The sequence below is a fragment of the Rattus norvegicus genome, chromosome 1 (assembly GCF_021556685.1).
Source record: "Rattus norvegicus strain SHRSP/BbbUtx chromosome 1, alternate assembly SHRSP_T2T, whole genome shotgun sequence".
In the NCBI taxonomy this organism is placed as follows: domain Eukaryota; kingdom Metazoa; phylum Chordata; class Mammalia; order Rodentia; family Muridae; genus Rattus; species Rattus norvegicus.
Window position 1 is genome coordinate 247376881 of NC_141534.1, and position 124864 is coordinate 247501744.

A 124864-nucleotide genomic window follows, 5' to 3' on the forward strand; every position below is an offset into this window, starting at 1 on the left:
AATAGGGGAATCACTGGGAGAGGAAGGAATAATGGTGGGATGGATTGAATACAAAAAGTACATGTATGAATATTGAATTTTTTTTAATAATACCAATCAAGGATATCAGATCCACCCAATTGTATCAATATTATATTACACCCAACTCTTATACTGTGAACTAGATAATCCCATCAGTTAGAAATTAAGTCCATTTTCAGGTGAAGACAGGAGGGCTCAATAATTAAACTCAAGGCCTGTGACTGATCAGTACAGTCCTTTCTGACCCCCACCCCCATCCCACATTTTCAGTAACACCCTAAATGTGCTGTGACATTAGAAGAAAGATGCAGGATTGGTGGCTATCTCTGTGGCTCTAAAGGAACCCATATTTCATCCTCACCCTGGCCAGCTCACAGATTTACCACAAGAGTTCTCTAATCTTAAGGCAGAAAACCACTACAGCTTCCCTTCCAAGGGAGACAGAATGTGAAGAGGCCAGAAAAATGTATCAGGTTGCCCTGGACCTGGAGTTAAAGATACTTGTGAGGGCTGGAGGGATGACTCAGCCGTTAAGAGCACTGACTGCTCTTCCAGAGGTCCTGAGTTCAATTCCCAGCAACCACATGGTGGCTCACAACTATCTGTAATGAGATCCAATGCCCTCTTCTGGTGCGTCTGAAGACAGCAATGTTGTATTCATATAAATAAATCCTTTAAAAAAAGGGGGGGGGGGGCTGGGGATTTAGCTCAGTGGTAGAGCGCTTACCTAGGAAGCACAAGGCCCTGGGTTCGGTCCCCAGCTCCGAAAAAAAAGAACCAAAAAAAAAAAAAAAAAAAAAAAAGATGCTTGTGACCCACCAAGTGGATTTTGGAAATTGAACCCAGGTGCTCTGGAAGGGCAGCCAGTATTCTTAAGTCCTGGCCAATTTGCCATCACACCACCAATACTCTACCCTTCTCATGTGCACATGACCCAGGGAGGATCGGGTGGAATCAGAATGACCCTGTAATGGAAAGGTTTATAGTGATTCCTAGTGAAAAAGAATGTTTCTATTCTGATAGTGGACAAGACTAAATCTGGGCATAAGTGACCTGGCTGCTGGCTAATGGATGTTTATATAAAAAGGCTACCATGTTGCAATGGGAGTGAATATAGTCTATTTGTTACTTATAGGTCGGAATTAAACAAACTAACCCAACAGGAGTTTGTGCTGTTGATTGGGAGTAAGACAGATTCATCTGTGTGGGAAGAGTTGTGAATGAGCAGAGATCCATGGCTCAGTGGGCAGGAAGGGCACAGGGGAGACCACCCGTCTGCATAATGAGACATTGGAGTTTCCCACTGTTCAGCTCCATTGTGTCCAAATGTGAGAAGCTGCTCTCCAGTCGTCCTGTACAAAGCCCCTCATTGGACTTTACTGAGGCATGAGCCCAGCTGCTTCACTCCAACTGCCAGCCTCTGAGGGGTTTGGCGTGATGGTGTCTGGCTGTGTTGCCCCTAAGGAGATTTATGGTCTGTGAAAGATAGTCAAATTAACACCCTGAGCATTCCTGGTAGGATTAGAGGCCTGCATTTGCATGCTGCTCTGACATGTCACAGGATCTTTTCCCAGTCTTGCTGGGTGGGGTTTGGGGAGGATAATTAGAAGGAGCTGGTTACACACCCCAGTCCCAGCTGGCCAGAAGGGTCACTCTGCATTTCCAGAGACATTATCTGGGATTTAACACTTTTTAATTGCTGTACCTCCCAGAAAGTGAAATGGCAAGCCTCCCCTTCTGGAGCTGAATGAGGCCTCCCGACTCCATGGGAGAAAAGAACCAGCCCTTCTCTATGGAGTAGATGGATTCCCCCAGCTACAGGAGGACTGGAGGTGCCTCCGAAGACAAAGGCTTAAGTCATACAAATTACTGGTGTTAACAGCAAAGTTATACACTGTAGAAGAAAGGAAATAAGAGGAAAAGTATAATAGAGTTTAAAAAAAAAATCACTATTTCAATTCCATCCTGTGAAAATAACCTGTTTGGTAAGGTGTGTATTTGTGAGTTGGGGTTTTTTTTGTTCGTTTTTGTTTTTGTTTTGTTTTTTGGACTGTTTATTTACTTGTTTATACATATAAGTACTCTGTTTGCATGTACACCTGCATGACAGAAGAGGGCATCAGATCCCATTACAGATGGTTGGGAGCCACCACGTGGTTGCTGGGAAATGAACTCAGGACCTCTGGAAGAGCAGCCAGTGCTCCTAATGACCGAGCCATCTCTCCAGCCCCTGTAAGCTGTTTCTATGCACTGGACAAGTCCTTTGGCTTTCCTGCATTTTAGGTTTGTGCACTGAAGATCAAACTGGACACACACACTCCGTGGAACAGTGTCTCCAGTCCACTGGTCTCGTTTCCTCAAAGCCAAATCATACTGTTCGCCCTCAGCAGTCTTTAAAGCTTATCACGTGCATTTTCTCATGTTACTGTCTAAGTATTTATCATCTTTTGTATGCATGTGTACAGTGTGTATGAATGCAAACATGTATGCAGTGATAATATTTGTGGAGGCTGAGGACAATCTCAGGCTACATTTCTCACTTTCCTTGTTAGAGACAGGGCTTTTGGCTGTTTTTCTGCCCCTCAGCTTCCAAAGATACTTGTCTTTGCCTCATACCCTGTCTCCAGCTCTTATGTGAGTTCTATGAATTCAAACTCAGACCCTCATATGTATGCTTTTATCTACTGAACCATCTCCCCAACCCATTACTGTATTTTTTGTTGGGAAGAAGGACCACTAACAGAAGAATCTGATCATAATATTTGAGCTCCAAGAAATAAAAGTTAACACTCCAGTGTACAGCAAGCGATGACTATTGTGGTAGATGATTGTGTTTGTGTGTGTGTGTGTGTGTGTGTGTGACTTGTGTGATATGTGTGTGTATGTGTACATACAACACATATGTATCCAGAATTTCACAGAACCTCTGAAAAAAAGGAAGTGAAGCCAGAACCCAATATGTTTGCTCAAATGGTAAAATGCCTTCCATGTTCTCCAGAATTCTTTCTACAAGGTGGACCATCCTTTGTGTGTACAGGTTCCAGTCACTCTTACCACTGGATACTCTTAAAGAATGTACTTGCTTTTTATTTTCAGGGTTAGATTGTTTCTCGTATGAAATCTGTTCCAGTATACTTGAACTATACCACTGAATCTAGACTTAGAAAATGAATTGAATTTCAGAAGGCTATGGTCCAGCCTTCAATCATTCATTGAATCATTGTCCTATCCAATAGGAAGTTGTCTGATACCCACTGCACAAAGGAATTCTCAAGGCTGGCGGCCATTAGAACCATCTCCTATAATCCCACCTTTCAGTACAAGGGGAGCTAAGGCAAAAAGAGTACCTGGACTTCAGGGCCAGCTTGATCTGCAATACCAGACCCTCTCCCCCCTCCCCCGCCCTTCCCTCCCCAGCCACACACACACAGAGAAAATTGACTAGTTTAAAGAACACTTCCTGAGTTTCCTGGGCCTAATCCCTGGAAGTTATGATTATCTGATAAGTGTGGACTTAGCAATTCTAGTTAGTATCCAGATTCAGTTTCTCATAAGCAATTACTTATGAAGCCCCCAAAACAAGGGTGCTTGCCCCATGTAGACTGGAAGGAACTATGCCAGCCTGGCTCTGGACTCTTCCCAACACCTGGCCTGATGCTGGCAAATGTAATAATGGCCTTGAATCCCGATGATTAGGGGCCTGAATGACAATCTAGTCCAGTGGTTCCCAACCTTCCTAATACAGAGACCCTTTAATACAGTTTTCTTATTGCCATGATCCCCATCCATAAAATAGTTTTTGTTGGTGTAAATACTTTTGGGGTTTGTCGAAGGGGTCGAGACACAATGGTTGAGAACCAATGGTTTAGTTAGATTATCGACTGAGTGTAAGGGAACTGAAGGTCCTTGGAACTGGTCCCCATCGTGATGAACAAACACTTGATGAGGGGGTGGAATGGGGGTTTTCAGAGGGGAAACCAGGAAGGGGTATAACATTAAAATATAAATGAACAAAATAACCCATTTAAAAAAACAACACAGGGGTTGGGGATTTAACTCAGGTAGAGCGCTTGCCTAGCAAGTGCAAGGCCCTGGGTTCGGTCCCCAGCTCCGAAAAAAAAAAGAAAAAAGAAGAAAAAAAAAAACAAAAAACACGGGCTGGAGAGATGGCTCAGCGGTTAAGAGCACTGACTGCTCTTCCAGAGGTTCTGAGTTCAATTCCCAGCAACCACATGGTGGCTCACAACCATCTGTAAAGAGATCCGGTGCTGCCTTCTGGTGTGTCTGAAGACAGCTACAGTGTACTTATATATAATAAATGAATAAATAAATCTTTAAAAAAAAAAACACTTGATGAGCAGCCAAGATCGTAACAAGATCTGGGGGCAGGCTTGGCTGAGCAGATTCCTTGGGAAAGCAATTGCTTGCCTCTTCAAGAACCCTGAGAGTCCATACCTACATACAGCTGTATGTAAATTCACAGCCACATCTATCACAATGGCTGTAATTCGCCAAGTACCATGGATTGTCCTTCATAGACATGTCTGTTGACAACCAGTTTATTTTACTCTTTTTAAAATTGTATTTTATTTATGTATCTATCTGCATGCCTCGTGTGCCACAGCAAACACCTTTACCCATTACACCATCATGTTAACCCCCTTTCATGGTTTTTTTTTTTTTTTAGGATTTATTATATATAAGGACATTGTCTTCAGACACCAGAAGAGGGCATCGGATCCCATTACAGATGGTTGTGAGCCACCATGTGGTTGCTGGGATTTGAACTCCAGACCTCTGGAAGAGCAGTCAGTGCTCCTAACCTCTGAACCATCTCTCCAGCCCCCAGCCCCTGTAATTTTTTTTTCTTTTGGTTCTTTTTTTCGGAGCTGGGGACCGAACCCAGGGCCTTGCGCTTCCTAGGCAAGCGCTCAGTCCCTGTAATCTTAATGACTAATGTTAACTCCCAAACCACACACTATCCTTTAGGAAGTTTTTTGTTTGTTTTTTGTTTTTATTTTGTTGTTTGGTTTGGTTTTGGTTTTGAGACATGGTTTCTCTATGTAGCTCTGACTGACCTGGAACTCAATCACTGTAGTCCAGGTTGGTTTCGAACTCAGAGATCCACCTGCCTCTGCCCCCAAAATTTCACTCATTGTGCACACACATGATGGGCACCGACATGAATGCTATAGAGTGGTAAGAAACGACTGGAGAGACTGTAGTGAAAGGAAAGGCAGACCTCTGACACAGGCAGGTCATAGAACGTAGGCAGATACTGAGTTCAGACACAGACCTGTTCCCAGAATTACCAAGCTGCCTAAACATGGAGATGGTCCAAAATGAAGAACTGAGTGCAGACAAGTGACCGTTGACGTGGGCTACATTCAGCAGAGCAATTGTGCCGAGCTGCGATCCCAGGATCAGAGGTCGTCACCTATCTATCCTGTGTGTCCTATGTGCCTTTCACACAACCCTGGTGAGAAGGTCACATCGCTCGTTGATTTAGAGTGTTTGATACGTTTATGGGCCTTGTTTCTCTGATATTCCAATATGCCTAGGTGACCATGGGTCTCGAAATAACTTGCTGCTGTTTATAGGTTGTATCTTAATTTCTTTTCCCGTTGCTGTGTTAAAATACTCTGACAATAACAACTTAAGAGAGAAAGTTTATTTTAGCTCAAAATACCAATATGTCAGAAGCTTGACGGAGCTGGCTACATCACATTCACAATCAGGAAGGGGAGAGCAATGAGTGCATACTGGTACTCTGCTTGACTTCTCTGTGCAGCAGTGGTACCGCGTCTCGCAGGCGATCCAGAGGCTGTCGAGTGCACAATGACCACCAACCATTACAAACGGTAACTTCTGATTAGCCTAAGTCTGGGCCTCATACCCTGCACTGCCATGTGGTCATTTACAAACAAGATGTGGGGTGACTCGCCCTCAGCATTTATCCTCAAAATGCAACAAGCGAACTATAAAATGGAGTGACTCAGGAAGGCTCAGCCGCTACTGTCTGCAACATCGAGCCACTTAGAGCAGACCTCGTCTCCACAGACCACCGTGCCTGTGCCTCTTCATTCCTATGACTTTAAGTCTGAAGTTTTGTTGTAAGTCAGTGCTTTGGTAGGCAAGACAGTCTTCAGAGGGGAGTCTTGGGAAGAGAGGAGTTCAGGCCACTAGGAAGCCAGAGGAAAAATACCTATACCACTAAACCGGATTTCCTGGCCTCATCTTTTGAAAAGAAGGGAGGGCAGAAGGCTGGCTGATTTCTTAGAAGAGTGTTGTGTTGTATTTTTTTTAAATGCTGAGGGGAAATCGTAATGGAATGTTTGATATAAAGGAGAAGAAAATCGAAGTGTGGTTTTTATGTTTGCTTTTAAATACCAGTTAATTTTTGAATAGATACTGCATTTATACAGCTCAAAATATTAAAGTACACAAAGGTGTTCAATAAAGTATCCTGTTCCTATTCCCCATTATTCCAATTTTCCTATATTAAATCTGTGTGTGTGTGTGTGTGTGTGTGTGTTTGCGTGTGCACATATGTGTCGCTCAGGATCAAATCCAGAGAATCTATTCATCATCAAATACATATGAGCTTCTTCTATCTCTTCTTTTAAAACACGAAGTAATCTGCAAGTTATCTTGTAGTTTTCCTCTAACAATATATCTCCAATGTATATCTATTCTACATGAGTATAATGTTAACTCCATCAAAAGGAGAGTTAGGCTTTGGGGATGTTGGGACTAGAACCCAGAGCCTTGTGTATGCAAGGCAAGAACTCTATCACCAGGCTACAGCCCAGGCCTCTTTTTAATTTCTCCTCTCCTCTGGCTAAAAGGCAGCTTAGCTCAGCATGGAGATCCTCACATAATCACAGGCCCAGGGTTGAAAGGACTTCTTGAGGTCACACCTGTTCCTACTATCCGATTGGGGGCAGCTAGTTGTATGCATTGCTGTCTTTGGACCATGACACAGGAAGAAAAACGTTTCATGGAGAACGTCAGAAATTGGAGCACTCCGGGCGCTCTGTGATCCCATGTGTGTGTGTGTGTGTGTGTGTGTGTACATTGTGAGTGTGCATCTATGCATGGACGTGGATACCAGAAGTGTCCTCCTCTATCTCCCTCCACCTTCTTTTTTTTTTTTCTTTTTTTTTTTTTTTCGGAGCTGGGGACCGAACCCAAGGCCTTGCGCTTCCTAGGCAAGTGCTCTACCACTGAGCTAAATCCCCAATCCCGTCCACCTTATTTTTTGAGACAGTCTTTTCACTGAGCCTGGAACCCACAGATTAGCTGGATTAGCTGGCCAGGAAACTCTCAGACTCTCCAAGTCTCCACTGCCCAGCACTGAGGCTGCAGACCCAGACTGTCTTGTCAACTTTTCAGAGCTTTTAGACCGATTTGTGGCGCCTAGTGGTCTGAGTTCAGGTCCTGATGCTTCAACAGAAAGCAAAGAACTGGGATCTTCCCAGAACCAGACAGTTTCTTTGTTTGGTAACCGCCACCACCACACCCCTACCCTCCCCCACTTTTCGAGACAAGGTTTCACTACCCAGCTCTGGTTGGCTTGGAACTTACTATGTAGACCAAGCTTTGAGTTCACTGAGACTCGAACTCACAGAGTTGCCTGCACCTCTGCCTCCACCAAGCCCCTCTCCCCAGTTTTTATTGTACATTGGAGTCTTTTTTTTTTTTTTTAATACAGATAACAGACTCTCAGAGTTCTGTTTTCACTGTGGTGTGACCAGTGCTATGAGGAGTTTTAAGAGATCCCCAAGTATTTTATTTATTTAATTTTATTTTAAAGATTTATTTTACGTATATGAGTACATTGCTTCTGTCTTCAGACACACCAGAAGAGGAGCATTACAGACCCCATTACAGATGGTTGTGAGCCACCATGTGGTTGCTGGGAATTGAACTCAGGACCTGTAGAAGGGCAGTCAGTGTTCTTAACCGCTGAGTCATCTCTCCAGCCGTCAAGTGTTTTATGACCACAACATGGACTTAACTTCTATACTTTCTTTTACCTTTTTTTTTTAAGATTTATTTATTTATTTATTTATTTATTTATTTATTTATTCAATGTATGTGAGGATACTGTAGCTGTCTTCAGACACATCAGAAGAGGGCATCAGAGCCCATCACAGATGGTTGTGAGCCACTTTGTGGTTGCTGGGAATTGAACTCAGGACTCTGGAAGAGCAGTCAGTGCTCTTAACCACTGAGCCATCTCTCCAGCCCTCTTTTACTTTTCTAGATTTATTTATTTATTTATTTATTTTTTGTATGCATGAGTACCTGTCTGGTGCTCTTGAAGGCCGAAAGCTTCTCTGAAACTGGTGTTACAGGTGCTTGTGACCCCTATCCCATGTGGGTGGTGATTTCTAACCAGGGTCCTCTGCAAGACAACAAGTGCTCTTAACCACTGAGCCATCTCTCCAGCCTCCACTCCCTTCTTTTTAGACAGGGTCTCACTATATATTGATAACTGGCTTTGAACTCATAAAAATCTGCCTGCCTCTGCCACCCAAAGTGCTGAGATTAAAGGAAAATGCCAGCAAATATGCCACTTTTACACTCAATCTATTCCCCCTTCTTCTTTTAAATATGTTTGTAAGATCATTTTTATTTTATGTGTACAAGTGTTTGCCTACATGTGTATCTCCACAACATACATGCCTGGTGCCCTGGAAGGCCAAAAGAGGGCATGGAGGAGCCCCTGGAACTGGAGTTAGATTGTTTAGAGCCAATACGTTTGTTGAAGTCACCATCTGCACCACCAGCCCCGTCCCCAGCATAGCTGCAGCCATTTTGCTCTATGCCGCCAGCTATTTCATAGTGTTGCTGTAAAAAGCCTGCCAGTCAGCCACAGAAAAATAGCTTGGCTCAGAGCGGGACCATGCTGTTGTGTTCTGTATGAGGTTTGTTAATCTTATATTTTTGGTTGTGAGCCTAGCCTTTAACGGCTGAGCCATCTCTCCAGCCCGAGGTTTGTTAATCTTAAGACATTCCACAAAACTTTACGTAGGAACCATCAAGTTAAAGGTCAATATGAACTGTGACATCTAAAATGGCTCGAGTCAGAGACAACCAGGGAACAGCACTTCCTGCACCTGCCTATGAGCTCACTGTGTTTTTTTTTTTTTTTTCTTTATAAGCTGACAGAGAAAGATCTTCGTTGTCATAGCTTCAGGTCCCGAAGTCTGAACCATGTCCCTGACCTGGTCAGTATTATCGTGTGTGATCACTAAACCATCCCTGTCTGACTGAGATCATTGTAGTTTGTGGAGCAACTCCTGGATCCCAACAATGTTCCTGCTAGAAACCAATCAAACCTCTGTCCTCTGCAAAAGCAACAAGTTTTCTTAACCACTGAGCCATCTCTCCAATGTTCAAGCTTTCCAAGGGAACTGTGCAGGGACGGAATTTCCCCCCTTCCATCCGTTCCCCACATCCAAAACAGTGACTCCCTAAAGTTTCTCTGTCCCGGGTACCTACTGGGGTACTAGGCGGGCAGGACCATGCCCCTAGTCGCCCTTAAATCATTGCAGGTTCCCTAAGTATTATAATTGAAGTGACAGGTTTATCGTGTGTTCAGACGTTTCATTCTGCTCATCTTGCATGTTAATTTACTTTCTCTAGTTAAATAGATGTATCTAACTGAACTTTCTCTGTTGCGATCGAATCACATTTCTCTGTTATGATCGGAGGCTAAAGGGTGGTCAGTCTGTGGCCTCCTAATGGGTCAACTCCTCAGCTCTTAAAAGGAAACACAAAAAAGGAAGCATTTACACCATTTCGTTTTATCAAATATCTCAGGGAATGTTGCCAGCTCGGACTTATTAATAAAAGGTCACAGAGCAGGCTCGATAATTGGACCTTGGTTCTGGATTGTTATTTGCAATAGGTTGCCATAGATTAAAACCTGATTTCCTCATATATATTTATATTTTGCAAAACATGATTTGTAAAATTAAACAACGGCGAATCGTTAACATGGACTTGATGAAAAGACACACAACCTTTTGCAGCTGTGCCACGCTTTATTTCCAAAACCCAGACAAAGAAACATTCGCAAACACCAGCGAGTTACATTTCGGAAGCTGTCGTAATGCAAGACCGGACGACCTGGCCTGCAGAGCCACGGTAACTGTCCCCGATCTTGGCCCCACGTTTCTAATTGCAGAGACGCGGGTAGACTTTTTAATGTCCCCGCTTTGTAAGCCCACTGGGTCGCCTGAATGGCGGCAAGGTAACGTGACCGTGCGGCGCCAGGGCGGCCGGGGAGGGGTGCGGGCTTGGCCAGTGGGAGGGTGGGATGTGAAGAGGCGAAATCACCCCACCGGCATCAGACCACCCGCCCCTTTGAGCGACGGAATGTGGGCCGGGCAGAGGCCCCAGGCCCGTGATTAACCCTGTGCTCGCCGGGGCGGGGATGGGGGAGGGGAAAAGGCTCTCCAGACCACCTGGCGCGCGCTGCGGAGACTGGGCGCGTTCGCCCTCCCTGGCTCCTGCACTGGACTTTGTTGGTGTATCTGTTTCTAGAACCTCACTGTTCGGTCACCCTCATTCCATTTTCTAGAACCACGAGTTCTCACCGCAATTCAAATAATTTAGGAAACACAGGAAATCGTGGAGCTGGGATTCTCTCTCCCTGGAAGATATGGCCCAGGCGCCTAAAACTGCTGTCCAGTGGGCCACGTTTGTGATTCCTACACTGGAGTGGCGGAGGCAGGAGGATTGTGATGTTAACAAGATCGCTAGGAAGCTTCCCCATCCATATGCCTTTGAGAGACAGTTTCTCACAAAGAAAAACAGTAGATTGTGGGGCTGGAGAAATGGTTCAGCGCTCCGCTCTTCCAGAGGTCCTGAGTTCAATTCCCTACAAATAGACGGTGGCTCATAACCATCTGTGATGGGGTCTGATGCCCTTGTCTGGCACGCGGGTATACATGCAGGTAAGTCATTCATTCATAAAATAAATGTTAAACCAAAACAGTAGATCGCCCGAGGATAGCTGACCGATGTATTAAAGTGTGGTGAGTCTCTCGCCTCCTGCTGGGTCAGCTCTACAGCATTAAGAGTTCAAGGGGTTGGTGATTTAGCTCAGTGGTAGAGCGCTTGCCTAGCAAGTGCAAGGCCCTGGGTTCGGTCCCCAGCTCCGAAAAAAAGGAAAAAAAAAAAAAAAAAAAAAAAAAAAAGAGGAAGAGTTCAAGTGCCAGGGCTCTTCTATGTGGAGAAATCATTGACTCTAAACCTGATTCCTCACCCACGACATCTGTCTCAACCCACGTATGCCTGTAATCCCAACACCTGGGACGTGGAAGTAGGAGTAATAGGAATTTTTTTTTTTTTTTTTTTTTTCGGAGCTGGGGACCGAACCCAGGGCCTTGCGGTTGCTAGGCAAGCGCTCTACCACTGAGCTAAATCCCCAACCCCTGGGAGTAATAGGAATTAAATAAAGGCCAACTCAGCTACATAGTGTGTTGGAGGCTATCCTGGACTATATGACACTTTATCTCTCTCTCTCATACACACACATTAAATTAAAATGTGGTAATAATAATGCCTACCGAAGAGCACAGGGGTCCTGGTGAAACCAAATGGAAGGAAGCTCACCTCTTCCTGGGCATTGGGATGGTATTAAGCATTTTAAGGAAAGAAATCTATTACAAGTGCTGTCAGTGCTAATAAAATGTCCTTTACACTTATGTTATAAGCATACTTTCTACTGTTCATTTTCCTGTAAATAAGCACAGGAATTGGGGCTGGGGCAGCTCGTAGGCTTTCCCTTGCTGCCTTAGAAGCTTTGAGCAAGAGGATTTCCAGTAAAACAGCCAGGTGGGCTATAAAATGAACTATATATCTAGCTAGCCAGTATAAAAGCTCCCAAATTCTGGTATTTTATTAACCAATTAAGTTTAAACTGGAGACCAAGGTTTACATAACAAAGACTACACAACCGGTTCTTGGGGTACAGAATTTACCATTTGAATACATAGCAGCACCAGATCAACCCCTAACAGTGGGCAACGGCACATCATGGGCTAATGACAGCATTAGCCATTTTGAACGCTACTCAGCTACCTTGAAACAACAATGCAAAGATTTTAGCTTATTAAGCAGGGACTGTTTGGACGTTTGGAGCAGTTAGACTAGACTTATTGGTATCCAAAGCTCTGGTGAAAAGCTGAACGGCTAGAATAGCTCAGCTCTTAAGAGACCTGAATCTCATCCTTGAGGCCTTGCCAATGTTTTCACACCAGCTGGTAACTCTACTTCTAGGGGATCCAACAGCTTGTTCTGAACTTCATGGGCACCGTGAGCACTGAACTCAAAATCCACACATAGACACACAAACAGATACACGTAAATAAAACTAAATCTCAAAGGGCTGGAGAGCTGGCTCAGCAGTTTAGAGCTGTACAGAAGATCTGAGTTAAATTCCCAGTACACCTGGACACCTCACGAACTTCCTGTAACTTTGACACCAAAGCTATCTAACGGAAAGGTCACAACGCACTCACATGCACCTTCCCACATACAGACCCACATGTACACACATCATAACAGGTAATAAAATAAAATTTAAGAACAAAATAAATATTTAAAAAGCAAAGTGAAAGATAGAAGCGAGAGGGAGAGAGGAAGAGATACAGAAGGAAAGAGAGAAAGAAGGAAGGAAGGAAGGAAGGAAGGAAGGAAGGAAGGAAGGAAGGAAGGGAGGGAGGGAGGGAGGGAGGGAGGGAGGGAGGGAGAGAGGGAGGGAGGAAACAAACAAGAATGAAATCAAGCCAGCCTCCGAGAAGCCAATTCCACTTTGGCCACAGGGGGCGCTCTTTCTCTGGTGCAGCGTCTGTATGACTGATGCTGAGTCAAAGCTGTGATTGCCTTCCTCCTCTCGCGTCCGGTCCCGCTCTTTCGTTGGGTGCTGCAAATGAGGCTGTAAAGAGTTCAGAATAAACAAACGATTGTAACGGACCCAAACAAATAGCTGTGAATGGTCCAAACACCCTTCTTGGGCCTTCTGAGCAAGCTGCTTAGATGGCTGGGCCATACTCTTTTGTGCTACTCCTTGGTTCTGAGATATCAAGCTCACTCACATGGTGGTCTTTTCTTGACCCCCGAAGAAGCCTCAGAGAGTTCCTTGCTCTAAGTTCCCAAAGAACCCAACTTTCGTCTATTGTCAGTTTCCAGCCAGGCTTCCTAGAGCTATCTGCTAAACGGTGGACCCTGGTGGCTTCCCGCCAGCGCACTACCAGTGCCTGGGGGACTCAGTTCTCTCCTTCCATGGTGTGGATTTGCCCGGGTGGAACTCAAGTTGTTAGCCTTAACGGCAAGCGCTTTTACCCTCTCAGCCATCTTGCCTGCCCTTTCTTGGAGCATAAAGACTCGTCTGAGATGCTGGTTGCGTATCCACCTGTTGACTCTGGTCACATGAACTACAGGATTAAAAAGAGGACGATCAGAAACATCCTTTCCCATGTAGATTCTTTTGCTACCATTTTTCAGGGTGCTCTAGTCTTCCCATTTTGTTTTGCCCCCGCCCACGTTTTCAATTGCTAGCATTCAGAGCTTAAGCGTTCATAGGAAGAGGTTAAACTAGAGGAGAGGAAAGGAAATAGGAACCTCTGTACTCTTCCTGGTATTTCACCCTGTGGCACTGCCTAGGAACACTTCCACGGCGCATGACCAAGCATTAATTTTTACTTATTATTATTAATTATCTCTCCCTTCTGGGATCTCACACGGGCCCTTTTGCCTTCACTGAATTCCCCACATCTTAACAATCGATGAGCAAGGGCCTTATTCCCGTCTTGACTTCGAGAAGAATCATCATCATTGTAACCATTGTGCCCAAGAACAAAGGAACATATGGATCAAAGCTTTAGAGTCTTCAGTCCCACTACCATCACATGACCACCCAGCTCAAAGGCAGCTACTGTCAACTGAAGCACTGGTGGGATCCGCAGCTTCTGGGCTTTTTAAAGGAGTTCCTATGGTTACCTAGAGACAGCACCCTCGCTGCATCATCGCATTGTTTGCGGCCGTGTTGCCAACATTCCTTCTGCGAGGCTGTATTTAGCCACTTCAAGCTGTAGCCCTTGGTGACAGCATCTCTCCTCTCACAGATCCTTTCGTCCCTCCTGCTCATCTATTTCCTTTTGGTTTCCCTTTCCGACCTAAGAATCAGCTTGCCTAATCAGATCGGAAAGTCCTACTGGTGTTGAATTAGAATAACGCTTAAACGTATTCATTAAAAAAAAACAAAAAACAAAACAGGTTGGGGATTTAGCTCAGTGGTAGAGCGCTTGAGGCCCTGAGTTCAGTCCCCAGCTCCGAAAAAAATAAAAAAATAAAAAAATAAAAAAATAAAATAAAAAAAACAACCCGTATTCATTAATCTGGGCAAACATTTTGAATGCCAATGTATCTTATGTAATAATGCAACCCGTATGTTTTCATTTGAAACTTTAGTTTCTATCCCCAAAGTATTTCTTTGTTCTTCATATCGTTCCTATTAGGTTCAGGCTCCTTTTTACCCTGTGCTGTGTTTTATTAACAGCTATTTCTATGACACTTCTTAATCTTCTGCTGTCTCTATATGATGACCCCGGCTTCCTCCCTTCCTTCCCTCCTTTCCCCTGTACAGTGCTGAGGGTGAACTGCAGAGTGCTGTGTATGGGAAGCATGTGCTTTGCCTCAGTGCTGGTGATTTTTTTTTTTTTTTTTTTTGGTTCTTTTTTTCGGAGCTGGGGACCGAACCCAGGGCCTTGCGCTTCCTAGGCAAGCGCTCTACCACTGAGCGAAATCCCCAACCCCAGTGCTGGTGATTTTAATATGATTGGACTAGGCTTCTTGGAGAGAGAGAGAGAGAGAGAGAGAGAGAGAGAGAGAGAGAGAGAGAGAGAGAGAGAGAGGAAGAAGGAGGAGGAGGAGGAGGAGGAGGAGGAGGAGGAGGAGGAGGAGGAGGAGGAGGAGGAAAAAGAGGAGGAGGAGTTGGGAATGCTTTTATGGCTGCTTTTATATTTTAAAAAGGAGGGAATTTTGAATGTGATTAGCCAGAGGTCACAGGGCGGACAAAACTCGGAGTAAGTTCATCAAAGCCTTGCAGCTGTAAGCACTGATCAGGAACTAAAGGAACGGTTCTTTGAAGTTATAAGGAAGCTGTGAAGGTGGGAGGTCAGAGTGGTCCCCAAGGCCCTAAGACCGTTTATGAACTCTTCTATCCTTTCAAGTCTCCACGACTCCCCCAACCCTTCCAACACCCCCATCCCACCAATATCCCACTTCCCACCCCCATCCCTGTGCTTTTGCTTCGGGGATGTGAGTGCTGTCCAGTTGTGTCAAAGTGGAATTCACTCCACAAGAGCCCTCACCCCCCATCCCTCCCTCTCTCTTCAGTTTCTGATCCTGGAGAGTAAAACCTGGCCTTTGCACATTTCAAGCATACACTCTACCCCTGAGCCGCACCCTGACCCTTACCATTCATTCATTCATTCATTCATTCATTCACTCACTGTTCCAAACTGAGAGGAAGAGTTGCCAATGATTCTCTTGTATAAGTACTTTTTCAGATGGAGATCAAATGTCTCTTTTTGATGTCTACATTGGCATACAAAAGAAAACAGGCTTTAGTTATATACTTATCCACACTTGCGTGAGTGTGCACTCTTCCTGAGCCTCTCCACAGCACTGTCGTGAAAGTCCTGTTAGACATCTCTGTTTTACAAGTGGAAAAATGGGGCTCAGAAAGGGGAAGTGAATTGCCCAAGGTCACACAGCTGCAAGACCCCAATCTGAACCCACGTGTGTTGGTTTCTAGTGCACACATTACTACTTAGAGATTTACCTAGAATATTTCATGGCAGCAAGTGGGGGAAAGGCCGCAAACCTCCTCTCAGCGATTCTGACAGAGTCTTCCATTCTTACACTGCTTTGTATGGCAGCTATAGGAACTAGGTACTTTTTTTTTTTAAAGGATTTTATTTTATGTATATGAGTACACTGTCACTACCTTCATACACACCAGAATAGGACATCAGACCTCATTACTGATGGTTGGGAACCTCCATGTGGTTGCTGGGAATTGAACTCAGGACCTCTGGAGGGGCAGTCAGTGCTCTTAACCGCTGAGCCATCTCTCCAGCCCTTGATCCCTAACATAATTACTTTCTCATCAGAGAACAGATTTTTCACTCTGGAAGCTGTTTAGGATGAACTGCAATTTGTTTCGCTCAGAATATCGTCTGTGTGTGACCAGGCACTTTAATACTGCACTGTGGTGTGGGGCAGTTAGCTGACCGTGGTAGCCAGCTGCATGTTACCAGCAGCATCTTCAGAACGCACCACAGTTCCCGTAAGGCCATACTTTGCTTGGGCCATTACAAGTGGCTGTACCTGTAGAGAAGTTAGAATGGGCCGTTCCTGCCTAACACAGGATCCTGGGGTGAGCCATGCGGGTGCTGTTCGCCCCAAGTCACGGCTGAGGTTTCCTCAGGGCATCAGTGCTGAGGCCCCTCCTACTCGATTCTCCTTCCGCTTTCCCTCGGCCTCTGTTGTCCTTAGGGTGCTGCCTGTCTCTGCATGACTGGGGCTGGGTTCCCAGTGCATCCTTGCCTAAATTCTGAGGAGAGGCAGCTGGCATGTTATTTAAGTATAGTGAAGTTGAAGTTACACAGATCACTGGCAAAAGGTGAGTCACCGATCACACCTGTGCACAAAGAAGGCTAGAAAATGTCCCTGGCTTGGACATCCAGGAAAAAAGGGGGAACCGGATTTAGGTGGATAACTGGTACTTCACCGCAGTGAGCAGTGGAGAAACGAGAGGTATATTTCCCTCCCCCTCCCTTTGCTTCCTTCCCCACCCATCTTGTACAAACAAAAGCAGGTTCTCTATCACTGAAACATCAACCCGTAGCTAAAACGGTCCAGAGGGCGGTTTCTTTTCTTTTTTTTTTTTTTTCTTTTTTTTTTTTCTTTTTTGGTTCTTTTTTTCGGAGCTGGGGCCCCGAACCCAGGGCCTTGCGCTTCCTAGGCAAGCGCTCTACCACTGAGCTAAATCCCCAACCCCTCTTTTCTTTCTTTTTAATTTTATTTTTTATTCAGTTATTAATTTTTTAATTGAGACAGGCGTTCACTATGTGGCTCTGACTGTCCTGCAACTCACTACACAGACCAGGCTGGCCTGAAACCCACCTGCCTTTGCCTACCACAGGCTGGTATTAAAGGCCTGCAGCCAACTACTGCAGAACTGATTTCTAATCCTGAAACTGTGCAGACGACACGGAGTAGCAGAAAGCCTGACAGTGTCTGGTTTCTCTTCTTCCTCTGCACTGTTTTTTTTAATCTTTGCAAGTAGATGCACTTACTACTGTCCACGTCCATGCACTTCTTCAGCTACAACCACACATTTTGTTATTTTCAGGCTCTCAATGTCATATATTCAATATTCAAAATATTCAAATTAATTTTTTTTTTTACTTTTCTTTAGGACTCACAGGCCATTTTGGGAGCCTGTGTTTACTTTTTAAAATAATTGGACACTTTCTCACTGCCGTTGATCCCTAACATAATTACTTTCTCATCAGAGAACAGATTTTTCACTATGGAAGCTGTTTAGGATGAACTGCAATTTGTTTCGCTCAGAATATCGTCTGTGTGTGATACAATCATGGCTCGAGTCCCGAGAGACCACATCAGGCCAATGCAGTCCCATGTGGAAGAGGTTCGTTGAGGATGACGGGACAGAAGGGGGTCGGGAGAGAGAGAACAAAGAGAAAAAGAGAAAGAGAAAGAGGAAGTGGGCAGGAAGGGTCTGCCTTTTATTTAAACTGTCCGGTGTAACTACTCCCAGGTGACGGTGGGAGCTGAAACAAATGCATGCTGTTGCCATGGCAACAGATGCACAGGTCCCGGTCACTGTTGGAGGTGAAAGTTCCTGATATCAACAGTCTGTATCAATGACTATACTAGGTTGGGCTGAAGAGAATCTATAGTGTATTGTCAATCCGGCTGCTTTCTGATAGTGTTGTTCAACTCTTTTCCCCCCGTCCTTTTTTGTGTGGGGAAGGGGTGCTCACTGTGTAGCACAGGATGGCATCACACATAATTTTCCAGCTTCCACCTCCTAGATGCTAGGATTACGGACTTCTGCCTTTGCAGTTGGCTAACTGCTCCTCTATGGTGACCTTTCCGGGGACCCTGTTTAGCCTTGAACTTGGTGCGGAATATCAAAATGAAAGGTTTAACCCAGAGTTTGCTTTTAGCCAACAGAATGTAAAAAATTAAAACACACCGTTCAGGTGATAATTGTGTGTAGGCAGTGAAATATGATAGAAAGTTAACATTCTGTGAACCTACTAATATTCTTGTACAAATTTGCATTCTGAGTTAATATCATCAGCATACCAAGACACTATGATTAGCCATTTTCCTCGACTGCTAAGCAAATTTATAAAGGACCAGTACCGTAAGGCAGATTTTTTTTTTTTTTTTTTTTTTTTTTTGGAGACAGTATCACCATGTAGTCTTGGTTGGGCTACAACTCACGGTTTAAACCGTGCTAGCCTTGAATTCATAGAGCTCTCTCTGCCTTCCTCTGCCTCCTGCGTGCCAAATAACCTGGAAAACAGAACTAGAACAAGATGGTTGTATGTCTATGATAATTTGTCTTTCTCCCACAGGCAGAGCTACCAGCACCTTCCTGTTCGACACCTTCTGATCTCAGCACTGACAGTAAATGCTAGTGCACCCTGACAACTTTCTCTCCACTCTGCATGGTGCCCCTAGGGGAAATCATTCATCTTTCCTAGAACCAGCCTCCTTGTGTTATAGAGATTTTCATTCAGTCCTCTTCCAGCTGAGGCTTTGTCCAGCATGTTTTTCCATACTTTTCTAGATGTCCTAGACATAGATGCTTTCTCTCTGACCATTTCAGTGGCCTTTCCCTGGCTCTTTGAAGTCCGCCATCTTTCCTGGGTTACATTGTGCACTCCACATGATATGATGTTATACTTGTTGCTACTCATGTTATTATGTCTGTGGAGAACTGCATGCATGATTCTGGAAGGCAATAAGTGTGCTTTAAAAACCCCAGACTTAGCCCAACCCAATCTCCAAAAAGACCTGGAGACGCTGGGACTTTAGACAGTGTCATTCAAAAGGCCGATGGAGGGATCTGATTCCCTTCCCTTTCACTGCAAACAGCTGTTGCTTGTTCCCAAGACAGAGTCCTGGCACAGCTCTTGGACACACAGAGTGTGACCTTTTCTTCTTTCTTAGAGAGAAACTTGTCAGACCATCAGAGGGCGTTCTGGGAGAGATTGGCAGTCCTCTTTCCCAGAGAGCTGACAGTGGGATGCTTGCTAGCCATAGTTCTGGACAGTACAGAATGGTTTCCATTGTTTCTTTTTGGTGATATGCATTTTGCTTGTCTTTTTAGAGACTGTGTGTGTTAGGACATACTTTTGGAGAATGGTCTCCAGACACCTTGAATCTCCTTTCCTTGTCCATGATTAATTTTATCTAAGGATCAGTGCTATTCAACACGTGATCACATAAATCCACCATCAAACTATGCTCAATCTGGATGTTTTAACAATCGCTTTAGTACAGAAACACACAAAATGGGTATAAAATAGTTTTTATGTCATAGAAGCAAATCAAATCGAAAAAGTCAGGAATTCGTTGCACTTACTAATAGTAATCATGACTCAACAAACTGTAACCCAACAATCATATTTATGTTAAATTCTCAATCCACAATACATCAACACAATAAACTTATAACCAATTGATAAGGATATAAGCCTCCCACCTAGATAAGATAAATTTGCCTACAGAAATCCATCCTAACTACCTTGGCAATTCAAGACCGACCTGATCTGGTTCATCTTTCTCCATCTCCATCTTGATTCCCTTCCTTTTCCCTCTCTCCCTCCTTACAAAAACTTTGTCCCCACCATATTTTTATTACTGTCCAATCATGGCTTGATCTAACTGGTGCCAGCCCTCACCTGCATATGAACATCAACCTACAGTCATGTGCTTGCCTAGCATGCACAAATCTCTGGGCTCAATCCCCAATGCCGTACACATACAAATTAATAAAGTTGACTGCTGTACTAGAATGAGTAAGAACTCTAGAAAATCACACCTAATCCAGAGAGAGGCAACCAACAGCCGGCCAGCTGTACCATGTGGAAAGACAGAAGGGTTGGTGGATCTTCTGATTTTCTTTCAAGAACTTTGGGGGTTTTGTATGAAATTATCCCATCTTAAAATGCTGACAGCTTATTCAAATTGGAGGGAAGGAGAAGGAAGAAGAGAAGGAAACAGAGGGCAGGGAAGAAGGGATCAAGGAAGAGAGGAGAGAGAAGGGGGAGGGAAAGGGGAGAGACACAGAGACAAAGACAGGGAGAATATGCTCTTTGAAGTTGAAGGAGAATAAAACACATCCCAATAGCTACCTGTTAGTGACTCTTGCGTTATACAAAATTTTCAGTTTCTCCTTTCAACCATTCAATAATGAACTTAACTCCAGGTGGCTGTGATCAGGATGTAAAGTGAATAAAAATAAATAAATAAATAAATAAATAAATAAATAGGGGGGAAAACCCTTCATTTAAGTCGGTCATGGTGGAGCACCTATAAACCCAGAATTTGGAAGTCTGAGGCATGGTGGTCTTGAGAAAATGACAGTCTCAAGCACACAAAACAGACAGACCACACACACACACACACACACACACACACACGCACACACACACACACAAATAAAAGAATGAAATAAAAGAAATCGCAGAATTTCCATCGTTTTACGACCTTATTTTTAATTAAAGACGATTGTTACAACATATTTTTAAAAACCACGTTTTAAATTTAATTACAAAGGAGATGAAGGCCCAAGTACTGAGAGACATGTTTGCATTTTAGCTGATTTTTTAAAAAGAGTGATCACAATTTACAGGCCTGGAGTTTTTGTTTGTACTTGAAGATCTGGAGGGCACTACACTTCTAAAATTCACTTCTGATTTTACGTAGTTAAACTTTCAGGACAGTAGGCTCAAAATTCACCTCAAAATTAGTAGTAAAGGGACTGAGAAACAATTGTCCTGATAATCCAGTCTTAGATTTATTTATTTATTTAACCTACAAGGCTTTAATCTACATAGAAGGTGTGATGCCAAGTCACACTCAGAGTTCATTACAATCCAGAAAGGAGGGAGGATGGGTATTCATTTTCTCAAGCTGAAAACCCGAGATTTCGAACCATTCAACATGACTCAGGTTCTTACGCACAGTTCATTTAAAAATGTGGTGATATACATTGTATCCCACTTCCTAGGAGAAATTCGCACCTCTTTAGTCTTCTCATTCCCGCTATTCAGCTTCTTTTTGCATAATATATATCTGTTTCCAGTATTTCTTCTGCTCCTTAAGGCAAAATTGAGATGCCGCAAAAAAAAGCTCTCCTGCTGACTCAGATTCTTCTCACCCTGACCTGCTGCCCTATTTTGGAATCCCGACTAGCCTACCCTCCATCCCAGTTCCTAGTCTAAAATGCCCTACGCCTTCCGCCCCGGCTGCGCTGTCCTCTGCTCCGCAGCACCTGCCCCTAGTGCTCCTGCCAGCCCGCAGCCTCAGCCATTCCAGAAATTGACAAAGAAGTTGCAAAGGGAGTGCCACTTCTCAGTGCAGTAGGTCTCAGTGAGCTCGGCATTCTGGTCCAGCCCGTTGGGCTGGAGTCCGACCGCCTCAGGAGTCTCCGGAACCGGGTCTGAGCCCGCCTTCCTCCCGCCTGAGTTGGACTTCACCAGCAAGGGCTTCTTTTCGGGCTGGGAGCTCGGGGACCGCACCGACTGTCGCGGTCGAGCCCGGCTCCGCACCCTGGGCCGGGGCTCCTCGCTAGGACGTGCGGGCAGGCTGGAGTGCGCGGGCGGGTGTAGCTCAGCGCTGGCCGTCTTGTGGGCGCACAGGCGCGGCGGCAGCGGCGCGGTGTCCAGGCAGGGCCGCGGTCTCCTGCGCAGCGCGCCCAGCAGCCGTTTCCAGTAGTGCGCGCTCCGGGAGCCGGTGGCCGCGCAGCGCTCTGGATACCCGCGGTAGGTGCAGTGCAGGCTCGCCCCGCCCGGGACCTGGCAGCGCAGGGCCAGCTCTCCGCCCGTCGGCGTCCCCGGGGCGGGCACCAGGAGCTGCCAGCTGCACGCGTGCTGCTCTGGGCTCACGAAGCGACCCAAGGAGCCGTCTCTGGGGCCGGAGGCCCGGGCCACTTCCCTGCCAGCCGCCCCCTTGTCCCTCCCGGCGGCCGAGAGGAAGCAGCCTCCCAGCAGCAGTAGCAGCGACAGCGGCGAGAGCGACGCCCGCGGCCTGGGAGGACTCACGCCCGCGTTGGCCATGCCACTCCTCTGGGATTCCTGGAGCCTCAGCGCAGGTAGCACGCGGTGAGGAGCATCCTCGGATCTGCGAATGAAGGCTCCAGATGAATCCCGCTCAGCCCTCTCCCTGGACACAGGAACCTGCCAACTCCCCTGACCCGATTTTCCCCGAAGCAAGTGTTCTGCTAGCAGCGAAGAGCCCCTCTAAAGAGCTGCCTTTCCTAAGGGAACAACTTAATGTTTAAGGAATCGGTTTAAAACTTTCACTAAGATAGAAAAATGAAGCTTAATGATCGCCCTCCCAACCCTACCACCAAACTGTCTACAAAATCATTTCAGGTTAATCGGATACCTGTGCTTTTCGCTTACCGAATTCCAGAAGAGGTGGAGATAGAGCGAATGACTGCATAAGGGATTAGTCTGCTTTATACGGCTGTCTGTGAATTAACCTGTTATCAATGGGACAGAAGGGGCCTCCCCCTTCATGCCCCTCCCAGACTTCTCTCACACTAGGTTTCACCCGCTGCTAACACACACAGAAGATACAACGGCGAGCAGACTCACTCCGCCGCAGATATATAATAGAAACAGCCATGTAACATGAAATATAAAATGCTGAATTTGCTTCCACCGCTGAAAATAAGGCAAATGTTAACACAACTTTCTTTCCTTTTGAAACTTGTACATATTTATCTGGTCTATATAGTTAAAAAAAAAGATAAAATGAAACAATATTCAGAACCAGATGCTATTCGCAGTTTTCTTTTTTCTTTTTGCATCGCACGTTATTTCTTGTATGTGTGTACCCCAGGGATCCAACTCGTTTGTAGGGCCCAGTGGGGTGGCAATCACCTTTGCCTATGGAGTCGTCTCAAAAGTCCCACTATTTTCAGTCTATTTTTCTTATCACTCAGTTCTGTATTTTCATCAGTACACCTAAGCGGGGGCATTCTGGTTTTTTAACTATTTGGGATATGGTAAATTAGTTCTAAATATCTTTCAAAACTCAAAGGTCCTAAAAGAACTAATTGCTTTGTGGTTGGAAAGTAATACAAATCCAAGTGGCATAATTAAGCACTAACCCGTTCTTCGCCTGCCTCTTCAGGAGAGGGGTAGACTTTGGGTCGAGTTAGTTTTGCTGTGTGTTTATTTTTCTTTGCAAGTTTTTTATAATAACATTTATAAAATTAAAAAAGAATTTTGTTTACTCTTATTGTTGTGTGTGTGTGCTTGAATGCTACAGCGCATTTGAGGAAGCCAAAAGACAAGTTTCAGGAATCTGCTATCTCCTCCCACCTTGTTGGTCTCAAGAATTGAAGGATTCAACTCAGATGACCAGGCTGAGCAGCAAGTCTCTTTAATTTGCTGGGCCATAAGACGCCCTTTTTTTTAAAACAGGGTCTCTCCTGCCTTGAGTTCATTGTGGATCTGACTGTGACCTTGACCTTGTATTTTAAGCAAAGTTACTTTTAAACTTTGAGATTTTTATATTCATCTCACCTTTAGCTCCATAGTATATGTGGTCTTTTTTTTTTTTTTTTTTACTTTAAGAGTTTATTGCCAAGAGGCTGGGGAGACCCATGTGAGGGTAGGAAAAGAGGAATGGCATCACAAAGTTGTCCTGTGATCTCCATTCAGGCGCATACAAGTAATACACACAGTAATAATAAAAAGTTATTTTGATAAAGCTCTTATTTCTCCAGGGAATGGGGATGTTTCTCACTGGTAGAGGACTTGCTTAGTGTGTTCAAGGTCTTTGACTTCTCAGTACTGAGTTTCCTTATCTAATTTTGGTATGTGACCTTAAAGATGTGCACCACCTTGCCTGGCTATATGAGTTTTTTTTTTTTTTTTTTCTCAGTATTTTTTTCATCTTTATTAACTTGAGTATTTCTTATTTACATTTCAAGAGTTTTTTTTTTTAAAGATTTATTTATTCATTTATAAGTACACTGTAGCTGTCTTCAGATACACCAGAAGAGGGCATCAGATCCCATTACAGATGGTTGTGAGCCACCATGTGGTTGCTGGGAATTGAACTCAGGACCTCTGGAAGAGCAGTAGGGTGCTCTTAACCGCTGAGCCATCTCTCCAGCCCAAGAGTTTTTTTTTTAATCCCCCACTGTTCCACATTCCATACCTCCTCCCCGCAACCCCCACCACAGTCAGAATGTCCCCACCCCATCAGACCTCTAAACTTCCTGGGGCCCCCAGTCTCTTGAGGGTTAGGTGCATCTTCTCTGACTGAGCCCAGACCCGGGAGTCCTCTGGTGTATATGTGTTGGAGGCCTCATCTCAGCTGCCTGGTTGGTGATCCAGTGTCTGCGAGATCTCAGGGGTTAATTGAGATTGCTGGTCCTCCTACAGGGCTGCCATCCTCCTCAGCTTCCTCCAGCTTTTCCCTAATACAACCAGAGGGGTCAGCAGCTTCTGTTTTGGTTGGGTGCATCTGCATCTGACTCTTTCAGCTGCATGTTGGGTCTTTTGGGGAGCAGGCATGGTAGGCACCTTTTTGTGAATATCCCATAGACATGACAGAATGGATACAGAAAATGTGGTTCATTTACACAATGGAATATTACTCAGCTATTAAGAACGAGGACATCCTGAGTTTTGCAGGCAAATGGATGGAACTAGAAAATATCATCCTGAGTGAGGTAACTCAGACCCAAAAGGATGTGCACAGTACGTTCTCAGTAATAAGTGGATATTAGCCAAAAAAAGTACAGAATACTCAAGATACAGTTTACAGAATTCAAAGTCAACAAGCTGAAGGGCCCAAGTTAGGACACCTCAGTCTCACTTGGGAGGGAGAAGAAAGCATAAAGGGGGACAAGAAAGGGAAAGGGAGTTGGGGGAGGGGGGAGGAGAACATGATCTGGTATTGGGTGGGGGAAAAGGACTGAAGGCCAGCAGAAAGAATGGAAACAGGCGACCTTGGGAGGTAGGAGGTTGGAAGGACCCTCCAGAATGTACCAGAGACCTGGGAGGTGAGACCCTCAGGACTCAAAGCGGGGAACTCTAGATGAAATGCCCTATGGTGGGGACAGGGAACTTGTTGAGCCCACCTCCAGCAGAAAGACAGGGCATCAACTGAGGGATGGGGTTGTCAACCCACAATCAAAGCTCGACTCATAATTCTTCCTGTCTGAAAGAAATGCAGGGATGGAAATGGAGAAGAGTCTAAGGAAAAGAAGGTCCAGCAACAGGCCCAAAGTGGGATCCAGCTCAAGGTCCCAAGACCTGACACCAAAAAAATTTTTTAACGATTTATTTATTTTATGTATAAGTACAGTGTTGTTGTCTTTAGACACACCAGAAGAGGGCACAACTATTACAGATGGTTGAGCCAACATGTGGCTGTTGGGAATTGAACTCAGGATCTCTGGAAGAGTAGTCAGTGCTCTTAACCACTAAGCCATCTCTCCACCCCCCATAAGTTAAAATTTTAATAAAACCCCCATAAGTTAAATTTTTAATAAAAACAAATTGGTACCTATGGCACTAAAACACTTAACATGAAAACAGGAACTCTAACAAGAGTTTCATAATTATCAGTAGATAATTAATACGTTTCACAGATGGAAATTTCTAATTTTCTTTCTCAGACTACCCCCCACCCCAACCCCCAGTGCGGCCCTATCAGATTTTTCAGCTGAAGACTGACATCTTGTGGCCTTATGCTCTAATTACATTAAAATTATGAGCTAGATCCACAGACTTGAGTTTTGATGTCAGAGACATCAAGAAGAAAAAGGGAAGGGCACACAGAAAAAGCAAGATAAGTTCAAAAGCATGATGAATGAGGCGGAACAGGGAGAGCCTGGTGGCTCACGCCTGTTAATTCCAGCACTCTAAATGCTGAGGCAGGGGGCTGGAGAGATGACTTAGCGGTTAAGAGCACTGACTGCTCTTCCAGAGGTCCTGAGTTCAATTCCCAGCAACCACATGGTGGCTCACAACCATCTGTAAGAGATCCGATGCCCTCTTCTGGTGTATCTGAAGACAGCTACAGTGTACTTATATATAATAAATGAATAAATCTAAAAATAAATAAATAAATAAATAAATAAATAAATAAATAAATAAATGCTTAGGCAGGAGAAGCACACACTCAAGGCTAGACAGGGCAGCATAGTGAAGGCCAGGCCAGCAACACTGTATCAAAAACAAGATACAAACCACAACAAAACTTAGCATTTTAGGGGCTGGAGTGAAAAGTGCTTACTGCTCTAGCAGAGGACCAGCAGCCTCTAGAGGCTCCAGAGGTTCCTAGCAGCCATATCAGGTAGCTCACACCCACACCTATTACTCCAGTTCTAGGGGACCCACCACCCTCTTCCTTTGTGCTCACACGTACCTACTGCCACATAAATCCATACACATGACTAAAAATAAAATCTTTCCAAGGGAGGCCCAATCTCAGCAGCCCTGGGATCTTGTGAATAACCAACTCTCCCTCCTCTGGGACTACAGTTCAAGTGTTCTGGGTCCTAGTTGGCCAAACCTGCTGCTGGGAGGTATGGTTTGTGGAATTTTCTCTCACCATTGTTTTCTATTCTGTAGCTCTTCCAGAGTGTGTTCTTGAATGTTTGAGTTTCATGTGTGAACACAGTGGGTTTATTACTCCCATCCGTTAATGTCCTCCCACCCTCTGTTTCCTTCTTAGCCCTGACCTTCCTCTCTCTCCTCCCAAGTGCATTCTAACTGCCTCTTAAGAAGAAAGAGGTTGTAGGCTTGGAGGTGGGGCAGAGCCTTTGAGTCCTTGGAGAACTGTCTTCAGTCCAGCAGTTCCCGCTAACTTACTGCTGTCCTTTCTAGTATCTGAAGGCAAGGGTGGAGGTATCGGGTCTGGCCAGACCCAAGTACCTTAGCACTGCATGGCCGAATGGAGGGGCATCTACAGCCCTTACTAACCACAAACCCTCCAACCCACCATCACAGATCCCAAGCACAATCCTGGGAACTTCGCAAGCACTTGAGCCTAGCTAAGGCTTTGGCTCCATGGTCCTGAGAAGTCTTGCAGCACAGAGCCCACTGGCCCCAAGATCCTCAAGAGGTGACTCTGACTCCCAGGACTAAGGGGAGCAAGGAAGAGAAAGTGTTTCTTCAGCCACCATCTTTAAACTGGGATATCCATGGATCCTCAATAAATGTGTAGGTCTAGTAGTACCATGCTTTTAAAAGTCAGTGCACCATAGAATTATACATATACTTCATTAAAGAACATCAACCTAGAAGCTGGTGGGATGGGGCATCATAAGAGCTATATGCACTAGATTCCTTTTCAATCCCCGCATGTGTAACTTAGACATGGTTATGCTGTCAAAAATTGTGAACTAGTATTAGTTTCCCTACTTCACAGCTGAGGAGTTAAGATTCAGAAATTAAGTAACTAGCTCAAGGTTAATAAAGAGATTAATCCAAAATGGAGTTTTAGCTCAGAGTCGCCCATGTGCCTAGCATGAGTCAGTCTCTGGATTCACCACCTCAATGAGTAGTGTTGAGCGCTTACGTGACAGCCATTTGGTTCAGTGGTATGCATTCCCATCCAGTCCCTACCAACGCCATTATTTCATTCACTTCCCACATAGAGAAATGAGGCTTAGTGAGATTATAAAACTTCTTTGGACACGTAGCTGTTATGGGAAAGGACTTAAAAATAAGCCAGTTCAGCCATGTGGTGGTGGTGGTTCACCACACTTTTAAATCTCAGCACACAGGAGGCAGAGGCAGGAGATGGGTCTCTGAGTTCAAGGCCAGCTTGGTCTACAGAGGTAGTGCCAGGACAGCCAGGGTTACACAGAGTAACTCTGTCTTTAAAAAAGCAGAAACCAAACCAAACTAAACAAACAAAAAAAATGAGGTAAAAGTCGTCCTACAGGAGTATGGTTGACCATTTGACAATGACCTCATCCTTAAGGGTAGAGACTCAGTAGTTAAGAGCACATATTACTCTTCCAGAGTAACTGAGTTCGATTCTCAGGAGGCTCACAACCATCTGTAACCTTAGCCTGGCCTCCGTAGGCACAGGCCACACACACACACAATTTCAATTACCTTTGGGGGGAAAAAACAAGTTGAGTTGATAATAACAGTCCTTTCCTCACTTCAAAGTTTTAGACTATGGAGCTATATATTTTGATATTAGAGAAAAAAAAGTATAGACAATGAAAATTGGATCATTTCACTCTCTTGCTCAAAACACTCTGTTCTATACCTCGTATAAAATCCAAATCCCTTACTTCTAAGCCCCTTTTACTCCTCCCATCAAATGGACGGGTCTTAAGTGCACCTGCTATCTAGAGGGCTCCCAGGATCTCTGCATGGATAGCACCTCTTGTCGTGTACTTAGCAGCTTAAACATCTTGTTTCTTTCCGAGCCGCCTGGTTCAGACAGGTCTTTGTCACCTTCTTTTTCCAGTATTCTCATTTATATATCAGGAAAGCCTTTCTGCATTTATGTTTTCTTTCCTTTCAAAACCTTTTTTTACATTTATATGAGATTTTGCCTGTACGTATAACATGTGTACCACATGTCAGCTTTGGTGCAGGAAGTCGGGAGGCATCAGATCTCCTGGACCTGTAAGTCACCTGTGCAGTACTCTAGCAGACACTTGCTTCATTTCCTCCTATACGCATCTGTTTTACAGTTCATCACGTTCTTGTGAACTTTCCTGGATTCATGACATACTCCCCCCCCCACTTCCCACCCCGCCCCAGTCTTTTACAGTGCTTCTCTTCTTACAGATGACAAGCAGACTCAAGAATTGAGACATAACTTCTAAATCAGTAACAAGAAGCTAGTGGGCATGTTTTATAAGGAAGGGCGACAGGACATGCGCCTTTTGATGATTAATCTGTCAGTGGCCTATAAACTGGTCTTGCTGAAACTAGAGAAATACTAGTTTGACTACTAGGATAAAAACACATTTTAAGGTGTTACGAGGCCACGGTAGTTTACAGAGGAGTGTTTAGCAGTGGGGGGACGGAAGGAGGAAAAGATAGGATAAGGGTGATAGTCCTACGTAAAATTATGGGCAGTCCCTTCAGCATTTATGCAGAACGTCTAGTAAATAATGGTATACAGTTGAGCCTCCTCCCACGTCCCCTTCCTCGCGGAACCAATGCAAATTCTTGGCCTGGATTATCTCTTTGTAGCCTACACTGACCCCCGAGTTCACAATCTGCTGCCTCAGCCTCCCAGGCGCTAGGATTATAGGCACGCATCACCCTACCCAGCCCTCTGCCGCTTTTCCTTCTTGACTTCATCCCGCCCACAGCACCGCGACCTGGGCGGGAGTCTCCTTTCTCCAGTTTGTTCCTGTTTGGAAGCAGCCTAGCTGGGTAGTAGGTCAGGATGAAAAGCACTTAAAAACCGAGGTTTGGAATTTTCAGAACTTTGGCTAGGTAATCTTCATCCTTCTCTGGAAGATAAAGACCTCTTTCCAACTCTCCTCTTAATCTTAAAGACTAGGAGGTCTGTCCGGATTCGCACCAACAAAAAGCTCCAGGAGCCCCAGGGCGCTCTGACACTCAGCTCCAGACTCACGGCTCGCGGAGCCACGTGCTGGTGGCGTCACTTCCGGCGTGCCGACGCTAAGTCCGGCGTGCCGGCGTCTGCGTCAGCAGAGAGCGGGGCTGGGGGCACCCGGTTTGAAGTGGTGCGGGTCAGAACGGCGCCGCCTCCGCCCGTGTGTGGGACCCTGGTGGCGACAGAGACGAGCTCCGGTGGCCGGCCCATGTCCGAAGGCCTGTGCCGGCCGCTACACGCCGCGCCGCCTCCTGCCCTGCGCCCGGCGGCCTGGGCCTGCGCCGCTCTGCTCGGGAAACGAGCGCTGGAGCGGCGTGGCGTGTAGGTCCCCGGGAGTTCCGAACCGCCGGCGCCGGCCATGGCGGTCTCCAGGTGAGTGTCGCCGCCTGCCAACTAACGGGGAGCTCGCGCGGGCTAGGCTGTCCGCTCCCGGCGTGACGGTGCGGGGCGGGAGCGCTGCTTCTCGCCCAGACTTTGAGGCTTCCCTCGGCTTGCTGGCGCTTTGAGCTCGGGTTACCCGGAGAAATGGGCTCAAGAAGGGCTTTTTCCTCGTTAAATATGACTCGGCGCGTTCGATCTGGCTTTTTTTCTTTTTTCTTCACCACGTCGCTCTTTGGTTTCTCTTCCCTCTTTGAATTCTAGGCGAGTTTCTTTTCTTTTTCTTTCGTAGTATCAAAGTCTGTTCCCTAACCACCATTTCACGGCAAAACTTGGTGGTAACTGTCGATGGAGGCGGCCGTTGAAATATTGTTATCTAAGAGACCATCTGGTTATGCTAAATTTAAAAAATTTACAAAGTAAGGGGTATAGTTTTTCTCACTTTTTTCTTAAGGTCTAATTCCTCCTTTTTGTTCAGTAGTAAGTATTCTGTCCATCAGCGTGTGATCTTAAGCAGATGGCTATTTTAGCATCTTTTCCCAAGCGATATCATCGATCTTATTGTAAAATTATGTCCACTGTGGAAAAGTGTGAGAAAAATTGTAGAAAAACGTACAAGCGTTTAACTTGTATAGCTTCTGATGATAAAATGGGTTGGAAACTTGGAAATGATTTTGGTGTCCCGATGACGTTTAAGTAGGGGATGGTCTCTCGGTGGTTAGTCACGAAGAGTTACCAAGTCCTTTAGGGATGAAGAGTTAACTTAATGAGAATTGAGTCCTTTCACTAAATGGACTGAAGGAGATAAATGATGAAATAAACACCTTTCGCTCATTTTTCGAAATTAGTTGAATACATTCCTTTCAGCACACCGTGTGCTGAAGTTTTTTCTTTTTTTTTTTTTTTTTTTTCTTTTTTTGGAGCTGGGGACCGAACCCAGGGCCTTGCGCTTCCTAGGTAAGCGCTCTACCACTGAGCTAAATCCCCAGCCCCGAAGTTTTTTCTTATAAGGAGAGACTAACTAACCTGTTCGTCACAGACTCCCTAGGTAACTGATGAAATAGTGTGTGGGAGAGAAGCCCATGGGAGTTGAGTGAAGGGAGTTGCTAGGTGCTGGTAGTAGGGACACCTGATTTTTATTTTATCAGCAGCCTCATCCACTCAGTGGGAGAAAGAATTTTATTTCAGCATTTATGAAACTGTTTTAAGAGAATACTAGTGGCATTTCTTATTCCTACAAGTACAGATAGCTTTATCTTATAATTTATTTTCCATGTAAATGCATAGATATATACACCAGAAATATGTTGGTTCTTGAACAATATGAAATTTGTCAGTCTCTTCTTCTTCTTCTTTGAGACAAGGGGTTGATGTAGCCCAGGCTAGCCTCGAACTCAGAAGAAACCTCTGATTCTGGGATTAGGTATGGTGTCACCTGGCTGTATCAGTTTTCTTACTCTAAGGGAATTAGTACTTCCTTTCATCAAGTAGGTGTGTATGTGTACAATATCCCAAAGCTTTATAGAGACATAAAGCTTTAAGCTTTATGATAGAGCTTAAAAAGATAATCTTTGCTTAGCACTAATCTATAGACCCAAGGTTTGAAGGAGAGTGAGTGGGCTTTAGAGGCTTTTGGTCCTCATCTGGATTCAGAGAGTAGCGCTGTTTGTTGTTCTGTATTTTTTTTTTTTTTTATTCACTGCCATAATTAAAGCCAGCCACATTTTATAGAAGCTTCTTCTGTGTTTGGCTTAGTAATCAAAGTTTAAGCAAAGGCTTTGGGATGCCTTGTTTGGGGGGAGGTATTGGACTTTTGAAAATATTTGTGGGTTCAATTTGAAAAACAAACTTTGTAGTTTCAGGTATGATATCATGCACTAAGCATAAGTCTGTGCCAAATAAGCTTCATTTTTCTCTTGTTGATATTGTGAATTCATTTAAGTACTTTTATGTAAAATAGAGTATAGTTTGAGAAATGGAAATCATATGCCAGAATCAAATAAAAAATACTTTTGCACTGTTTATGTCAATGCATACTGGAAAGAAACTGTATATTTTTAAGACCTCCTATCCCTACTCCACAAGGGTTTCTCTGTGTAGCCTTGGTTGTCCTGGAACTTCTTCTGTAGAGTATGCTGACCTTGAATTTAGAGATCCATTTGTCTCTGCCTCCTGAGTGCTGGAATTAAAGATGTGTGCCACCACTGCCTAACATTTTAAGATCATGGTACTATTGTTCCTTCTTCTGTCGGAAAATCTGGAGTAATCTTTGACTTTTCTGCCTTTTTCATTCCCTCTATCTAGTCAGTCACTAAATCCAATCCTGCCTCACATCTCTAAGCTTCCTTTCTGCAGCCCCGCTTTTTGTTTTTTTGTAATTGCTGAAGCCTTTCAAACTCCATCATCTGCTCCAATGCTCCAAGACATCTGCAACAGCACCCAACACACATTTATTTCTCTCTCTCTCTCTCTCTCTCTCTCTCTCTCTCTCTCTCTCAGGCGGTTTTATTTTGCCTCAGTTTGAGGGTCAAGGGTAAAGTTGATGGTCAGGAAGGCATGTGGGAACATGAGGCAACTGGCCACACTGCATCCATAGTTAGGAAACAGGAAGAAATGCTCTCTTTAAAAATTTTTGTGTGAGAATGTATGTAGAGGTCAGAGGACAACTTGTGGGAGGTTTTCCCTTTCTAACTTGAGTTCCAGGACTAGAACTCAGGTTGTTAGGGCCACATGTCAAATTTCTTCACCAGCAGCAGCAGCAGCATGATCTGGCCAGCTCACAAGCCTTTTTCTTTGTACTTGTTCTTGTTGGCATCTCCAAATTATTTATCACTTCAGACATGTTATTTGCTAAAATGCAAATTTTAGATTATTTTTCTGCCTTTAACTGACTAGCTTTTTGTTGACTTAAGATAAGGTCCAAATGCCCAAACTCCTTGTAGATCTCTTGATTCTTGCTACATCTTGCATCAAGTTCTTTGCATTTAATGTCCTCCCTCCCTCCTATCTTCCTTCCCTAGAATGTTCTTACCTCCCATTCTTTTGTATCTGGAATACTTATCTTCCCATCTTGTCTTTCTTGTCACAGTCTGAGTTGTGCCTAAGTGCCTACACATCACTTTGCTAGGAAGCCTTCTTCCTTAGTTTTACTTTACCTGTGTTATTTGCAGTGGTGTGGTTTTTGTCTCTCAAAGTATTTTTCACACTTAGTAGCTGGCTGCCTAATTGTTCTCTCTTTTTCTGAATTAATAAATTCTGCTTGGGACAGAAATGTGTCTTATAATCTTTCTGTTTTGAGCAGCATGCCTGGTTTTTAGGAGCCATTTGATGAAATTTATTTTTTATTGTCTTTTGTCTTTTTGGAGACAGGGGTCCCAGTGTAGCGCCCAACTATTCTTTTTTCATTTTTCTGTAGCTGAGACCACAGGAAGTTGTCACTTTCTCAGTGTGTGTTTTCTATTTCAGCTCTAGGTTTCTATTGTTTGGTCATACTGGGGATTGAACTCAGGAACTTATGAATTCCGGGCAAATATTTTACCACGGAACTATAATCCTAGCTTTGGTTTTGTTATGTAGACTCTGGATATGTATTCCAGGCTGTCCTGTAACTATCTTATCAGCCTGTGCTGCCTCTGCTATGTTTAAGGTACACTAACAGGCCTGACACCTAACTATGCTTTTGCTGTTAGGAAGAACATTTACTTTAGCTTTGCATATTGTTTATAAGTATATAGTTATAAGTCTATTTGAGTACCTATAAGTATATTATATGTACTTATAAAAGTATAAAAATATGGTTATTCTTTCAAAAGATTTATTTTTATTATTTTTAATTATGTATATGTGTGTTCCTCTATGTGAGTGCAGATTACCTTGGAGACCAAAGACTTCAAATTCTCTGGAACTGGGGTTACAGTTTATTGTGTGTGGCCTGACATGGGTGCCGAACTGGGAATCGAACTTAGGTCCTCTGGAAGAAAAGGAAAGGGTTCTAGACTGCAGAGCCATTTGTGTGTGTGTGTGTGTGTGTGTGTGTGTATGTGTGTGTGTGTGTGTGTGCCTGCCTGTCTGCTGTCTGTCTGTGTGTCTGTATGTACATGTATATGTATATGTATATGTATATGTATATGTATATGTATATGTATATGTATATGTATATGTATATGTATGAGTATGCTGTTAGTGACACACCAGAAGAGGGCATTGGATCCCATTACAGGTTGTTGTGAGCCACCTGGGCAGTGCTCTTAACTGCTGAGCCATCTCTCCAACCCTGATCATTTATTTTTTAAGAGTATGATCCTGGACTGGAGAGATGGCTCAATGGTTAAGAGCATTGGCTTCTCTTCCAGAGGTCCTGAGTTCAATTCCTAGCAACCACATGGTGGCTTACAACTCTCTGGAATGAGATCTGATGCCTCTTCTGGTGTGTCTGAAGACAGCTACAGTGTATTCATATACATAAAATAAATAATTATTTGAAAAGAAAATGATCAGGATAGTTTTAAATGTTTTCAGATAAGTCCTGTTATAACATGTTTTTTGTGATGTAAAGTGTATCTAATGTAGCCCTGCATTTTGTATGATCGAAAATATTTATTCTGCTTAAATTCTTTTTTTTTTTTTTTTTTTTTTTTTTTTTGGTTCCTTTTTTTGGAGCTGGGGACCGAACCCAGGGCCTTGTGCTTCCTAGGTAAGCGCTCTACCACTGAGCTAAATCCCCAGCCCCTGCTTAAATTCTTATAAGGATTGGTTTTATTATACTTTGTAGCAAATTATGACGTGCACAATGAACTTTTGCTTTGTGGATGAGGATATAAATCTTGTATAAATAGCTGAGTCTTTACAATTGTGAACGAGGGTAGCATGTGAAATTCTGTGTAAAATTCAGGAGAATATCATTGGAAGATAATGTGTCTTTTTTTTTTAATATTTATTTTATTTATATGAGTACACTGTAGCTGTCTTCAGACACACCAGAAGAGGGCATCTGATCCCATTACAGATGGTTGTGAGCCACCATGTGGTGGCTGGGAATTGAACTAAGGACCTCTGGAAGAGCAGTCAGTGCTCTTAACCACTGAGCCATCTCACCAGCCCGATAATGTGTCTTCTTTAGGTGCTTATTATTTAACTACTGTTAAAATGTGGATACTGCAAAGTCAGCTAAAATTTTGCACCTCCCCACCTCCCACCAAATTAGTACTTGTTAAGAGCTTGTACTCTTGCTAAGTCTTTGAATTCTATCTTCTTGGCTTTGTAACAGACTCTTCTGTTATCTTTTTTTTTTTTTTTTTTTTTTTTTTGCTTAGTGAGAATTAGAAGCAGAAAAGGCAACTTTAGAGTTTCATAAGGCTTATTCATGGGCAGTGAATCTATAAACTATTAGTTAGGTTCTAAGCTTAATGTAGATTTGCCTTTCTTTGAGACTGGGTCTTGCTTTTATAGTCCAGGTCAAACTCTCCAGTTGGGTCCTCTTCTCTCAAACTTTTGACTGCTGGACTTGCAGGCTTGTACCACCATGCACAGTTTAATGTAGATTAGAAAAAGTGTGTGTGTGTGTGTGTGTGTGTGTGTGTGTGTGTGTCAGAAACAAAGACAGACAGACACTTGCTTAAAGGGTAGTTTGGGAGAGTTGGTTCTCTTTTCACCATTTGAGTCTGGGGGATTGAACTTAGGTTATCAGTCCTACCAGTACCTGCCTTCACTTGATGAACTATCTTGCCAGACCTGATATAGATTTTTAAAAAAGGATTGTTTTTGGTGTGGTTGCCTGTTTAGGCTCTAAGTGAGTTAACTGTTGCACAGTAATATTTTCCTATTGGCCAACTAAGTTTTTTTCTTGATATGTGGGTTCAAGAATGTAGTTTATATTATTTTTCTCTGAATTATGCATAAAAAGTAATTTGTAAAGTATTCAAACATTGGATTTATTTTGGAAGCTGCATCTACCTCACTCCCCCATATATAGATTGAAAGTGATAGAACTAGCAAAGATTCTTAACAAATTGTTGCCGGGGCTGGGGATTTAGCTCAGTGGTAGAGCGCTTACCTAGGAAGCACAAGGCCCTGGGTTCGGTCCCCAGCTCCGAAAAAAAGAACCAAAAAAAAACAAAAACAAAAACAAATTGTTGCAGAACTTTTTGCTCAGTCTTGGTAATTCTCAGTACAATACTGATACATTGTTTCAATAGTCCGATTCTACAAAATGAGAGGAAGTAGTAGTACCCAGCATGATCTGGTGACTTGTAGTCTTTTGAGTCCGCTTTCTCAGTGCTGAGCTTACATGCTGACAAAAGGAAGTTCCTTGATGTGGGAAAGTGCTAAGGACAGGGGAAATAATTACTTAGATGGGTCAAACAAGTAGGCTATGCCTGCTCCTTGTCCCTTACTATTAATTTTAACCATTTTAAGATTAACAGGAGGTATTAATGTCAATTATATTTTATCAAATTCCACTCTTTAGAAAAAAACTCAGAAACAATGAGGAAAAAGTAGAGGAGATATGTAGAAGATTTTCCTTTTCAGTGTGGTAAATTTCAGCATGCTGATTTGCTTTATTTCTCAAGGGGCTTTTATAAGTTTGCTTTATTGTGTTGGATTTTAAATCCAGGCTCTTAAGTATGCATGGTAGGCAACCACTTGATCACTGACCTGCATTCCCAGCCATGGTTTTTATTTTAATTGTACCAAAACAAAATGCATCACTTTGACCATTTAAAAAGGTATAATTTCATAATTTGAAATATATGTATTTATGTCAAAGAATCTGACTTTTTTTTTTTTTTTTTTTTTACTTAGCACATATAAGTACACTGTATGTAGCTGTCTTCAGACACATCAGAAGAGGGTATCAGATCTCATTACAGATGGCTGTGAGCCACCATGTGGTTGCTGGGAATTGAACTCGGGACCTCTGGAAAAGCAGTCAGTGCTCTTAACCGCTGAGCCATCTCTCCAGCCCCAGCTTATGATTTTTTATCTTTGAGATACAGTCATGAAAGAGCTATAAGTTGTTGGATGTGGGTGGAATAGCATAGCTGTATGCCTTTTTCACCGTCGTCACTCCTTAGCAGTATTTATTGAATGCTTCTATGTTCTATGTACTACAATTATAATAAACAAACACATTTTCTAACTGGGCTTGGCACTTGACTTTGTGGTTTCACATCTTTCTGTTGCTTGTGAATGTTCTATGTGATGTCTTTAGTTAGCCTACTTTCTTGTTTAGAAACATACATCAATGTGATTTCATATTACTCTCAGTATGCATTAGAAGATGTGCATTTTTGAACAGTAGAGAACTTCTTGGTGAAGTATTCATACCAGCATTTATTATCCCTATTTCTTAAAAAACACAAGCAATCTTTACATTAAATTTTACTGCACTTTATCTACATGTGAAAAAATAAAATGGACAAACTTGACTTTAAAAAAAAGTATTTATTTTACTATTTAGTGTGCATATGTGTGCTTGTGTCTGTTTCTGTTTTTCTCTATTTGTGCAGTGGCTGTGAAGACTAGATGGTGACATCAGGTCCCTGGAGGTAGTCGTGAGCTGCCCACTGTGTGGGAGCTGTCTGTCATGTGGTTGCTGAAACCAAACCCAGGTCCCTCTGCAAGAGAAGCCAGTGCTCTTTAACTGCTGACCAACTCTTCAGCAGATTGCTGCAGCCTTACACTTTGTGGTTGCTTTCTTATTTTATGGCCCCTTGTGCCTTGGCTAGTCTGTAGTGCTGTTAGTGCTAGTCAGTCTTAGCCGAGATTACACCGCCACTTTTGAACTATTTTGTCAGTTGTCCTTTCCTACTTACTCAGATTAAATTCTGAGAATTCCACTGAGGTTTTTTTTTTTTTTTTTTTTTTTTTTTGTTTTTTTTGTTTTTTCTTTTGCAGGAGGGCATAGAATAAAAATGTAGCTTTTTTTTTTTTTAAAATTAACTGAATTTGTAATCTGTGGCATGTCTGAGTTCAGATTTCTGTTTCTTTTAAATAGTTTACCTGTTATGAATTCTATTGCAAACATTTGGAGAGGAGAGGGTTTATATTGCGGTTACCTGCAAAACCTCACAAACATCTCTATGACCTTTTAGGGCAATTTTCAGGGCATTTATTTGAAACGAGTTTGAAACAACGTGAATCATGTTTTCTGTATTATTTATCTGAATTAGAAACAGACTATTTCTTAGCATCAGTAAATTCAAAATTAGTGAATATTGTCAAATACTACTACCTAATCTTTTAAAGTTTGTTTTGTTTTTTGTTTTTTTAAACATCAGTTCCTTCTTTTTATTAACTCATACACAACTACTTGTCTTATGGTTTGTTGAAGCAGTAAGTCAGACAACACTTGCCACAGTAATGCCTGTCAAAGTGGCTACCCATGAAAACTCCAGCACCACATTCATCAGAAGGACATTCCCGACGAAGTCGGCTGATTTTGCCATTTTCATCCACCTTATAGTATTTCAGCACAGCCAACTTGACCTTCTTTCTCTTATGCTTGTTCTTCTTTGGGGTGGTGTAAGACTTCTTCTTCCTTTTCTTTTTTTTTTCTTTTCTTTTTTTTTTTTGGAGCTGGGGATCGAACCCAGGGCCTTTCTTCTTCCTTTTCTTAGCGCCACCATGAAGTCTCAGCACGAGATGGAGAGTGGACTCCTTTTGAATGTTGTAGTCAGACAAAGTACGGCCACCTTCCAGCTGCTTACCAGCAAAGACCAACCTCTGCTGATCAGGAGGAGTTTCTTCCTTATCCTGGATCTTGGCCTTTACATTTTCTATAGTGTCCGAGGGTTCAACTTCGAGCGTGATGGTCTTCCCTGTAAGGGTCTTCACAAAAATCTGCATCGTGGCAGCTGCTCCACCAACGATGGCGGATCGGAAAGCTGTTTTTTGGTTTTTTTGAGACAGGGTTTCTATATAGCCTCGACTGTCTGTCCTGGAACTCACTTTGTACACCAGGCTAGCCTCAAACTTGCCTGCCTCTGCCTCCCAAGAGCTGGGATTAAGGGAATTTATCACCTGGCAAAAAGATTTATTTGTTAAAAGATTCTATGTGTATAAGTGTATGTCTGAATGTATATATTACTCCATGTGTTCATGGAGTGCAGGAGAGGTTTATAGATACCCTGCAACTGGACTTACAGGTAGCTGTGAGCGACTTGGTGTGTCTGCAAAAGCCACAGGTGATTTTAAGCACAGAGTCATTTTTCTAACCTGAAATACCTTAAATTTTATTTTAAATACTCAATAGTGTCTGATACCTTCAATTCAACTTGGCCTTTGTTACCTTTGTTTTTTTCTATCTGTATATCATTCCAAGAATGAAGTTAGTTTGTTTGTTTGTTTGTTTATGACAGGGTCCCAGTATGTAGCTCTGGTTGGTCTAGAACTCATTTTATAGATGAGGCATGTCTCAAACTCAAAAGAATTCTGCTTCTGCCTCTGTCTTGAGTGCTGAGATTAGAGGCAGTGTCACCATACCTGGCCAAAGTTTTGTGGTAACCAAGCATGGTACATACCTGTGATCCTAGTACTCTCCAGGCTGAGACAGGATGATCTCAAGTACCAAGCCTCGAAAACAAACAGTGGGGTTGGAGAGGTGCCTATGAGTTAAGAGCATTAGTGGCTCTCACAGAGGACCTGGATTAGATTCCTAATACACACATGGTGGCTGTTAACTATCTGTGAGCTCCAGTTCCAGGCGAATCAACACACTTTATTGCTTCCACTGCCACCAGACACACATGGTGCACAGACATGAAGGTAAAACACCCATATATATAACAAATATCTCCCCTGAATTGGAGGGTATGTTTAGAGAGGAAGAGAGGAAAAGTAGTTGCAAACCCTCTTGCTGTTCTTTAATTTTTTTCTTTTGACATCTAACCTTCCTTTTCAAGGGTTGTGCCTACTATCTAATATAATACTGACTTTATCTCATGTTCCCCGCTTGGGGTCCCCCCACTGCCCCAAACCAGTTCACACTGTATCAATGTGGTCTGGTCCTAATGAGTACCCCTATTTTGTCTCACAGGTGGATACCCTAGATTAACAGGTCAGACTGCCCTCTTGTCAGATCCTTGTCTGTTCATTCCTTTATTTTCCCTTTTCTGCGATCCCTAATGTGTTGTTTCAAACGAGGAGTGGAGAGCTCTAAAGAGTGCTGTGATCAAGAGGACTAGAGAAATATACTTGTGTGCTTATTCTTCTACTAAAGGAGGCGCAAGTTCGGTTGCGTCTACAGTGGAAGAAGTGAGAATACACAAGCCAGAATTGCAGGAGAAAGTGCACTGATTTTTTTCTGATAGATAAAAGGCTCTGCAGAAAAGAGGGGCAAGGGGAATTTTGTGGGGTAGATAGGGTCAACATTGGGTTAGAGAGGTATCAGAGATGTGTGGGCAGGAGTTTGGTGATCAGGTCAGTATTTGCCTCTATCTTTTTTGAGGCAGGGTTTCCTGTCATCACACTCCTTTAATCCAGGCTACATGGCCTTTGAGTTTCCCAGGGTATGTTCTGATGCATCTGATCATGTTTAAAGATTTATTTATTATATGTAAGGACACTGTCACTGTCTTCAGACACACCAGAGGAAGGCATCAGATTTTATTACAGATGGTTGTGAGCCACCATGTGGTTGCTGGAATTTGAACTCAGGACCTCTGGAAGAGCAGTCAGTGCTCTTAACCACTGAGCCATCTCTCCAGCCCTGGTCATGGTTTTCTGACAGCAACAGAAAGCAAACTGATTACAAGAGTTTACTGGTGAACCAAGACAGTATCTTGGTTATATAACACAGGTTGGCTTTGAACTCAAGATTATAGTCATGTATCCCCAAGTCCAGGTTGTAAGACATTGTTTGAGATTGTGAATGTAGCTCAGTTGGTAGAGTCCTTGAATTCATAATCCTGCCTTCAATTCCATATCTATCCACCACTTAAACTAGGTTTGGTTGCAGACATCTGTAATCCTCACCCTTGGAGGTGAAGTAGAAAGATCAGGATTTCATTGCTAGCCTCAGCTGCATCAGTCTAGGCTACATGAGGTGTCTAACTATAAAATAAAATAGATAAAAATTAAGTTTAAAAGTAAGTTAATTAAAAAAGTATATTCTAAAGGGAAAAATAATACAGTTTTTGGAAAACCAAAAGACTCATATTTAGGTTTTATTTTGTTTTATGTTACCATGTGAGTCACTGAAAGTTTTAGAATAAAGTAGTGATTTGATCATAGTATACTGTAGGAAAGTAACTGGTAACTGGATCACATTGAGTGTGGATTATATATACTTAAAGGCAGTTGGAAGTTTGTCAGATGGGAGGTGTGTCAGATGTAGATTTGGGAGGTATTTGTACTGGGTATAGATAAACAGTAGTATACAGTTTCCTAAAAGAGAAACTGGAGAGATGAACAGGCAAAGACTGTGTGGGCTCTGAATATTCATAGAAAGAGTGGTATGGATAGGAGGTGAAGTAAAGTATTTGGAGACTAACAAGGTAATCAAAACTTGAGAAGGAAAGGCTTAAGAATGAATACTTGCTGGTATTGATGTCATAGAAGAGTCAAGAAATTTTAATTCATAAGATTGCTATTGGGTTTGGAACTTAAGAATTTATTGGTAACCTTCAAGTGTGGTATTTCAGTCATATAAATAAATTAAATTTTCTAGGGTATAATTGCATGTGATCAGTCGGGGCCTAATGACAATCTTTGGGGACATTCCTAAGATAATATCCATCTTGTTTTTGGACACTGAGTCTCACTGGCCTTAAACTGGCCTTAAGCTGGTTGGTTGTCCAACTTCAGGGATCCACTCTCCTCTTCCTTCCCAACAGTAGGATTACAAGCGTGTGCCAGCCACAATGCTTGCTTTTTAGAACATGGGTTCTAGGGTTTGAGCTTAGGTCCTCATGCTTGAAAAGCACTTCACTGACTGAGCTACCTACCAGCCCCAGGAATAAATATATTTACTATTTAAGCACTTGTTTAAGATGTTTGGCATTAAAGGAACATATTGTAGAAAATAGAGACCAAGAGATCTCTGCATAGAGGAAAGTAGAAGGAAAGAAGGAATAACATAGGCATTATGAACAGATATTAGGGAAGGGTTACTGAGGTTAGAAGAGTAGTGGTATGAAGACATAGGCTTATAAATAGGTTAGTATTAGACTTTCCTTAGAGTGTAAGTGTATTTTCCTGTATATGGATTTACAAATATGTTGGTTCTGAGCCTTTGTTAGTGCTTATTTTGCAGCCAGCCTTGCTTTTGGTTTAAAAAAAAATCACAGAAAATAAATTTTATAGTAGAGAGTAGTTGAAGTTTTTCCAGAGGCACAGTTTAAGAAACTGGGATCAGATAAATCAAAGATATGACAAACATATTAGTGGTCAAACCAAACCAAAAAATGATTAAAAAACTTATAAGAATGTTAAACTGTCAAATATATACACTATCTAGTTGTATACTCCAAAATAAGAGAGGCCTAAGTGAACTTTAAAGTGCACCTTTCAGAGTCTCCCCACAAGTGATGAAGTAGGGTTTTGAAAGGTTTCTTAACTTCAGTCTACTGGTTTTGTTTGTTTTATTTGGGTGGGTGGAGTTCACTAGTTGAGTCCTCAGTTAATGTGACTTGTATGCATTGTAAGAGAGCATCCATGATATAAAAAAATACCTTTGTGGTATAGATTTGATTTTTTATTTTTTTATGTGAGTGTGGTTTATGTATGTATATTTTGTATGCATGCTTGCAGAATCCATAGGAGAATGCCTTGTGCTCTGCTCTATAACTTACCACCTTTTCCCTTGAGACAGGGTCTCTCACTAAGCCCCATGAGCTAGGACAGCAGTTCGCAAGCCTCAGTAGCATACCTGTCACTGCCTCTCTTAGGACTGGTGTCCCAGGGGGCAAACATGACCATGCCCAGCTTTTTAAAAATGTGGTTGCTAGGGATTCAAGTTCAGGCCCTCGTGCTTGTTCTACAGTGCTCTTTACCAATGTGCTGTCTCTCCAGTCCCTTCAACTCTTTGCTAAGATTTATTTTATATATGTGAGTATACCATCACTCTTCAGACACACCAGAAGAAGGCATTGGATTCCATTACAGATGATTTTAAGCCATCATGTGGTTGCTAGGAATTGAACTCAGGAACTCTGGAAGAGCAGTCAGTGCTCTTAACCACTGAGCCCCAACTATTTCTTTATGATAAGAGGTATTTACTATTTGCTAGTTTTGCCTTTCATGTAATTTAAGATTTAAAATGTATGTCTAGGCTAAGTGAAATTTCAGTTGGATTTAACAGGGAGATTTTTTTTTTTCTTTTTTTTTTTTCGGAGCTGGGGACCGAACCCAGGGCCTTGCGTTTGCTAGGCAAGCGCTCTACCACTGAGCTAAATCCCCAACCCCAGGGAGATTTTTTTTTAAAAAATGCTTGTTAATGTTTTTGTTCTTGCATTCTTAAAATTTCTTTTTAAAAGCATTTATTTTGGGGGACAGGACATGCCACAGTATATATGTGGAGGTCAGGAGACAATTTGTGGGATACTATTCTTTTCTTTAACTATGTGGCTTCTGGGGATTGAGCTCAAGTTGTTGGGCTTATTGGCAAGCACTTACCTGTTTAAGTAATCCATCCTACTGGTCTCCTAAAATAATTTCCTGAAAAAATTAAAAGGTTTTTTTTTTTTTTTTTGCCATTGAGCTTGAGGTGTTCTGACTAGCAACGTGCAGATGTTTGTTGCTATTTCCAACGTGCAGATGTTTGTTGCCATTTCCAAGGATTGTTTTGAAGACTCACAGCTGATGTTCATGAACTCTTGACATACCAGTCTCAGGAAAATAAGTCAGAAGGGCTCGAACCTGAGAATCACATAAAACGAATGAAGGGAAGCTGTTGATAGTACACAGATGTTAAGTCTGATCTTACCTTAGAGCTTTTAAAGAATATCAGTGGTCATAAACAACTTTCCTTTCTTTTGTTTCGGAAGCCTAATCTTTCTACCAATCCTTTAGCGAAAAACAGAATGAATGGTGTGCTAGTCAGTATTTGTCATTATGCCAGGTATCTATCTGAGAGACAGGAAGAGGAAGCTACTTGAGATTACTGTTTCAGAGGTTACAGTTCACGGTTGTCTGGTTCCATTGTGTGGACCTGTGGGAAGGCAGAATAACTTGAATATAAGGCATGGTAGTGTAGAACTGCTCACCCCAGGCAGAGAAGGGACAGGAGAGAGAGAGCCTTTGAAGACATATTCCAGTGATGTGCTTCCTTCAGCTCGGCCCACCTCTGAGGCTTCTCCTACCATTCCAAATAGCACCATATGCTGGTAGTCCAACACACGAGCCCGTGGAGGATTATTTTATCTTCCACATACAGGTAAAAGCAAGTGTTTAGATAGCTGTGAATGAACAAGGAGAAAACAGTCTACATGCTCAGTATCTGTGTAAGTTAATTTTTCCATTTCCTTTAGAAGCTTACTGTATTGGATTTTTTGAAAATCTTAATTTTGAAAAATTTTGAAAGTCTTTAGCTTTAATTGCCTGAAGGAATTTTCTTGAGTTATATCTTTCTTACCATACCCTTAACTATAAAATGTAAATCATGTGTTGGCATCTTGTTCTGAAACAGTTGAACATTTCAATACCATTAATATGGAGAGAAAAAGATACATTTTAGGGGTTGGGGATTTAGCTCAGCGGTAGAGCGCTTGCCTAGCGAGCGCAAGGCCCTGGGTTCAGTCCCCAGCTCCGGAAAAAAAGAAAAAAGAAAAAAAAAGATACATTTTAGTTATTTTTCTAACCAATTCTAGTGATTTTTGTGCTTAATGTGACTCATTTTTTAAAAAGACCATGTTTGTGCTGCTTGCCTCTGCCTCACTATGTAGCCCAGTAGTTCCTATGGTGGAACTTAGATCCACCAGCCTTGTGAGTGTTGGTATTAAAGGCATGGGCTACCAGGCCTGTCCTGTTTTCCTCTTAATGTGAGAGGCATTCATTTATTTCTTTTGTCCTCTAAAACTTTTTTTTTATTTCTTCTCCCTTTTCTTTTTTTCCTTTCAGAACTTTGTAGCTTTTTAGTTCTTGTTAGATAAAAAAAATCCCAGAAATATTATAAACCTTTTAGTTTATTAATGCTTAAAGCTTATGCCTTACTTTGGGACCTTGTTTGTTCTCTCTTCTCATAGATAAAATGTAAAACTATTCACTAGCTCTCCCCTCATGTTAGATGGGCATTCTTATAACCTTGCTCATCGTTTGCCTCGATTTTGTTTAAAGTGTCCGTATATCCCAAACAAGAAGCCTTCTTCTATAGGCATGGCACTCACGTTACTTCAGTGGGTTAGTGTGGCAAGGCTAGCCCTGTGTGGTGCGTAGATAGGTGGGTGGAGTTGTGACTTTGTCCACCGTCCTTACTCTAAGCATAGTCTGTTGTGATTTTCATTGCATACCTTGCTTAGAAGTAGCAGAGCTAGGGTTTGGATTTGTGTCATTCTCTCATATGTTGCAAGTTCAGGAATATATTAGTAGTCATATTTATCACCTCTGCAGATGACCTTACCTTCCAGCTCTTGTAAACATTAACTCTATTCCAACTATCATTTTGTGCTGTCTTACACTTTCTCTGCCACTGGTGAGCTTGCCATCTTTTCTGTTTTCCTTCAACTACCCCTTTTGATTTCTTTCAATGATTATCTTTTTTCTTTTTAGGAGTGGCATGGGATGGGATGGGAAGTTGTGTCAAAGTCCCAATATGTAGCCCAAGCTGGTCTTGAACTTGGTTGTAGCTCCCAGGTTGGTCGCATTCTCAAATTGATCATCCTGCCCTGTTTTCCAGAGTACTGGGATTATAAGCATGTGCCAAAAAGTAATCCTTGATATTTTCATTTCTGAGATTAGAAATCTTACAGTTCTTTCAATACCCATGATCTTTTGCTTAATTACCACACTGTGCGTGTTTTGTTTAGATGTATGTTTTGCTTCTGACTACTAGCTTCTTTGGGTTTTTGTATGAATTGTGGTCTAATTTTCTACAAGACTTTCCACTACTGCCAGATTAGTCTTCCTAATCCATAACCCCAGTCACACTTGATGCTCTGCTCTATTCTGTTTGCCTTGTCCTTTCTTTTTATGTAACCCAGGCTGGCTTTGAACTCACAGTATCTTCTTTCAGCCCTCTGAGTATTCAAATAATTGTGCACCCCCATGTCTTACTAGTCCCATCATTTTTTTGACCCAAGACTTTTTTGTTGAACTATACAGTCAAGGATTTCACATTATTTTTGTAGTTGTATTTCTTTTCCTCTTCTTTCTTTTGTTAGTTTATTATTTATTTAGTTAAACAAGGTCTTTATATGCTGGCTAGTTGGGAAGGTTTCATGTATATGAAACCTTTCGGTTTTCAGTTCTGCTCTGCACTCACCTTACAGATGAGTATGATGCCTAATAGGTATCCTTTTCCATTCAGAGAATGTGGGACCAAGTCAGTCTCTCCATCATCTCCATCTTGGTTAGAAAGTCCACATAATGTCTAATAGTATTAGCCCTTATGGTACCAATCACACAATGCACATTTCTATGTGTTGAGGATTTATAACTTCCCTCATAGCCTACCTCTGCCTCTTTCCCAAGTGCTGGAGTTGTGCTTGGCCCTCCTACTGTTTTCTGAGTTAACTCTGACTTAAAACCAAGCCATGTTATTCATTTTGCAAGTTACAATTTTTTTGTTATTGCTAGCTCTTTTAAAATTTCACTTATTTATTTATTTATTTATTAAAGATTTTCTTTGGAGTTGGGGATTTAGCTCAGTGGTAGAGCGCTTGTAGCAAGCGTAAAGCCCTGGGTTCGGTCCCCAGCTCTGAAAAAAAAAAAAGATTTTATTTATTTATTGAATATAAGTACACTGTAGCTGTCTTCAGACACACTGGAAGAGGACATCAGATCTCATTACAGATGGTTGTAAGCCACCATGTGGTTGCTGGGAATTGAACTCAGGACCTCTGGAAGAGCAGTCGGTGCTTCTATCCATTGAGTCATCTCTCCAGCACCAAGATAGGCATCTCTTTTTTTCTTTCTTTCTTTCTTTTTTTTTTTTTTTCTTTTTCTTTTTCTTTTTTCTTTTTTTAGGAGCCGGGGAACGAACCCAGGGCCTTGCTCTTGCTAGGCAAGCGCTCTACCACTGAGCTAAATCCCCAACCCCAAGATAGGCATCTCTTATAGACACAGCTTTTACGTTTTTGTTTGTTTGTTTGTTTGTTTTGTTTTTAATCTTTTTGAGGCACAGTTTTACATTGCCCAAGTTGACCTTGATTTGGTTGGTCTTTAACTCTTTTTTTTTTTTTTTTTTTTTTAATTTCTTTTTTTCGGAGCTGGGGACCGAACCCAGGGCCTTGCGCTTCCTAGGCAAGCGCTCTACCACTGAGCCAAATCCCCAACCCTGGTCTTTAACTCTTGATCTTTCTGCTTCTTAGGTGTGGGATAACGGGCACAACATGCTGCTACACCCGGCTCCCAGCATAGAGCTTTGTTTACAGGTTGAATACATTTTCTGCCTCACGCTTATGAGGAAACACATTCAGATTAACTGTTGTATTTTTGCTATTATAGACTCGATCGTCTTTTTATCTTACTGGATACGGGTACTACCCCAGTTACAAGAAAAGCCGCTGCACAGCAACTTGGAGAAGTGGTGAAACTTCATCCTCATGAATTAAATAATTTGTTATCTAAGGTAAGAACTCAGCGTTTTCTTAGTGTAATGCAAGCATAAAGACTTGTGGACAGAGAAACAATAGGAAAGGTAAAAATAATCCTAAATGACCTTGTGGTCTCTAAATTCCATTAAATATCTTTACTTCTTAAAATATTTTTTCAAAGTTGCTATTTGTTTAAAAGATATAAAGTATTTAAATCAGTTTTAGTTGTTTAAGGAATCTGCCAATATTGAAACTTTTGCTTGTGTGACAAATTTGAATCTGACCCAAATTGCTAATGAACTAAGTTGTTAATCTGGTTTGTTAGTGGCCTAACTTGTTCTTAATGGCTAATAATTATATGGCAGTTGGTAGTTTTTCAAATGGATGAGTGCTCATGGGCAATACTTGAATATATACGATATCAACTGACCTGTTCGGAATGGGAGATTTTCTGCTTTGGTGGGTCACTGTTTCTGTAATCCTAGTATATGTTTTTACCTGTGCAGTGGCTGAATTTTGCTTAACTCTGTGGGTGCCTATACATTAGTATTTGACAAACGTTAAATTCTTTGGCATGCAGAATAAAGCAGTGATACTTTGGGTGATGGAGCATATGACTGCCCAGACATTGGGAGCCCTAAGGGAGTCTAGTCTAAACCCCTCCTTTCATTCTTATTTGTCTCTCCCTGAGACATAGGGGTCAGAGTTATAAATTCCCTTCAACACATAGAAATGTGCATTGTGTGATTGGTACCATAAGGGCTAATACTATTAGACATTATGTGGACTTTCTAACCAAGATGGAGATGATGGAGAGACTGACTTGGTACCTATAGGCCCCCACATTCTCTGAGTGGAAAAGGATACCTATTAGGCATCATACTCATCTGTAAGGTGAGTGCAGTGCAGAACTAAAAACTGAAAGAAGTTTTTAGGCCCCACCCCTCCCCTAAAGCTGTGTAGCTTTTTTTTCTTCTTCTTTTCTTTTCTTTCTTTTTTTTTTTTTTCTTTTCTTTTTTCTTTTTTTCGGAGCTGGGGACCGAACCCAGGGCCTTGCGCTTGCTAGGCAAGTGCTCTACCCACTGAGCTAAATCCCCAACCCCAAGCGGTGTAGCTTTAACTGTCCTGGAAGTTGCTTTGTAGATCAGGCTAGCCTCGAACTCAGATATCTGCCTACTCCTGCCTTCCAAGTGCTGGGATTAAGGGTTGGCTCTATCTCCCCTCCCCCCCCCCCCCAGCTGGGGACCGAACCCAGGGCCTTGCGCTCGCTAGGCAAGCGCTCTACCGCTGAGCTAAATCCCCAACCCCTTATTCTTTTCTTTTTTAAGTTTAAGATTTATTTATTTTATGTATATGAGTGTTCTGTTTGCATGTAAATGTATATGCCAGAAGAAGGCATCAAATCCCATTACAGATGGTTGTGAGCCAACGTGTGGTTGCTGGGAATTGAACTCAGGACCTGCTGGAGAACAGCCAGTGCTCTTAACCACTGAGCCATCTCTCCAGCTTAGGAGTTCTAGTCTTTTTTTTTTTTTTTTTTTTTTTTTTATTCTTTTCTTTTTTTCGGAGCTGGGGACTGAACCCAGGACCTTGCACTTGCTAGGCAAGTGCTCTACCACTGAGCCAAATCCCCAGCCCCAGGAGTTCTATTCTTAATTCTCACTTCAACACATTAACTGCTGTCCAATTGTTCTGAAATATTTGTCTTTAATACCTTCTTGTCTTCTTTTTTTTTAAATTCTTACTCTTAATATTTTCCTGGTCTCTTTGGTATAGCTGTACAGATGGCTTAGAGATTGAATTTTTGCTGCTGTTACAGAACTGGGTTTTGGTTTCCACACATGCACATGGTGGCACATAAACTCTGTAATTCCACTTATAGGAGATCCTATTCCATCTTCTGGTCTCCAAAAACACCAGGCACACATGTAGGTGCCCATACAGGAAAATGCTTAATGTATAAAATAAAAGTAAGTAAACACTCCCATCCAATTTACAACCACTAGATATGTTTCTGTATGTTTCGTACATCACTTTACATACAGCAGGCATCACAGCAATTAATTTTTTATTTTTATTTTGCTTTTTTTTTTATTTTGGAGACATTGTTTCTCTGTGAAACTCTGGCTATCCTGGAACATACTCTGTGGCTAGACTGACTTTGAACTCAGAACTCAGAGATCCTCTTGCCTCTGCTTCCCCAGTGCTGGGATTAAAGCCTTGCACCACCATCATTAGGCACACTAATCTAATTTTAAAATGTTTATATCACAATAGAAAGATGCCATGTTTCTTCTAGCAGTTGCTTTAGCACATACTCCGTATGTAATTACAAATGCAGCCATTTAACTAACTTTGTGACATGTCTGTTTTGTGCAAAATAAATTGTGCAGTGTGTGGTCTTTTATGACATGTTTCATGTAAAATAATGTGTTCATATTGTAGTATGTTTTATTACTTTATTCCTCTATATTGCAGAATGATATTTAATTCTGTGGATACGAATGGACAGAATTTACACAGTGTATACCTCTTATGTTAATCAGCTGGTGGATTTTATGTTGTAAAAAAAATACTGTTATAAAAATTTATGCATCTTTTTATTGTATGGACATATATATTTTGGTCTATTCTTTTTTTAAGTTTATATTTATATGAATGGATGTTTTGCCTGCATATATGTTTGTGTGTGCAGTTACTCGTGGAGCCCAGAAGCAGGTTGTGGATCCTTTGGAATTGGAGTTAAGGCATTTTGGGCCACTGTGATGTGATAGGAACCTGATGAAGTGAGGTCCACTGCAGAAGCGGCATGTGCTCTTAACCACAAACCGTATCTCCAGCCCACCTTTCCCCTTTAAAATGATCAAATTCTATTAGTTTTCTTTTTCTTTTTTTTAAAGATTTATTTATTTATATGAATACACTGTCACTTTCTTCAGACACACCAGCAGAGGGCATCAGATCCTGTTACAGATGGCTATGTGAATGTTGGGAATTAAACTCAGGACCTCTGGAAGAGCAGTCAGTGCTGAGCTATCTCACGAGCCCCTACTTTTAGTTTTCTAATAGTAAGAAATGTACCATAGTCAAAAGACAAACATAAATGTGGTAAAAATCACAACTTGACAGAAGATTAATTCCATATTCTATTCTACAAAGTATTCAGTGAGGTACAAAAGGAAGTAATCCAACAGGTATGAACACGTAGCTATTAAAAAGAATGCTAGTCAGGGTGGTGCACACCTTTAATCCCAGCACTGAGAAAGCAAAGGCAGGTGGATTTCTATTGAGTTTGTGGGCAGCCAGGTCTACATAGTGAGTTCTGTCCAGGCCATTCAGGGTTTTGCTATGAAACACTGTCTTCAAAAAACAAATCCTAACAACAAAATCAAAACTATGTATAGGTAGTATAGTTGAAAACAATAACCACCATTCCTGGTTTATTACTTGGGTTCTAGGGATTATTGAATTTAGGTCTTCATGCTTTCCTGGCGGTAGCTTACTTACTAGTTGAGTTATCTTACCCACCCAATTTTGCTTTTCAGTTATTAAATTGTGATGTTATTTTTAAAATGCCGTAAAATATTTTATTTTCTCTTTTCCCAGTTAAAAATGGTAGTGAGAACAAGAGAACTGTCTCAGTGGGTAAAGGGGCATTCTGCCCAGCCAGTAACCTGAGTTCAATTCCTGGACCCAGAGAACGGAAGGAGAGAACCAATTTCTGCAAGTTCTCTGACTTCCACACATGTGCTAGCGTAATAAACACAAACACACGGAACAGTGATAATTTCTGTGAATAATCAAATTTTTGAGTTTAATAAGTTTAAATAAAATGGTGAATATGTATTTGAAGGATTCCAGGTTATAAATGAATAACAAATTAATATTTTTTCTGGTTACCTGGTACAAACTTTTGTTTGATATGTAATTGTTTTATTTTATAATTTTAAGGTATTAATATATTTAAGGAGTGCAAATTGGGATACTCGGATTGCAGCAGGACAAGCTGTTGAAGCTATAGTGAAAAACGTGCCTGAGTGGAATCCAGTGCCAAGAACCAAACAAGGTACCTTTTTTTTTTTTTTTTGGTTCTTTTTTTCGGAGCTGGGGACCGAACCCAGGGCCTTGCGCTTCCTAGGCAAGCGCTCTACCACTGAGCTAAATCCCCAGCCCCTACAAGGTACCTTTTAAAGTAGAAAAGTAGTTTGAAGTAAAACATAATTGTAGATGAAGTATGTGGTTTAATAATTTCCATTTTGATTTAAGGGTTAATCTTCATGTTCTCAGCCTTGCTAGGAAAGAAGATTAAGTTATTTTTGCCTAAAATTTTTTTTAAAAGCATGTGAGCAATAGCTTGGTTTTCTTTTTCTTTTATTTTCTTTCTTCCTTTTTTTTTTAAAGTTTTTTTTTTTTTTTTTAAATTATATATGGGTACACTGTCGCTGTCTTCAGACACACAAGAATAGGGCATCAGATCTCATTACAGATGGTCGTGAGCCACCATGTGGTTGCTGGGATTTGAACTCAGGACCTCTGGAAGAGCAGTCAGTGCTCTTAACCACTGAGCCATCTCTCCAGCCCAACATTAAACTTAAAAAGAGAAACTGCTGGGTAAACAATGTTTTCATGTGTTATTTCTAAAATTATTAAATCGTATAGTATATACTAAATGTATTACTGCCCTTTAAGGAGTGAATATTTCTGAATCAATTCCTTTTTCACTGTTGTTTAGAATATTGTATAGTGTGGTATATTTTAAACTTTAGCCTAGTTTATATTTGGTTACTTGGCAAGCTAATTCTTTAGTCATGTTTTCTCTCATTTAGGGGCTTTGTCTTGTTTGCTGTTTTGATTTTGTGTGTGTTGAGGATTGAACCCAGGGCCTTGCAGATGAAAGGTTTTGCCTTCCCAAATTAATGGGTCTTTGTGGCTGGTCTCTGTGGATAATGGTATAGAGGTAAAAGATTGCACTTATTTTAGGATTGCCTGTGCCTGTGTTTTAAAGCAAACATATGCCTTTGAAAAGGCTGCAAGGCATACATTTTAGTTAAACAAACTTTTATTGTGTATTACTTCATCTAAATTTCATGTTTTGGAATCCGGCAACACAGTGTCTTTTATGTTACAGTATGAGCTCTATCAAAGGACAGAATTACAAGTTTAGTTTTCAGGCATTGAGGGTTTTGTTTTGTTTTGTTTTTTTTTTTATAATAAATGTTTCCTAGTTGAGAATTCAATAAGGAGAAAGTAGATTAATTTTTAGTCGCTTAATATAAATCTTATCTTTCTTAAAAGTTTTTGCTTTTATTTTTGATCTGTTATTTTGAGTTTTTGTGTTAATTTGCTTTTATCTAATGTAAACCCAGAACCTTCTCATTTCTAGCTCATTATCCCCAATTATCTTGGTGAATAGACACAGTGTAGCTCATTTTAGGGAACTAATTATATTAGCATTAAAATTTATACTGAAACTGCTTATAAGAAAATATTCATGAGGTTTTGTTCTTTGTTTTAAGTTAAGTGGTTACACTTTACAGCAGATGGTTACAAATGCTGGATTAACTCTTGTGTTAGTAAGCTGTAGTTTAACATTTGTAGCTGACCTTTTTTGGGAAGAATGTAGAGCATTTTGAAGATCTTGGGTTTCAAAAGGGTGTATAATTTCAGTAGCTTGTCATGAGTTTACAAGTGGTATGGACAGCAAGTCTTATTGAATGACTTGTTTATATCCTGGCTGTTCCTTAGACACAGGGAGAACCAGTGTTTTTAACTTACTTATGCATACATTTTGTGCATGTTTGTCTTCAGATTTAGCAATACAATTACCTCATGCTGTAACTCTGGAGGTCTTTAACCCTTAAACAGTAAATTAAAGTATAATATTTAACATATACATCAACATGAGGATTTCTTCCAGTAGTATACTTTCATGGTTGGAAACATGTATATATACCCCCTTACCATTTTTATGGTTTGTAGAAGGGGAGTTACCAAGTTAATAATTGATTTTCAGAAAGCTTAAGAACTGGCTGTAGATAAATCACAGTAGTTTTTCTATTTATTTGTTTCTCTTAAATATTAGCCAATTTTTACAAGTAATGATATACCATGTTCTTTCACTCTGATAAAAATAATATTTTTAAACTTCATCTAGAACCCACAGAGTGTTCTATGGAAGATTCATCTACTACAGATCGATTAAATTTTGACAGATTTGATATATGCAGATTGTTACAGCATGGGGCATCACTTTTGGGGTCTGCTGGTGCAGAATTTGAAGTTCAAGATGAAAAATCAGGTTAGTAGTCCTGGAGAAGTCTGAAATTTTGCTTTCAAATTAGTTTATAATTTGTGCTGTGTAATATATAAGGAATCATGAAATGTAAATTGACTGAAGTTTTTAATGCATGGAGAGTTACGGGTAGATAAAGTGACCAACAGTGCTTGTTCTAAAGCTGAAGTAATAAGAACCAATACAAATTGGGGCAGTATTTTCACAGTTCTGGGAATTTGAAGGTTATTTTATTGTTGTCTTATCTTATGTTTTGAGTAGTGTTAGAACTTGTGCCTATGTCCAAAGTAAAAAGTTGAAATTAAAATTAAACCTTGGTAGGTAAATGGCTCATTATCTTTAAACTTTCAGAATTCTTAGATGCACAGGTAGTTGAATACAGTGCCTCATATTTCAGAATGCCAGCTCATTTGGAGGCTGAAACAGGATCATCTGAGTCCAGAGTTTGGAATTAGTCTGTGTAACATAGTGAGAGCTTGCATCAAAAAAATCCAAAACCAAAAAGGGTTATTATAGGAAATTGAATGTTTTTCCTACTTAAGATTATAGCCTTTAGTAGAAAAAAAAACCCTTGTTTTTAATGGATTTCTGTAAATAAATAAGCTGTCTCTTAATTTAAAAAAGGGGGCAGGGTGTCACATACTTTAATCCCATCAGAGACAGGTGGATCTCTTGAGTTCCAGGCCAGCCTGGTCTGCATAGTAAGTTCTAGGCCAGACAAAGCTACACTGTGAGATTTTTTTAAGTGATAGATGATTTTGATTATGTATGGTCTGGCAAATTTGATTTTTTTTTTTTAGCCATTTATTATTTTATATGTGTATATGTAGGTAAGGAGCGTGTGTATCATGCTGCACATACTAGAGTTAGGAGAATTTTTCAGGGCTGGAGAGATGGCCCAGCCGTTAAAGGCTAGGCTCACAACCAAATATATAGGAGAATTTTTCATTTCTTGCTTTCCACTGGGTGGATTAGTTCCTGCATCATTTCACATTGCCACCTATTGCAATTTGGTGGGATCCAAGGGATTGCATTTCTTTCATGCTGCAGCCAGAGCTTTTTTGATATGCCAGAAACTGAACTTAAGGCATTTATGCTGCAAGATCTACTAGTGAGTTAAACCCCACCTCTTCTTTCCTTCTCCCACGTTAGTTTGGGTGTTTGTATGTGGGTATATGTACACATGTGTATTTGTGAGGGCCAGAAGTAAACCTCCTGTTCTTGTTGATTTTTCAAAACCGGGTTTCTCTGTGTAACAGAGTTCTGGTTCCCTCTGTCCAAACCCTAGCCATCAGTGATAGCACACAAGTGTGCGCTAGCTATTAGACCATGGTTCTGAAAGCCCTTGAAATCAGATGCTGTTTGTCCAGCCCCCAATTTTAGTGTTGTTGTTGTTGTTGTTGTTGTTGTTGTTGTTGTTTTGATAGGATCACCTTAAGGATATGAGACACTTATATTTTATGGTTGTAAAATATTCTACTGTGTGGATACCATGCCTTGCTTATATTTTACTAATTTGGGTGTTTTCACTTTTTGACTATTAAGAATATGCTTCTGCCTAGGGCTAGTGAGATGGCTTACTGCTTAAAGTGTTTTGCTCTGTAGAGGATCCATGTTTGGTTCTGAACCTGTATGTAAGTGATGAAACTACCTGTAACTCCAACTCAGGGGAATCCAGTGTCTCTGCTCTATGCACATATCTCCCCTGCCATACACATTAAAAATAAAAATAAATATTAAAAGGAATAACTTACTATAAATCATTCATTTAAAAGTTTATGTATGGACATGTTTTCATTTTTGGAGTAGAATGCTGATTTATATAGTAACCATGTTTTTCTGTTGAAACTACTAGGTTGTTTGTTTGTTTGTTTTATTTTTGTTTAGTTCTTGAGATAGGGTTTCCCTGTGTAACAGAATCTTGGCTGCCCTGTAACTTGATTGGTAGACGAGGCTGGCCTTGAACTCACAGAGACCTGCCTGTCTCTGCCTCCAAGTACTGGGATTCAGGACTTGCATCACAAACTACCAGTTTTTACAAAGTGGCTCCATCTTATATTCCACCAACAGCGTATGGGAATTCGAATTTCTCTACAGCCTTGCCAACTCTTTATTGTCTGACTTTTGATGCTAGCCATACTTGCTAATGTGAGTGCCATCTCTGTGGTTTTGTTGTTGTTGTTGTTCTTTTCAGCTGACTAGTAATAGTAAGCATCTTTCTTTTCATGTATTGTCTATTTTCTCTCTTCTTTGTAGAAATGTCCATTCAGAGACCGTTGCAGAATAATTGGTCACACTGTGAACCCCAAAATTGTGTTATTTACTGAAAAGATCTGTTTCTGTTTGTGGTGAGGTTCAGCCATTAGTACACACCTTTAATCCCTCTGGCTGGAAAACAGATGTGCCCTTAGCACACACCTTTAATTCCAAACAATGAAGGTAGAGTTAGTTTGTAGAAGGAAGCACTCATGTTAGAAGGTGATGTTTAATTGAGTGGCAGACAAAGTGAGGAGTCTGAGAAAGAGTTAGGATATGCCCAATTCTCACAAGAAGAGTGAGGAAAAAGAGGCTACTTAAGAGAGAGCAGTGCAGAGAGAGAAGAGAGGAAGAAGGCAGTTTTACCATGATTGTTACACAGAGACAGGTTGCAGACAGAACAAGCAAGACACAGGGAAGACAGAAGGAGCCAGAAGATTAGAACAGAGTGCCAAAGTTAGTATGGGGCCAAGCAGAGCAATTCAGGAGAGGCAGAGAAAAGGAGAGGTGTGTGTCAGATTGAATCAGTCGGCCTGGAGAGGAGTTAGAGCCAGAACAGCTGAATTGAGTCAGCCACAGAGATCAGAACAAGAGAGGGGAGAGCTTATGTGGCAGCAAGTGTCAGAGGCTGTAAACATTCGAGGCCTAAATAAGACTGTAGGCTAGAAGCTTCCAAGACTAGGCCATAAGCCTCAGAGATGACAAATACTACAGGTGAATAAAAGTATCTTTTTTAAGAGACTTTGCTCAGTTTATCCTTTATTATGGCTTAGAAGCATTCTTTATGTGTTCTAGATACAAGTGCCTTATCAGATATATGATTTGCATATTATCATTATTTTGTGGGTTGCCTTTTTATTTTCTTGGCCCTGTTCTTACGGTAGAGGTGGGATCAAACCCAATGCCGTGTGTATATTTTGCTAGTGTTCTATCGCTGAGTTAGAACCCTTGTTTTCATTTACTTGATGATATTCTTTGAAGCATAAAGTGTAATTTTATTAGGTTCAATTTCTGTATTTTTCTTTTGTTTTGCAATTTTTATGTGCCACATGTAAGACATTCTAAATCAAGATCATTTACCAGTATGCATTGTTCTGGTCCTTTTTTTAACTTTAGTTCTTATATGTAAGATTAATTAATGTTCTGTTTTAGCAAGTTGTTTGTTTGTTTGTTTGTTTCTTTCTCTTTCCCTCCCTCCCTTCCTTCCTTCCTTCCTTCCTTCCTTCCTTCCTTCCTTCCTTCCTTCCTTCTTTCTTTCTTTCTTTCTTTCTTTCTTTCTTTCTTTCTTTCTTTCTTTCTTTCTTTCTTTCTTTCTTTCTTTCTTTCTTTCTCTTTCTGAGCTGGGGACCGAACCCAGGGCCTTGCGCTTGCAAGGCAAGCGCTCTACCACTGAGCTAAATCCCCAACCCCTTAGCAAGTTTTTAAATCAAGAAGTATCAACTTCCAATTTTGTTCCCTTGTATTTCTGGGAGCTGGAATTAGGGTAGTTGTGAGTGATAATGAGTGCTGAGGACTCTGGAAAAGCAGCAAGTGTTTCTAACCTCTGAGCTATCTCTTTAGTCCCACTATTGGTTCTGTTAAATTACATTCTACTTATTCATTTGTGCATGTGTGAGTGGGTTTGCAAGTGCCCAGGTGTCCTTGCAGAGGTCAGAGTCCAGCTCACAGGAGCTGTTATCTTCTTTCACCTTGTGGGTGCCAGGGACCAAAGTTGGCTCACCAGGCTTGCAGTCATCTCTTTATCCACTGAGCAATCTAGCTGCCTTGAGATAATTACTGTTTTTTTTATTTATTTATTTATTTATTTATTTATTTATTTATTTATTTTGGAAACAGGGCCTCCCTATGTAGACCAAGGTGACATAAAACTCATAGAGATTTACCTGTTTTTGCTTCCTAGTGCTGTTTTTAAGAAAGTATTTTTATATAGAGTTTAAAAAATTATCTTAGCTGTTATAAGGCTAAGTTTCAACTTTTAAAAAATGTATTTATGCCAGGCGGTGGTAGTGCATTGCTTGAAACATTTTAAAACTTACCTACTTTCATTTCCTTATCTTAGTCCTTTGGGCTACACCATCTCAGAACATACAAAAGAGCACTCTTGGGATAAGCATTCATTCATTTGTCAATCTTTTTCTGTCCAACAGAGTCTAGATTTTGGTATTATGGCCTATCAGGGCCCTTCAGAGAAGGTAAGGTAGAGCTGTAAAATAGTAAGACTGATTTCCTTAGGTGCGAATTGCATCATCTCGTGTACACTTGGTAACTGACAGGAGGGCAGCTAGGGTCTCGGTGGAATTAGGACATTGTTTTCTGATGACTATAGGTAACAAAGTTTGTGGGCTCTTCAAATTAGTATGGTTTAATTCAGTTGGGCAGAAAAGATCTTAGTCTTCATCTCCTTTCTCTCATCCTTTTCTTCTTCCTCATTCCTTCCCACTTCTGTCCCAACTCCTCTTTTTCCTCCCCCATCATCATCACAAGATCTCACTTTATATCTCCATCCTCCTGTCTTAGCCTTTTAGGTAGCTAGCAGTACAGCTCTGAGACTTTATATCTGACAAAAGGTGTTTACTTTCATTATTATTGTGCTTATTGTCTGTCTGCTTGCAAGTTTTCCTGTTTGTCTTTTTTGTCTTGTTTCCCCTCCCCCTACTCTTTTGTAAACATATCTTGTTAGTCAGCACTAGTAGACCTAATTGTCATGTCTCTGCCTCCTGAGTGCCATTCTGCCTGTCACTGGTTTTGTTTTGTTGTTTCTTTTTTTGTTTTGTTTGTTTTTGGAACAGGGCCTCATTATGCCGCTTTGGTTATCCTGGAACCCACTATGTAGACCAGGCTAGCTTCAAACTCACATAGATCTATCCACTGATTCTCAAGTGTTGGGATTAAAGGTATACACCACCATTCCTGGCTCTAGTTTTGTTATTTTGAGACAGTCCTACTGTTAATCCAGCCTGGCCTTGAATTTAAACTAAGGAACCCTGGTTGGCCTCATCTGTGTAGCCCAGACTGCTATCTCAGCTTCTGGGTACTGGAATTACAGGCATGTGGTACAACTTGCAGTTAACCAAGCAGATGTCTGACAATATGTGTTTTGTAATAATTTTTTTTTTTCTTGTAGTGGGAGTCTGTTGAGACAGGGTTTTTCTGTGTGAACCAGACTAATCCAGACTCAGAGAGATCCGACTGCCTCTGCCTCCTCAATGCTGAGTTAAAGATCTGCACTACTGCTGCCTGGCTAGTAAAATCTTGTTAACTAATTTGCATGGATTGTATTTCTTCTCCGTCCATAGGTGAAGTGGATCCTAAAGAGAGGATAGCACGCCAACGGAAATTATTACAGAAGAAACTTGGACTTAATATGGGAGAAGCAATTGGAATGAGTACTGAAGAACTCTTCAACGATGAAGACTTGGATTATACTCCAACTTCAGCAGCCCTTGTAAACAAACAATCTGTAGGTAAAACATTGGGTGGCTTGATTGCAAGTAACAGCACAAAGAGTTGGCTTCATTTTGTTATGCAGTTGCACCAAGAAAAATGTTGTGCTTAAAGCTATTTGTTGCTCTTTAGTGCCACTCCAGCTCAGGGTCTCAAGCTGAGAATATGGCATAGCCTACAGACAGAAGGCCAGCCTGTCTCCTACACGTCAGACTGCCAGATACATGCTGTGCTAGACTGTGTGTGCACTAGTATTAAAAAATTCTAGTTGCTTAAATGGATGAAAGTAATCTTTGGAGAGTGAGAAAAGGACTGTCACAGATCTGAAGATAATAGTTTAGAACTGCCATTCATAGCTCTAAAACGAAAGAGGAAATAACATTTAAAAAAAAAAAACAGGAAAATAGGATACAAGGATAAAAATGTAATAAGATTGAATGAATAAATCAATAAATGGCTATAAGCTACACTGTGGGTTCTAAGAGCCAGATTCAGATCCTCTGCAAGAATAGCAAGCACTTTTGTTTGCTGAACCATCTTCTCCTTAGTCCCCCACAGAGTTATCTTACTAATAATTTAGGAACACAAACTTTTCTATTCCTATAGGCAGTCTGTTTAGAGTTATTTGTTTATCTTTCCTAAAATTTCTACATGAGTGCTGGAGCTTCAGACTCAGTTCCTCATGGTTGCCTGGCAAGCACTTTATTATCGAAGATCTGTGTGTACTGTACTGTTCTGTGTCCATTTAAAACATGTTATTCTTTCCTCCACTCAGTATAGCCTAGTATACCAGGATATGCAGATTAAACACATTTATGTGGTATATGTATGTGCTTCTAGGTATATTTGCTTATCACGCAGTTTCTGTAGTGTCTTCAATGAATAGAAAAATGCCAAAACAAGCAGGAAGTGGCTATGAGGAAAGGATCATGTGGCTAAATTGATGATAGAATACTGGACCAGTTAGTCACTTAAGGCTATAATACTTTTCTTTTTTCTTTCTCTCTCTTGCTGCTGCTTCTCTTCCTCCTTCTCTTCCTTCTTATTCCTCTTCATCATCATCATCATGATAAGCATCAGTTTCTTTTATTGAGATTTTATTTTCTCAATTTTTGATGATATTGTGATTATTTTGAAATATCTGCTCTTCAGAAATTCTCCTTGTTAGGATTATTTATTTATGCCATACCTGTAGTACAGAAAAGTTGTGAAACAAGACTTAGTTGGGAATAGATAATTAAGAAGTTTCTTTTTAAGTTTTAATTATTTATTTTTTTGAGACAAGGCCTCTCTATGTAGCCCTTGATGTCCTAGAACTCACAGAACACCATTGCCTCCCATGGGCTTAAAGGCATGCCATTTTTTAAGACAAGGTCTTCTTAGGTATCCCTGGCTTTCTCACCATCCTTCTGCCTTTCAGGTGCTGGAATTTTAAGTGTTCCAGTACATATGGCTTGAGAGTAAAATCGTGATAGATAATAGTGTAATATCAAAAAGAATGCTTATCTCTCTTTATTAAAATATATGCAACTATTTCTTTCCTAAGATTGAAACAATCAGTATTTATTTTAATTTCTGGCAGTTTAAACTCCTTGTTTTACTCTTTTAGACTCTCCAAGCAGCTGAATTGATTGATTCAGAATTCCGAGCAGGAATGAGTAATAGACAGAAGAACAAAGCTAAAAGAATGGCCAAGCTATTTGCAAAACAGAGATCCAGGGATGCAGTGGAAACAAATGAGAAGAGGTAGTGATCTTCGTGCTTGTTTCCTAAGAACAGTGTGTGTGTTTGGTTTATAGGTAAACTCTGGGTGACTTTGCTCTACTGAGTAGTAATGCTTGGATTGTTTTACTCAGGACAGAAGATTTACTGTTTGCTACTGGGGAATCAGATTGCTTCTCCAGAAAAATTTATTGGAGTAGGATTTTTGTTGTTGTTGTTTTTATTATTTTTTTCCTTAGTGATAGTCAGCCTCACATGAAGACTGAGGACCTGTGATGGGAGAGCATTCTAGTCACGGAATAGAAACACCATTATGGAATATTCAGGGTGGCAGAAGTGCATTGAGTGAAGAATATTAGAGAATGAATTCAGAGAGGGGTTCTAAGGGTCACCAGTCAAGATGATGTTTGTGCTAAGTGAGAAGTGGTGTCAGGGTGTTATCCCCCTGTTCTTGTGCTAAATAGTGAATGGTAATCTGGACTTGCTTAGGTTAACCTTTCTGTAGAAAAGAATTCTGAACTAAGAATCATTTCTTCAGGCTCCGAATGAATTATTAAAAGTGTCACCTGTCTTTAAAAGGTAGTTAGTTCAAAACAACATCTTTCAGGTCCATCTCTGAAGAGGGTGTTAAGCTGTAGATTCTTGGGCCCCTCATCTATTAAATCAGACTCTTAGTGGTGTTCAAGAAATGTTTGAGTAAGTGATGAGTTAATAAATAATGCAAAGTCTATAAAGTTATGTCTTTGTTGTAGATTATAGTACTTCGGTTCTTTAAATTCACATAAAGCTAAAAAGTGTTTACAATGTTCGAGAATTAAAGAGTATGTTCCTGGACAGCCAGGGATATACAGAGAAACCCAGTCTTAGAAAACCGAGGAGGGGGGTTGGGGATTTAGCTCAGTGGTAGAGCGCTTGCCTAGGAAGCGCAAGGCCCTGGGTTCGGTCCCCAGCTCCGAAAAAAAGAACCAAAAAAAAAAAAGAAAACTGAGGAGGGAATAAAAGAAAAAAGAAAAAGTTACCAGGATGACAGTGGCGCATACCACTTGAGCTAGAGACAGGCAGATCTCTTGAGTTTGAGGCCACCATGGTCTACAGAGTGAGTTCTGGGACAGCCAGGGCCACACAGAGAAACCCTGTATGGAAAAACAAAACAAAGAATTAAGCATAAATAGCTAAACAAAAGAATCCATTTAATAGAAATCTATGCTTGAGGTTGTTTTTAAAGTGTAAACTCTTTATTGAAATGGGATTCCCCCTGCAACCCACAGACAGGGTTTTTCTGTGCAGCCTTGGCTCTCCTGGAACTCCCTTTGTAGATCAGGCTGACCTGAACTTACAGAGATCCTCCTGCTTCTGCCTCCTGAGTGCTGGGATTAAAGCATGGACACCAGCCTTTTTATTTTTAGCTATGGGATTTTTAAGGTGAACAACGTGTTAAGGTCATAGACATTAAATATCCTTAAGGTAAAATGTTCCAAAAATCTAAAACCTTGAGTCTGAGTTTCAGATTCCAGAGGATTTTATCTTTTGTTTTTGTTTTGCCTTTTTCTAATTGTTTTTTTTTTCAATAAAGAGACTCATCTAATAAGGTCTTTGTAAATATCCTCAAAAATAAAGTCTACAATAAGAGTGTTACTGATCCCAAACTATATGAGATATTCATCTTATGTTAATTTAATAAAAGTCTGTAACTGGAAGATAAAAGAGAAAAAAGTTGCTATTAGTTTTTAGTCATACTTTTACTCAAGTATTTGAATATTACACCTTTTCACAGTTTGTTAATTATGTGTTCCAAATTCTTACTATGACCAAGGCAACTATAATGAGAGAGCATTTACCTGGAGGCGTGCTTACAGTCTCAGAGGCAGCTGCCATTATTGTGGCGGGGAGTCTGGCAGCGTGCAAGGCGTTGGAGCAGGAGCAGGGTAGACACACCCTGATCAATAGGCTGAGAGAGTAAGAGTGAGGCTGGGCCTGGCATGGACTTTTGAAACCTCAAACCCCACTTACCGGTGACACACTTCCTCCAGACGCCACACCTCCAGTCCTTCTCAAACAGTCATGACTAAGCATTCAAATATGTGATCCCATGGGGACCATTCCTAATCAGACCACCAAGAAGGGGATGTGAAATATGGGCAGACCTTGATTTTGAGTTTTTGGTTAGATGATCTAAGAAACCTTCCCGTAGCTTAGAATAAAGATCTGAGAGAAGGGTGATGGCTCTTACTGTCTAGGAAAAAAAACAATCCCTGAAAGTGCAAGTAAGAAAGTCTAGAGATAGAAGGTGCCCTGCTAGTCTAGCCAATAGGAGAGGATTAGGTGAGGGCATGAGGGAGTCTTCAGTCTCTTCCATGATCTTACGGAACAAGAGCAGTTGGCCAATAGTTCACACTGTTAGAGACGGAGTCTGAGCACTGGGAAGCAGAGGCCAGCCTGGTCTACAGGGCTAGTGTGAGGACTGTCAGGCCTATGTAGAGAAATCCTGTCTTGAAAAACAAATAAACAAGCATATATGTAGAGAGAGGGAGAGATTCAGAGAGAGTAAGAGTATTCTTTAAAGTGCATTGCTTCTTTCATTTCTTCTGAATGATGCATAAAGGTAGTTTGTGTTTTATTCCATTTGTTCACTAGGCTGACCTTGAGCTTATGTTCTTGCCTCACCTTGGTACTGGAAAAAAAGGTGTGTGCCACCACACCCAGATAACTTGTTTTTTTCTTTATAATATTTCTTATAAAGCTAACCTTTATATTTCTTTTCAAGTTATAAAACAGTACAGTACTTTTTCAAATTTTCTGTATACTTTATCAGCGGTCAGTTTCTGTATATTTTTAAAATTTTTGTTTTTTTTTCATATAATATATTTTAATCATATTCTTTCAAACAAATACGACTATCTTGGCATATTAGTTTTCTCCAAGTTTCAAGCCTAAAAACGTTAGTGTCATGTTTGACTGGATTTAAATTGTAATCAGAGTTTAAAATAAAAGAAAGGGAACTGGTTGTAGAGGTGAAAGAATGTTAGATTGGAGATTCAATTTGAAAGAAAAAATTTCACCACTTCAGAGAATAACGGGGTATATTTTGTTCAAAATATTGAGTTCATTTTAGTTGATGTAAGATTGCTGAGTAAGCTACTCCAGCAAAGTAACATACCCATGCAGTGAGGACAGTGGGTTCTCTGACACACATTGTAGAGCATTTGCATTCCTTCATATACTTTTAAAATTGATAACTTCTTTTTCAGCAATGACAGCACTGATGGAGAGCCGGAAGAAAAGAGACGGAAAGTAGCAAATGTCGTTATCAATCAGACTGCGAGTGATGCCAAAGTCTTGATAGATAATGTTCCAGAAAGTTCTTCCTTCATTGAAGAGGTAGATTGCAATTGTTTCTTACTTTACTATTTTAATTTTTAGCTTTATTATTTTTTTTATGTGTATGGATGTTTTGCTGAATATAAGTCTGTGTACCACTTGCATGACTAGTGTCCATGAAGGCCAGAAGAGGCTATTTATTGGACCCCTTGGAACTGAAGTTACAGACAGTTGTGAGCTGTCATGTAGGTGCTGGGGATTGAACCTGGGTTCTCTGGAAAAAACAGCCAGTGTTCTTAATGACTGAGCCATCTCTCCAAGCCCTTTTTATAAGTTTCTTAAATATATTCATGAGATATTGTTTGTCAACAAAGAAATTTTATAGTAAATATCTTATACTTTAGAAAAATATTTTAAAATATTAAAGCCTTGTTACTATTGCTAAGGCTACAAGTAAATATAGATTTTTGACACTCTTAAACTGTTAAATCTTGAATGCAAAGCTTTGATGTAGTAATTTGTATCTTTCTCATTTAGACAAATGAATGGCCTTTGGAAAGCTTTTGTGAAGAACTTTGCAATGACCTTTTTAATCCTTCCTGGGAGGTAAGGTATCTTCCTCTTAGGCAAAGATAACTTTTTAGGACACCTGTCTTTTCATCAGGTCTTTTAGGACTTGTAACATATTATTTATTTTTATCCATTTTTTTTTATCTCCACCCCGCCACACCTCCCTTTGGAGGGTTTGAGATGTAGTCTTATCTCATTGTGTACCTGGTGGGCCTGGGACTCATTAGGTATACCTGGCAGGCCTGGGACTCAAGAGATTCCTCTGCCTTTGCCTCCTGCATGCTGGGATTAAAAGTGTATGCCACCACACCAGGTTTAACTTTTTTTTTTTTTTTCTTTTCTTTTTTTTGGAGCTGGGAACCGAACCCAGGGCCTTGCGCTTACTAGGCAAGCGCTCTACCACTGAGCTAAATCCCCAACCCCCAGGTTTAACTTTTAAGTAGAAATTTTTAGACTTTTTTTTTTTAAAGATTTATTTATTTTATCTATATGTTAGTACATTGTAGTTCTCTTCAGACACTTCAGAAGAGAGCATCCCATTACAGATGGTTGTGAGCCACCATATGGTTGCTGGGAATTGAACTCAAGACCTCTGGAAGAGCAGTCAGTGCTCTTAGCCACTGAGCCATCTCTCCAGCCCCAGACTGTTTTTTTTTTTTTTTTTAAACTTTTTTTCCTTTATATTCTGAAGCAAATAGTTTGTTTCTTATTATTCTTTTGGCTACTGTAAAGACTTGTGTTTTTCTCATAGACAGTAAAAATTGTTTCTTTTCATTGAAAATGTCCAGTTTTGGGGGAGTAGGATGGCACTTTCATTGTTGTCCTTGAACTTGTGGGATTCCTGACTCATATTCCTAAATTCTGAGATTTCGAGTGTTCACTTTTTTTTTTTTTTTCCTTTTTTCTTTTTTTCGGAGCTGGGGACCGAACCCAGGGTCTTGCGCTTGCTAGGCAAGCGCTCTACCACTGAGCTAAATCCTCAACCCCTCACTTTTTTTTTTAAATAAGATTTATTTATTTTATTTATATGAGTACACTGCAGCTGTCTTCAGACACACCAGAAGAGGGTATCAGATTTCATTACAGATGGTTGTGAGCTACCATGTGGTTGCTGGGAATTGAACTCAGGACCTCTGGAAGAACAGTCAGTGCCCTTAACCACTGAGCCATCTCTCCAGCCCTCAAGTGTTCACTTTTTTTTTTTTTTTTTTTTGTAATTTTTTTTTTAAAGCAAGCAAAGGTCAAATTTTGCCTCCTTCCCACCCCAATTCTCTGTCCCTCAACAGTACTGCTAGGAACCTTCCTCAGATTCCAAGCCCAGGGGCTCCCTGTGAGTACCAGCTGGTATGCTACCTGGCCCCAAGGTAGATGGGATTAGAAGAACCTGGTGTACAGTTTTTGGAGCATTCCTATTGAGCACAGTCCTGCAAGCTGAGGGCCCCTGCCAGCTACCAGGTCCCTTCTCCTGAGGATGACCTGTGAGGCTTTTGTTCCGGGTTCTGCCTTTAAGTCTACAGTCTCCTTGAGAGGCTCCTCAGGAGGTGGCAGTTCTTGGATTTCACTGGTACCTTTTGGGGCGCAGCACTCCCCTCCTTTTGGGTGCCTCCAGTCATATTGTTGCCAGGAAATGTTCACTCTTATACCAAGCCTGTAGTGAGCAGTTTTGTTTTGCCAAGAAAGTAATTTTAGGGACTAGGAGTATAGAAGCCTGTACTTGGGCTCAAACCTCAAGATCACCAAAAAAGGGGAAAAAAAAAAATCAGGATGTATAGCTGTAGAAAGAGTAGTTTTCAAACCAGTTTCAGAAGTAATTAAGCCTCTTCGGATTATTTCTTCAAAGAAAAATTTCAAGCATGTCCCAGCATGTAGGAAAGATATAAATGAAGCTTCTGGTCGAATTATTGGTTTGTTCTCCCAAACCTTTAATTGGCCTTTTAATTAAACAAACAAAACAAACCTGTATGCGCAGTTTTTTCTACCCCACTTTAATGCTCCCCAGGTGGCTGTGCTCCCACCCACCCACCCAGGTTCTCTCGGATGAAAGACATGCACACGTTAGTTCATTGTTAACCTACCTTACTGGCTCAGCGACTGGGCTCGTCTAAGCCTCCTGTTGCTAGTGTGCACCTGTCTTTACTCCCAGCTTAACACCTCTAAATCTGCCCTAGCTTAGTTGCCCTGTTACCTTCTGTGGAGCCTGTAGGTCTTGATGCCCAAGACACTTTTCGGGTTTCCCTTTCTGCTTACATTTTGGAAGATCTCCCCTGCAGATCTGAGTCAATTCCATCTCTCTCCCCTAAGTATACCTATCCTCCTCTTTCTGCCTTCTCCTCTCACCTAGCCTGAGGGAACCTGGAAGTCCTGCCTCCTTCTACCCAGCCATTGGCCACTGGCATCTTTATTGATTGATCAAGAACCAATTGGGGACAAGGACCATAGTGCATGGACACCATTCTTGATCAAAGCATCAGAAATACTCTCCTTCACAAACCTGCTTTGGGTCTATGGGATCTAGCTCATTGGAATAGCACTTTGCTTAGCATGTATGAGATCCTGCCTGGGTGTGATCCTCAGAATGGAAAAAAGGAGAGAGGAAAAGAAAGGGGGTGGGGTAGATCTTGCTGTGAATACCTTTTACGATTAAGTAAGTCTTAGCTCTGAGAGCATTTTAAATAAATAACTATAGTATATAGTACAGGCTTTTCTTCCCTTAGGAAGCACCTCCTCATCTCTGAGAATGCTGATTGATCCACCAGATAGAAGAAAGCACTAGCACTACTCATTAGACAACTTGTGTGATGTGAATCCTCCTCTTTTGGCACCTGACTACTTTTGTGGTGGTTTTTTTTTTTTTTTTGCATGTACTTCTAAAATATCAATATTTGGGCTATACAGAAAAGTTTCTTTCCCTTTCTGTTTGTTGAGTTCTGAGTCCAGGTAGAGACTAGGCATGGGAGTGAAAGCCAGGTGGATTTATATCCTAGAGTTAGAGAATAACTATTTTGTTGCTCAACTTTGAAAACCTCCATGTAACTAAAAAAATTGTGAAATTAATAAAGGTACTGTTTATATTCTTTGTATCACAGTACAAAATGCATGTTATTTAAAAACATGACTGTAGGCCGGGTGTGGTCACACATACCTTTAGCCCAGCACTGGGGAAGTATTACCAGACTGGTCTTTGTGAGTTCTTGGCCAATCTTCTATACATAATAGCTTCCAGCTCAGTTAGGGTTAGAAAATAAAACCTTGTTTGAAAGACTGGCAAGATTATGCTTTAATAGAGTTTCTGTAGCATCAATGCTGACTGGAAAACATTTTCATGTTAAAGAAAAGTTGAACTTGACTTCTTTAAACATTTGACATCTGATGTTTGCTTCTTGTGGTTTTTTTAGGTTCGACATGGGGCGGGTACTGGACTCAGAGAAATTCTTAAAGCTCATGGGAAAAGTGGTGGTAAAATGGGAGACAGCACTTTAGAAGAGGTAAGTATATTAAAATTATGATTTAATTTAGTGGTTGGTCTGTTTTTCCAATTTAGGAGGGAGTAACAAAAGTCATGTAATAAAGTCAGAATGCAAGGTGAGTAAGAAGAACTGTGAATAGGTAAAAAAATTCAAGTTTATTGTCATAGAATGAGATTAGAGAACAGAGATCTTCAGAAACACTAGAGTGGAAAAATATAGAAGAGCATTTGAGCAGGATAATGCAGGAGAGAGTAAGATAAATAAAATAATACTGATTGTTAGCAACATTAGTGTAGTAAGAAACTCTAGAATTAGCATAGATAGCAGAGGACCCGACACAGAGTAACCATTAAGTAATTCCTTTGCTTTTGTTTTCTTGGAGGTCTGAGAAGCTTTGATCATCTTACTGGTTAGCTATGGCTGGCTTGGAATTCCCTGTGTATCTTTTTAGCCTGGAACTCACAGAGATTCCCCTGCCTCTGCCTCTGCCTCTGCCTCTGCCCTTGCCTCCTGAATGCCCAGCCTATAATTAGTTGGTTTTTTTTTTTTTTTTAAAGAGTACAGGAACATAATAGGAACCATGAATATAAGAATTTTAATGTAGTGTTTCTGAGTATAATTATCAAAGAGGACATGGTTACATTTAAAGATGGAATATAGAACTCTTACATGGTTTGGTAACTGTTCATTCTACTAAGATAATGTCTCAGGGTGTGTGTCTGTGTGTGTGTGTGTGTGTGTGTGTGTGTGTGTGTGTGATTTTTTCCACCCATTTTTGGACCTAGCATCTCCACTCTCCCTAGAACAGAGTTGATTTTTACCTCCTGTTAAAAATGGTTGTTTTAACAGATGATTCAGCAGCATCAAGAGTGGTTGGAAGACTTGGTCATTAGACTCCTTTGTGTTTTTGCATTGGACAGATTTGGAGACTTTGTTTCTGATGAAGTAAGTATCCCCCGAGTGAAGCTTTGCCCGAGTTGTGAAGTCTGTGTCAGTAACTGTTCTGCTTATGTAACTCCTTTCTGTTCTCAAGGTTGTAGCTCCAGTTCGTGAAACTTGTGCTCAAACATTAGGTGTCGTTTTAAAGCACATGAACGAAACAGGAGTTCATAAGACAGTGGATGTGCTGCTGAAATTATTGACACAAGAACAGTGGGAAGTTAGACATGGTGGTCTTCTGGGAATAAAATATGCTTTGGCAGTTCGTCAGGTAACTAACAGTTTTTGAAAGGGCTTTTCCCTCTTGGATGTCTTGTGTGTTGTGGTGTAGAAATGGGTGTGCTTGATTGCTTGTTTGTTCCTTGTTCTCAGATCTCCCATGTCTCTCCAGCCGGCCTGGCACAGCTGTACTGACTGGCAGGCCTCAGGGTTGCAGACATTATTCTGCCTCTGCCTTTTCTTTTTCTCTTGGGTTCGAAGAGTACAGGTGTGTGTCATCATGCCAGGCTCTAGCTTTCTTGAAAAAGTGTCACAAAATAGGTGATGCTCCTAAGAATTTACAGAGAAATCAAAAGATGGTTAGTTACATTGTTACAACTCATTCAGTCTATCTCATACTTCTTTAATTGTTTAAACTCATTTAAATATTGAATTCATGGTCTTAGGTCTGTGAGAATGAAGTTATATAGGAGATATATATTCAGAGGATATAGACAGGAAACATATAGCAAGGATCAAAGCAAGCAGTCTATACAATCATATATATATTATTCACCAATGTTTTTCTTTGTTTATCCTCTATAAGGAGTCTGAGAAAGAGAATATAGCCTTACCATTTTCACGTAGGGAAACCGAGATCTAAAAAGTTAGAAGCCTTGTTTAAGGTTATAAAACTAGGGTTAGTACCAGAAGTCAAAAACATATGACATCTTTTTTTTTTTTTTTTTTGTACTAGAGTGTTTTATAATCCAGTATTCCATTGTCAGGCTTCATCCTGGATTAAAAACATAAGCACATATATGTATGTATGTATATATATATAATCTACTGTTGAGCATTAATGCTCTCTCTGTAGCTTAATGAAAATTTTGGTATACTCTAGCATCCCATGGCTAGTAGTTGGGTTCCTAGGTTGATTCACAAAAGACTATTTTAAAAGAATTGTTTATTTCATATATGTAGGTACACTGTAGCTGTCTTCAGACACACCAGAACTGGGCATCGGATCCCATTACAGATGGTTGTGAGCCACCATGTGGTTGCTGGGAATTGAACTCAGGACCTCTGGAAGAGCAGTTGGTGCTCTTAACCCCTGAGCCATCTCTCCAGCCCCACAAAAGCCCTTTTAATTTATGATCCATAATTTTTTTTTACACAAAGTTGAGTGCTAAAATGATAAAAGCAAGTGAGGGTTGGTGCCCAGACCTGTAATTGTAGTGCTTAGAGTCAGACCTCTGTGCTCCAAAGTCCTTATCCCAGTGTTGGCAGGTAGAGGTAGAAGGACCAGAAGTTCAAGGTCATCCTTCACTAGATAAGTTTTTGCTTGGGATACACATGAGGCCATGTCTTAGTAAAGAAAATAAAAAAAAATAAAAATAAAAAAAAATTAAAAAAAGGAATAGTGAGGCAAATGAGGAACTAGAGAGAAACCAGGACTGTATCTTTTCTTACCAATGTGTAATTATCTTCCTGAATACTTTGTAAACTGGCAGGAATTTAAGAGATTGTCCTATTTACTGCTCTGGATTAGCTTCTCCTCTGTTCTCTTACTCACTAATCCAAGAATAGAGCTTCCCTTCCTATCCCAGAAAAGCCTTTTGAAGTTACTTCTAAAGTTGTCTTTTTCTTTTGTTTTTAAAACTACCAGCAATAAAGCATTCCCTTGTGGTTTCTGCTCATAGACCCAAGCTCTCTACCACTTACTTTACCCTTTCTGCTTTTTCTTGCTTTTCCTGGCCCTTCCTAGTCGCTGCAACCCACCCTTCAAACACAACCTCTTACTGTCTTGTAGCTTCTATAAAACACGGAATGGAAAATACCTTGTTAGTATAGCTGTACCTATTTGATAATAAGACTAATTTTAAAAAACTTCTTAATGTTTGAGATTATAATTACAGTATTTCTTGCATCTCTTTTCTCCTCCCTCTAAGGCCTTCCATACACCCCTCCTTGCTCTCTTTCAAATTTATGGCTCTTTTTCCCCCTATTGTTACAACATGCCTATATATATATTCCTAAATATAATCCACTCAGTTCATATGATGTTACTTTTATATATGTTTTCAGGACTGACCATTTGATATTGGATAACCAAGTGACATGTTCTTTCCTGGAAAAGACTTATTTTTCCTGTAAAACTAATTTAAAAAAAAATATTGGTCTTCTGACAATGAGCTGACACATCTTTTGAGAAGCATTTATTTCTCTTTGTTTTTATAACTTGTAAATTTTTTGTTAATGTACAAAGAGTTGGTCTCATGTATTTTTAGTTTATAAAAGTTTATTACAGTGTATAACAGGCTCTAGGAGCACATTTTATTCTGGCTATAGGTGTCAAAAAGCCATTCTGGTGGGGAATTCAGATGTTTCGATAGGAATTGAAGTGGGCCATCATCATCTTAGGTACACGGGACAGCTTACTTTTTGTCAGATTTTGTTATTCTACCTCTGACCCAGGGGCCTTTTCCATGGCTTCAGCTTTTATTTTAGCTTTAAGAGATTCTTCTACTATTATTTTTTATTTCTGACTAAAAGTTTTATCTCTGTCATTCACATTCTTGGGCTGTTTCAGGGAACTTTTTTTTTGCCACCTTTCTAATCCATCTTCCTGCAGAAGTCACCCTTACATTCTTCTTTATAGCTGAATAAGCTTTTTCTATTTTGTATGTGTACCACATTTTCTTCACTCATTCATGTGTTGATGTCATATACGCTGGGGCTGTATCTTGGCGACTATGAACACTGTATCAGTGATCACAGATATAAAGTGTCTCTGGTATGCTGATTTACCAGAGAGACACTAGAGTTCTCACTCTTCACATAATGCATTACAGGGTTTCTTACTGAAGCTCACTTCTTTGACTTAGAAGCCCGCTGTCTCCCACCAATAATAATGGCATGACAGGCACACACAACTATGCCTGGCTTTAAAAAAGTGTGTGTGTGGGTTGGGGATTTAGCTCAGTGGTAGAGCGCTTGCCTAGCAAGCGCAAGGCCCTGGGTTTGGCCCCCAGCTCCGAAAAAAAGAAAAAAAAAGTGTGTGTGTGTGTGTGTGTGTGTGTGTGTGTGTGTGCGTGTGCGCGCGCGCGCGCGTGCGCATAGGAGATTTGAACTCCGGCCTTCATGCTTGCAGAACAAGTTGTTTTACTACCCAGTTGCTCTTAATGAAATTCATAGTATATGGTCACAGGAGCAACTAGCCTTAGTGAGGAAAATGAAGAGATTACATTGCAATAAGGAGAAGCAGGAGGATGTGGCTTTTCCTTCTTATCCCTCTCATATCTCCTGTGATACTGAAGAAAAAAAATGCAAACTGAGAGTCTTGACAGGAGATATATGTATCAATACATTTGTTTTCACACACAGCAATTATGGACTTATTAAGAGCTGTTCTGGTATTTTAAGTTACATCCAGAAATATTTGGATTCTTTCTCAAATAGGATTATTTATGTAATCTGTTCATTTATCTGTTCTGTTTATGAATTTCTTGTCAATATATAAATATTGACATGATGTAGTTCAACGTTATTTGAGGTGCTTGAGCACAGTGATGATGCCACAGGAAATTAGCATGTCTTGATGTACTGTTTTACAGGACGTGATTAATACTTTATTGCCTAAAGTTTTAACTCGAATAATCGAAGGACTCCAGGACCTTGATGACGATGTTAGAGCTGTTGCTGCAGCATCCTTAGTTCCTGTAGTAGAAAGCCTTGTCTACCTTCAGACTCAAAAGGTATACTAAAGTCTGCCAGCATTTTCTTCCTGAGGCGCATGTTTACATTTGCATATGGACTAGAAGGAAACAATAGAGCATTCTTTTTATTTATCTATACAGTTTTTAGAAATTTTCTTGTCTCTAACATCCCTCTGATGCATGCAAGCTCGATTATTTGTTGTCTTTGAGAACAGTGAATTGTATATTGTCTGATTCTCTTTGTGTACTTAGTACACAGAGAATTTCCTTGAAAAGGAAACAGCTATTTCTCTCTGATTTTGTCCCTTATGTTTAGAGATGTGAAGTTTTGATTTTATATCTTAGCATTTTAACCTGATCTCATTTTTGAGACTGTTACATTTTAGCTACACTTCCCATTTTATCAAATCCAGAATATGAAGGTAAAAGTGCAGTCAGCATTATTTTATGAGCTCAAAAACTAAACTTATATTTACATGATTGTTGACATTACTTAAAATTCCCTGAAATTATCCTTAGTTTGGTTAGAGAGGATGTGACAGAAGTAGAACCGAATGGCACTAAAAAGAGGATAAGAGAATTGATAGTGATAGATGATGTCTTCTCCTTGATGTTCCTTAAAGCTGTTCAAATTCATTATGTATGCTTTTGACCCAAGTGACCCTTGGGATATAATTGGCAGGATTTATAAAATTTGTTATGTGAAATCAGTAACTTTTCTTAAAAACTGATCTTACAGGTGCCCTCCATTATAAATACCTTATGGGATTCTCTTCTGGAATTAGATGATCTAACAGCTTCAACCAATAGTATTATGACTCTCCTTTCATCCATGTTAACTTACCCTCAGGTCCAGCAATGCAGGTAATTATTATTAGAGGTTTAGAATAATAATCCTTTATATATCTTTCCAGATGACTAAACTTAGCACCTGTAAAGAACAGTGCTATAAGTTGAATACACCACTTTTTCTTGGGAGGTGTTAGCCCTCCTTTATTCTCACCTACTAGCACATTTGGGACAGGGCTAGAGAGATGGCTGAGTGGTTAAGAGCACATACTGCTTTTGTACAGGACCCAGGTTCGATTCCTAGCCCTCATATGGCTGCTTATTGTCTTTCCTGGAGCCTCTCATAATTTAAAAAAGAAAAACAAATAAATAAATAATATAATATAATATAATATAATATAATATAATATAATATAGCATTTGGGACTAGAAAGCATAATTTAGGGGCTGGGATCAGAGCTTAGTGGGAGATTGTCTGCCTAATATGAACAAAGCCCAGAGTTTCACCATTGCACATACACAGATAAAGAAACCTAAAGTAGGAGGCTGAAGAGATGGCTCAGGGGTTAAGAGCACTGACTGCTCTTCCAGAGGTCCTGAGTTCAATTCCCAGCAACCACATAGTGGCTCACAACCATCTGTAATGGGATCCGATGCCCTCTTCTGGTGAGTCTGAAGACAGCGAAAGTGTACTCACATACACAAAATAAATCTTTAAAAAAGAAAGAAAGAAGGAAAGAAAGAAAGAGAAAAAGAAAGAAAGAAAGGAAGAAACAAACCTAAAGTAGTTATTTTTCTTACCTTGAGTTATAGTTTTACAGTTCATTATCTTGTGGATCTAAAATAGATACTTTAAAATCATTTACTTTAAAATGACTCATTTTATACTATCTATAGTGTTGGCTCCATAATACACATTTTTTAGATTTGACATTGGTTTTATATTTCACAGAATTTTCCCTTTCTGTGAATGTTTTTGTGTAATGTTTATTTCTTCAGTTCTTGTCCTTAATTTCAGTTATTACCAGTCAGAAGATAGCAGGCAATAATGAACTATAAAATTTAAAGACAGGAACACTACTTAACACTGTTTAAAATGTTAAGGCTTTTCAGTTGTAACACTGGTGTGAGACTCAGGACTGTCCCGTCTCTGTAACACACACGCTAGAATGCTGTTAATTGTTTCTACTAATAGTGTCCACAGATGCATGAGAAATGTCACACAGCTTTGTGAATGAGTGAGGGAATTACATAGCCTAGTGAGGTTATTCAGTGAATATCCATATGACTATGATTTTAAAGCAACTTCTGGCTGTATGAATGAGTATTTCAGTAAAATTCAAGCATATATGAAAGGCATATTCATATACTATGAACTAGTAGTATTTTTTTTTAAACAATTTATTATGTATACAGTCTTCTGCCTGTGTGTACACCTGCAGACCAGAAGAGGGCCCAAGATCTCATTATAGGTGGTTATGAGCCACCATGTGGTTGCTGAGAATTGAACTTAGAACCTCTGGAAGAGCAGACCACTCTTAACCACTGAGCCAGCCCTCAACTAGTAGTATTGTGTGCAGAATTTAGGCTGGTAGAACAGCATGCAAGTAGGAACAGCAAGTGAGTGTCTACAGAAAGCAGCAAATAAAGCGGCAATGCACATGTAACGGCTTCCCACTTCGACAGGTTGCTTCTGTACTAGTACAATGTACAGGGGTTAAGCGGGTTCACATGACAATTCTCCCAAGCTATAAAGCCATAGGGGTTTTAAATTGCTTCAGACCAGAGGTTTGAGGAAGTCTCATTGAAGACCTAAATACTGAACATTTTTAGGTTGTAAGCCAGTGATAGACTGTGTTTCTGTAACCAGAAAACTGCCAGTATAGAGGCATGTGTTCCAATGTAAGACAATTACACAATATAATAAAAGATCTAATAATCCATTGTGAAATAATATAGTTTTCCATCCTTTTTGTTTCAAAATTGCCTGATTAGAAAAATTGCTTTAGCTGTGTAGTGGTGGTGCACTCCTTTAATCCTGGCACTCAGAGGCAGAGGCAGGCCGATCTCTGCGTGTTGAGTCCAGCCTGATCCACAGAGGGAGTTCCAGAACAGCCAGGGCTACACAGAGCCAAAAAAATTTAAATAAATAGGTAGGTAGGTAGGTAGGTAGGTAGGTAGGTAGATAGATAGATAGATAGATAGATAGATAGATAGATAGATAGATAGATAGATAGATAGCTTGCTTCATATTTATAATAATTGGCAGATACTTTCCAGTTTATGCAAGAAGAAATGCAGCATGTCTTGTGGTGCATGAACAATTACACTATTAACACGTCTTTATCGTCATGGTTTTATGTATTCTGAAGTTCTCCTATGTCTGTATGTGCATGTATTTAAGTTGGATCTTTTAAAGTGAACTTATAAAATAAACACAGGAAGTCCTACTTGGAAGTGCTGAAACCAGCACTGAAGGTGGCTCCTGTGAGGAGGAAGGCATAGCCTGCGACAGTGCTCTGTTTGGTTTCCACTTCTTCCTATTGAAGGATGTAGTTCAAATGCTACTTATAAATGACTTCCTAATTCGAGGTACCTTTTAAAAATGACTCCTAAATATGGCAGAAGTGCTGTGATCCAAGCTAGCCTAGGTTTGGCTTTGTATCTTCCTCCACTTAAAATCTTACCTGAGAAGGAAGAAGTGCAAGTCTTCGTTTCTTGCCATTTGAGGTGAAAGATGAATATAAATTATGATTGGCTACCTGTTCAGGTTAACCCTTGGCTGGAAAACAGTTATGCAGAACTGATTGTGTAGCTAGGATACATATCCCATTTTCCTTGGGAGAAAAGTGCAGATAATATTGGAAGGTTCTAACTTGATGAGTGTAATTATGGCATTAGTGCTGTAGAGAAACCTAATAGTAAGTTTCTACCCTTTATTGCCTACATTTTTCTGTATTTTTATAATATAATAATATTTTTGAGAGTATAAGTGAACGTCCATGAAAATTGGATCATTGTTAATTTATTAAAAAGCCATGTCAACATGATTAGGTTCATACAACATATATATTAGATAATGTATCTATGGACATTCAAGTGAGAATGAATAAGGTTAATTTGTTTCTTCTTCATTAGTATTCAGCAGTCACTCACAGTTTTAGTCCCACGGGTCTGGCCATTTTTACATCACACTATATCTTCAGTTCGAAGAGCAGCATTGGAAACTCTCTTTACATTATTATCAACACAGGACCAGGTAAGAACTGATAAATTTTAACCTCAAAGCTTTGTAACTTTTATAAGACAGATCAAATCGTTGCCTCATTTTTTGCTATATATCAAAAGATCAGAATGCTTGAGTACATTAATTACGTGCATTGTGTGTCTGGTGCCCCAGAGGTTAGAAGATCCCTGGAGTTGGGGTTACAAGCGGTTGTGAACCATCTGATGTGGGCCCTGGGAACTGAACCTGGGTCCTCTACAAGTGCAGCAAATGTTCTTAACCACTGAGCCATCTACCAATTTTTAGCCCCAGTTTTTTATTTGTTTTTTCTTTTCTTTTTCTTCGTTTCTTCTACTGAGACAGGGTTTCTCTGTGTAGCTCTGGCTTTTCTGGAACTCACTCTGTAGACCAGGCTATCCTGAAACTCAAATCTGCCTCTCTCTGCCTCCTGTGTGCTGGGTTTAGAGGTGTATGCTACCCCCTCACCCTGACAACCCTCTCTCCTGCCTCTCCAGCCCCCACCACTCCACCCCTCCTTTCTTCTTTTACAATGTGGCTTCTGGGTATCAAACTTGGGGTTGGGGTGCACTTTGCTGTCGGAGCTGTCTCCTCAGCCCTTAGGTATTTATTTCATATTCACTCATCTCATGGGTCTAGTCTCATGTGTGTGGATGTGGCATGCACATGAAGGTCAGGGGAAAACTTGTAGGAGTTGACCCTTTCCATCTACCAGGGAGCTTCTAGGGATTAAACTCCAACCATCAAGCACATTTACTTGATAAATTATCTCACTGCAGCCCCCTTTAAATCTAAACTGTCGTTTGGAAATTACTATGTAGTGAAAACTTTATTATAAATCTTGTGTTCCCAGTAACATCAAAAGAACTCTCAGAGTAACCCCTAATTAATGTCATTTAAAAATTGTATTCTTCACAGATTACCTGGAAGTTACTTATAAACTATAATTATTATAGTTTGTGAAAATTCCATGGTTCCTAACCTGAATTTTTAAAAAACTGTTGCTTGCGATTTTGAAATATAAAGCTTTTGGTAAATTGTGTGAATTAATCATTTGGCAGCAAACCATTCTGAAAAGCTATTTATAGTCTTTTATTCCATGCATGCCTACTCATAAAAAATAACATTTTAATTGTTTCTTTAGAGACTATACGGGGTTATATAGTATATAGTGCATGAAACCAACCTCTTTATTATCCTAAAATTAGAAAAGTTCTGAGCACATGTGGTCCCAAGATACTCAATGTGACAATAAAGCCTACGATTAATTTAAACTTACCTCCCTTCTTTTCTCTGCTTCGTTTGCACTTCTCCAGTGCTAGCATTGGTTTATTAGTCAGGACTCTTAGCATGGTCACAGACAAAACATGAAGAACAGCCAGCCAAAGCGTATATTGCTGCTGTAATACCTTCAGCATATAATAATGTAAAGACCTCAGACACAAGCTAAGTGCTAGCATTCTTTCTTTAAATCCCTTTTTTTTTTTTAAAGATTTATTCATTTATTATATATAAGTACACTGTAGCTGTCTTCAGATACACCAGAAGAGGGAATCGGATCTCTTTACAGATGGTTGTGAGCCACCATGTGGTTGCTAGGAATTGAACTCATGACCTCTGGAAGAGCAGTCGGGTGCTCTTAACCACTGAGCCATCTCTCCAGCCCCTCTTTAAATCCCTTATACAGCATTCACATGATGCATGTGCATATATGTAGGCAAAACACTTATATACATAACAATTAAGACAAATTGTTAAGAGAGTGCATTTCAATTCCCCTCTTCCCCCAAACACACACACCAAAACCCTTGTGGCTAGAGAGTTCAGCAAATAAAAACACTGACTCTTCTGGAGGACTGAGGGTTATTCCCAGAAACCACACGGAGGCTCACAAACACCTAGAACTGCAATGTAGGGGATCCAACAATCTTCCGGTGCCTTGTGTGCACCAGGCACCAAAGTGGGAAACTTTGCAGAACAGCCATACACATTTTTTAGATTAGAATCCCTTTGTAGCCTTTCTTGTAGTTATGGATCAAGTGAGGTAATATAAAAAAAAGGACTTTGAAAATATTAATTCTATACAAGTATAGCTAATTATATAGAGAGTAAAACATACATTTGCCATTCTTTATAATTAGATATTCTGAGATATAGAAATGATACTTAAAAGTAACAATTCTCTGAGATATTACTGGGGTTCATTTTATGCTAGGAACTATGTCAAGCACTCTAAAGGAGGCAGCTACTACTATTTATAGTTTGAAAATGAGAGAACTAATGATCAAAAATTAAGAAACTCCCAAGCTTACAGAGATTACATAGCTCACAGTAATCTGCTTACCTCAGATTCATGTGGGAGTCTGAATGACTTTCAGCTGTCACCTAAATTTGACAAAGAAAGGAATGGATTGCTTTCCAGCTTTTAAATGTGAATGAAGTAAGCGTAAGTGCAGAGCGAGGAGGAGAGCCAAATGCCTACATTCTTTGTTACCATGTTCTTGCGTCAGTTCCTGACATGCTTAGCTGGCACCCTCAGTAATGGCCGTAACTTGGTGGGTAAATGCCACTATAGCTCAGTATATTGTAAAGATGGCTCTGTTGTCTATTCTCAGTTTTTCTGATTATCAACTTTTTATTGTTTTGCCCATAAAACTGGAAGATTTTAAGAAAGGATAGGTTACTGTCAAATGTGTAAAGACACTTGTCTACCATTATAGTATCAGAGTTATTTTCAATGCCGTGAACATTACCTTTGTTCATCTCTTTGTTCCTCATCTTCCTAGCCTCTCATAAGAACTGGCCTTTTACTTTCTGCATAGTTTTGCATATGTAATGTAGTTGGAGTCATCCACTGTGGAATCTAATCTGCATAGCTCAGTTTTTGTTTTTTTTTTTTTTTTTTATTAACTTGAGTATTTCTTATATACATTTCGAATGTTATTCCCTTTCCCGGTTTCCGGGCAAACATCCCCCTCCCCCCTCCCCTTCCTTATGGGTGTTCCCCTCCCAACCCTCCCCCCATTGCCGCCCTCCCCCCATAGACTAGTTCACTGGGGGTTCAGTCTTAGCAGGACCCAGGGCTTCCCCTTCCACTGGTGCTCTTACTAGGATATTCATTGCTACATATGGGGTCAGAGTCCAGGGTCAGTCCATGTATAATCTTTAGGTAGTGGCTTAGTCCCTGGAAGCTCTGGTTGCTTGGCATTGTTGTACTTTTGGGGTCTCAAGCCCCTTCAAGCTCTTCCAGTTCTTTCTCTGATTCCTTCAACGGGGGACCTATTCTCAGTTCAGTAGTTTGTTGCTGGCATTCGCCTCTGTATTTGCTGTATTCTGGCTGTGTCTCTCAGGAGCGATCTACATCCGGCTCCTGTCGGTCTGCACTTCTTTGCTTCATCCATCTTGTCTAATTGGGTGGCTGTATATGTATGGGCCACATGTGGGGCAGGCTCTGAATGGGTGTTCCTTCAGTCTCTGTTTTAATCTTTGCCTCTCCCTTCCCTGCCAAGGGTATTTTTTTCCTCATTTAAAGAAGGAGTGAAGCATTCACATTTTGATCATCCGTCTTGAGTTTCATTTGTTCTAGGGATCTAGGGTAATTCAAGCATTTGGGCTAATAGCCACTTATCAATGAGTGCATACCATGTATGTCTTTCTGTGATTGGGTTAGCTCACTCAGGATGATATTTTCCAGTTCCAACCATTTGCCTACGAATTTCATAAACTCGTTGTTTTTGATAGCTGAGTAATATTCCATTGTGTAGATGTACCACATTTTCTGTATCCATTCCTCTGTTGAAGGGCATCTGGGTTCTTTCCATTTTCTGGCTATTATAAATAAGGCTGCGATGAACATAGTGGAGCACGTGTCTCTTTTATATGTTGAGGCATCTTTTGGGTATATACCCAAGAGAGGTATAGCTGGATCCTCAGGCAGTTCAATGTCCAATTTTCTGAGGAACCTCCAGACTGATTTCCAGAATGGTTTTACCAGTCTGCAATCCCACCAACAATGGAGGAGTGTTCCTCTTTCTCCACATCCTCGCCAGCATCTGCTGTCACCTGAGTTTTTGATCTTAGCCATTCTCACTGGTGTGAGGTGAAATCTCAGGGTTGTTTTGATTTGCATTTCCCTTATGACTAAAGATGTTGAACATTTCTTTAGGTGTTTCTCAGCCATTCGGCATTCCTCAGCTGTGAATTCTTTGTTTAGCTCTGAACCCCATTTTTTAATAGGGTTATTTGTTTCCCTGCGGTCTAACTTCTTGAGTTCTTTGTATATTTTGGATATAAGGCCTCTATCTGTTGTAGGATTGGTAAAGATCTTTTCCCAATCTGTTGGTTGCCGTTTTGTCCTAACCACAGTGTCCTTTGCCTTACAGAAGCTTTGCAGTTTTATGAGATCCCATTTGTCGATTCTTGATCTTAGAGCATAAGCCATTGGTGTTTTGTTCAGGAAATTTTTTCCAGTGCCTATGTGTTCCAGATGCTTCCCTAGTTTTTCTTCTATTAGTTTGAGTGTGTCTGGTTTGATGTGGAGGTCCTTGATCCACTTGGACTTAAGCTTTGTACAGGGTGATAAGCATGGATCGATCTGCATTCTTCTATATGTTGCCCTCCAGTTGAACCAGCACCATTTGCTGAAAATGCTATCTTTTTTCCATTGGATGGTTTTGGCTCCTTTGTCAAAAATCAAGTGACCATAGGTGTGTGGGTTCATTTCTGGGTCTTCAATTCTGTTCCATTGGTCTATCTGTCTGTCTCTGTACCAATACCATGCAGTTTTTATCACTATTGCTCTGTAATACTGCTTGAGTTCAGGGATAGTGATTCCCCCTGAAGTCCTTTTATTGTTGAGGATAGCTTTAGCTATCCTGGGTTTTTTGTTATTCCAGATGAATTTGCAAATTGTTCTGTCTAACTCTTTGAAGAATTGCATTGGTATTTTGATGGGGATTGCATTGAATCTGTAGATTGCTTTTGGTAAAATGGCCATTTTTACTATATTAATCCTGCCAATCCATGAGCATGGGAGATCTTTCCATCTTCTGAGGTCTTCTTCAATTTCGATTGAAGAAGACCTCAGAAGATGCATAGCTCAGTTTTAAGGGTGTTGTGTACTGCTCTTGTCTTGTACTCTAATTTATTAATTTACTCATTGAAGGACAACACCACTACCTTCAGGTTTTGGTAGTATATTCAAAGGCTTTTATGAAGTACAGGTCTTTGTGTAGATAAATACTTTCTTTTCTGTGGGCAGAAATTAAGGAGTCCAAGTACTAGACTATAAGAATATGGTTAGTTTTGTAAGAAACTTCTAAGTTGTCTTTCAGAGTAGACACTCCATTTTAACACACACACACACACACACACACACACACACACCCTCTGAACAGGGTCTTTCTAATAGTTCTGGCTGTTCTGGAACTCGCTATCTGGACCAGGCTGGCCTCAAACTCACAGAGACCTACCTGCCTCTGTCTCAGGAGTGCTGAGATTAAAGGCATGATACACCATGCTTAGTTTTTTTTTTTTTTTTTTTTTTTTTTTTTTTTTTTGGTTCTTTTTTTTGGAGCTGGGGACTGAACCCAGGGCCTTGCGCCTCCTAGGTAAGCGCTCTACCACTGAGCTAAATCCCCAGCCCCTAGTTTTTTAAGAACAGTTTTAAGTTGAGGAAAAAAAAAAACTGAAGATAAAGTATAATACTGTTTCCTTAATTTCACACTGTATACGGCATTATAATTATAATTATTTCTCTGAGTATCCTCTGTGCCCTATCCATGTATTCTTTCTTCCCTGGCTGATTTGAACATTTGCAGTGTCTATTCATCAGCATTTGTAACCAGGGACAGCTAGTATATATACTTCATAGCACATTTTACTTGATATAAATACAGGGTAGACATCTTTTTCTAGAGATAGAGTTTGGTGTCTACAGGTAACTGTTTAGATTGCCAATGATTGAACTGAGAGTAAGAGAAAAGGTCACTAATACTGTTCTGGCACTGCATTATTGATGCGTACATAGAATTAAGGCTTTGATCTTTTGGCATAGCAGCCAGTGATCTGAGCATTTCCCAGTTTCCTAATAAAGCAGTGATGTATGATGATTTAAGTAATGACATTGCTGCTTATAGCTTGGTTCTGTACTTTCAATTTATTTAAGGGAAATTTGATGTTAGGATAATCAATTTCCCCCCACTTCCCTGTGATTATGTAATTTTCAAGCCATTGCAATAATAACTGTGATAATTATTTGATCTTATCAAAATCTATCACCAGTTTAATCTTTTTGGTAAGGCGTATGATCTTTTTTATGACAGTGTTTGTCTCATTTGACTTCTTGTTTGTGCAAGCTGACTTCAGGACCACATGTCATGAGTGTGTTTGTTTTCAGAACTCGTCGTCTTGGCTTATCCCTATCCTGTCTGATATGCTGCGGCACATCTTTCAGTTCTGTGTTTTAGAAAGCAGCCAGGAAATTCTGGATCTCATTCACAAGGTACTAGATGCATCTACTTATCTACATTTCTCTTCCTAACAAATTTATAGATATGATTAAAAAACACTTACTATGCTATCTATCGAGAGATTTTAATGAATAAAGCCATCTAAGATATTGAAGAGTTCAAGTAATCTACAAGATGAGCTAGAAAACTAGATTTCCTGTGTGATTTAATAGTAAATTCGGGTTGGTTACGTTTCTTTTTTTCTTGTTACATGCCCCGTTAAGCTGATGCTCTATTTGTTTTTTTTTTTTTTTTTTTTTGAAGATTTTGTTTTTAAAGATTTATTTATTTCATGTATGTGAGTACACTGTAGCTGTCTTCAGACACACCAGAAGAGGGCATCAGATCCCATTGCAGATGGTTGTGAGCCACCATGTGGTTGCTGGGAATTGAACTTAGGACCTCGGGAAGAGCAGTCAGTGTTCTTAACCCCTAAGCCATCTCTCCAGCCCTTAAAGATTTTTATTTTTAATATTTTATTTATTTTTAATTTGTGTGTGTGTGTGTTCACCTTGTCAGTTCTTCAAGACAAGGTCTCACATAACCTAGGCTGGCCTGAGCTTGCTGTGTAGCGGGATTGGCCTCAAACTCCTGGTCCTGTTGCTTTCATGTCCCAATCCTAGGCCTGCAGCTATGTATGAGCATGCCTGGCGTGGCATGCTTAATTTGTAAACATATGTTCATATGACATAAACTAGTGATCATATTAGTTTGATATGATCATAAAGTATCAAATATTCTATTGGTTTTGTTGAGTAGGTCTATTTGGGTATCCCAGGCTAGCCTTGTACCCTTGATCCTTATGCTTCAGGCTCTTTATAGATGTGTACTATCATGGCCATCTCCTGTATTCCTTTTTTGCTTTTTTGAGACATGGACTCTATGTAACAGTTCTCTTGGAACTCACTTTGCTGACAGGCTGGCCTTGAACTCAGAGAGATCCTCCTGCCTCTGCCTCCCTAGCACTGGGATTAAAGGCATGCACCACTGCACCTGCTTCTATATTCCTTTTAAGGAACCTGTTTGTTGGGCTGGAGATGGCTCAGTGGTTAAGAGCACTTGTCGCTCTTGCAGAGGACCTAGATTTGCTTTCCTGCATCTTCATGGGAGCTCATAATTTTCTGAAACTCCAATTCTAATATGACACTTTCTTCTGATCTACATGTGGTGCATATACACATACATGCAAGCAAAACACACATAAAGTACACACAGTGGGGACCAGTGCTGGTTTGAGTGGCGTGTGTAAGTTAGAGGATAGCTTTTTAGGAGTTGGTTCTCTCCTTCCATGTGGGTTCTAGAGTTTGAACTTAGCTTGTCAGGTGTGGCAGCAACTGCCTTTACTCACTCTGCCATCTTCTTGGCCCCCACATTCTTAGAAACAACAACAAAACCCAACAACTTTTCTTTATATTATTTTATGTAGTATATAACCCATGAATAAGATCACTATTTCAAAGTAAACCTCTATGTTGACCTTTCAAATGAATCTTACTATTTCTTACTCCTTCCATTTCGTTTTCCCAAAAAGTATGTTTTAGACTTTGTTATCACTTAATAGAAAAATTTGTTTCATATTCTCCTTTTCCCTTTGTAGGTCTGGATGGAACTGTTGAGCAAGGCTTCAGTTCAGTATGTGGTAGCAGCTGCTTGCCCGTGGATGGGTGCTTGGCTTTGCTTAATGATGCAGCCTTCTCATTTACCTATTGATTTAAATATGCTGCTCGAAGTAAAAGCCAGAACCAAGGTAAGTGGAGAGAGACATAAGGTGTTCCTGTGTTCAGCTCGCCATCACTGACACAGTGACTCCTTAAGAAACTTGCATTGCGGGGCTGGGGATTTAGCTCAGTGGTAGAGCGCTTGCCTAGTAAGCGCAAGGCCCTGGGTTCGGTCCCCAGCTCCGAAAAAAAAGAAAAAAGAAAAAAAAAAAAAAAGAAACTTGCATTGCTTTATTCTAAATGTGCCTTCATTAACATTAGTTAGACTCTTCATTCAGACTCCGATGAACTGGATAGCAATTATCACCCATTAACATTTTACAAAACTATATTTTATCAGGGTTTAATAATATTTTTGTTGTTTCCAATTGAATTTAATTGATTATTCTTTAATTGTTGTTTTTCTGTTTTTCCTCTAGGAAAAAACAGGTGGTAAGGTCCGGCAAGGTCAGATGCAGAGTAAAGAGGTGCTTCAGGAGTACATCGCGGGGGCAGACACCATCATGGAGGACCCAGCTACCAGGGACTTTGTAGTTATGAGGGCCAGGATGATGGCAGCTAAGTAAGTACTTAATGAGTGACAAGTGTCAGAGACAAGTATCGATAATGGTTTTAAAATACAACCACAAGATTTTTTATAGGTGTGTCAGTTCTTCCTCTATACTAATTAGCTAAGCAAAATTAAAGTAGATCAATATTTTTAAGTTTCTGAAGTTTTAAAAGTAAAATTTGGGTTAGAGGTGTTTGCCTAGCAGAACCAAGCCTCTTGATTCCAGATACAACATAAACGGTGTGATGGCGTACACCTGTAGTATCGCTTGAGAGACGGGGCAGGGAGATCAGCTCAGAGTCAACTTCAGGTACATAAAGAGTTGAGGGCCAACCTGGGATATATTAGACTGTTTCAAACCAAAAACAAACCACCTCATGTCTACTCATGCAAATAAGGTGGAAGATAAGTTATGGTTTTTATGGGGAAATTTACAGCCTTAGTAGGAGAAGTTTTGCCTTAGGTAATTTCTACAGTGTGGCCTTCCCCTCTCTTTTAGGTTGTTAGGAGCACTCTGTTGCTGTATTTGTGATCCAGGTGTAAATATGGTAAACCAAGAAATTAAACCAGCAGAATCCCTCGGCCAGTTGCTACTCTTCCATTTGAATTCCAAATCTGCTTTACAGAGAATTAGTGCTGCGTTAGTAATCTGTGAATGGGCTGCTTTGCAAAAGGTAAGGTATATTCCTAAAGTAATAAAGGCAAATTTAGTAAAACCAATTGCTATTAGCATTTAGGACTATTTATAACTTATAACACAAAAGTAGAAACAATTTTTTTTATAAAAATTTAAGTTAGGGGAAAGTTTTCCATATAATATTGAACATTGTTTTCCATTTAACTTTTAACTTGATCTTTTTTAACACCCCATTCATATTTACGACTACTAAACTACGTTAATATTTAGTATTTGTCCGTCCTCCATAGTCTGTTACAGAAGTTCTTGTGAAAGAGTCTGTGTATAAAAGTGTCAGGTGATAGCCTGACTCTATATATCCAGTTGGTCGTTACTATTAGGTAGCACATTTTCAGTGCTTGGTTTTTGTTGTTGTTTTCTGTCTGTCTGTTTATAGAGGGTTTCTCTTCAAAGACTTGGCTGTCCTGGAACTTGATCTGTAGACCCAGGCTGGCCTTGAACTCAGAGAGATCCACCTGTGTCTGCCTCCTGAGTGCTGGGATTAAAGGTGTGCACCACGACCACTAGGCCTGTGTTTTGTATTTTGGAGTTCTGTTTATTTGGATAATAACTAAAAAGGGGAGAAATTTTGGTTGCAAGGAAAAGAAATCGCCACATTTAAATTCAAATCTTTGCTTCCAAATTCCCTTCTATCCTTTCAACTTTAAGCTTCTGTAAGATAAACGATTTTGTGTAAGACTTGTTTCTGTAAATCAAAGAAACTTCCTGCTGATTTTGTTTATTCCATTGACTGGAATTCTGGAAATTTAACTGTCTGCACTTGCTGTGAGAGTTGCTTGTTACTGCCTCTTAGCAGTTTGTCAAAGCGATGTCTAAAAGTAATTGAACCATGCTTTATTGCAATCGAGACCCCGCTTTGCCTCTGGAAAGAAGCAAAGCTTGTCTGTTTTGTTGTCAGGACACTATGTGCTGGAGAGGCAGTGATGCTGTGTTTTTGTGCCTCTCAGACTCAGCAGCAAGTGTTGACAGTTCGGTTTCTGGACCCTCACAGAGCTTCTCTGGATTTACTCTGTGAAGCCCAGGCTGATCACCCAGATCCCACAGAACCCCTCATGGCTCACCACTGAGGCCATTGCCCCTGTTGTTGGGGCAGGCAACAACCAGAGAGAGTGGGAAGGGTTAGTTAAATTTGGGGGCAGGTAAGTAGCTTTTAAATTATATCCATTTTTACAATACAGCATGTGAAGCTGTGGTTGAATTGTTAAAGATATCTAATAACAAATTTTGAACATTTTTAGTGCATGCCAGATGTTTTCTGATTGATTTTTATAGTAATATACTTTTAAATGTCTGCTGTATTTATATTTTTTGAATAAATTCAGAGTACACTAAGAGTAATTCGGTTGAAAATTAAATGGAATTAAAATAGTTACATGTGCATGTCCTGTAGTCATTCAAATTAAAATTTCAAAGTAGTTTTGATGTAATATTTTTCCTTTGTGTAACTAACTATTCGGGAGATAACAGACTATAGACTCAAAGTCAGTGGCAGTGTAACATTTGGTTGTCTGAAGTGAAGGTTTATCTCTACCATTATGTTCCTGTATTCTCCCTAAATCTTGTTATCTGTTGTATTTTAGGAGTGTAAAGCTGTTACCCTAGCTGTGCAACCGCGTTTACTTGATATCCTTTCAGAACATTTGTATTATGATGAAATTGCTGTTCCGTTCACACGAATGCAGAATGAATGTAAACAGTTTATATCGTCATTAGCTGACGCACATATTGAAGTTGGTAATAGAGTAAACAACAATGTTTTAACAATAGATCAAGCTAACGACCTGGTGAGTAATGAAGTACCTTTCTTAATTTTAGAGCATGAAATAAAGATTAGAAATTTGTCATGTGTCACTACAGAAGCATACCAACATGTTGAATCTTTGGAATGTATCCTGCAGTTCTTGTTCTTTAGAAATGTTATTTCATTATACTGAATTTCTTGAAATTAGAGGACAGAAAACTGGTTACTACATCTTACTGGAAACTTGTGAAGTTGTGTCACTTCCCATGTATCCTAAGATTGTAGAAGATAGGAAGAACTGCTTTACTGTCTCCTGGGCATTTCTCTTCTTGGTGTAAGGTGAAGGGTTTAGACACAGAAGCAGAGAGCACAGCGGTTCTGTGGCCTCAGGCACTTGTCTCCGTCCTAACCTTAGGTTGACTTGGTTCTGCTTTTATTTGTCTGTAGTTTGGGGTGGGGTCTTACTCAGCTGTAGTTAATAAGCATTGGTTAAATGATAGAGGGCTAATTTGGAGTTATTTGAAAGCTTTTCCTCAGTTTACAATAGTTATTGAAGGCTGACATAGAATAGTCTACTTAGGATAATTTTCAAATTTTTAAGTGTAACAATAATCTGTAAATCTTGAGCATAACTCCAGGTGGGCCAGGCAGAGTGCAAAGTGTAAGTTAGTTAGAGGTTGTTCTTCTGTGATGAGCATAGTGGCATGGTCACATACCTACAATTGAAAACCTTTTATATTTTATTTTGATAGAAATAAGATATCACGTAACTTTTGCTTTCACAGTAAATACAGCATTATTTACATTTTCTACCATGTCAATAATTTATAGGTCTTAAAAGATAAATTCTTAGCAGGATATGGTGGCGAGTACTTACAATCCCAACATTCAGGAGGCTGAAGCAAGATGATGATGTAGAGCAAGCTTGTGATATTTGGTGAAACTGTCCCCCTAAACAAAACAACAAAAAACGAATATCCATAGAAAGTTGTGCTTTTCAATGTTTACTTACTTTTGTGATCAATAATTATTAAACTACACTATTTTAAGAAAGTTCTCAGTAATTGTGTTTAACCAGTAAAGATAACTATTTTTGTGGTTGGGTTGTTGTTGTTGTTGCTGTTGTTGTTGTTATTGTTGTTGTTTAAATTGGATTGGTTGAGACCAGGTATCCTGGCTGTTCTGGAACTCATTCTGTAGATTAGGCTAGCCTCAAACTCAGAGATCGGCCAGCGTCTGCGTCCAAATGCTGGGAATAAAGGCATGTGCACCACTGCCTGCCTATCTTTGCTACATAAGCCTGTACATGATCTTGATACATAATAACTTATAACATTCAAAAGATGGGACAAACCCAAGTATTAATCAACTAATAAATAAAATGCATAGAAAGATTATATTTGAGAGTTAAATGCTGTTTGACAGAAAGTATCATTACATGCTACAGTATAATGAACCCAAAGAGCATTGTTCTGTATGAGAAAAACAGCCAAAGGCTTACTTTTCAGTGGTGGTGGTACATGCTTCTAATTCCAGCACTCGGGAGGCAGAGGTAAGTGGATCTCTGAGTTCGAGGTCAGCCTGCTCTCTGTGTCGTGGTGGTGGTGGGGTTATGTGAGTGTGTGTGTGTGTGTGTGTGTGTGTGTGTGTTTAATGTAGGTATGTATGTATATGTATATATATGTATGTAGAAGAAAAATAAGTTTAATAGGACCGGGGAAATGAGTGATTGCTAATGGTTATGAGTCTTTCAGGATATTTATGAAAACATGCTCATTGTTGAGAGCAATAATTCTTAATATACTGAAAATCACTGAATTATGTACTCCAAATGAGTTAATTTATAGTGCAGGAATTCTATTTTAATAAAGTTAAAATGATGAAGAGCAGTCTCAGATGAAGCTTGTGGAGTATGCGATTGCAGCACTATTGGGCCTTATGCATTAAATACTGCACTTTGGTGTGTGTACGTGTGCTTTTGTGTGTCTTCTGGCTTTTATCTTTGGTTGGTTGGTTTGTTTTCTAAGACAGGATTCTTAGTCTCAGTTGTCCTGGTACTCATACTGTAGTCCAAGCCGCTTTTGTGTGTGTTTGTGGAGTAGAGAAGTAGTTTGGATTTTGATATTTCTCAAATTAACAGTTCGTGTTTGTTTGCAGCTTCCATGTTTACCATTTGGGTGAGATGTGGTAGACTTAATGGTAACTTTATTCTCTTAAGAAACTCTTACAATGTGCAGTGTTACTGTTAAACAGACTAAGCTACGCTTTTATCTGAGCTATTTTAGACATTAATTTAGCTTACTAATTATTAAAGTCATACTTGATACTGTGAGATGTTTGCAGGTGGGACAGAAAACTGCCATTTAGGACTTCAGAGTATCTGGGATTATTGTAATTAATGACTTTTCATTTCTTCTCTGTTTTTGTTTTTTTTTTCTAACTAGGTAACTACTCTTTTTAATGAAGTCACGTCAACTTTTGATTTAAATCCTCAAGTGTTACAGCAGTTAGATAGTAAACGGCATCAGGTCCAAATGACAGTTGCAGAGACGAACCAGGAGTGGCAAGTGTTGCAGCTGAGAGTGCATACGTTTGCTGCATGTGCAGTTGTGAGCTTGCAGCAGCTTCCGGAGAAACTAAATCCTATCATAAAACCACTTATGGAAACAATTAAAAAAGAAGAGAATACGCTAGTACAAAACTATGCTGCTCAGTACATAGCTAAGCTTCTTCAGCAGTGTACAACAAGGACACCATGTCCTAATTCAAAAGTTATTAAAAACCTCTGTAGCTCTCTTTGTGTGGACCCATACCTCACTCCCTGTGTAACATGTCCAGTGCCAACACAAAGTGGCCAGGAAAACTCTAAAGGTATATGTCTAAACCTTTGTTTGCATAGAGAAGGAATTGACCATTTAAGTTTAGTGTCATTGGATTATAGGTATAACTTAAGCACAAATCTGGATCTTTTTAAAGCTACTCTCCCCATTTCTTATTCTGATGAAAGAAAGCTGGATGATAACGAAGTTGTATCTGTTTGTGTATTTGCCCGTCAGTCCTCTTCTGTGCAAATGAGCCTCCATAGAAGAAGGGAAATAGTCGGCTGAAGTCTGTGCTCAGCCTTTGTTAGTCTTGAAAGTCATTTGTGGCTTATTATAACTAGACAAGAAAACTAGCTGTGTCAAATGTTAATACTCTGTTTCATTAATTTAGTGCCATGTTATGATGTGAGTAGTCTATTTGATAAATAATACCAAATAAATTTCACTTATTTATTTGATTTGTGTGATTGTACTGTTGCTCTCTTCAGACTAGAAAAGGGAATCAGATTGGTTGTGACCCACAATGTGGTTGCTAGGAATTGAACTCCGGACTGGGAATTGAACTCAGGACCTCTGGAAGAGCAGTCAGTGCTCTTAACCACTAAGCCATCTCCAGTCCCAAATTTCCTATTTTATGTAGAAAATTTATATGGACACACCTCTTTTATTTAGATGATCTCAGAGATAAGAATGTCACTGATTTAGTCACACGACTAAGTTCTATATGATTTGGGCTGGAGAGATGGCTCAGTGGTTAAGAGCACCCGACTACTCTTCCAGAGGTCCTGAGTTCAATTCCCAGCAACCACGTGGTGGCTCACAACCATCTTTAAAGAGATCCGATGCCCTTTTCTGGCGTATCTGAAGACAGCTACAGTGTACTTATATATAATAATAAATAAATAAATCTTTAAAAAAAGTTCTATATGATTTTCAAGTTAAGATTTTAGAAAGCCTAAGTTATTTGAAATATAATTATTATTTGTAATGTAATAGACTTACAACTTTAAAAAAACAAATGAGAAGGAAGAAAGCTCCTTGTTTAATATTTACTTAAAAATGTAGTAGGATCATCATCTTCCTATGCAAAGAGGTAGTAGTTTGCAGTAGTCAGTGCTTTTCTGAATTCATTGTGGTTACGAATATTTAGAGAAAACGTGGAGTATTTCTTAATATTTATTCCTGGGCTCTGTCATTGCATGTGCTATTTTTCATTGTTTTTTACTCCATAACTTTCATTGCGTTTAATGTAAGGCTTAATTCAAAGACAATTTTGTTAGAATTTCATTGTCTAACACATCCTCCTCTATAAAAATTGAATCTTACTGAGTTTTTAAGTACATGTGTCTCTTTAGGAGCAGGAAGCGTTTGTTCACCTGTATTTTGATTAAATGGCTTTTTTCCTTCTCAGGATCCAACTCAGAAAAAGACGGAATGCACCATACTGTCACCAAGCACAGAGGCATCATTACGCTCTACAGGCATCAGAAAGCAGCTTTTGCCATTACAAGCAGGAGAGGCCCTATCCCCAAAGCAATCAAAGCTCAGATAGCAGATCTACCTGCAGGAAGTAGTGGGAATATCCTGGTTGAACTTGACGAGGTAAATAGTCCCCATCCCACCCTCCTTTCCCCCAATGAATGCTCTTACTCTTAAATATTTGTTTTCTAGATTCAGAACTGTATTTTTATATCTACAAATGAAAGTACTGGTATTAAAGTATTTTAGCAACCTAACTGGAAAATTTTAATTTAATTTTTAATTTATATGAATTTATTTTGCTAGGTAGTAAGTTCTTTTGATTAAAGATATGATTGTAAAATAGATATACTATTGTAGAATAGATATTCATAAATATAAACCAACTCAGTTTCAAAGCATTGAGAGCAAAAGTCATATTAAACAGCAGTGATAATTAATTGTTTTTTATCCTACTGTGCCCACCTCCCACCTCCCAGGTCTCACTCACTCCACCTGGCTTGTTTCAGTGCTAGGGATCAAGCTCAGGGCCTTGTACATGCTAAGCAAACACTACCACGTGAGCAGCACTGCCCATAGCCAGTGTTTCACTGAGTGCGTCAGCTGCAGTGGTGCACACACACCTATATGCCTACTACTTGGGCTGAGGTAGGAGGATTATAGGTTTGAGGCCCGACTGGGAGGGAGGTAGGAAGAAGGGTCAAATTAATGCACAAGAGTGTGGGTAGTACTTGAGGACAGGGAATGTAGGCAAGTGTTGGCCCTAAGTCATAGCCACAGCTCGTACAGTAGCATATTAACAGTGGGATGACTGTTCCTATTCTTTTACTGTAAGACATGGGCACGTACCTGGGTTCCACAGTAAGCTGTTGGTGCTAAAAAGATGTGGTTTTGTATGTAAAATATGGGTCATGGCTAAGTTTCTCATTAAAACCAACACCCTACTATTGTTTCTTTTGAAACATTTTATAAATCACCATAATTATCTCCATAATTTTCATGAAAAATTTACCATGACTTTACAGCTTTATCATTTATACAGTTATTTCCCTGTTTTTAATTCCCTTTTTTTGGGTGGGAGTGGTTCAGGCCAGCTCTGTCATAGGTTTACTTCAGCCTCCCAAGTGCACTACAGTGCTCTGTACAGCTTTTCTTCTTTCTTGTAAAAGCTACGCGTGTTCTTTGAGGGAAGACAGTTTTATGATTCTAATTACTGGTGCATTTAAAAAAAGGATCACTCTTGGGGTTAGCAAATACATGGCCTCATCATTTCCCTGTAGTGAATTTAAGTAAGAATACGTGGTTTCATCTCTGGGATTGCTGTTTTTTTTTGGGGGGGGAGGAGGGGGTAGTGAACATTTTAATAAAGTCACTTGTGACTCTCTCTAGAAATAGCATATGCCCTTCTATTTCTTACTTTATTTCTATGTTAGACTAAAAATTCTGGTTAGTCTTGTGTGGAATTTATTACTGGAAAATGTTTGCAGTGATCATAAATATATCCAGTAATTGTTTTATTGATTAACAGAAACATTGTCAATTTTTAGATAGTGTCTTTAAAATGCTTTTTTCTTTCAAAATTGGATTTTAGGGTCAAAAGCCTTACCTGGTACAACGGAGAGGAGCCGAATTTGCCCTAACAACTGTAGTGAAGCATTTTGGTGCTGAAATGGCACTGAAATTGCCGCATCTTTGGGACGCGATGGTTGGTCCACTGAAGACGATGATTGACCTAAATAACTTTGGTATGCATCGTTTCCATGATTACAGTTCAGGGTTTTCAGTGTGTATCGCATGTCCTTTTAGACGAAAACTGCTTATCTCTTTGTTATCCTAGACTAGCATGCATGTTTTAAAATGGCTGATAATCTTCATGTTAGTCTGTATGCTTTCCCCCTTTCTCTTATAGATTTAAAGATAGATTTGGAAATGCATTATTATTTTAAATCTCCGTTTGCTTTAAGTACAGTATTTGAGTACTTAAAGTCCCACCGTTTTTAATACAAAAAGCTTTGTTGACACTTGTGTATTAGCTAAGGGGTATTAGTTTGTTTTTTTTTTTTTTGTGGACTCTAGGTTTGTAATTGTAAGAATTAGTTACAAAGTGATAGGACTTTTATTTGAATAGATGGAAAGTCCCTCCTGGAAAGAGGTGATGCTCCTGCTCAAGAACTGGTGAATTCCCTGCAAGTGTTTGAAACAGCAGCAGCTTCGATGGACTCTGAACTTCACCCCTTGGTAATTAACATGTGTGGTGCTTTTCCAGATAAAATACATTGTCTTGTTGAATAATTTTAATACTTGAGAAATACCAATTTTGTTGTTACTAATGGGATTTTTAAAAATGTGGTATAACTAGATTCTTCCTTATGGGACTTGTGAATTAGGTGCAGGAATGAAAACCCAGTGTGGAAACTTGAGGAGCACTGTGGAAAGAGTTCTGGAGCAGAGGGGACGGAGTAAAGAGAAAGAGAAGTGTAGGCTGTTTAGATCAGTAGTAGAGCTCCCTGCGTGGAGGACGTCTTCAGGATAAGCAGAGTGGGGGAGATCGCCTACTACGGTGGAGCTGGTCAGTGGCATAGGGGGCACTAGTAATGATTTTGATTTGGGGTTGGCTTTTACTGTTATACTTCTAACAAGAGTTTCCATAGAGGGAAGAGGAAAAGTAGAAGATTATTTGGTTTTAATAATAAAAATATCTGTGTATCTACATTAGAGATGATTAGATTAGATTTGCTGTTTATTGCATTGTACACAGTTGTATCTTTTCTCTGTAACTAACATTAAGATTCATAAAAGTCAATCTAGGAGATGTGGTTGGGAAGAAAACTATGTACTTTTACTTGTTAAGAATTTCGGATAAGCCATAGCAGCTTGTGTCTGTTTCCCAGTATGAGGGCAGTCTGGAAAACAGCAAGTTCTCTTCTCAAAGAAAGCTCTCCCATCTTCTTTCTTATCATTAGAGAAAACTCCATCTTAACCCCTGTACTCAGCTGAGATGTGAGGCCGGCCTTCACTCCTGAATAAGTACTTGGTTATTATTGGTAGCCTTGTGTTCTGTGTGATGGACATTAGCAGTGAGATGCTGTTGCTGTCATAATGCTGTGGTAACCCAGAATTTGGAAATACCTACCCAAACCCAAAGTAGAAGATAACCAGGGACACTGACTCTGCTTATTCCCTAGTGAGAATGTCACCCTTTTTACTCCCTTGTAGCTGGTGCAGCACCTGCCTCATCTTTACATGTGCCTTCAGTACCCCAGCACTGCAGTGAGGCATATGGCAGCTCGCTGCGTAGGCGTCATGAGTAAGATAGCTACCATGGAGACCATGAATATTTTTTTGGAGAAGGTACTTCCCTGGCTGGGAGCAATTGATGACAATGTCAAGCAAGAAGGTGCAATTGAAGCACTTGCCTGTATCCTTTATTTTGCCGAAATCGAAAAATTTTATTCATTTTATTTAAGAATAATTCACTTTACTCATTTTAAAGTGCACATAATCTGCTTTACTCCAAATGATGTTTTACTTTGAAGTATTCTACGTTTCACTATGAATTTATTATATTTTATTATTAAAATTTTAAAGAATTGCGGGCTGGGGATTTAGCTCAGTGGTAGAGCGCTTACCTAGGAAGCGCAAGGCCCTGGGTTCGGTCCCCAGCTCCGAAAAAAAAAAAAGAACCAAAATTTTAAAGAATTGCTTAAAATAGGTATCTTTTTAACATGCAAAAATACTTTTATATAATTTTAAACTAGAAACCAATCTGTTTATTTTATTTAATGTTTCCTTAGTATTAATTAAGTACTAGATAGGTTATATTTACCTATTTTATTTAATGTTTCCTTAGTATTAATTAAGTACTAGATAGGTTATATTTACACCAAATGTATGTTTCCAAACTTTGTTCTTTTTTTTTTCCAGGGGAAAATTAATGAAATATATAAGATAATTAAGCTCTGTTTTCTCTTCAGACCATGAAAATTATGCCTTTTACTGAACTATATCAGATCTAGAAATGTGCTGCGAGCTCTTTTAAAGGACATGACAGCCATTGTTTAATTTGGAATGTGTGAATCCCCTGGGTCAAAGTAAGAAAGGTTGATAAGGTCAGATCAGTAGAAAATTCCGGTTGGTTCTACGTACGGGTTCAGAATTTCCACAGCCACAGAGATGAGGTTCAGTATATCCAGATGGTGATTTTTATGCTCCTAGTGGGAAATTGAGAATTAATCTTTGTGTGGTAATGAATTGTCCTGGGGATTCTGACTCCCTCTTCCGACTTTTTTAGGCACAAGGCATGGAAATGGTGCATAATCAGACATGCAAATAAAATACCCAAACAATAAGATTTTTAATAAAACACACACACACACACACACACACACACACACACACACACACACACACACACACATACATACAGGGTGGGGGGGTAAGTTGAATTTTATGTGCATGTGGGTGTTTTGTTTATAGGTTTGTCTGTGTACCATATGCATGCCTAGTACCCATGGAGACTAGAAGAGGACATCAGATCCCCTGGGACTGAAGTTAAAATGGTTGTGAACTATTATGTAGGTTCTGGGTTTCAAACCCAGGCACCTTGGAAGATCACCCAGTGTCTTTAACCACTGGGCCATCTCTTAACCCCTAGCTTTGTTTGTTTTTGATTTTTCGAGGCAGGGTTTCTCTATGTAATCCTGGAACTCATTGTATAGACCAGGCTAGTCTTGAACTCAGAGATGTGCCTGTCTCTACCTCCTGAGTGCTGGGATCAGAGGTGTGTGTCACCACTGCCTGACTTTCGGTTTTATATTTTTAATTGTGATAGTTACATAGTGCTTTTATAAGAGTGCACATGCAAATATAGTTATGATTGCTAACAGAAGTCACTGCATTGAGCCTGGCAGGATGCCATCCATCTGCAATCCTAGCATTCAAGGTAGAATCAGAAGAATCAAGAGTTAAAGGCCATTCTAGACTTACAGGATAGTCTGTAAATAACAACATAAAGTAGTCAGGGTAATTTATATACATGTGTGCATATGCCTAGAAAGAGACTTTTAATGTTGAAGTCACACTCTTCGTATACTAGTACCTGAAAATGTGTACCTGGGAACTATTGTGAAATTTCCTTGATGACTTACTCAGGTGTTATGGAACAATTGGATGTTGGCATTGTCCCATACATTGTCCTTTTAGTTGTTCCTGTGTTGGGAAGAATGAGTGATCAGACAGACAGTGTGAGATTCATGGCTACTCAGTGCTTTGCAACACTGATTAGACTGATGCCACTCGAGGTAAGTGGGAGAGATTTGGGTTCATGAGTGCAGTGCTGTGTATAACCTCATAGTAGTAACTTCTTATTTTTAAAGATCTAGAGTGTGTGTGTGTGTGTGTGTGTGTGTGTGTGTGTGTGTGTGTGTGTGTGTGTGTCTCGGGGCTGTATGTGCCTGTGATGGAGGTCAGAGTTCTGAAGTTGGCTCCAGCCCACCCCATCAGGAGACCTCAGGCTGATGCACTGTGGTGTGTCCCAGTCACAAGTACACCCCTGCTTTGTGGTGTAGTTTTTTTAGGTTTGCATGGGTAAAAACTTGTCTTAAGAGAATAATAATTGTATGGTGATTCAAAGTTAATAATTGTAAATATTTTGGATTTAAATGTTTTTATGGTACTGGAGATTGAACATAAGCCTCGTACTGGTGGGTAAGTGTTCTACCAATGAGCTACACTCCTTAGCTCAGAAATGTTTATCTCGAGTATGATTGGCTGAGAGGCTGACTCAGTGGCTAAGAATACTTGCTGCACAAATATGAGGACCTGAGTTTGAATCCCCACAACTCACATAAAAACTAGATGTGGCTAGGCTCAGTCTGTCACTCTGACTGAGGGACGGGAACAGGAAGATCACTGGGCTTGCTGACTGCCATCTAGCTCTGGTTCAGGTTCAGTGAGAGACTGAAGGAATGATGATGTTAGAGGGTGACACAGCAGGACACCTGATATCTTCCTTTGGCCTTTGTGCAGGCATGAAGACACAGTCTGTCAAGTCAACATTGAAACATAAGGCTGGATACAGTCAGGGCATGTCTGAGCATCACAGCATGACAAAGAATTTAGTGGAATACCGATGCGTTTAAATTATTTAGGGGAAAAAGAGGCTAGTTTAGCAAACAGTTAAACAGGTGTGGCCCCCTAATATATTTTGAATAGGTCAGAAGTGTGCTGTATATTTCACATTTGTCTCATGCTCAAGGATGAGATTTAATAGCTCTTCCCATTTTCACCAGCTCAGCAAGGGCCTGCCTAGATGAAGGTGGCTGGTGAGGTTAAATGTCACTCGGACATTTGGTGCTCTTGGTAGACTCTCTCAGGCTCAAGCAGTTTTCACTGAAGTGTGCAGGTGTTAACAAAATGATTGCAGTGCACAGTCCCTCCTTTGTTATAAAACAGAAAGCTTGGGAGGTTTACCAGAACTTTTAGTTAATCGTATTTTAAGATTCAGTATCTGAAGACTTCAGAACTCTGTGAAGCTGATAGTGATTAATAACAATATAGTATGTAAAGTAGGTTGCATTTCTTTGTTTCTCTATTAACGCTTATTGCAAATTAAAGTTCTATGGGTTTTTTTGTCTAATTCTTCAAACACTTTTAATATCTTTTAAAATCTTTAGATTTATTTACTATCAAGTCTTTATTATTTTTATGTTTTATGTATTATATTATGTTTTTCTGTGTGTGTGTGTTTGCCTGAGTAAAACAAATTATTGTGATAACATTTCAGGATGGAAAATTTTAGTAAATGGCATAGACTGTCTAATGAATTCAAGGTCTTGTCGACAACCTTCTCTTTCCTTATCCCATCCCCCACACAAAGAACAAGCATTAGTTAATTCTTCTTTTTGGGAGAAGTTCTTACGTTGCTGACCTCGAATTCTCTGTAGCTGAACGTGAACTTGAATTTTGCCTTCAACCCCTGGATGCTATGATTATACGGGTGTAGTTTCGTGCAATGCTAGCATTGAACTCAGCTTTTTGCATGTTAGTCAAGCACTTAACAAATGAGCTGTGTATAACTCTCAAGCCTGATTTTAATACATCTTAAAAACCTATTTTAGGCAGGCATTCCGGACCCTCCAAACATGTCAGAAGAATTAATCCAGTTGAAGGCAAAAGAGCGACACTTTTTAGAGCAGTTGTTAGATGGGAAGAAGCTAGAAAATTACAAGATCCCAGTGCCAATCAATGCTGAGCTTAGGAAGTACCAGCAGGTAAGTTTGCTCTCCATCTTGTAAGTGTAAAGTCACCTTTTCTTTCGACGTATGAAGTCTCAGGTTTAGTGCCCTGTTTTAATTTATCTAGGTTCATACAAATACATTTTACAAGAAAAAGATTCTCATGCTCTGCTTACATTTAAAGTTTTCCCGTCTCTCCTCAACCTTCTAGGATGGTGTGAACTGGTTAGCCTTTCTCAATAAGTATAAGCTTCATGGGATTCTATGTGACGACATGGGCTTAGGGAAAACACTGCAGTCCATCTGCATCCTAGCCGGCGACCATTGTCAGAGGTGACTACAAACAGTATTTCAGAACAAAGCTGCTGAAGCCTGATCCATGAGAACAAGTTGCTTACGTGCTTTTTCCTTTGTAAAGGGCCCAGGAATATGCAAGATCGAAACTGGCAGAATGTATGCCACTTCCTTCCTTGGTGGTTTGCCCACCGACATTAACAGGCCATTGGGTGGATGAAGTAGGTAAATTCTGCTCCAGAGAATATCTCAACCCATTGCATTATACTGGCCCTCCCACTGAAAGGATAAGGTAAGAGCTGTGCAACTAAAAGGCTCATAGTTTAAGTCTTTTGGAAACAGAAAATTTATAACTGTAGTTAGTTCTATAATTAGACCCATAGAAATCCAGCTTTAAGAAAATGGTAAGAAGGTAACAGTGAAGCTCACCAGAATGAAGGACTTGAACCCATTGTGGCACTAAGTCTGAGAAACTAGCAGCAGCCATGTCCACCCTGTGTGCTCTCTTGTGGCCACAGCACCTCTTTGTTCTTTTATTCCATTCTCTCCATATTTTCTCAGTTTCCTGTTCTTCTCCTTCGCTTTCTGTATATGTACTTTTGGTTCATAGTGGCTGTTGTAGATATACTACTGTCATGGCAACAAGTCTGTACTCACAGTCACCCTCTCAGATACTGGTTCTCAACCTGTGGGTTACCACCCCTTTGTTAGCTGCATATCAGGTATTTACAATATAATTTATAGCAGTAGCAAAATTACAGTTATGAAGTAGCAATTAAGTAATTTTATGGCTGGGGTCACACAGCCTGAGGAACTGTATTGCAGGGTCACAGCATCAGGAAGGTTGATGATCACTGTGCTAAGGTCTACATTTTGGAGGTCAGTGTAAAGCCTAGGTCCTAAGTCAAAGGTCACTTCGACTGTGTCGCTGACCACATTCTCCTAGCTCCATTACCGTAGTTCCTCTTTCAGAGGTCTCAGTCCGGGACATGCTAGCCTGGCTGTTAATCATGCTCTTGGATATAATCTTGTGAATAGTTCAGCCTAGCTCTGCAGCCTCGTCGTTTTATTCATTATGAGAATACAGGGTTGATGACCCCATTTAGCCTGAATGCCAAAGGGATTAATGTGACCCAGAAGAGATCCTGGCAAAACTCTTGCTATATTTTGAGTTAGGTGCTTATCTTTTTTTCTGAGCCAAATATCAAATGATCGTCATAAAGAATGGGGTAGCATCCATGTGTGCAGAGTAAAGTTAGTGCTCAGCAGGCAGATTGAAACACTTTACAGAGTTACACTATAATAGTAGCTGCAGTTACACTACTGAAATTGTATGAAGACGAATGTGGTAGCTGTCTTGGTTCATATCTCTAGCCTTTAATCCCAGTTCGGGAAACAGAGGCAGTCAGATCTCCGAGTTGAAGGCCAGCCAGGGCTACCCAGAGAAACCTTGTCTCAAAAAACAAAACCAGGGGTTGGGGATTTAGCTCAGTGGTAGAGCGCTTGCCTAGCAAGCACAAGGCCCTGGGTTTGGTCCCCAGGTCCGGAAAAAAAAAAAAAAAAAGGAAAAAAAACAAAACCCAACCAAACAAACAAACAAAAAAAACAAAATAAAATGGCATTAGGAAGTTAATGATTCCTGTTTTCTTTCCTTATTTTCTTTAAAGGTTGCAACATCAAGTAAAAAGGCATAATCTGATAGTAGCCTCATATGATGTTGTGAGGAATGACATAGACTTTTTTAGGTAAGAATTCAAATATTCTCTAGAGAGGGAGGGTAAGGAAGGATAAGTGGATGCGGAGTATAATCAGTATACCTGACATACATGTGTGAAAATGTCAGCCAAACTATCACTCTTTGCAGTGGATGCATGCCAATTGGAATTTTAAAACTTTGCTAGGAAAAAGCAAAAAGGTATTTTCAGGCTGCTGGTACATGATGTTTTGCTCTGGGTTATGGCTATGTATATAATATATCTTAGAGTCCATATATTCATTTACATCATAATTGTAGATTTGTCTGTATTCTCTATGTCCATGAAATACTTTGAGCAAAAGAAAAAGAAAAACATTTGATATCGAAATTGAAAATACTTAATTTTTTTGGATTCTAAGATTGTTCCTATAATATCTGACATGTAGGAAAGGATGGATAACAATTTTTATTTATTTTTCCTTAGGAATATTAAATTTAACTACTGTATTCTTGATGAAGGCCATGTCATAAAAAATGGAAAAACCAAATTGTCAAAAGCAGTAAAACAACTGACTGCTAACTATAGGATTATTCTTTCTGGAACACCAATCCAGGTAATTATTTACAGTTCTTCCTATTTTAAAACAGAAATAATAAACTTGCCATGTGGCATGGAAATTAAGGGAGTCTTTTAGTTTACAAAGATGACCAAAAAATTTTCTAGTAGTTAAATTGTTTTTGTAGAGGCTCGTTTGTTATGTGGCAGTAGCAGACACGTTTGGTTTGGTTTTGTCTGGTTTTGTTTTTGTTTTAAGACAGAGTCTTACTATGTAGCCCTGGCTGGTCTGAAATCCACTAGATAGACCAAGCTGGTTTTAAATTCATTGTAATCCCCCTGCCTCTGTTTCCTGAATGCTGGGATTACAGATATGCATGACCACACCTGGCCTTTCATAATTAATCTTTTTTTTCTTCTTGTTTTGGGTTATGGAGACAGGATCCCTTTATATAGCCCTGGCTGTCCTAGAACTTGCTCTGTAGATAAGGCTGACCTCAAACTCACAGAGATCTACCTGCCTCTCCCTCCCAAGTGCTGGGATTAAAGGTGTGCTTCACCATTGCCTGACCATAATTAATTAGATTATTAGATTAATTAGATTTATAGAATTTTAATTTTATGTGTTTTGCCTGTGTACTGTGTTTAGGGAGCTCATAGAGATCAGAGGAGGGTGTCACATTGCACAGTACTGGAGTTGTAGCTTGTTGCCACTATGTAGGTGTTGGGAATTGAATGTGGGTCCTCTGTAAGAGCAGCACTCTTTCTTTCTTCCTTTCCTTCTTTCTTTCTTCCTTTCTTTCTTTCTTTCTTTCTTTTTTTTGTTTTGTCTTGTTTTTTTGTTTTTTTTTGTTTTGTTTTGTTTTTTGTTTTTTCCAGAGGTGAGGACTGAACCCAGGGCCTTGCGCTTGCTAGGCAAGCGCTCTACCGCTAAGCTAAATCCCCAACCCCAGCAGCACTCTTTTTTAACTCTTGATCTACATCTCAGGTGTCCCATCTCTTTTGCCATTATATAGCTGAGACCAGCCCACAGCTCAATACAGATCAAGCTATAGATCGAGCTCACAGATCCACTTGCCTCTTTAAACAGGTCAAGGTTTATTAAAGGTCATATTGAAATTCTAGTTTTAGGCTATTTGAATAACACTTGTTTGATGAATAAAACAAATCTGATCCTACCCTGACCATTCTACTTCTGTAGTTACCTAGAAATCTGATTCAGCAGTGAAAATTTAGAACCATCTTAGAAATGAGGTGTGAAAACTTCAGCCAGTGTTCATATCTGGCCTAGATAGCTACCTTTGGTAGGAAGATTACCTTATTCTCCAATTAGTAGAATCATATTTTCTGCCTCTAAAAATTAATGATTTTTTTTTCAAGGCAGAATTTTACTGTGTAGTAATATAGCTGTTCTCAAATTAGTTTCACCTACCTCAGCTTCCCACGTGCTGGGATTCAGAGGCGTGCCACATGTACGTTGTGGCACAACCCTTTGACCCCAGCACTCCTCACGCAGGGGCAGGCAGAGCTTTGTGAGTTTGAGGCCAGCCTGATCTACATAGCTAGTTCTACAACAGCCAGGGCTATAAAAAAAACTGTCTCAATAAAAATAAAAAGTAAGAAAAAGAGTGTTCTGAGTTTTACAGTATAGTTAGTTTAGTAAAGGGTGCATATTTTAATAATCATTAAAGATAAGCTTTTCTTTTACAAATTTTTCTAGACCTACTAGAAGTTTTGTTGGCTGTTTTTGTTTGAGTGTGTGTATATGTGTGAGTGTGTGTGTGTGTGTGTGTTTGTGTGTGTGTGTGTGTGTGTGTGTGTGTGTGTGTGTGAGAGAGAGAGAGAGAGAGAGAGAGAGAGAGAGAGAGAGAGAGAGAGAGAGAGAGAGACTGTGTTGTTGTATTAGGGATTAAACCGAGGACCGTAATGATTTTACAAGTGTGAATTCTGAATTAAATCCCTAGTCCTAAGTTGTTTTTGGTGTGTGTCTGTTTTAAAGTGCATTAAAAGGGGATAGGAAAAACTTAGATTTTATTGCTATTCCCATCACCATCATCATCATCATCATCATAATTTTGGCTTTTCGAGACAGTTTTTCTGTGAATCCCTGGATGTCCTGGAGTTCACTCTGTTAACCAGGTAGACCCTGAATTTACAGAGATCCACTTAGCTCTGCTTCTGCCTCCCAAGTGCTGGGATTAAAGGCACATGCCCTATTTTAGATTTTAAATAGGTTACTACTTGTATGTGATTGAGACATCAGAAGGTTTGAGGTTTTGTCTAATTAAAAGGTCATCTCTTTTCTCTTCCCCTACTCTAGTTTTGAAGCTGTCAGGTGGGTTTCTGCTCTGCAGAGCTTTAGTGGGATTAGAAGGGTGTCCATGTTAGAGAGTAGCTGAGGGTGCTGAGGCAGAGCCTGGGCTGCTAAGGTTTCTGAAGAAGAAAAAGTGGGAAGGCACATTAGGACCCAGATCTACCAGGAATGATGTTTTCCAAAACAAAAGGTAACTGGTGGTTCTTTTTCTGTTCAGAACAATGTTTTGGAGTTGTGGTCATTATTTGATTTCCTTATGCCTGGATTTTTGGGTACTGAACGCCAGTTTGCTGCTCGATATGGCAAACCTATATTAGCGAGTAGGGATGCACGAAGCTCCAGTCGAGAGCAAGAAGCAGGTAAGAAAGAATCACAGTAAGTCCCGTGGTCATGTGTTAAACATTTAAATGTGTTAGACATTTAAAGCTGTGTTCTCACTGTTGACAGGTGTTCTTGCCATGGATGCACTGCACCGCCAAGTTCTGCCATTCCTTCTCAGAAGAATGAAAGAAGATGTTTTGCAGGATCTTCCACCTAAAATTATTCAAGACTATTACTGTACTCTTAGCCCTCTCCAGGTTAGGAATGTGGTCATGGTAGCTGTTGATAGATTCTTATTAGCAGGACAGCCTTTAGTTTTATCAGATGCCCATTGATAATTAAATTCTCCAGTTTATTTGGTGACTTTCTGGACAGATTTCCTTAAGTCTTGCTGTGAATGGTAAAGTATAAACATGAACTACGTCTCACTCTAGTGGAGGAGTCTAGAGCATTTCCCTTCAAAGAAAGGGGCAGCGTACTTTCTCTAAAGATAGAGATCAATGCTCTTCACCCCTCCAGATGTAAGGGACTAATCCTTTGGACTCTGGCCCTAAACTACCAAGTAAGCTCCCCCACCCCCACTTACTCACTAAGATATTTAACTTAAAGAAAGCACTATGACTTCTCTTAGGCATATCCAAGCTTTGGGGCTATTGTTGACTGAAAGAAAGCTTACTAGAACCCAGGTCAGAAAGAAGGTGAGAGTGATCAGTGTTGGAATTGGGACTCCCTGACTGACAGGCAGGGAGCTCTGGTTCTTCTGTGCCTACCACCTGCTCTACAGAGTGAGTTTCAGGACAGCCAGGGCTACACAGAGAGAGCCCATCTCTCTGTGTAAAAAAAGAAAAGAAAATGATCTCTTGAAAGAAATGTCTTACGAGTAATGGGGTACTTTTGCCCTTTGCTGGGGGTGGGGATGGTGGTAATATTCTAATGATAGTACTATAGTATAGGCAGAAACCACATTTAAGTAATCTAGAAGAAGAGGATTCCAGAGGGAAGTGACATTTTGCCTTTGTTTATTATTTATGGTTTTGTGTTCTATGAGTTTTGTTCTAACATCCTTGATAGATTTTATTTCCTTGTCCTTATGTTAGTACACGGTAGTATGTTACGTTAGCAGTAACATTCGTTCTTCTAAACTCTAGTCTCAGAAGGGACTGGTAAGGGCTTGTTTTAATACCTGTGTGATTAAAAAAAAAAGATTTTTCTCATTTACTTGTAATGGATTTGACTCCCTTTTATTGATAATTTATTTTCCTGAATGGAGGAATAATTTAGTGTTTGTGTGTGTGTAATACTTGGCAGCTGAACTTTAACACATTAATTTTTAATTTTTTTCTATAAATTTAACTTTAAGGAACTTACATACAGATGGAGTGAATTATCTCTAATATCAATAATGAGGTAGTGGTGTCTTAGTTTGCATTCATTTATAAAGACTGGTTTAATTTACTGTTCCTGACAGGGACGTGTGTGCGCGCATGCGTGCGTCTCTCTCTCTCTCTCTCTCTCTCTCTCTCTCTCTCTCTCTCACACACACACACACACACACACACACACACACACACACACACACACACACAACTTTTCCTAGATATATATATTAACTGTTTCCCTGGGATAATTCACAGGTTCAGCTTTATGAAGATTTTGCTAAGTCGCGTGCCAAGTGTGATGTTGATGAGACTGTGTCTTCTGCTGCACTCTCAGAAGAAACTGAAAAACCAAAGCTGAAAGCTACAGGTCACGTGTTCCAGGTAGAGGTCACAGACTGCCCTTACAGATTAGAGTTCCTTAATGGGGGCAGCTCATCTTCCTTACCGAGTGTAACACACATTTGTACTGCATGAAAGAAGGCTTTACAATGAAGGACCTTACTCTTCAGAAAATAATGAAGTACATGCAATGCAGTGTAGGTGCACATCTGTATGTGCACATCTGGAAGCTGACATTAGCATCTTTTTTTTTCGTCTTTTGTTTTTCAAGACAGAGTTTCTCTGTAGCCCTAGCTGTCTTGGAACTCACTCTGTAGACCAGGCTGTCCTCAAATTCAGAGATCTGCCTGCCTCTGCTCCCAAGTGCTGGGATTAAAGGTGTGCATCACCACACCCGGCTAGTATTTTTCTGGATTATTCTCCACATTGTATAATGAGAGACTCTCTTGTTGAGCCTCAAAGCTTGCTGTTCAGGCTTATCTGACTAGGGGTCCCTAATATTCTTCTACTATGCACTGGGATTGCAGGCACTCCCCGTGTCCACTCAGAGTTTCTTGTTTTCTTTTTTAATGTGGGTTCTAGGGATCTTAACTTTGGTCCCCATGTGGCAGATGGTTTATGGGCTGAGCCATTTTGCTCTGAACTGGTTCTTGAACACTGACAAATGCAATAGGGAGGAAAGGATACAAATTGCAAATGCGTCTGTCTATGAAAACGCACTTACATAGTTGTTTTTCCCTTTTAAAGGCTTTGCAATATTTACGTAAACTCTGCAACCATCCGGCATTGGTCTTAACACCTCAGCATCCAGAATTCAAGAATACTACTGAAAAGCTGGCAGTTCAGAATTCTTCCCTTCATGATATCCAACACGCCCCTAAGCTCTCAGCCCTGAAACAAGTATGTATGTCTGTAATGATAAAATAATGTTCCTAATATATAATATTAGAGCACATAGCTGTTCCCCAAGATTATTGATGTGTTTACCATTTACCGTATTTCTAAATCTGGATTACAAATTTTTTTATAGCTTTCTTAAAAAATGACATACCATTTTAGCTGTGCAGTTCTGACATTATGTTCACAGTGTGGTACGGCAGCCGTGATTATAGTCCCTGAGTAGTCTGCAACCCAGAGCCATCGCCTTTCGAGCAGTCACTCACACTACTAAACCTGCTTTCTGTGACTCCCTCTGTAGCTGCTTCATGTAAATGGAATCAGACAGTGTTGTGTTTTGACTGGCTTTTTAAATTTTATTTTATTTTATTTTATTTTATTTTATTTTATTTTATTTTATTTTATTTTATTTTATTTTGGAGACGGTTTCACTGTGTTGTCCTGGCTGGCTTCTAGTTTACTGTTTGGTCCAGGCTGGCCTCGAGCTCACAGATCTCCCTGCTTTTCTCAGTATTGAGATTAAAAATATGAATCATTGTACATGATCCCTTCTTTCAGGAAGTGACTTCATAGCTTTTGTTTGGAACACCTGTGTTGCCTCAATTAACATTAACTGAAGGGAGAAGCAAGCGGGCGGTCAGTTGTAGCCCCAAGTACTAATGGGCTGATACATGTGACAGATATATTTAACCTTTTCTTTCAATAGGAAACTTGCAGTAGGTAGCATATGTAGTAGCAAATACTTGTTGTCTGCCTCTGTTGAATGGAGTGTGGTGCTTTCTCCCCAGTTGCTGTTGGACTGTGGCTTGGGAAATGGCACTTCTTCGGAGAGCGGCACAGAGTCTGTTGTGGCACAGCACAGAATACTGATCTTCTGTCAGCTTAAAAGCATGCTCGATATAGTAGAACATGATCTGCTCAAGCCTCACCTGCCCTCTGTCACTTACTTGAGACTGGATGGCAGCATACCTCCTGGACAGAGGCACTCCATTGTGTCCCGGTAAGCAGTCCCCTCTGCTCTGCTGCCTCATCAGTTGTTCAGGAAGGCCTTTGCCTCCCGTAATGTGTTCTTTGGGTAAATACCTGTAGGTGTGTTACTGGGTAATCCAATCCCAGTAAATTTTGTTAATACAGAACTACAGAAGTTGTGTGAGGGGCTGGAGAGATGGCTCAGCGGTTAAGAGCACCCGACTGCTCTTCCAGAGGTCCTGAGTTCAATTCCCAGCAACCACATGGTGGCTCACAACCATCTGTAATGGGATCTGATGCCCTCTTCTGGTGTGTCTGAAGACAGCCACGGTGTACTCACATACATTAAATGAATAAATCTTTTTTTAAAAAAAGTTGTGTGAGGAAACTAGTGATTGTATTAGGAAATCAGAAGAAGAAGAGCAGAATGGAATCTTAGATAACCGCTTTCTTCCTCTGTTGTTGGGGTCAGAATGAAAGCAAGGAAATAGGTAACTTAGCTAAAATCTCTGTCCTGGCTACTGCTGCTCTGCTAAAAACAAACAGCAAACCAACTCATCTGGGAAGCAGATGGGAGGCAGAGCAAACATATCTTTGTGAGTTCAGCACCAGCCTTGTATACATACCAAGTTCCAGGAAAGCTAGGGCTACATAGAGAGACACTGTCTCCATATACGAACAACAGATAGATAATTTTCTTTGTAGAGTTCCTTAATCTCCTATGTTAGGGTCCTCCAAGACTGTTTCTTTTCTTCCTTAGCATGTCTGTTACTGATACGTGGGAATGCTACTGATTTTTAATATAGGTTTTTTTAATTGCTTCTCTGCTTAAAAGTTTGTGAGATCTGACAGTTTTATGATGGAATCTTGAGTGTGTGCATGTGTGTGTACACAGACTTGCACGTCTCTGTTTTACTTTAGGAGACCGTCTATCCCTGAACCTGGAGCTCACTGTTGAGGCTAGACCTACTGGTCTGCCCAGGACTCACCTATCTTTGACGTGGGTGTTGAGGGCTTGAATTCAGGCATTTTAACCACTAAGCCATCTTCCAGCCCAAGTCCAAGATAAAATTAAATCATCTACTAGAAGCCAAACAGAGGAAACCTCTGACTTCCCGTACTCTTTGCGTCCCTGTTTCCTTTCTGTGTCACTGCTCTTCATTACAGGGAGAACGCATACCCCTTGCTTGTCCAGGCCTTAGAGAAATGGTCTCAGTTTTCTCCCATTGAGTAAATCTGTCATATGCAGCCTTTATCACATTGAGATGTTTGTTTTATTCCTAGTTTTTCTCTTGAGTTTTTCTCAATCCCATGAAGGGATTGAGGATTTTGTCCAGCGTCTCTGCACCTATTTGAAGTAATTATTTGATTTCTATCCTAGAGTCTATTTATGTAATGAATTACATCCATTGTTTTGTGTATGTTAAGCCAACCCCTGGAATGAAGCCATCTTGACTACCATCTTCCCAATGTTACTTAATTTGATTTGCAAGTATTTTATTGAGAATTTTTGTATCTTATGGTCATCATAGAGAATATAATTTTTGTTATTAACTGTTTTGATATCAATAATACTAGCTTTTAAAAAGGTTGGTGCCAAGTCTTTGCTTTTTGTTATGAATCAGCTTGATGAATGCTGGTGTAGCTTCTCATTTGAATGTCTCATAGAGTTCAGTGAAGCCATCTGGACCTGGGCTCTATTAATTGTGATATATTTTATTGCTTGTTATATATTTATGGTGCTTATCCACTTGAGTTTCAGTATATTGTCTAGAAATATTCATTTCTTTTACTTTCTGAATTACAGTAGTTTTAGGGTATATACTAATCTGAATTTTGTTGGTACATTTTCTTTTTTGTAGCTCTGATTTTGTTAATTTAAAGGTTCTTTAGCTTTCTGTTGTAATTTGGTTGTTTGTTGGTTTTGTGTATCTTTTCAGAGAGCCATATTTTTCACTATTTTTTTATTAGATTTTAAGTTTAATTTACCTTTGTTTCTTTTTTTCTGTGTACTTAGGGTTTAAGAGCACAACAGGCAGGTGATTGTGTGTGTGTGTGTGTGCGCGCACGTGCGTGCAGGTCTGTCTGTCTATGTCTGTCAGAGTACAACTCTAGAGTCAGTTCTGTCCTTCTACCATGTTGTTACTGGTGGAGCTGTCGGCGGCTCTGGGGTTCTAATGTGCGTACTTGGAGTTCTTTTTTTTTTTTTTTTTGGTTCTTTTTTTCGGAGCTGGGGACCGAACCCAGGGCCTTGCGCTTCCTAGGTAAGTGCTCTACCACTGAGCTAAATCCCCAGCCCCGCGCACTTGGAGTTCTACACGTCCTTCTTCGGGCTGTTTTCATTGTTTCAGAGGTTTTGGAGAGTTCTCATTTTCATCTGACCGCAGACATTTAAGTTTTTCTCTTATGCCTTGTTGCATTGTGTATGCTTTTCCTCAGGATCACCTGTGGGTGAGAGTGTGCATAGAGACCTTGTTACTGAGTGCAGGTTGGCCTCTCTTCACTCAGAAACGGCTGTGATGCAATCTGGTGCACCTTCTGTGCGCACTGCTGCCCCTGCAGTTTTGATGATCTCCTCCTCCGTCTGGCCCTGAGTGCAGCCTCAATCTGGGTGTTCGTTTCTTTACCTCAATTTGGGGAGTTTCCACTGTGATTACTGAGAACATTGTCTGGGTGCGGTAGTAAATCTGGTCTTTTAGTTCCATGGTTCTTCAGCTCTGTTCATACCTCCTGACTGTCAGTATCTGAATATTCTCACTTCCCTCTGTCATTGATACTCTGACTTCAATGCCCTCCAGTCTCTGAATCTTTTTACTGAGTTTTTCATTTGACTTAGCTTTTCATTTCTGAATTTTGAATTTGAGGCTTAATGATGTGGCTCAGCTGGTAAAAGTACTTTCTCTGCAGACCTGGTAAACTAATTGTAATCCTTGACTGCACTGTTTCTGTTTCTTTATTGAATTCCTGCTTCATATCTTACGTCGGCTTCCTCGTCTCAACTGTTGCTTTTTAGATATGTTTAGAAGTTCACTTGTGTCCTCTCTGACCTCACTAAACTCTTGAGTCTTTTGAATTTGACCTGGCTCATTTTCCTTGGTATCTGCTTTTGTAGAATTGCTACTTTTCACAGGGTTCATCCTGTTTTGTCCATGATTCTTGATTTTCTTCCTTCCCCTTCTTTAGATTTTTCCCCTACCATATTCTTTCTGCTTAAGTATTTGCAGCACTCGGGGAGGGCGAGTGTGTAGTAAGTAGGCTGAGATGCCATTCCTCCTCGGTGAGCTAGAAACGCAGGTGCTTGCTAAATCCTCAGTATACCAGTGTAGGGCATCGGGCATGACTGCCAGCACCGTTCCAGTAACTTTACTCTTGCATGAACATCTCTAATGTAGCAACTGCAGAACTCACCACAGCTGCCAGCTGGTCATTTAAAAACAGCCAGCTTGTTTAACTTCAGTAACTTTGGGGGCATAAAGAGAACAGTCATACAATGATGTGTAGACATTAGGAAGGGAAGTGGGCTAATCATAGGGTTGGTATTGATCAACTGGGGATGGGGGACACGGCACGGCAGGGAGATGTAGAGAGGAGGAGGAGGAGGTTTGGATCCACAGAGCATCTAGAGTCATAAAGAAGTAAAGAGAGGAGAGGGTTGCCCAGTGGTTAAAAGCACTTGCTGTTCCTTTGGAGGACCCAGTTTATTTCCAGAATTCACAACATGGCGCACAACACCTTTAACTCCAGTTCTAGGGGAAATTCAACACCTATGCTTCCTGGTGTTCCAGGCATGGATGCAGGCAAAACACTCATACATGTAAAAAACAAAACTAATGTAGAGGGAATAGAGGAAGGACTGAAAAGGGGATAAGCTGTAAGGAGACTAGGCTAACAATAGAATGTCTGAAGAAACACACAATAGAAACAAAACCTAATTGAGCAATGCAAAATGTAAGCAAGGACATTAGAGATGTTCATGCAAGAGTAAAGTTTTTGTTGTTCCTTTTTAGGTGGTTTGTTTTAAAGACCAGGGAAAATAAAAAAAATCCAATCAGGCATGCCTAAAATTCCTACATTTAGGAAGTGGATCAGGAATCAAGGCAGTCCTTGAGGCCAGCCTGGAGAGGAGGGAGGGAGGGAGAGAGGACGGGCTAGAGGGAGAAGAACAGGGATAAGAGAAGAACGGGGATAATGTATCAATCAACATTTTCCCTTGGTTTTTGAGTTGCTCCCTGTTCTACAGAGCAGACTGTGATGATGGGTGAGGTGCAGTTTGTGCCTCCATTGTAAGCTGGTGTCGTGTGTGTGAGTGTGCTCTTTGAAAATTCAGAACAAGTGGCCTTTTAGGTTTCATTCTGCTTAATGGCAGTTCCTGTCAGCCCTTCCTTGGCCTTTTCCCAGCCCTCAGCATATGGGCTGTGGAAATTTCCCTGCCGTGTCCCATGTGTTTTGGAGAGAAATCCGAGGTTCAGAAAGTGCCTGTGACTGAGCCACTATTTATTCTCATTGGGCTGGGGCTGGGGCTAGGGCTGTCCCCCCCTCCCCCCAATAGGCATCAGCTTCACAGTCACTCAGTGTCAGGTTCAGCAGTCTCTTCTTACCAGGTGACCCCACAGAGTCGCCTCATTTTCTGCAAAGATGCTGCTGCTCAAATGGAAGCTCCCAGACTCTCAGCCTCAGCTCCTCTGGCTTTTCTTGCAGTTGTGTTAGTCAGGAGAATAGAGAGAGCACCCAGAAAGGTCCTGTGCATCCCAGTGAGAGATGAGGGACAGGGTGCAAGGCTGCTTCATGTTCCTCTGCAAGGCTCTCACTTGACTTAGTCGTTGGTAACCGCGTTTGTAAGACTAGGTTATTATGTATTACCCTTTTTCTCCACAGTGGGTTACAGTGAAAGATCTTCTAATCTCTGTGGCTGCTCTTTTTTTTTTTTTTTTAAAGATTTATTTATGTATGTGAGTACACTGTAGCTGTCTTCAGACGCACCAGAAGAGGACATCAGATCCCATTACAGATGGTTGTGAGCCACCATGTGGATACTGGAAATTTGAACTCAGGACCTCAGGGAGAGCAGTCAGTGCTCTTAACCACTGAGCCGTCTCTCCAGCCCCGACGAGTGTCTTCTGAGACTAGTGTCTATAGCTGTCCTGGACGTTTGCCCCTGCCTGCCCTGGACGATGTGGCCTACCCCACTCATCTGTCTTCACACTTTAAAAGTTCATAGTTGGGTTTTTAATTATAACATCTGTATTTTTATGACTTATTCTGTATCTGATATAAAATTAACCTGTTTGGCCTTATTTCTGTTTATGAAATTTCTGATAATCTCTAGAATGAATTCTTTCTGATACAGATTTGCATGCATGCATATATGTATGTGTAAATTGTGTTTTATATAAAACGTGGACTGTAATTCAAGGGCAGAGTTGGTGGTGGAGGACTTAGGGCAGCAGTGAGTCACACTGCATCCGATGAATGCAGGGTCGTCTGCTTGAGTTTTCCCTTTTCATTTAGTCCGACAATCTCCCTGTAAATTGGACCGCCCATACTTAGGGCAGGTAGTCCTGTCTCTCTAATACCTCTTCTCACACAAAGCTGATTCGTTCTCTGGTGGTTGCAAGTCTTATCAGAGTTTAACCCTCACAGTCTATTTACAGTCAAAGGATACTCGCATCTCAGCGGGTAACAACCGTGCCTGCCATGGCCGTGCTGCAGGCAAAGCTTGAAGAAAGCTCAGTTGAGAAAATGCCCCAGCAGCTTGGCCTCTGGCCAGCCTGTGCTTCATGTTCTTGTTGGTGTGGGAGAGCCCAGCTCACTGTGGGCAGCCATACTCCTGGCTGCTGAGTAAGCTGTGAGGGGCCAGCCCGGCAGTTGTGAGCAGCACCCTTCATGGCTTCGGCTTTACTTCCTGTTCTGAGTTCCTTGGATGATGGACTGTGATCTCAGAGTTAAATGCCAAATAAAACCCTTTCCTCCCCAGGGTGCTTTTTTTTTCTTTTTTTTTTCTTTTTTTCGGAGCTGGGGACCGAACCCAGGGCCTTGCGCTTGCTAGGCAAGCACTCTACCACTGAGCTAAATCCCCAACCCCCCAAGGTGCTTTTGATCATGGTATTTTATCACAGCAGTGGAAACCCTAAGACAGTAGGTTTTAAAAACAGTATGTTTCATTGTATTAAAGACTCCAATTCCGTTTTTGCTCTCTGTGTTTGTAGGTTTAACAATGACCCATCCATTGATGTTCTTCTACTCACAACTCATGTTGGTGGCCTAGGGCTTAACCTGACTGGTGCTGACACTGTGGTGTTTGTGGAGCATGACTGGAACCCTATGCGAGATTTACAGGCCATGGACCGGGCCCATCGTATTGGGCAGGTGAATGCTCTAACACTCCATCCACTAAATGCTGGACAGACACTGGGGAGAGCTGGGGAGGCTGGGTTCCAGTTCTGCTTTGATGCTAGGTGCTCATCCCCTCCGTGAGATGTTCCCACCCCCACCTTCTAGCATGGCTGTGAAAGCCTGGGTCGATGTCTTGATGTTCTAGAATTCCTGGGAACATTTTTAGGGTTGTGGGAGCAGACAAAACTAGTTAGAGTTAAGGTAATAAAAAGGGCTGGCTTGGGGCTGGGGATTTAGCTCAGTGGTAGAGCGCTTACCTAGAAAGCGCAAGGCCCTGGGTTCGGTCCCCAGCTCCGAAAAAAAGAACCAAAAAAAAGGGCTGACTTGACAAACCTTTTTGACAAACCAATTTGCTTTACGGTTCAATTGTTTTTCTTATTCAGAAACGTGTGGTTAATGTCTACCGGTTGATAACAAGAGGAACACTAGAAGAAAAGATCATGGGCTTGCAGAAATTCAAGATGAACATTGCAAATACCGTTATTAGCCAAGAAAATTCCAGCTTACAGAGTATGGGGACTGACCAGCTTCTCGACCTGTTTACTCTAGACAAGGTAAAACTTACTTACCTTTATCAGTCCTGATGGTTGTCTGTGGGGAACTGTGAGAGTGTGGCGGTCTCAGGGATTAGTAAGTGAAAAGCATTAACAATAGTGAATACAAGGGCTGAGACACTGGCTCCTCATGCAGAAAACCCAAATTCAGTTCCCAGCACCCACCAGACGTGATAGCCCACAGCTGTCTACAACTCCGGCTCAGGGGACCTGATGGCCTCGGACAGACACTGTGTACATAGAGTGCAGGGCCAGTGAAGGCTGAGGGCGGCATTCGATCCTTGGGAGCTGAAGTTGTAAGATGGTTGAGAGCTGCTCGTTGAGGGTGGTTGAGCCCTGTACAACTGCAGAGCCGTCTCTCCCGTCTCCAACACTTGATATTTTTAAAAACTACGTTTATTTACTGTGTGGGGGAGGGGACTGTCGAAGTGTACTTCTTGGAATTGGTGCCTTCTGCCGTCTGGCTCCTGAGGCCCCCACTCAGACTATCAGACTTGGCGAGTGCCTTCGCCTTACTGAGTCATCCTGTGATCAGGCCACTTTGGCTCACATGAATTCTTCCATACCAGATGTTTGAAGTCTTGGCTTCTGTATTGTCATCAGTCAGTTGTCTCAAGGCATCTTGTAGTCTCAGGAATCTGTGGGACTCATGGCTGGGCATTGCTGGGCCAGCTTCCTAATAATTGGCAAATTAACTTCTGAGCATGTCCACCTGTTGTATTATATGGTGTTAAGATAAAATGAAGTTATATACACACACATACAAAATGATACAGGCACTTAGAGCAGATAGTAAGTATTATTGTGGGGGATCAAACTACTACTCTATTGGAGCATGGTGGCTGAGGCCTGCAATCCCAGCACGCTGGAAGCAGAGGCAGAAAGGGCCAGCCTGGGTCAAATGGCAAGACCCTGTCTTCCTTCCTCCCTCCTTCCCTCTTGTGCCTGTTCTCATCTTATTGATTGGTTGACTGAGAAAATTCTCATGTATCTCAGATTAGCCTTGAACTCCTGATTACAGGCACGCTGCCACTGTGCCTGGGTTTGTGCTGTTGGGGTCCAACACAGAACTTGGTGTGCAAGCACACTCACTCTGACCTGAGCTTCTGTCCTTCCTGCTTTCTCTTTTTCAGTGTTGGAGATTGAACTCAGGAATTCAACCCCTGAGCTATAGCCTTTGACCTTTGATATTTCTGAATTAAACCAGGTTTGATAGCACACATCTCTAATTCCAGCAGTTGGAGGGCAGAGGCAGGTGGATGGATCTCTGGGTTCCAGGACAGCCAGGGCTCTGTGAGACCCTGTCTCAAAACAGAAAGCTCACTTTATCTATCTGCCAATGTTTCCTTAGGATGGAAAGGCAGAAAAGGCTGACAGCTCCACCTCTGGAAAAGCGAGCATGAAATCAGTTCTTGAAAACCTGAGTGACCTCTGGGACGCCGAGCAGTATGATTCCGAGTACAACCTGGAGACCTTCATGCGCTCTCTCGAGTGACTGCTGCATGCTGGGGCGGCGGCTGCCAGCTCAGTTCCTTCTGCTGACCTCAGCAGACCTCAGTCTCTGGCGAACTTGACTGAGTTATAAATAGATCTGGAGAACACGCAGCTTAGTGCTGCCTCTTGCTTCATTGGGGAACAAGTTACTCTCAAGTATTTGCACTGTATTAACTATGACATGTTAATGTGAAAGGTTTAAATTTACACGACGACTAGCTGCAGACAAAGGGAGCGGCCAGGTCTCCATGTGCTACCAGGAGGTGCTTCTGCAGGGACAGCCTCTACAGTCACTTTCTCCACGGTGAGATCACCAGTACTGTGGCGTTTGTATGCATTCGTGTTCTTTAAAATAGTACTTGTTTTTATAATTGATTACACGTAGGGCTTCTTTTGTATAAAAGCCTTAATGAGCCATACTTTTCAGAATTTCTGAGTGACTTTAATATTAGCCCTATGACATGAAATGTTAAGCAATGAATTGAACAAGGCCCTGTGGCAACCTTTGTATATTTAATGCAGATGCATATAGTGTTTTTCAAATCCTTTAACATCATTTATTCACTTTGAAAGTCTACTAAACAATAAATGCAGGTACTGGTATATTTAAGGCTACCATTAACATCCTATTAGAGGGTGGGTTTCTGTTTAATTTATCTAATGGCTAGGACATAGCCTGATTCAAAGAACATATATGTATTCAGTATGTTTCAATCATATATATATATATATAAATATATATATATTTTGTAACTAGGAACACACACAGTTTTCCAGACATAGATTTTACATTGCTTAAAATCCTGAACCCCGTGGTAAAGGCAGTTTACTGTGGTAGGGCATGCCTGACACATGGGAGCAATGCTCTTCATACACGGCATACAAGGATACACGTGTCTATATGACAGTGACCATCCCACACCAGAGAATGTGTCTGGCTTTGGCACTAAATCATGTAGTTATACCAGACAGCAATAATCGAGCACGGAGCTAACGAGCTACTTCAGCAGCTCACTGGTGAGGGTGGGGAGCTGTATATAGATATGCATGTATGTGTATGTATATATAATTTTATAAATTCCCCACGTAAATTAATACATGCCCATGTATACACACATTTGTGGAATATATTTGTATATATGTATGTACAGGTAAGAAACATCCCTAAGGTTGTGTCTGGCCCTGCACCCAGGCATCAACTTAAAACCATCAGACCTCAGTTGTACAAGAGCAAGGTTTGTTTAATAACTCGGAGCTCCGCAGCACCCAGATGTGAAGTCTGTCTGTCACACTCGGGTAGCCTTGACAACCATCCTGTAATGCTGAACCTAGCATTCCAAAAGAATAAACATCAAGTTGTACCGTGTGTGCGGTGTGTGTTGTTTACAGGGAGACGCACAGGCTGCTGGAGCCACACTTTGTATGCAAGGTTTGTATTCAAATAGAGGACCAAAAGGAAAACTCCATGTAGATTCCATGTAGAAGATAGAGTGCACCTGAATGCTGTTATACACTGTTCGTTTGCTACTTCCATATCTAAAAGCAGGGAGAAGTTTTATCGTTGAAATAGGAAGGGCAGAAGCATTCAGGCCATATATTAGTGTTTTGTTTTTCCTCCTCACTTGAAAAGTCACAACAGGAAGCCAGGTAAAGTTCCTGGGTTTCATCAGAAAGTACATGTGCATACTGGCAAACAATTTCTCAAGATAAAGCATCTTGTCCTTTTTGTGAGGAACAGTGACATTTTAAAAACCTTTTATTGTAAAATGTAAAGCCACACATTTTCGTTTCCCAACAAAGGCACATGACCCAGAGTATGGTACGTGTCCGTCCGACAGTGGGGAACACTACTGAGGAAGGGCATGTGTTAAACCCGTTACCAGCTGTGTGGGGTGACTATGTACTAGTTATGTGTTTAAAATGTGTGGGTTTTGGAGCTCAAATATACACGGTAGTGTTGGTGCTGAACTGGATTGTGGGTTCATGGAATCCATTGTACTACTGTTGAAATTTTCAAATTGTTAATTACATTTAGGGTTGATCAAACATTGTTTCTTGTAGGAAAGCCTAAGATTCAAGGTTCTGGGTCAAATTTATACACACCACTCACAAATCCTAGTCTTGGAGGAGAGCTGGTTACTTGGTCCTCTATTGAGATGGTTTATAGAGGTTTGGGCAAATGTTAGTATCCAGGGGTGCCATCTGAAGGTGTGACAGTGTGGCATCATGCCCCTTGAATGTACTTGATCTCAGAACTCAGCCGGGTCAGGCACCTTAGTCCTTGCAGAGAGCATGACCATTTAAGTGACAAAACTGCAGCTACGAACACAATAGAGCTAGGCACGGTGGCACACGACGTTAATCCCAGCACTCAGGAGGTAGACGTAGATGGATTTTTTTTTTTTCTTCTTTTTTTTCGGAGCTGGGGACCGAACCCAGGGCTTTGCGCTTGCTAGGCAAGCGCTCTCCCACTGAGCTAAATCCCCAACCCCTGATGGATCTCTTGAGTTCGAGGCCAGCCTGGGCTACAGAGTGAGTTCCAGGACAGCCAGGGCTATACAGAGAAACCTTGTCTCAAAACGATAACAAACCAACGAAATAGAATTTGCAGGGAAGAACAATGTCTATGTTGAGTTTTGCCCACTAACCTGGCCTTGTATCTTCTTCAGACCTCAACTTCCCAGGACCCGATGGTACTGGGGGGATTAAGTGACATTATAAATGCAGGGGTGTCTGTAATCAAATGTCAAAAAAATTCAGTGTGAATCAATACAATAAAAACTTGAGTTTTGCTACCAATCAGTTGAGAATGTTTGCTTGTCACACTGAGCATTATCAACCTGAAAAGAGAAACAACCTCTAAAGAGAGAAACCACCTGAGCTGGAGAGACTGTTCGCTGGGTGAAGGTGCTTGCCACCAAGCCTTCGGTTCTGTCTCCCAAGGCAGCCAGCATTGGATCTCACTGTCCTGCTTCATGGCCTTCTAGCTGATCCAGCTGCTGGCCAGATCCCCCCAAGCCTTCTGTCACATTTGTACTACATCAAAACTCTATAGTGGCTCTCCAAGTAATCGCTCTTGGCCACCTCTGACTACATGCTTGCCCCTGTTTATCTCAGTCAACCAAGTGTATTCTCTGCAGGAGAAGACAAAAGATTTGGGGAGGGCTGAAAGTGGGGAAACAACGGATTTGTTTATTTCCAGACACCTGATCAAAGACCTCTCTCAAAGGAGAGGTGTTGAGTAGGTAAGTTGAGCCCAAAAAGGAAAAGTCAAACTGAGATTCAGTGCGGAAGTTGGTGTTTTCAGGTGAGAAGCTGCAAGATGACCTGCAGAAACGCTATGCTGTGATTCAGCACCATTGATTAGGGGAAAGCTAATGGCCAGTGAGTTATTTATGGATCTTTTTTTTTTTTTTTTTTTTTTTTGGTTCTTTTTTTTCGGAGCTGGGGACTGAACCCAGGGCCTTGCCCGCTTCCTAGGTAAGCGCTCTACCACTGAGCTAAATCCCCAGCCCCTTATTTATGGATCTTAAAACAGCAATTGCAAAAGACTTGCAGGCCCAGCCAGCCAGGCAAACTAGTACATCTGAGGTGTGTGGAGAGCTGTATGCATGGCTCTGACTTAAGACGAAGGCAGCAGCCACACGCACATCCACGGCTCCTGTGATTGCATGTACCAGACCAATGGGAGGAGCACGGCATGGTTTCAGTAATTCAGGAAAACCTGCCAGTCAAAACCACTGTTTGCAGAAAGGGGAAGATATTTTAATAGTAAATGATTGGGTTAATGACAAGTCACAGGTGACTGATAAAACATGTCATATCAAACCTGGACAAAACCACAGAAACAAAGGGGCAACGGGTTTCACATCTCAGAAGCAGCACACCAGAAGGAAGCCTGGAGCTGCATGTAGCTCATGTGAATATATAGTGTGTTTTATTTGGCACAGCAATCTGGATATGCCCAAAACTCCAGAATACAGTCCTTAGATGTGAATGTCAGAAACTGACCCAAACTGACCATATGCGGAGGAAAATGTAATCCCTTGTACATGTCCACTTCTTTGCCAATTCAGTGAATTTAAGGTTTTAGCTATCACAGTAAGGCCAGCTAAAGGACAAAAGTAGGGCTCATTGGTTGAGAGCATTGGTTGGTCTCGAGGATCAGGTTCACATCCCACCACCCATGCGGTGGCTCACAACCATCTCCGATCCCTGAGGATTCTGATCCCCCTAAACATCTGCCACATTGGTGGTATGCACACACATTCACAAAACACGTGTAAATTTTTTTTAAAAAGTCAGGAATGGTCACACATACCTGCAATTCCAGCTATTAGGAAGTAGAGGCAGAGGAATTACAGAGTTCAAGGCCAGGTTTTGGCTTTGCAGAAAGCTTGAGGCCATCCTAGGCTGCATGGGGTCCTTCCTCAGAAAACAACAAAAGACCTTATTCTTGTAAACAAAGGCACATTCTATGTAGATCCCCAGAGTCTACAAAAGTCTTAGGCTAGGCAGCTTAAGCAGTTTAATGGGAAATGTCAATATTCAAGGTGTTTCTGAATGCTGACAAAAGTTCAATTTTTTAATATTCCAAATGTAAGAGCACCAGAATCCATGAGACAGGTACACATCTTACAAAGTATGTGAAAATATACATTGAACCCTATAGGACAACAAAAAATGACCTTGAGAAATGGAGATATACCATATTCATGGATTAGATATATAACTTTGGGGCTGGGGATATAGCTCAAAGCACGCTCAAGATTCTGAGTTTAATCTCCAGTACTAAACACCAGCGTATTCAGAAAAATAGTGTTAGGATTCCAAACATGTATAGATTCAAATCAGTTACATTCAAAATCTCAGTAAGACTTTTTTTTAAAGTGCCAATTCTAACGCTGAGGCAGAGAGAGACCTAAAGGACCCAGAAAGAAGAATGTTGCAGAAGAGCCCGAAAGAATCCTGGACAGACAGGCAGAGATCAAAATAACAAAAAGCAGGAAGAAAAGCTGGAGAGTTGTGTGCTCAGGTTAGAGAGCTCACCGCAGAAATCAGGAGCAAAGTAGACTCTTAGCTGCCTGCAAACGCACTCGGCTTTACTGCTCGGGTTTTCTTCAATGGTAAAAGGACAGTCTCCAAAACTCGGGTCCATAAGCTCTAAAAAATCTATAATTTACACACACATACATATGTGTATGACGCTGTGCAAATTTTAGCCCAATCGTGAACATATAAATTTTTAAAGATGTATTTATATGAGAGTCCTCTGTCTTCATGCACACCTGAAGAGGGCATCTGGTCCCATTACAGATGGTTGTGAGCCACCATGTGGTTGCTGGGAATTGAACTCAGGACCTCTGGTATCGCAGCCAGAGCTTTTAAGCACTAAGCCATCTCTCCAGCCCGTGAATGTGTATTTTAAACTTAGAAGAAAGCATGGGCTTGGGGATGTGGCTCAGTCGGCACAAGCGTGCCTAGCCTGCAGGAAGCCCTGGCTTTCATTCCCAGCATGGTGGCAACACCTATGTTCACAACACTCAGCAGGTAGAAGCAGGGGGATCAGAATTTCAAGGTCATCCTGGGCTACCTACTGAGTTAGAAGTCAGCCTGGGCTACATGAGACCCTGACTCCAAAGATTTTTTTAAGTGATCCTGTGTTGAATGTGGTTTCTTAGACATGACATCTGTGTATCTCAAGGGTGGCAAGGCAGGAGCTTGAGGAGAAACTACAGGGTCACATTCAGCTAGTTTTACACACACACACACACACACACACACACACACACACACACACACACACACCCTACTTACCTACCTCACTAGCTTGCTCCTAGACTCACACAAGGCTAGTCCGACAGCCCAGGCTCACCTGTGTAGGGATGTAACTGCCCACAGTGGGCTGGGCCTGGCTCCTTCTAGTAAGAACCAAGAAAATGCCCAACAGACATACATGCAGGCTAGTCTGATAGAGGCTATGCTTCAATTGAGGTTCCGTCTTCTCAGGTATGGCAGATTGACAAGGTTAGCCAACAACTTCCTTTGCAATATCCTTTATTAACCGGTAAATGGGCTTCCCACAAAGTGGGTCGTGTGAACCCAAGCATAAAACTAGTCAGTCAGAAGCTGAGACTAACAACTCTAAACATTGGGAAGATGGAGGCAGCTGTGAGGGCTGGCTGGGCTCTCACCCTGTGGAAGCTGATGCTATCCCTAGGCAGACAGTGCAGAACTAAATTGAAGGAGAAGCTTCCAGCTGTGCCCACTGCAGGCTACCACACACCTGATGTCAGCGTTGGCTTGTAGGGCGCATGCCTTCACCCCAACAGTTTGGAGGTTGGAGCCGGAGTTGTTACATGTTCAAAGTCAGTCTGGGCTACATGGCTAGTATCAGGCCAGCCAGGGTTAAGGCCCTGTCCTAAAAAGAAATAAAACAATGCCCACAAAAGGCAAATGACTATGCCAAAAGATGCTCTTCATCTTTTGATGAAGACCTACACAAGGCCTCTTAAAAAAAAAATAGCAGGGTGCTCACTGGTGATGGATGCTTCCAGAAAGCGCTTCCCCCTCCTCCACTGATCCCAATAGTCGGGGCCTGCCACCCACCAAGTTCTTCACAGCTTAAGGTTCAAGCCACACACAGGGCCAAGCCCAGATGTTTCTGTCTCAAAGACACCCTCGCATACTTCCTCTTGCTTCACATCGCAGGGCAAGGCATCAGAACCATTTTCTGAAGGGACTAGTGCAAGGGTCCAAGGCAAATGGACACCCTGAAGAAAGGGCTCAATTTGTTCTTAACCTGTTGTTGTTCATAAAGCAGACTTTATATAGCAGACTTTATAAAGCAGACTTTTTAAAGCAGACTTACACCGTGGAGCGGTGCAACGGGCTCCAACGGCTGCAGGTGGCGCCGGCCACAGTCACGGCCACTTGTG

General features: G+C 40.8%; 2 protein-coding genes, 1 long non-coding RNA gene and 1 pseudogene across 4 annotated transcripts; 2 read left to right on the forward strand and 2 right to left on the reverse strand.

The window, feature by feature from the left end:
- Positions 1–16562: 16562 nt before the first annotated feature.
- LOC120100026 (uncharacterized) lies at positions 16563–21092 on the forward strand. Its single transcript, XR_015653263.1, has 3 exons — positions 16563–16729; positions 17625–17761; positions 18720–21092. It is a non-coding gene; the product is annotated as an uncharacterized LOC120100026 (long non-coding RNA).
- Fgfbp3 (fibroblast growth factor binding protein 3) lies at positions 20846–22851 on the reverse strand. Its single transcript, NM_001109165.1, has 2 exons — positions 22779–22851; positions 20846–22494 (listed from the first exon to the last, which is right to left on the reverse strand). Exon 2 carries the CDS (start codon positions 22428–22430, stop codon positions 21678–21680), a length of 753 nt encoding a protein of 250 aa, NP_001102635.1. The 5' UTR covers positions 22431–22494; positions 22779–22851; the 3' UTR covers positions 20846–21677.
- A 7168-nt stretch (positions 22852–30019) lies between these two features.
- On the forward strand, positions 30020–120725 carry Btaf1 (B-TFIID TATA-box binding protein associated factor 1). Of its 2 annotated transcripts, NM_001439402.1 has the most exons (38): positions 30020–30315; positions 47923–48046; positions 51963–52077; positions 54166–54309; positions 59856–60019; positions 61613–61749; positions 64974–65103; positions 65581–65649; positions 69009–69098; positions 69930–70025; positions 70114–70290; positions 73835–73975; positions 74676–74800; positions 77864–77984; positions 84367–84471; positions 86076–86225; positions 86616–86758; positions 87246–87420; positions 89024–89227; positions 91629–92055; positions 93418–93608; positions 95077–95230; positions 95614–95723; positions 96702–96903; positions 98637–98785; positions 100604–100756; positions 100932–101053; positions 101139–101306; positions 102682–102759; positions 103195–103324; positions 105798–105939; positions 106028–106158; positions 107536–107661; positions 108367–108519; positions 109305–109516; positions 115692–115851; positions 116262–116432; positions 117784–120725. In NM_001439402.1, exons 1-38 carry the CDS (start codon positions 30302–30304, stop codon positions 117925–117927), a joined length of 5547 nt encoding a protein of 1848 aa, NP_001426331.1. In that variant the 5' UTR covers positions 30020–30301; the 3' UTR covers positions 117928–120725. The 2 variants fall into 2 exon arrangements, with proteins under 2 accessions (NP_001426331.1, XP_087434474.1); XM_087578348.1 differs by lacking the exons at positions 30020–30315; positions 47923–48046; positions 51963–52077; ... (13 more) ...; positions 86616–86758; positions 87246–87420 and adding an exon at positions 88391–88582 and having other exon boundaries at positions 117784–119292.
- On the reverse strand, positions 38591–39206 carry Rps27a-ps28 (ribosomal protein S27a, pseudogene 28; annotated as a pseudogene).
- Positions 120726–124864: the final 4139 nt, after the last annotated feature.

Bases quoted from the DNA above. Each gene is read 5' to 3' on its own strand.
- Fgfbp3 (NM_001109165.1), bottom strand. From the start codon at position 22,430: ATGGCCAACGCGGGCGTGAGTCCTCCCAGGCCGCGGGCGTCGCTCTCG.
- Btaf1 (NM_001439402.1), top strand. The intron at 65,104-65,580 runs GTAGATTGCAAT...TTTCTCATTTAG, and splicing joins GTTCTTCCTTCATTGAAGAG to ACAAATGAATGGCCTTTGGA. The intron at 86,226-86,615 runs GTAAGTGGAGAG...TTTTTCCTCTAG, and splicing joins AAGTAAAAGCCAGAACCAAG to GAAAAAACAGGTGGTAAGGT.